Source organism: Ixodes scapularis, unplaced genomic scaffold (genome assembly GCF_016920785.2).
Source record: "Ixodes scapularis isolate PalLabHiFi unplaced genomic scaffold, ASM1692078v2 PGA_scaffold1__304_contigs__length_218370807, whole genome shotgun sequence".
Classification (NCBI taxonomy): domain Eukaryota; kingdom Metazoa; phylum Arthropoda; class Arachnida; order Ixodida; family Ixodidae; genus Ixodes; species Ixodes scapularis.
The window spans coordinates 195,444,878-195,576,108 of NW_024609846.1; the positions used below are offsets into that span (position 1 = coordinate 195,444,878).

General features: G+C 46.4%; 1 protein-coding gene across 1 annotated transcript; it reads right to left on the bottom strand.

The window, feature by feature from the left end:
- Nucleotides 1–21,703: 21,703 nt before the first annotated feature.
- On the bottom strand, nucleotides 21,704–120,157 carry LOC115311167 (solute carrier family 13 member 5-like). The gene is made up of 13 exons (XM_040222195.1): nucleotides 120,047–120,157; nucleotides 117,203–117,352; nucleotides 86,737–86,852; nucleotides 61,961–62,121; nucleotides 61,274–61,343; nucleotides 55,888–56,082; nucleotides 51,922–52,044; nucleotides 42,097–42,174; nucleotides 40,697–40,801; nucleotides 38,015–38,195; nucleotides 24,174–24,335; nucleotides 22,708–22,845; nucleotides 21,704–21,859 (listed from the first exon to the last, which is right to left on the bottom strand). Exons 1-13 carry the CDS (start codon nucleotides 120,155–120,157, stop codon nucleotides 21,704–21,706), a joined length of 1,746 nt encoding a protein of 581 aa, XP_040078129.1.
- Between the last annotated feature and the right edge of the window lie 11,074 nt (nucleotides 120,158–131,231).

Below are 131,231 nucleotides of genomic sequence, written 5' to 3' on the forward strand. Positions count from 1 at the left end.
CATCAAGATGCAGCCACACCAGCGCAGCCTCACCTCCTCGCTTCTTTTGATTTGTGACGTCAAATATCGAAAAATTTCGAAGATTTGCAAGGGAAATTTCTATAACATTTAATAACGGGATTCGTAAAACATGTTTTTTTAACGCAATTGCGACCGCGCGACAGGCCCTTTATGAAATACCGAAAATCTGAGTCCGGTGTGATGTCTCCTCCTGGCTTTTTATCCTCCCTCGGAAAACAAGGGGGCGTTCGACGCATGTAGCACAAAGGATGATCGATGAGTCGGGGAATCGGACGAAGTGGTCTTTTTTAGGTGCCCGACGACCTCTCAGACTTTGAAAATGAAATCGTCAAAAGGTTGTGACTCCGCCGGAGCAGACTTTCACGCAGAATTGGCGCGACGTGGCTCCTTCACGTCGCTCCCAAAAGTCCACTTTGCGTTCTCTTCGACCTCACACCGTTTCAAAGATTCTGAGATCGCTGAAAGAGCCCTAAAAGAACTGCAAACTCGAAAGTCAAGTGTCGTCTGCCCGCAGCAATATGCGGCACACACAGAGGAAACCGGTTGTTCGTGGGACGCCGGCGACTGCGACACTTCGGGTGGCGGCAGGGCGGCTGTTCGGAGGCGTCAGAGAAACTCGACTCGCCGGACGGCTCTATAGACAGTTTTAGTATAGCCTTGCTGGCGCTTACATACGGAATACACAATAGTATAGCGTACACTAAAATCTACCTGCTCGGACCGATTTTAGTTGTGCGTTCCGTAAACGTTCCCGAGTGAACACCTCGCATGATCTTCTTGATTCAATTTGCCAGAGCCGTATTATTCCGCTTGCTCGAAGAAAATATTGATAATGAAAATGTTTCCAATCATTTTATCTCAAATTAAGACGAGCAGCAGCTGCCTGGTCACGCGCGCATTTGTGCGGGGAACGGAGACTTAGGAGCACGAGTGCGTAGCCGAATTCGAGCACGCAGCATCCGTCAATCGTCCCGTAGAAACGGCGCCTTTTATCTATGCAATCGCGGGAAGAGATTCATAACCTACTGATGTCCAGTGCACCGCGACAACTTGGGCGATTATTTGAAGAGTCATTCGTCTGTCGGCGATGAAGTGCGCGAAGGGGCTTAGCCTTGAGCAGATCGCAGCGTTCGCGCATACTGCGAGCTGTGAACATTTTCACTATGCACTCCTTCAGCTGCACGGCGATCTGACCCGATTGCGGTACTTCCCGGAGACAATTGCTGAGCTGAACACTACGTAATTTCACGAAACACTGAACTTCGCGACCCTATGTCGCCCAGGCTGCGGCAGTCGTGGCAACCGCCATCTTGAAACTGGCGCTCTCTCTGAGCCCGAGATCTCTCGAGAGCTTCCCGGAAAGCCAGCTAGCCCGCTGCGCAAATTCTCCAGCATTGCGTGCGTACGCAATACGCTAGCCCTTCTATTGCGTTCTGTGCATGTAAACTCTCGACCCGCAATTTCTTTGCGTACGAAAAGCTTTAGCGTACAATTCACTGAAATTGTCTGATATTTGACGTCACTGCACTGTTGCGGATCGCGCGGGACCTTCAAATTTGACATTTAGAAATAGTTTTTTTTTACTTCACAAATATTGAATTTCCAAGTTTTTAATTTTTAGGGTAATGTCCAGGTCTCGTTTTGAATCAATTCGGATGATAATAAAATATGTGATTTTAACGAGTCAGTGCCAGTTTAAAATGCTTAAATTTCAAAATTTCATCCTAGGAGTTCTAAGGTTTTTCCAATGCCATTTTAGTAGCTGATGTGATCTTTTTTAATTATATTCTGGCGGATCTGGAGTGGACCTCCTTAAGGCTAATTTCTTTGTATTTGCGTTCAAAGTCGTCTAAAATAAAGTCACAATGAAGCAGTACTTTGAAACTTGCGCAATCTCTCGCTTGTATAAATAAGCAATCTAAGTGACGTTTCCGAAGACGATACAGATGGCGCCACTAATCCTCTTTACAATGTCGCCAACTTCGGGCGTTTCAATACAGATGTGTTGCTGCGTTGTCGTTAAAGCCGCCTAACGCGACTTTCCATGGGTGCGGGCGTGCCTCGGCAAATTCTTCACATACTTTATTTTATTCTAGACCTACCAGTCATCTCGAGTTTTGTTTCAAATTATTTATTTATTTATTTATTTACTTATTTATTTACAATTACCCTCAAGGCCCCAAGGGGCATTATAGAGGGGAGTGGTTGGTTAGTACAGTTCTAAATTTCGCGTTATCGGTGATGGTGACGAAGTCATCGGGAAGGCCATTCCAGTCCACAATAGCTTCTGGTATGAGCGAATGTTGATGGGCTGCTGAAGTGGTCTTGGGACAGGCGAGCTTGCATGAATGATCCACTCTTGCAGAAATATAGCTGGGCGGGCTGAGGAGAGACTGTCGTAATGGTTCAGAGTAGTAAATTTTATGAAGAAGGCAAAGACGGGAAATTCTGCGACGAACGGAAAGGTCAGGAAGGGTTAATTGAGATTTCATTGCAGTGACACTAGAAAAGCGAGAGTAATCAGAAAGAATGAATCGAGCAGCACGATTTTGAACAGATTCGATTGCGTTGGTTAGGAAAGCCTGATGGGGGTGCCAGATAGCTGAAGCATACTCTAGTTTAGGGCGAACAAGCGTGACGTAAAGAAGACGTTTGAGGTTAGAAGGAGCAGACTTGAAATTGCGACGGATATAGCCAAGTGAACGGTTTGCAGAGGATATTGTCTTGTCTGCATGAACATTCAAGGACATATTAGTGGTTAGATGGACGCCAAGATATTTGTACTGTGCAGCAGTCTGAAGGGTAATGCCGTTGAGTGTTAAAGAGTTTAAGGGCTGGGAGGAGGAACGTGTGAAGCAGAGGTGCATGCATTTGTTAATATTAAGAGACATTTGCCATGTGCGGCACCATTCAGCAATTTTGTTAATGTCGTTCTGGAGTGCAATATGGTCGTTTGGGTCTTTTATTAGTCTATAAACAACGCAGTCATCAGCGAAAAGACGAACAGAGGACGATAGGTGAAGAGGGAGATCATTAATGTAGATTAAGAAGAGTAAGGGGCCAAGCACAGTTCCCTGTGGAACACCGGAAGAAACGGGAGAGAAAGAGGAGGACGTGCTGTTAGCGAAAACGAATTGAGAGCGATGAGTAAGGAATGATTCAATCCATTGAAGAACAGGAGGGTCCAGTTTGAGAGAACTAAGTTTAAAGAGAAGGCGGTTGTGTGGAACTTTATCAAAAGCTTTGGCGAAATCAAGAAAAACAGCGTTAGTTTGATAGCCAGTGTCAAGATTTTTAAACAGGTCGTTAGTGAGAAAAAGTAGCTGGGTCTCACAAGACAGGTGTTTCCGGAAGCCATGCTGCGCGTTGGTGAAGAAGTTGCAGGAATCCAGGAAGTTAATCAGGTGCTTGTAGATGACGTGCTCGAGGATCTTGCAGGAGATGGAGGTGAGTGATATTGGCCGATAATTTAGTGGAGATGTTTTACTTCCGGACTTGTGGACCGGAATGACCTTACCAATTTTCCAGTCGGAAGGTAACACACCTGTATCAAGGGACTGCTGAAATATTTTTGTGAGGTAAAGGCCGGATGCAAATTTAGTGTTACTTAGAACCTTCGCATTAATACCGTCTATGCCACATGATGAAGACATTTTGAGGGATTCTATAATGCTGATTACACCTTGAAAGTCTATAATAACAGGATCCATTGGTAAATAATTTTTTGTAACAGGAGGAATTCCAGTAATGGGTGTAGAAACGGTAAATGCATCAGAAAATACCCTGTTTAGAATATTTGCACATTCACTATCCAATATGTTATCACCAGAGCTATTGACTAGATTGATTTCCGAGTGTGGTTTTTCATTAACAAAGCTCCAAATTTTTTTAGGGTTGTTTAGTAACATATTAGGTAGAGTGTGTTGTAAGAATGTGCGTTTACACTCTCTCAACATACTTTTATATTCAGAAGAGCAAGTGGCATGCTTAGACCAAGCTTATGGTGTATTTGCTTTTTTAGCGTTCCTGAAAAATCTTTTCTTTTTGTTAGATAGACGACGAAGGGAAGTATTGTACCATGGTTTAGACGCGGTAGTTCGAATTGTTGCGCACGGTATGTATGTTTCAATAAGTTCAAACAATTTGGTCTTAAAAGCTTGCCGATTTTCATCAGCGTTATGGCAGTCGAAGTTTTCATTAAAAGAAACAAAATAGTCGGAGAGCTCGGAGTTCATCATGTCATAGTTCCCCTTGTGGCACAAACGTATCTTTTTAGAAATGCACGTCGACTTTGACGGTTTGATATCAAGAAAACAATGAAGAGCCTTGTGGTCGCTAATGCCATCTAGTGGAGATAAATCCTTAACTAGAAGAGGATCAGTGACAAGTGCCAAATCCAGAATATTTGAACTATTTTCAATGATCCTTGTAGGGAAGGAAACCAACTGGGTGAGGTTAAAAGAAAAACACAAGTCTATAAAATCGCGGTCCACACTAGATCCCCCGAAACAACTCGTAGTCTGAGCATTCCAGTCTATACAAGGAAAATTAAAATCACCAAAAAGAAAAATAGGTTTGTTGGTGTGACTCAGTGACAACATAGACAGTTCATCACGAAGCAAGTTACTAAATTCGGGGGAAGCGTCGGGAGGACGGTAACATGCGCCAATCAAAAAGGACCCAAAACAACAAGTTAAAGAAACCCAAACAAACTCGAGAGCACTGTGAGACAAAACCTTTTGACTTGAGATTCTTCTGTCTACAGCGATAAGGACTCCGCCACCTCGACGGTTTGCTCTGTCATGTCGATAAATATTGAAATGGGGATGATCTGGCATTATTTCACCATCATGGACGTCAGAGTGAAGCCACGTTTTTGACAGCAAAACAACGTTAGCATCACATGAGGTAATAACAGACGACAGATCATCACGTTTGGGTATGACGCTACGTGCGTTAGCATACAAAACACTGATTAAACTTTCGGAACCCGCGATATCAGTAGCTGGAAAAGTATTTGTAAAGGCTGGTTCAGACATCTGCAACGAGCGCGTTATCTACGACTGCGTCCGTTGTGACCGGAGCGACCGGAACGACCCCTCTGCACCGCGCGTACACACTGCTCCAACCACAGCAACAAGTGCAGTGGGTCGTCAGCACGGCGACCGCTTAACCGCCGCCGTCAGCTGTTTCCGCGATGCCTCTAGGAAGAAGGGGACGCGCTCCCACTTACTGGCGAAACTGAAAATAAACAAAGCTTTCTATAGCCTCAATTTTTTTTTTCAGGATTGGCTTGCAATGCAGAGTGGATGAAAAACAAGACGACAATTACGACTTTAACAAATGACTTTATTAATTGTACACACCTCACTACACGCGTTCTTTTCTTTTACGATTTCAAAATACGTTGGAATCTTAGCCGCTACATAGCAACGTAGAAATATAATTTCGTGCTCACATAGACGTTGCGAGCGTTCAGGAATGCTAACACTAATCACTTTTCCCGGGTGATAAAAACGCGTGAACATTCGCATCCTTTATGCACGCCTTTAAATACGGTACGCATCAGTAATATTCTGAAATTGAGCACACGCGTGGGGTACGCGAAATGAGAAATCTGGGCGATGTTCGAGAACAGAAATAGTAAAAAAAAAGACCCCTGTAATCAAGGTAAACAGACACGACGGCACGAGCGTTTCCGCTGTTTTGAGACTGCCGCCACGACATCACCGCACCAGTAGGTGGATCTTCCCTTCTAGTACGTGCTGGGTTATCATAGCGACACACGAATAGAATTCCCATTCAAGGATAGCGCATCACGCGGAACGACGCGCTTCTGTCACGCCGACCACGTCGATGATCACCGCCGATGCCATGTTTTTCAGCAGATAGAAGGAACCCGACCGGCATGCAACGCGCGGCCGAGCTCTTATCTTATCTTATCTGTGACTGGTCTGTCGATGCGGTCGCTGCGTTCGTTCCCAAACGTAGCGAAGAAGTTCAGCCCGGCTCAACACCTTGCATTGCGAATGAACACGAATGGAACGGCCGTTTTGCGCTTCTTTGCAATGACAACTCGTCGTTTCAACCGGCTTCATTCGTTCGTAAGTGTACTGGTCGCTCTGAATGCAAGTGTGTGAACGGGCCTTAACCTGCGTGTTAATGGAAAAAGGCGACCTCTTTCTCTATAAAAAAGAGGAGAAGGCATTCGAAAAAAAATGCAGACAACATCGTTTGTTGTGCCGAATAGCGTCAATGATATGACTTCCAAACAAAAATGACAAAATATGTAGAAAGAGCAGAAAAATAAATCAGAAAAGAGAAAGCAGAAGGAAAGGAAGGAGGAAAGCTGGGGGTGCAATAGAGAATGGACATAAGTACACACAGATAGACACATCGACTTGGAGATAAGCGAGATATGTTGCCGTTGAGTTTGAATAAATCAGAAGACGTCTTTTATAAGCTACTGCCGAACTTTACAGCGTCTATTATAGTACTGCAAGCGCAATACTACTCTATAGAATTTGCTGAACCTGGTCACACCATTACACCTTCGCTGCGTGCTCATGAAAGTCAAAAAAGAAAGCGGCACGGTGCTCTGTAACTTGAGACGAAGGGTGTATGTTTCATTAGATTTATATTTTTTTTACAGATAAAGAGCAGTTGGGCAATTTACGTTGTTCCGGTGTACTTATTTACTGATTATGGCGTCATCAGCAGAACTAGCTATTTCACAAAGTCATGGTAAACTAACTTCTTACGTGCACCATTATTGTGTTTGGGATATTGTAGGGTGAAAAGTGGCGCGGGACGTTAAAATATAATACAAGAAAGTCAATATTTTAAGAGCAGTTCACATGTCACATATGGTTTACATCATCTTTCAAGTGCTCTAACAATTCTTTTTTTATAGTACAACGAAACAATACTCCTACATATCGCAATAAAATGCTCAATAGGCCCATTTTAGTTCACACCTTTTCGCCTTCTAGCGCTGAAATGCAACGTGGTACGACAACCTGCAAACAGATTCTACTGCGCTATGTCGGCTTGTATCGCAGGATATATCTTTCTCGTTCAATCGTCACACCTCCCCTGCATCAGTCAGTTCGATTAACCTCGTCGTCTCTTCAATAAACCACGTTTTCCCTCCTTGATGCCACGCGCAGAGTAAGCGCCTCTGGGCGGAACTTGTCGCCTGTTTATTAGGTATATTTTCCCGATGGAGTTTACTCTTAAACGTAGACGCTCATGTAAACATCAACTTATATATGTTAAAACGGTAAAAAAAATAGATATTACTCAGTGCTAATGTTATATGATATTGATACTCGTTGTAAAATCACTTTGAGCAATATCTTTTTTTTTCTTCTTTTAAATCGTGATATCATAAAACGTGTGCCGTTCAGAATGCCAGCAGTAACTGACCATATCCGTCTAAAAATATATATGCAATTTTGATGAACAGAAGATCGCGCCTCACTAGTGAACGTCTTAAATTAACGTATATTATTATTTACATAATTATTATCTTTATTATTTTTTTCCCTTTTTGTTAGTAATATTATTTGTATTAATAATATAATTATTGTTATGATCATAATCATCATCACTACCACCACCAACGAAGAGTGCCAGAACAGAGGCCAATGGTTAATTACAGGAAAGTAGAATAAACACTCTGGTAATATATATGTTTATAAAAGGGGTCATACAGGGTTGACGTACCTTTACGTACGGCACCGGTACTCAAGGGGAACCCAATGACTGGGGGAAACCCTTCCGCCCGCCGTCCTATCCCTCGGCCGACGGTTATCGGCAAGAGCGCTTGCCGCGCGGGGGTTCGTCAACGCTGTGCCAAACGCGATTTCTTATTATCCAACAGAGTTTATATACCATCATGGATCGCCAATGTCCCGTTGGGGTCGAGCGAGCCGTGGGCGCACAGGGCCCGTGATGCCCGCCGACCGGAGAGTCATTGAAGAAGCCCGCGTCTCATCGTCGTCCGGCGCTCGGGCACGCATGAGTACGGGCCGATCTGGTCCCCAGTTGTTATCACCTTTTCGGTACCATTAAAAAATTCCTGCGTAGATGCCATTTTCTGGACATTCGCGACCTGCACGCTGCTTTCCAGGCGGGGGTGCGGTGCCCTTCCAAATTGTCTTCTTTGAAGGGTATGAAAAAACCGCTCCATGGGTGCCGCAAGTGCATTCGGCTTCAGAGGGAGTATCTATAGAAAAGATGGGCATATGTACCAACCTCAGTAGCCGGAACCAGCCACAAAAAAGAAACTGGAAATCAATTTGGTACAGCCCTTGTATCTTCTACAGCCCTTCCCAGAACTGCGGGTCTGCGTGCTACGAGCAAAGTCTTAGCTGAGACCGGGTGAAAAAAGCATGTCAAGCCTGGGGCGCGAGAGGGCTTGAGACTAGATTTGAGACGCCACTCCGCCCTTGCGCTAGCTTTAGCAGTGCTTTCGTTCACCCTGTTTTATCTGCGAAGCTGCTTCCAGTCAATCTATGCTGGAACGCAAACTGAATGATGTAGATAACTGCATCGGGCACTGATTGGCTCTTCTCTCGGGTCACGTGACATGACGTTGAAATGTAGTTTTTCCCTATGCAGTTTGAGCTATGCTCGTAAAACGATGCAGTTGGCGGTGACGTCAAAATGTCGTCACGATGCACTTTGACGATGCAGTTAACTGAGTGGTCGATGCGAAGCCGAAGATCAATCTGCATTGTAAAAAATGGCGACCCTAACATATGTATCTCTACTGTTGGGTTCGCTAGCGGATCGAGTTTTTAGAGATCACCGGGATGCTGTCGAGACGAGCGATGTGAGGTTTCTGGGCGAATACCGGCTGACCAAAGGGGTGACTCGCTGGCTGTGCAACCAGCTTCGCGGAAAGCTCCAGCGTTTTCGTGAAGGGCCCCCTGTGCTGACGATCGAACAACAAGTCCTCGCAGCTCTACGCTTTTACGCCGCTGGCGGCTTCCAGGAAACCGTCGGGAGCGGCGAAAACATTGGTGTTCTCCAGTGCTCTGTGAGTCGAGTACTCGGTGATGTCACCAACGCTATCATCGATTGCCTCGGATCGAAGTGGCTGTGTTTCCAACAAACTCAAGCAGAGAAGGCGCTCACAAAAAGGAAGTTCTTCGAGCGATGCAAGTTCAGCGGCGTTATCAATAAATATTCTAAATACTCTTACACAATTTAACACGATTGTGTTTTCATTTGAGTGCACCCCATATAAGCGATTTGGCTGAGCGAAAAGCCAAGCAAGCAACGGTAACAGGCTTAAGTTGAGCTAGTTCGTTCATACTTCAGGTAGAGAGAGAGATATATATATGCTTTATTTTAAAACAACTACTTCAGGTCAGGCCAGCTGAACTAGAATAAACATACACATAAAGAAAAGACCAGACACACGTACCGTGGGACTAAGTGATTTTCTTCTTCCCCCTCTTCTACTACGAACCCAACTTGAAGAAAATATTCATGATGTAAAAATTAAATAGCGCAAAGGTTAGACAAAGGACAAAGGACAGAACATGTAGACAGGACAAGCGCTATCCTGTCTACATGTTCTGTCCTTTGTCCTTTGTCTAACCTTTGCGCTATTTAATTTTTACATCATGCATATCCAACTAGCCCACCTCAATATCTTAGAAAATATTCCCTTTTCTTCTTTTTTGGTTCCTACTTCACTGCAAATTAAACCCCCGAAGGAACATTTTTTTCTTTCTCGTGCAGCACGAGAGAAGTTGCACTAAAGCAGTCAAACATAGTCAAAAAGTAAAATTTGTCCTTAGTTGTTTATACAGCAGGAGGTTAGTCTGCCTGAACATGGCGACATTGTTACCCACTGTAGATAAACAATTTAGCCAGTGCAGTACGACTGCTAGCCCGGGGTCTTTAACGTGCATCGCGCAGTACACGACCACACGCCACGATGCTCATCCAGCAGATCGAAACGGGCAGGAGCGGGGATTGAACCTACGATCCCGGGGTTCTGCAGCGCGAGCTTTCGCTCCACGTGCTCCGAGCTGGTGTGCGCTAGCCTACTCGGCGATTCTCCGAAATTCCCTGTAGGGAAAAAAAGAACGATGTAGTTTCAACTCAATCACCACTGTTCGGCGACGTCACCGGACACGTCACGGTGCAGTTCTCTTCCGATGTAGTTTGTTGGCGATGGAGATGAGGCTCCTCCCACCGGCGACGTCACGATGCAGTTTCTCCACCGCTTTTTCTAGCATAGACAGACTGGAAGCCGGTCCTGAGCCCATGGCACGCGTGGTAGGAACGGGCTTTCTCTTTTACGATCATTGATTGAGATAAAAAAGTGAAAGCCGTTTAGAACTTCCTGTAACGCCGAATTAGAGCGCAGCTCTTGAGAAGCAGGAGGGAAGGGCACTGAGGGGAGCCTATACACCTCCTCCTCCTCCTCCTCCTCCTCCTCCTCCCCTCAATCTTCAATCTCCTCCGGGGGGTCACCTGACCTCGGGGGGGGGTCACGTGACCTCGGGCGAGGGGGGTCACGCGACCCCCCTCCCCGAAGTCACGTGACCCCCCCTTCCCCCGAGCTCACATGACCTGGGGTCACGTGACCTCGGGGGAACGGGGAGTAACGTGACCTCGGGAGGGGGGTCACGTGACCCACCCTTCCCGAGGTCACCGAAGGTACCCGAGGTCCTCCCGAAGGAACCCGAGGTCATTCGGGAGAACCTCGGGCTTCTTCGGGAAAATTTACCCATAATGCACCGCGCGGTTACGCCGACGGCGACGCCGCTCAAGCCGGAAACGGGCGCCTAAGAGCTGCGCTCTAGAAAGAATCAGTGAACGACAGGCATATAATGATCAACTTCTTCTTTATCGTTTCAACGTAGTCTTCATCATAGTATGGAATAGAACGCGCTCCGACCATTCGCCACGTGGCCTCTGGACTTGTGGTAAAAGGCTGCACATATGCACCGAGAACAGGCACCAATTTCAAGCACTTGCGTGCTACGCGTGGTTGAAGTTAGATGACGTTGGTTATTGCTATTTGTCCCTCAGCTAAGACTATGGCTACGTTTACATGGATGCGACCGTATTGCATCGAATCGAGGTTTGACTATTTTGATTGGCAGCAGATGGGTAGAAGAGGAAGAAGTAGGAAGACAGACTGCGTGTGATTGGTCCCTGCTTATTTTACACGCCACAATCACGTTCTTGTAAACATAGCCTATACTTGCTGTCAATGTGCTGGCGCAAGTGCGTGACTTAAAGGGATTTTCCCTTTAAGTAACGCGCTCGTGACTTAAAAGTCACGCACGCCCTTCATTTGCATCTTAAGCCAAGCGCACTTAAATGGTGTTTTGCTCTTCCACCTTGTGGGAGACGAGGGTGCAAGACGACGGGGATGAGGGCACGTGACAGGCAGTCGGCGGAGGAGGCACGAGTTGGCGCGGGACATAGCGTGTTACGCGAGGCTTGGGCCGGGTAGGAACGATTGAGCCGTTCTGGTCGGTCTGGCCCACGGCGATCCACGGAGCGGTCCACCAGCCAGGTTCCGATCAAGACCGGCGGGAACTGCGAGCAATGGCCATACCGGGCTGGGCCATGACGATCCGGGAGTGGTTCATCAGCGAGACTCGGGCTGTGATATCCTGGGACAGATAGTTTACGCAGCGCTGGCGTGGGAAGGACGATCCGCAGGCCTGGGGCCGTATCTGGCGCTTTTTGGACTCCCACAGCGACTAGCGAGAAGGAAGTGGCATCAACAACGCAGCAAACGCAGATTGGTCGTTGATTGGTGAGAGTCGCTGATGACGAATTTCCGCAAAAGAAAACAAAGCTCTCTTTTCTCTTGTTTTCTACTGCGGAAATTCGTCATTAGCCACTCTCACCAATCAACATCCAATCTGCGTTTGCTGCGTTGTTGACGTCACTTCATTTTCCCTAGTCGCCGTGGGAGTCCAAAAAGCGCGACATAAGGCCCCTGGACACAGACTCCGACTGCGAGCTCTGAGCGACGGGCGACAACCAGGGTCGGCGCGAGCGCAGTGCCGGCTCACGAGGACGGACAACAAGGAAGTACAGTAAACCCATTCGCTGTCTTCTCGTTGTGGTGTGTCACTCTTCGGGAGACGAGCAAAGCGCAGACCAATCGTGCGGCAGTGATTATTGTAGAGAGCACCTCAAAGTTCAGAGTAGCGGAGGCTCTGACGTAACAAAATGCAAAGAACATGCCGAACTGAAGCGCGCTTCGAGTTCTATCGTCAACAGGAGCGCTACGACGTGGTTCACCCTCGTTCCTGCGCTAGAATTGTTGATATGAATTAAAGGGGACTCTCTTTGTGTGGTTGTCACGCTCTGCATTACTCTGTGAGATTCACAGTGGCCATTAAAATGGAATGCTGCTTTGCGTCGGCAGCCCTGTGTTCCCACGGAGAAACGAGGCATAGGATCTGACAATAGGCCTATTGCTAAATTACCCGAGCGTCAAGGAGAATGCAGAGAATGATGTACCTCGCGCCGCACGCGCACGCCCTCCCCGTATGAAAGATTCAAAGTAAATTACCAAAATAGAGCGTTGACGAACGCGCGTGCAAGATGCCATTCGTTTTAGGCTTTTGTTAGAACAGTTACTGCTGCGGACGCCAGCACGCCGCGGCGCGTGGAAGACCATTCACTGCATTCTCCTCGATGCTTGGGTAATTTAGCAATAGGTATATTGCAAGCCTAGTCTTGTGATACCTGCGAAAATTTGCATAGAGCTTAGAATAATTATTCGTCATTGATTACACTAAATTGGGATGTCGTTTGATAAAATAAAAATTGCCTATGTTAATCATTGTGCTCCCGCTACGTAACCATCACAAGATCTTAAGAACTTCTTGTTTCCACCGGACGATCCCTTTAACTTAATGTATCATTTGCTCGAGAGCACGTGATATTGAACAGCAAGGTGAAGCCTCACGCTCGAGTCAGCAGCTTTGACAGTGTTGTACTGGTTGTGCACTAAATGTAAAATCGAGTATAGACCTGTGTCTGCTCTTTTCCATGGGCTCCGCCATGTTTCTTTGCCTGACGCCACGGCACAGTAGGGGAGCTGCGGTTTTTGCAAGAGTTCGTTTTTTTAGAAGCTTTTGCACATACCGCAGCGCAAGAACATCAGAAATGTATAATCACAAATCTCCAAGAACAAGAACAAATCCGACGCCAAGAGTGCTGTAAAAAGCAAAAAATTATTGTTTTATGCTCAGCCTCACTCTTCAAAAAAGACGGCCTTTTTGTTTATTATTTCCTCTTTCTATTCCTAGGGGCTAGGATTTCGTACGCTGGTCTATACAAGACTTGCCTTCAAGCCTCATCAACGGCCATTCTGATGACCTTGTCGCTGGGTGCGGACCCATGTGCAACATACATTTTTCACCATTGCATTTGTTTTTCTCTTCAAACACAAAAGTGAACGATCACCACTATGCTGCGATGACGTCGCGTACAGGGCTCAGAGCCTGTGTATAGTCAAATTTCTGGGACATCCCGTGAAATAAAGTTTCCAAGGAAATATAAAAATTGTAATTGATATGCGTTTTATTATACCTCGGCAATTGCAGTCATCGAGAATTACGATATCTTGTCAAGAAAAGTCGATTTTTATCATTTCATGAATGTAACCTATAGGTTTGAAAGAAAAAAAAAAGTCGCACCGTGAAATAAGAATTATATACGCATCCAAAAGTTTAATTACATTTCTGCGTATTGATATTTTATGACTGCCATGTAGAATATCTCCGGGGAACATTGCGATGCATGTAGTGTTCAGCTGAAATCACAATATTGCAGCATGCGCCGAGGCGTTCATGTCTAAGAAAATTGGAAATGAACAAGACAGAATGCATGTACACATTGCTGGGCAACAGTAAGATGATCTCTGAAACACAAGGAGAACGACGTGCCAAGAAATATCCTACCGCGTTACATGATGCTTTATGTGCTTCTAGAACAGCGGTTCTCGAACTGTGGTCCACGGACTCCTAATTGTCCTCAAGAGTGTTCAGTGAGTCTGCGCATGTTCGAGGACATTGAAATGGCCAACTGAACCTGTCTTTTCACGGGAAAAGCAGTCACAATCTTCAAGTATTAAGAACCTCGATGTTTGGGGCAGCCGGATGGAAAACAATGTTTTACACTCCTTTCCCCAGCTGAATAGTTTTGACGAGTATTCCGAAGTGCAGCTGCCAAGAAAGTTGAGGGTCGCGATTCAAGAACAATTACAGTCCCTAAGAGCACGAGTGAGAGAATACTTTCGCCATCTCCGTGCCGACACAGGCTGTATAATTAATCGATTTCATATTGATTTCAAGAAAAATCTGTTGATAAACGACGCGCTGCTTAAGCTTTCCTGCAACACATATTTGCATCAAGTGTTCTCGCAACGCCCCTTTTGCAAATTTGTGAAGGCGAGTGCTCTCGTAATACTCTTACATGTGCGAGAAGGCACGAAGACTCTTGCTGTCAGTTTCAATGAACGTCCTGTGTGAAGACACGTTTTTTGCATTAATTTACATCCACTCAAAGTCCCAAAACAAGATGACGTTGAGTCCGATTTACGACTTTGGTCTTCTTCCAGTGAGCTTGGCATCAGCAGCCTTGTTTACAGCTTGCAAAAATTCTCACATTGGTCATGTACGGTAAGTGCCAGTTCTTATCAAGAACATTTAAGGCTGTAACATAACCCGGGGCAGGTGCAAATATTGCTTCTTTTCTGGCTCTTCCTTAGCGTGCCTTTTTCTCTGTGCTTTCTTGTTATCAATGTATACTCAGTGGAGGTCCCTCAATGTCATCTCAGTGGATTAGAGGGTCCGGAACGGCCAAAAAATTAGAAAACGCCGCTCTAGAGCAACTCTCCAAATCAAATAAACTTTTATTTGTTGTCACGTCTTCTTACATAACAACAGGGAACTTAGGACAAAAAGCTGCTGGGTAGCAGCTTGACGAAGGTCCCAGCCCCCGTGCAGTTCGAGACAGAAAAAAACTTAAATAAAAACACTAAAACTAGAAAAACAAAATTATACTATAAGTGGAGACACATCTTATACAAATGTTAGGAGTCATAGACGCCTTAGGCAAACCAAAAAACAATACCCGACAATAAAACCACGAGAGCGGTCAGCAAATACATAGAGAAAACGCACAAGATAAAGAAACAACGCCAGTATTTAAAAAAGTCTCAGAGAAAAAATTAAATTTACCAATCCTTTATGTGAGAGTGCCTCTAAATTTATACTCTTTCTGTACAGAGTGTATTGGACACATTATGTTTTTGGAGCATTTGTAAGACATATTGAAAGTGCCGAATGACAAGATGGTGTGGTCTAGTGTGGAAAAAAATATAAAAATGCCATCTTCCCGGTTATGAGGAAATACGAAAATCGAATCATGGCTGCCACAAAATTGCTCTTTGATCGCTTTGTAATCTTTATTTCCATTTGATCAGTATGGTCCTGTCACACTCTCACACAGAAGAAGCCTTTTGTGCCAGTGGCTTCCTTCTGGTAAGCTGCTGCAAAGGAGCAGTTGCTAAACACCCTCGATTGAACAATATACAAAATGTTAAAACAATAACTTGTAAGCAGCTGGGGATTTTGATAGAAGCACACGTTCAGCGGTGTCCCATTCTGGGCAGACAGAAAAGATTTTCATACTGGGTAACCGTTTTCGCGAATATGGCGGCGGAGTTTCTTGTAGCACATCATGCTATGATGTGCTAAAAGGAATAGCGCCGCCAGATAATAACGATATCAGAACACTGGAGTTACTGGCATTGCTATAATTAGAATATAACCAGAAATATCACGACCTCCACAGTTTTGTACAACGGCATGCGTAGGACGAGCACGATCGCATAGCTTAGAAAATATCTACATTCCGGACGTGAGTTCTCGCGCACAACGCAAGACTCAAGAAAAACAGCAACATAGAAATGTGAATCAATTAAATGTCTAAAAAGTGTTATGTTACAATGCGATTCGGAGGGAAGAAAAACGATTGAAATATCTAGTTAAAATATAAAGGTGCGCATATTATTAGGTTACAAATATAGGGTGATTTAATGAGGAATGATTAGATACAGGATGGATAGTAGGGGTGACATCCGTCCGGGAACAGTCCGAGCTCTCTGAATGTTCGTCGAGCGCGCGCCACTCTGCGGTACCACTTCTTCTTCCTAACAATATTCGCCCCGTCGGTGCAGGCACCGGTCATCTGGTGCGTTTGAGAGGCTTACGTATCACGACGATAGTAAGGTTTCATACGGCTTATGTGGACCACGTCACAAGATCTTCAACGAGGATCAAGGGGCGGGGTAACAGGCGCTACTTCGTAGTTGTTGAAAGAAAGTTGACGGACGACACGGAACGGGCCGACGAATTGCTTGAGGAGTTTTTGAGACTTGCCGGGTGCGCGCAAGGGAGTCCACAAGAGAACTTCGTTGCCGATGTCGTAGGTGGTAGGCAGATGACATGCATCGTAACGTAGCTTCTGGTGCTGCTGCGATTCCTGGGTGTGCATGCGAGCGAGTTGGCGAGCGTCCTCTGCTCTGGATGTGATCTCTGCTGCGGACGGCTGAACCAAGGTGTCAGGTGTGTAGGGCAAAATGGTATCAAGAGGTGTGAAGGGCTCGCGGGCACAGAGGAGGTAGTATGGAGAGTAGCCGGTTGTAGACTGCTGTGCCGTATTATATGCATATGTTACGTAGGGAAGAATGTTGTCCCAGTTGGTATCATGGTCAGCAACATACATTGAAACCATGTCGGCAAGTGTGTGGTTCAAGCGATCGGTCAGTCCATTTGTTTGGGGATGGTAGGCGCTTGTGACTTTGTGGACTGTGGAAGAAAGCCGAAAGACGTCTTCAAGGACTTGAGAGAGAAAGGGAGCGCCACGATCACTAATTATAAACTGGGGAGCTCCGTGACGGGCAAGAGAATGGAGTGCAGAAAAAAATTAGCAACTTCTTTGGCGTTGGCGGCGGGTACAGAAGTCGTCTCAGCATAGCGTGTCAAATGATCAATAGCTACAATGATCCACTTGTTCCCGCTTGTCGACAGAGGAGAAGGACCGAGGAAGTCGATTCCTATACCTAAATTTCTTAACCGTTTAGAGCGAATTATACATTAGATTATGCAATTTTTCCTCATTAAAAATTAAAACAGCGCAAGCACACGGACAAGAACAAGAAGGTAGACGAACAAGGCGCTGCCTTACAACTAAAGTTTATTCGTGCTAACATCAAGTATAAATACAGAACGTCATGACAAACAAACAAAGATAAAAAAGATAAAAACATGTAATGGACGCCACGTGCTCCTTATCCACCGTTATGCGCTGTCACTTTGTGCCGAGAAAGCAACATTCCTTTTCGGATAAACATATAAAAGGAGTGCTGACCGCAGTTTTCCCCCAATTTTCCAATTTCCCGCGCCTCAATGATTTCTCGAGTGAGCTTGTCCTTATTCTTTCTATTCACTTCACACTTGTCGAAGACGGGAGTGCAGCAGCAGTCACGACATTGCAGGCCAAGGTGACCTGACACAACTCTAAAGACGTTATACTTGTGTTTTCGCAAGCGATCACTGAGGCAGCGCCCCGTTTGGCCGACGTATCTCCTGCCGCACGAGAGGGGAATAGAGTACACCACTCCCTCCACACAGTTCACGAATCGGTCGTGGTGTTTTTTGGTACAACCCTGCTTTTCTTTAGAATAGGAGTTCACTTTTCTGCACAGCCCAGACAGATTTTCCGGAGCCGAAGAAACAACATCAACACCAACCCTTCGGCCAATTTTCTTTAGGTGGTGCAAGATCTTGTGTAGGTATAGTAAAACGGTTACTTTTCTGTTAACCCTATGAGTCTGCTGGGTCGTTTCCTCACGTGCTTTCTGAAGTAGGCTCTCAGCACCTGACGTCAACAGGTAAGACGGATATCCCGAATATCTCGCAAGCGATCACTGAGGCAGCGCCCCGTTTGCCCGACGTATCTCCTGCCGCACGAGAGGGGAATAGAGTACACCACTCCCTCCACACAGTTCACGAATCGGTCGTGGTGTTTTTTGGTGCAACCCTGCTTTTCTTTAGAGCACGGATTCACTTTTCTGCACAGCCCAGACAGATTTTCCGGAGCCGAAGAAACAACCTCAACACCAACCCTTCGGCCAATTTTCTTTAGGTGGTGCAAGATCTTGTGTAGGTATGGTAAAACGGTTACTTTTCTGTTAACCCTATGAGTCTGCTGGTCCGTTTCCTCGCGTGCTTTCTGAAGTAGGCTCTCAGCACCTGACGTCAACAGGTAAGACGGATATCCCGAATATCTGAGCCATGATGCTTGTGCGTCGAAGCTCTCTTTCAACCCTGTTCTAAAGAAAAGCAGGGTTGCACCAAAAAACACCACGACCGATTCGTGAACTGTGTGGAGGGAGTGGTGTACTCTATTCCCCTCTCGTGCGGCAGGAGATACGTCAGGCAAACGGGGCGGTGCCTCAATGATCGCTTGCGAGAACACAAGTATAACGTTTTTAGAGTTGTGTCAGGCCACCTTGGCCTGCAATGTCGTGACTGCTGCTGCACTCCAGTCTTCGACAAGTGTGAAGTGAATAGAAAGAATAAGGACAAGCTCATTCGAGAAATCATTGAGGCGCGGGAAATTGGAAAATTGGGGGAAAACTGCGGTCAGCACTCCTTCCATATGTTTATCCGAAAAGGAATGTTGCTTTCTCGACACAAAGTGACAGCGCATAACGGTGGCTAAGGAGCACGTGGCGTCCATTACATGTTTTTTTTTATCTTTTTTATCTTTGTGTGTTTGTCATGACGTTCAGTATTTATACTTCATGTTAGCACGAATAAACTTTAGTTGTAAGTCAGCGCCTTGTTCATCTACCTTCTTGTTCTTGTCCGTGTCCTTGTGCTGTTTTAATTTTTAATCCTGAAATACCAACTAGCCCAAATTTCCACGTTAGTCACTTTTTCTTGCATGTTCACATCGCTATTTTAATAAATATTCTTATTGGAACCAATATTATAAATGCACATGAAAGCACTTTTGCTTTTTGTAGCATTTCTGCACGCGTATCGGCTTTCATATTTGTGTATACAGAAAAAGAAACACAACATTTGATCCACCAAAAATGAAAAATAAGAGTTCTGTTCCCAGTAAGAATTCAAATAAAAAGAAATCAAATCCTTCCTTCATAATAAAGGCTGATTACCTAAGATAGCGCTTAAGACACGACCGCGGTTACCTTAAGCAGAATGACAGCGCGAAACTCGGAGGAGCTGGGCCACGTCAGGCAGCGGCTGAGAAGTATACAGACGTGAAGGGGGAACGCCGGTGTCATCCGCAAACATTTGCCTATGCAAGCGAACGGACGTGCATCGCGGCCCTGGTGCTTGAACTACTGCATTGTTCAAGATGGCGCCCGTGGGACCGCAGCCTTAAAGGGCAACTCCGGCCAAAACTCAAAATGAAATAAAATCCTGGTATCGCTGTAGTGACACAAAATACGACCCCAACCAAAATATTACGTCCGTGGGACGCCGCATTCTCAACTAATGCCGATAATAAACACGCGACCCGCCGTGAGCCGCTGCTCCTTAGCGGGCGGCCAGCGGGTTGCCGATTGCTAAAGCAACATTGGGCCGTGACGTCAGTATCGTTCTCCTTTTTTCCTCCGGAGTGCGAAGGTAAAAAGTTTTTTCCGCGTAGTGCGCTTCTTTGAGCCGCTGCCACCGCTACTTCGGCTTGTGATTGGCGTGTTTAGCTGTCGCTTTTATCTGTATACCGTGTGGCTTCGGTATAGCCTTTTGTTTATTTGCTCGTGAGGACTCCAAGACTCGTTTTAGCGAGCAACTCGGTGCGCCCAAGACTACCCAGCTGTTCCTCGAAAGATGTCGAGTTCAACTTGTAGCGCTGCGGGCTGTCCAAACAACCCGCTGCACAACCCGGAGGTGCTTTTTCACAAATTTCCAACGGACTTGAAATTGGAGAAGGTGTGGGTGAATGCTGTTCGACGAGTGGACTTTGGATTTCGGCTTCTACGCGCCCGATGAAAAAAAAACACGAAAAAACAGACGTTTACAGCCCAGCACACCTGTGTGCGGGCGCCGCGGCCCACGCCGGAGAGCCTCAAAGCTTCGTGTCCGAGACTGACCCGCAGCGCGAAAGCGAGAGGGCCCCCAGTACTGAGCGTCACTGGCAGCGCGGCGTAGAGCAACGCCGCTCCATCCACGGAGCCCCGATGACAATTGAGGCCTAGCGACGAATACGGAAGACCGCACGCACGGCGACAGCCGCCGAGTACGGCACCGATCGAGTTCATTCGTTTTCCAGTCGCTAGCTTTTGGGTATACAAGCGACGAGTACGGCACAGCTCACGCACGGCGACTGCCGCCGAGTACGGCACCGTACGAGTTCACGGGTTTTCCAGTCGCTAGCTTTTGGGTATAGGCACTAACTATTGCTACACATGCTGGATAACTACCACGTATACAGAACTAAAACAAAATTAGCTTACCTCCTATCTTTAGACGGCTGGCGCAACAGAGGTAGGTGCCCCTCGGCCTGCGTCCTCGTTGAACGAGAACAATCCTGACGTCATGTTCGCCTAGCGGCTGATTTCCAGTGCTGCCGGGGTCTCGAGCGGCAAGTTTCGGTTTTGTTGGCCGCGCCCTAAACAAACCTTTGAGGCGTCGATATCTTTACAACTACGCACAATAACGAGAAAAAAAAATTACACGTTGCAATTCAGGGACGCCGACTGCACTAAAAACAATCGTAATCCCAAAATCGAAAGTATGGAACAGAGTTGCCCTTTCAGCATAGCAATCGTCGCTGACATCTGACGAGGTGCCTGGGCATTGCGCCACGTAAAAACGTCAGTGGCTGTTGCCATGGTTATGCCACTTGCGGTGGAGCTAAGCAACGCGGCTTTCGCTCATTGGTGTTTCACGCTTACGTGTTTCATACCTTCGTGACGCCGCCATAATTGTAGTGCACAGGAGGCAGGTGCCAGTGCACAAGACGGCTCGTGCCGCCCTGTACTTTTTTCGCAGAGACCTTCAGCGGGCTTGTCGCACGTATGAAAAGACAACAGTGCCCACTATGCGTGCTGGCATTGGCGGCGCAACAAAACTTAAAACCATTGTAGCAGACGTGCCGGGTACTTGCGCGTCTTGTGGCGTCGATGCATATTATGTATTCGTCTTAAGCTGGCCCCATGTCGATCGATACACGAACACGCTGCTCACAACAAAGTCCGTGTTTGCCCACACAGGGGGCGGGCCCTTCGCGCGCGCAGTGACCTGGGGGGCTATGTTCGACATATGTTTCGTTTCTCTTAAAAAGAAACGGAAGTAACGGAACTGACATTGTCGCGTCTGATTGACTAGAGGCTCAAATGGCCAAAGAGGGAACTTCCGTCATTTGAGACCCCCAGGTTCCCACGCGACAGAGCGTGGGCGCATGAGCAGTGCAGAAAACAACGCCATTTCAGAGGCGTGATGTCAGAGAGTAGATTTGGCGTATAACAACACCGCCATTTTATGTACACAGGACGGCGGTACACGGGAATGGCCTTTGACGATACAACGGCACACTCGGTTTGTACAATCGGCCAGCATGGCTGCACACAAAGTTCTTGCTATCGGCGAACTCCCACATTGGTTACGTTGGCAGTGTTCGTGTCGAACACCCAGCCGGGCAAATTAAACATGTTGAACACAGGGTCTCCAAGGATGTACGTCGCAGCCACCGTTACCATCAAGGTAATTACCTTCACTAAGAACCCAGGAAGGACCTGGAGAAGAAGACACATGTCGTCAATGATCCATATTACACATCTAATAATAGCCATTCTGTTAGAAATACTTTTGGGTCATCTCAAGAAAAAAAAGCTTGCTATAGTTCCTGTCAGCCTGAAAAACGCAGGGTTTGACTTGTAATGTGCATCTTCTTGCTTCGTGATTGGTTCTTGAGACTTCTTATCGCCTGACGCTGCATTCTGACTGGCTGAGGAGCGATAATAACAGGCACGAGATTCGCCGCACTCTGCGTTTCTTAGCTGCCGGTGGCTATGGCTGACTTATCCGCATGTAGAGAAGTACGCAGTTTGATACAAATAAGTCACATTCAGCTCGAGAGATTTCTTTGTGTCTGGCATCCAGTTTACATTTTACGAATGATTTATCTTCTCTTTTCTCACATTTTTAAATATATCAAATGAACCTCGGTCGTTTGCTGAGAAGGGAGCAAAAAGTAGTTATAAGCTATTAACACGAATTCAATTAAATAATCAATGCGTAAGGTACCAGTAGTACCCTTTAAGTTAATTTTGTAAAATAAAATTGTCAGCTTTTTGAGACATTTATTCGTCTGACTGAAATAGTCACACCCAGATAAACCAATGAAGGGCCTGTCTTGCCGCGTGCTGTGTGATGTGTGTCTTGCTGCGTGATGTGTACTTCTTGCAACAATTTCAATGGCTTTTGAGCGATAATAATATGCTCTTGATTGGCCTGCATTTCATTAAGTGGTCTCTGGCGGTAGAAAAATTAACTCAGTAGTTAGAGGTGCTCATCCTTTTCTCCTTGTGACACGTGCAAAATAAATTTACAATCGTAAGAAAACGTAACGTGCACAGCTTACCATGTCTGAGACTTTGAGCCGAGCGTGTTCGTATACGATAGCGTTGGCCGGAGTTCCCACGGGAAGCAGGAATGCAAAGTTACTGGTGATTGTCGCCGGGATCATGAACAGCAGTGGATTCATCTGGAGGTCTTCCGCCTAGACCGAGGAAACAGAAAATGCAGCGCTCTCAGTTTTAGCTCTGAAGCGCTAGCGAGTTTTAGAATAGCGTACGCACAAAGCTTGAAGTAATGACGTTGTCGCCACTGCCAACGCGCCGAGTCCTAACAGCGTTTTGAATGGCCGTTTGGCGAAGACGCCATTGCTTGGCGTACGCAAAGCTTTTGAGTGCGCTATTCTAAAACTACCTAAGAGAGAGCTTTAACAGATCGCGTTTACAGGCCATGCTATTTGTAGCGGGAGCTCGCGCTGCCAGATCGATGCATGCTCTGAAGCGCGCGCACGTAGCGGTAGCGCGGGCCTTTGAACACGATATACTAAAACTCCCTAGTATGTCTTGAAAGACATTGAAGGGGCACAAAGAGAAAGATAGGTGCACAAAGGGAAAACAGAGCGTAACGCTGAATCGTTGAAAAGGTTTTTTTTATCTATGATTATGGCCCTTGACTAAAAACATTTTGATATTAAAGAACTATGCATTCTCCCTTCAAACCAAGGGAACATTTTTTTTTGTATGATCGTTAATTAGCTTACCCGCAGAATCACCCTCCTTTCTATGCCTTTTCTATGGCTACTGCCAAAATAGATGCAGTGCGATATAATTTGGCATTCTAAGCGCCTCTTCGGACCTCCGGTGAGCTCGGTACACTCGGCCTGTCTACGCGCGGCAGTCTTTCGCCGATATCTTTCCGCTAAATTTGGCTAATGGTCAACGACGCCCGCACGCTCTCGATTTTAGGGTTTGGTGGCCCCAGAATTTAAAAAAAATATATTTAAAGATTGTTGTCGAAGTTGTTTGTATTGATATTATGCAGCGGGATGTGACTCTTGCATAGATTTGCTTCGTTTCTAGGAGGCGTACATACAATTTATTTGTTTCGGAAAGTCGCGAAGCCGACTATTTATAAAGTCAATAAGTCTTCAAAGGTATCACATCTTTAGGGCAATAAAGGGCTGGAGTGTAGATTCACCAAGGTACGCCCATGAGCGATATGAAGGTGAACAGCCCTCTTCTTGTTTTTGACGCTCCTGCAAGTTTTGGAACCAGCTCTGTTCCAGAAGATGGCTAGAACGCAAAGTTTAGACCCCAAGTCACGTACCATTTGAGACGATGAGAGTTAATATAGCTTTAGGGAGCCGTAAAACAGGAAAGAATCCAGGTAAGCTGGTCACCTTCATATTGCCGGTGGGTGTACTTTAAGACAAATTCCACAAGCTCCGTGGCAGCTGCCTGTACGTTCTTCATCGATCTCACCAGAACATAGCAAAGTCGACAAAAACATACGCCACGAAGTCATCTCACTTACCAATGCAGCAAACACTGGAAGTAGCACGGTCACTGTGCCCGCATTGCTGATAAGCTCCGACATAAAAGAGCAGAATATAGACAGGGTCATCATCAGAACTCCCGGAGAAAGGTGACCAATGCTCGCTAGCTTCTGTCCTATCACAAGAGACAAGCCAGAAACCTGTAAAAAAAGACGAGACAAAAATCGAGACTTCCGCGTGTAAAGTTTCCTTAAAATGACTGGTTCTGAGGTCACAACAGCCGCGACGCAACACAGCAACTCCTAACAATAAATCCCCTAACTTTAACCTCTAACCCCTTAAATTATAGTCAGTTCCGGATCTTAAATAAATGTGAACTTTCATTTTTATAGCAGGTCATGTTTACTGCAGGTGACAAATATCTATGTTATGAGCATTAAAAATTAGCGCCGCAGATATTGTAGTCCTTGAAAGTTGAAAAAACGCAGGGCGGGGCGCATCCCGAACATCTTATTATCGCTCCGAATTAAGTGTGATAGTGGCGTGAGCTTAAAGGCGCGCCGATCCACGCGAAGATAATAAGCCCTGTCGATCTTTCTTTGTCCGTGGTAGGGCATATTATACGGATGCGCTGCCTGATACCTTCTTCGGCCTTCATAATGAGTAACGCTGCAATCTGACTAACTGCGCAGTGATAGTGGGAAGCGTGCGACAACACAGTGGCGCCGCGGTGCGGCTCCTAAAAGAGTCACCTAAAAGAGTCATTTGGCGTGCACATCAGTTAGATCCGCGCGCCCCCCTTCAGGTGTCGCAAGCTCCTTATAGAAAATCACAAAGCAAGGGTCAACATAATTGTCCACGCCGGGCGTCGCGTACGTTGTCAGTGATTAGAGCCTAGCCTAGCGCCTAAAATATTTACCGCTGTTATTCCCACTGTAATACTGAATTCCCTCGCTGTTTTTCGTAAAACACTGTTGACTCAAGTATATTTTGATGTTTAATGTCCGATGCCTATTTTTCACGTTCGTACCAACAGCCCCAAAGCCTTTGCGGTAAAAATTACAGGAGCATGCTGAAGCTTTACCTTTAAGAGTGTAACGTGAAAGCTAAACACCGCTCGTTCCCAAGCCGTGCAAGCGTGTTTGCGTGGCCTAGTACGTAGATTTTCCGACTCACAACCGAAGGGTCGTGGGTACGAATTCCGCCTCCAATAAATTCTTCGAAATTTTAGAGCGAAGCTGTTTATGGCTAGGATTCCGTGGATTTTTCGGGTGCGTGATTAAAAACCCTACGCGCGCACCGCCCCCTCTTTGTCGTCATTCCAAGGGCTCGCGTGCTTCGTTTCCTTTCCTTTCGGTCTCCCGCGGTGGCGGTCCCGTCGCACTTGTCTACTTTCTGCCCGGTGGCGGCCCAGTCGCGCGTGTCTAATTCCTTCCGGCTTTACGGGGCGGCGATAGTCGTCCACACGAATGTATATAAAAAACGAGAAAGTCACGTTGCCGCTTTGCATTTTCAATTTCACTTCTCTCGTCGTAATTGGGAGGTCTCGTATAGACCATTTCATTTATCGCTCTCAGGACGGCGCCATTTTGTTAGACCGCAGCACCCTCTCCACACATCTGGGAAGTTCAGCAGGTTCGGCGGGGTAAAACGAAAGAGAGAGGGCACGCGCCCGACCCTTCTAGCAGACGACAAACCGGGAGGTTGCCGTTCTCCGTATTTGGGCTTCGCCGGAGGGCTGTACTGAACATCGAACTCTCGCTCGTGGCTGCCATTATAAAGTGGCTCGCGTTCTTAGAATATTTATGGTTACTCCAAAATCAGCCTTTAGCGCTCTGTTGTTTTATTTCAGTAAATAATCAACTAGCGTATCTTTGTTCCGTTACTTCAATAGCAGTGGAGCCAGCCGGCAAATCAAACACGGCGTCTATTGCGCCAGGAGAGCAGGTTTTTATTTATTATTCCAGACTTCCACTCATTGTCGCTAAAAGGCCTACGCCAGTACAAACTTTGTATAGTAAAATAGCTACAGCAACCGGATTTTCTTTTCGCTGGAGTGACCGGCCACTCTGACACAGTTTTTCAAATTTTTTTTCAATTTTTGTTATGTGCTCTAAGGTAACATCGCAATCAGACTCGGTTAGTCTTTTTATCGAGCATAGCATTACACAATATTTTGCATATCAAAATCCACGCATCTGCGTTGAAATGTCCAAAATGACGCGATTTTAAACCGAGTTAGAACGCCAGCCGGATGTTACGTACAGCCCACTCGGCGGAGCAGACGACGCCCGGAGTGAGAGGGGGATGGCATTTTTTCTGTCTCTGCTCTTACTCGCAAAGAGCGACGCCCCTGCAAAAAACAACGGTGGGAACGGCAACGATAATAGAGAGTTTTAGTAATACGTATAGGGGCAAACGCAAACCCCCTACGTTAGCGTTAACGTTGCGTCGACGGAACGTTACGGAGCGCGTCGAATACGCACTTTTAGTACAGCGAAAGAAGAACGCATACGTAAAGACTTGTAGCGCCATCTAGATGTGCTCCTGTAAACTGCTTCAAACAATCCAAGGCGGGTATTCGGTCAAGCCAATTCAAAGCCCCGATTCTCCTCGCTTTGTTGCGGAAGTGCGCGTTTCCGTGTGCCCGTTGTGTACGTGTTTTGTCTTTTTTTTTTGTACCGACCGCACGGTAAACACCTTTTTGGGCTTGACGGCGTCGCCAACGTTCTTGGCTATCGACAGCCATCTTTGTGGGTGCTGGAAAGGGTTCGTCGCGTTGACTTCTTTGAGGAGGTTGATGTCATCTTCAATGGTAAAGCGAACCCGTACAATGCGCGTAGCACTTCCGCTGGTTTGCCTCACCGCCGCCATTTTTCAAACTGGACTAGTCTCGCGCTCTCCCGTGCGCGACGAGAGCAACGAGATGGCACGCAGGGGACCGCTACGTACGTTCGCAAAAATCGATAGCGAGCGTACGTACGCAAGGCTCGCCGCACTACGTACGTATGGCGCATGCGCAGTCTGGAGGACGCAACGTTAACGTTAACGTATGGGGTCTGCGTTTGCTCCTATACTTATTACTAAAACTCTCTAATGTCAGCGGCGGCGACGGGCGGCACGTGTGTGTGCGTACCTTTCGTCACGATGACCACCGATCAAGATAATAATTGTGTTCGTACCTTTGTTCAAAATTCTGCGTCACGTCTGAGTTGTGTGCTAAACAGCTTCGCTGGACATCCACCTTCACCAAGTGGAACGGCTCCCAATTTGTATTTAAAGCAAATGAATTACTTTGCACAGTGAAATCATTTAAAACATGCCACGCTTATATTCACTTTCATTCCACGCGTGACGTCACGTTTTACGTGACGTCACGCGGTGTTTACGCTTCACGCTTTGCGTTGTGGGTTGTCTGAAATTCCCGCGCGAGATAATGGGGTTGTGACGTCATCACCATATCGACCACTCAGGTTTTCCCGTCACGACACAGACGCCGACTCCGGCTTTTTTGCGACACGAGAAACTTAAAGCTCTCGCTTTAAAACACAAAACATAAGATACCTATTCACCCCTAACATTAGAGCTTGAACGTCGTGCGCCAGCTGAAGATTATGCATGTACTTAAAATTCATACACACGCTAAAAAAAGGGTCATATTTGTACCAAAGATATCCATGTTGCCTTACTTAGTGTTTGAAACTTGTCGGATTCGTGATACCGATTAAAAATTGAGACGAAGTTCTACAAATTGGGATGAAGATGCGATGAAGTATCCGATGGTGCACATAATCTAACTTAAAAAAAAAAAGATTGCGAGACTAGGCCCTAGACTAAAGTTACTGTTTAAAAAACGCGGAACGTGACGAGTTCTTCGAATATTATTATTCATCCGCAGTCAATGATATTCCGGATAGTGCCAATGCGGAGCGCAAGTTCGTCTGCTTCTTTTGCAGGGGTTGTGGTGACATCACCACGCCAAGCTCTGAGTTGTTCTGAATGAAGGATAGTGGGTAGACTTCAAGGCGTCTAGCATTCAGATCTACCGACTAAGCGTTCATCAAAGCCAATCCGAGCTCGGTGTCTTTCTGACGTCCCCGACACCCCTGCGCAAGGAGCAGAGGACTACCTTTCCGTACAAGAATGCAAAGAAGGAATAGGAAAGCCTGAGCGTAAACATAATCAGCGCCGTCCAGCGTTTTCTAGATATTTGAATGACTATAGAGTTAGTATGTACAGATAGCATGTAAGTAGACCAAATATTTTTCATTAATCGAAGGGAAACAAAAAATACAGCAGATGTTGGTTCCTGCATCAAGTATTAGCGATGCTTCCATCAGATTGAAACGAACTATCTGAATAGGCCCATTTTCACCTCAGGGTCAAATAAACGTGGCAGGAAACATACGCCATCAAAACTTATTTTAGTCCCCATAGACGAAATCACTATAATACTGGGTTGAGTCTAAGTATGTATTACATTTCAAATAAAACGAAACAATATAGCTTGCATGGCTACATATCGAACAAATTACGCAAAGCTCTAAAAACACTTGTCATGAACGTTCGACTCCATTTCTTAAAAATCTTGCGCGTCGTTTCCTTCGGGGAACCATGTAGGGAAGTAATTTCTGGTACTGGCATATTGCAATGTTCATTTCGTATTCCTCGTCTTAGATCTCCGCTAGTGACTACCGAATTACTTGCTTTGGTGACAAATGTCGCGACAGTTTCTGGGGCCCAAGAGCTCGGAAGTCAAAACTTGCTGATTGTTCCATATATGAATAATTGACAAAATGTAAACAACTCAATAGTTTTGATTTCTACAAAACTACGTTTCTTTACTGGTAAAGATAACACACACATATATATATATATGTATATCTCGCCACAATTTATTCAACTAACTTTCGAGTCTCTGAGTATGTTTCCCAATGGACTGCCCTTAAAGTAGTCCCCGCCGTTGAACACTTTCGTGAAAAAGACAGATGGATATACCGTAAAATACCGGGCAAGCGCCCGCTTAAAATTTAGGGATAATCGCTAGAAAAAGGGGATGGGCGCTTGTTCGGTACTCTACGGTAGTCGTATGGCAGTTTACTTGGGAGAGACTGCGTCGCGTTGGCACGCGAATACGGGCCACCTTGGGCTCCATTTTTCCACGGTGATGATGATGCGGGAAGATGTAGTGGACGCGCTGTCAGGCTGCTTCGTCACATTACCATACTCTTCCCAAGCGGGAGGAGGAGGGTGGCACGCGAATACGGGCCACCGTGGGCTCCAATTGTCCTCGGTGATGATGATGCAGGAAGATGTAGTGGACGCGCTGTCAGGCTGCTTTGTCACATTACCATACACTCTTCCCAAGCGGGAGGAGCAGGGTGGCACGTGAATACGGGCCACCGTGGGCTCCAATTGTCCTTGGTGATGATGATGCAGGAAGATGTAGTGGACCCGCTGTCAGGCTGCTTCGTCACATTACCATACTCTTCCCAAGCGGGAGGAGGAGGGTGGCACGCGAATACGGGCCACCGTGGGCTCCAATTGTCCTCGGTGATGATGATGCAGGAAGATGTAGTGGACGCGCTGTCAGGCTGCTTTGTCACATTACCATATACACTTCCCAAGCGGGAGGAGGGGGGTGGCACGCGAATACGGGCCACCGTGGGCTCCAATTGTCCTTGGTGATGATGCAGGAAGATGTAGTGGACGCGCTGTCAAGCTGCTTCGTCACATTACCATACTCTTCCCAAGCGGGAGGAGGAGGGTGGCACGCGAATACGGGCCACCGTGGGCTCCAATTGTCCTCGGTGATGATGATGCAGGAAAATGTAGTGGACGCGCTGTCAGGCTGCTTCGTCACATTACCATACTCTTCCCAAGCGGGAGGAGGAGGGTGGCACGCGAATACGGGCCACCGTGGGCTCCAATTGTCCTCGGTGATGATGATGCAGGAAGATGTAGTGGACGCGCTGTCAGGCTGCTTTGTCACATTACCATATACTCTTCCCAAGCGGGAGGAGGGGGGTGGCACGCGAATACGGGCCACCGTGGGCTCCAATTGTCCTTGGTGATGATGCAGGAAGATGTAGTGGACGCGCTGTCAAGCTGCTTCGTCACATTACCATACTCTTCCCAAGCGGGAGGAGGAGGGTGGCACGCGAATACGGGCCACCGTGGGCTCCAATTGTCCTCGGTGATGATGATGCAGGAAAATGTAGTGGACGCGCTGTCAGGCTGCTTCGTCACAATACCATACTCTTCCCAAGCGGGACGAGGAGAGTGGCACGCGAATACGGGCCACCGTGGGCTCCAATTGTCCTCGGTGATGATGATGCGGGAAGATGTAGTGGACGCGCTGTCAGGCTGCTTCGTCACATTACCATACTCTTCCCAAGCGGGAGGAGGAGGGTGGCACGCGAATACGGGCCACCGTGGGCTCCAATTGTCCTCGGTGATGATGATGCAGGAAGATGTAGTGGACGCGCTGTCAGGCTGCTTTGTCACATTACCATATACTGTTCCCAAGCGGGAGGAGGAGGGTGGCACGCGAATACGGGCCACCGTGGGCTCCAATTGTTCTTGGTGATGATGATGCAGGAAGATGTAGTGGACGCGCTGTCAGGCTGCTTCGTCACAATACCATACTCTTCCCAAGCGGGACGAGGAGAGTGGCACGCGAATACGGGCCACCGTGGGCTCCAATTGTCCTCGGTGATGATGATGCGGGAAGATGTAGTGGACGCGCTGTCAGGCTGCTTTGTCACATTACCATACACTCTTCCCAAGCGGGAGGAGCAGGGTGGCACGTGAATACGGGCCACCGTGGGCTCCAATTGTCCTTGGTGATGATGATGCAGGAAGATGTAGTGGACCCGTTGCCAGGCTGCTTCGTCACATTACCATACTCTTCCCAAGCGGGAGGAGGAGGGTGGCACGCGAATACGGGCCACCGTGGGCTCCAATTGTCCTCGGTGATGATGATGCAGGAAGATGTAGTGGACGCGCTGTCAGGCTGCTTTGTCACATTACCATATACTGTTCCCAAGCGGGAGGAGGAGGGTGGCACGCGAATACGGGCCACCGTGGGCTCCAATCGTCCTCGGTGATGATGATGCAGGAAGATGTAGTGGACGCGCTGTCAGGCTGCTTTGTCACATTACCATACACTCTTCCCAAGCGGGAGGAGCAGGGTGGCACGTGAATACGGGCCACCGTGGGCTCCAATTGTCCTTGGTGATGATGATGCAGGAAGATGTAGTGGACCCGCTGTCAGGCTGCTTCGTCACATTACCATACTCTTCCCAAGCGGGAGGAGGAGGGTGGCACGCGAATACGGGCCACCGTGGGCTCCAATTGTCCTCGGTGATGATGATGCAGGAAGATGTAGTGGACGCGCTGTCAGGCTGCTTTGTCACATTACCATATACTGTTCCCAAGCGGGAGGAGGAGGGTGGCACGCGAATACGGGCCACCGTGGGCTCCAATTGTTCTTGGTGATGATGATGCAGGAAGATGTAGTGGACGCGCTGTCAGGCTGCTTCGTCACAATACCATACTCTTCCCAAGCGGGACGAGGAGAGTGGCACGCGAATACGGGCCACCGTGGGCTCCAATTGTCCTCGGTGATGATGATGCAGGAAGATGTAGTGGACGCGCTGTCAGGCTGCTTTGTCACATTACCATACACTCTTCCCAAGCGGGAGGAGCAGGGTGGCACGTGAATACGGGCCACCGTGGGCTCCAATTGTCCTTGGTGATGATGATGCAGGAAGATGTAGTGGACCCGCTGTCAGGCTGCTTCGTCACATTACCATACTCTTCCCAAGCGGGAGGAGGAGGGTGGCACGCGAATACGGGCCACCGTGGGCTCCAATTGTCCTCGGTGATGATGATGCAGGAAGATGTAGTGGACGCGCTCTCAGGCTGCTTTGTCACATTACCATACACTCTTCCCAAGCGGGAGGAGCAGGGTGGCACGTGAATACGGGCCACCGTGGGCTCCAATTGTCCTTGGTGATGATGATGCAGGAAGATGTAGTGGACCCGCTGTCAGGCTGCTTCGTCACATTACCATACTCTTCCCAAGCGGGAGGAGGAGGGTGGCACGCGAATACGGGCCACCGTGGGCTCCAATTGTCCTCGGTGATGATGATGCAGGAAGATGTAGTGGACGCGCTGTCAGGCTGCTTTGTCACATTACCATACACTCTTCCCAAGCGGGAGGAGCAGGGTGGCACGTGAATACGGGCCACCGTGGGCTCCAATTGTCCTTGGTGATGATGATGCAGGAAGATGTAGTGGACCCGCTGTCAGGCTGCTTCGTCACATTACCATACTCTTCCCAAGCGGGAGGAGGAGGGTGGCACGCGAATACGGGCCACCGTGGGCTCCAATTGTCCTCGGTGATGATGATGCAGGAAGATGTAGTGGACGCGCTGTCAGGCTGCTTTGTCACATTACCATATACTCTTCCCAAGCGGGAGGAGGGGGGTGGCACGCGAATACGGGCCACCGTGGGCTCCAATTGTCCCTGGTGATGATGCAGGAAGATGTAGTGGACGCGCTGTCAAGCTGCTTCGTCACATTACCATACTCTTCCCTAGAGCACTGCACGGGCCCGGGCCAGCCCGAAAGCCCGAGCCCGGCCCGGCCCGCGGGCCGGGCTCGGGCCGGGTAGCACGTATTTTTTCGGGCCTGGGCCGGGCTCGGGCTTGAACAAAAAAGTTCTCGGGCCGCGCCGGCCCGGGCCGGCCCGGGCCGTGCCTGGGCAATCTTGTGCCGTAAATCATAAATTGTTGTTGGGAGCAAGAAGTTTGCTCATTAATCTTTTAGGTTCATTGAATACAAAAAAAGCCAAGTGCAAATTCACTACAGCGTCGTTAAAAAGAATAACTAAAAGACGTCTTGAAGCTAGAAAGCCTTCAAGCTTTTTCCGTGTGAGCGAGGGTTCAGTGTTATAAATTGTAAACAAAATAAAGTCCCAGTCATATGCTTGTCAACCTGTCTGATTCAACGCTCTTAAAGATATCTAGTTCACTATTAGGAAGTTTTAGAAAAACGTACGCAAGCGCTTTGGGTACCGTAAAAATAGCGTTGCGATGTAAAACCTATGGCGATGCTAATTTTAGCTTGCCCAAAGTGCTTCAGTACGTTATTCTAAGACTCCCTTATTGCACAGAGCGCGACACTATATTAGCGCGAACAAGCGATCGTCGTGTTTTTATGTTTATCTCATAGAATCAAAACGCTGTTTTCAAAACTATTAGTGTCTTTAGAAGTGATCATCTGGGCCACAGACCTAAGCGGTATACTTTGGTGCCTACTGACACTATTTCGAAGTAAAATTCGAAAAAAGAGCCAACGTCGTATTCGCGGTATCAGTTTCGCGCAGTGTACATAGCCCGTTCCGCGCTTGCACGTTTTGGGAGCCATCTTGAAAAAAACGTTTTAAGGGGTTAAGTAGGAATATATTAAACTTAAGCTTGCCTGAAAGGGTTGTATATTTTAAGAACGCGTTGACATGTAAAGCTACTTCAGAACATATTCTTAAACAGAAAAGGTGCGCAGACAAGGCTTAGAACGATGGACACTTTTTGCGAAGAGGTTGCGATGTGCAGGGCCTTATAATAGTAGGTTGAAACGGGACGCGTTCAAACGCAAAGGGTGTTTCGGAAACTGGTTCAGATAAGAAGGGCGTTTAGGGAATGGGTCGAAGCGGGACAAATTCAAACGAGAAGGGCGTTTAGGGAACTGGTCGAAATGGGACGGGTTCATATGGGAAGGGCGTTTAAAGAATGGGTCGAAACAGGACGGATTCAAATGGGAAGCTCGTTTCGGGAACGGTTCGAAACGGGACGGGTTCAAACGGGAATGGGTTGTTTCGGGCTACAGCCATCGGGCCGGGTCGGGCGGGGCCTAGAAATTAAAAATTTTGTCGGGCTCGGGCCGGGCCCGGGCCGTGTCTCTTTCGGGCCGGGTCGGGCTGGGCCTAGAAATTGAAAATTCTGTCGGGCTCGGGCCGGGCCCGGGCCGTGTCTCTACCGGGCCGGGTCGGGCCGGGCCTAGAAATTCCGGCCCGTGCAGTGCTCTACTCTTCCCAAGCGGGAGGAGGAGGGTGGCACGCGAATACGGGCCACCGTGGGCTCCAATTGTCCTCGGTGATGATGATGCAGGAAAATGTAGTGGACGCGCTGTCAGGCTGCTTCGTCACATTACCATACTCTTCCCAAGCGGGAGGACGAGGGTGGCACGCGAATACGGGCCACCGTGGGCTCCAATTGTCCTCGGTGATGATGATGCAGGAAGATGTAGTGGACGCACTGTCAGGCTTCTTCGTCACATTACCATACTCTTCCCCCAGTGGGAGGAGGAGGGTGGCACGCGAATACGGGCCACCGTGGGCTCCAATTGTCCTCGGTGATGATGATGCAGGAAGATGTAGTGGACGCGCTGTCAGGCTGCTTTGTCACATTACCATATACTGTTCCCAAGCGGGAGGAGGAGGGTGGCACGCGAATACGGGCCACCGTGGGCTCCAATTGTTCTTGGTGATGATGATGCAGGAAGATGTAGTGGACGCGCTGTCAGGCTGCTTCGTCACAATACCATACTCTTCCCAAGCGGGACGAGGAGAGTGGCACGCGAATACGGGCCACCGTGGGCTCCAATTGTCCTCGATGATGATGATGCAGGAAAATGTAGTGGATGCGCTGTCAGGCTGCTTCGTCACATTACCATACTCTTCCCAAGCGGGAGGAGGAGGGTGGCACGCGAATACGGGCCACCGTGGGCTCCCATTGTCCTCGGTGATGATGATGCAGGAAGATGTAGTGGACGCGCTGTCAGGCTGCTTCGTCACCTTACCATACTCTTCCGAAGCGGGAAGAGGAGGGTGGCACGCGAATACGGGCCACCGTGGGCTCCAATTGTCCTCGGTGATGATGATGCAGGAAGATGTATTGGACGCGCTGTCAGGCTGCTTCGTCACATTACCATACTCTTCCCCCAGTGGGAGGAGGAGGGTGGCACGCGAATACGGGCCACCGTGGGCTCCAATTGTCCTCGGTGATGATGATGCAGGAAGATGTAGTGGACGCGCTGTCAGGCTGCTTCGTCACAATACCATACTCTTCCCAAGCGGGACGAGGAGGGTGGCACGCGAATACGGGCCACCGGGGGCTCTAATTGTCCTCGGTGATGATGATGCAGGAAGATGTAGTGGACGCGCTGTCAGGCTGCTTCGTCACAATACCATACTCTTCCCAAGCGGGACGAGGAGGGTGGCACGCGAATACGGGCCACCGTGGGCTCCAATTGTCCTCGGTGATGATGACGCAGGAAGATGTAGTGGACGCGCTGTCAGGCTGCTTCGTCACATTACCATATACTCTTCCCAAGCGGGAGGAGGAGGGTGGCACGCGATTACGGGCCACTGTGGGTTCCAATTGTACTCGGTGATGATGATGCAGGAAGATGTAGTGGACGCGCTGTCAGGCTGCTTCGTCACATTACCATATACTCTTCCCAAGCGGGAGGAGGAGGGTGGCACGCGAATCCGGGCCACAATGGGCTCCAATTGTCCTCGGTGATGATGATGCAGGAAGATGTAGTGGACGCGCTCTTAGGCTGCTTCATCACATTACCATACTCCTCCCCCAGCAAAAGGAGGAGGGTGAAAATGTCATGTGATGTGAGTGCGCTGTAGGCCAGCAGTGTGAAGCACTACTGAAAGTAGAAACTCTGTCTTGGCTCTTGGCAGGTCTGTGTGGGGAAGCAGCTGAAAATTCATTGTCCGAAAAAGAGCTACTCAGTCGGAACATATTTTACAGCAAAGCTGTTTATGGCTAGGGTTCCGTAGATTTTTCGTGTGCGTGACCAAAAACTCTACGCCCGCACCGCACCCACGCGCAAGCCGTGCCGGCGTCTGCAGCAGTAACTGTTCTAAAGCAAAAGCCTAAAGCAAATGGCATCTTGCACGCACGTTCGTCAACGCTTTGTTCTGGTTATTTGCTTCGAATCTTTTATACGGGGAAGACGTGCGCGTGCGGTGGTGGAACACCATTCCCTGCATTATCCTTGAAGCTTGCGTAATTTAGCAAGTTTTGTGTGCGTGACCAAAAACTCGTACCGTCCTTTCTTTGTCGTCGTTCTAAGCGCTTGCGTGCCTAGTTTCCTTTCCTTCCGCTCTCCCGGAATGGTGGTCCCGTCGCGCGTGTCTACTTTCCACCGGGTGGTGGGTGGTCCGGTCGGGCGGCGCTTGGTGCTTGGGGAGTTTAGCAAAAGGTCTGTAGCAGACGGACGGAGGCGAAAACGGACGCCGCCGCGCAGCTTTCGTGTCCGCGTCTCACGGACACTGCAAACGAGGATAAACGGTTGTGAAATAGCAGACGATGCCAGTGGCTGTCGCGCATCTGCTCGCACGACTATCAAGCGGTGCCCGGAGTAGACGCACCGGATGTCGCAAAAACTGAGACACTAGTCTTGTCAACGTGTTCAGTCGAGCAGCCAAGCCAATTCAGTGGTAATGGGCGGGGCCACTGATATGTGGATAGGGCTTAGAGCGTGCCGTGCCCTATCCACACATAAATATTACTAACTTCGGCTGCAGCCTTTGCTAAATCTGCAGGCGGGGTGTAGATAATGGCCACACCATCTCACCATTCTGTTTACAATTTGAAGTTTCTCCCAATAGTGAAACCTTTTCGATAGTGCGACGGAAAAGTTTAGAAGCCAGACAAATTAACATGCATTCATATTTGAGAATTTTTGAAGAGGGGTGCCCAATAAAACGAATATAAAATTAACCACATCCAGAACATTTGTTATACAGCGATCCTGACATCAACGCCTTACTAGGCTCGTCAACGACTGCACCTTCTCGTAAAACAAATATTATGCACAAAACCACGTGGCACATAACTATATAATCTTTCTGAGATCTAAGTTTTACCCCCCGCCCCGCCCCTCCCCGTCCCTCACGTCTCCCGTAAGAATGAAAGCGAATGTCGTAGAAGAAGTCCACAATACCTATAGTTCGTAACTGTCAGAGAACGCGAGGTGTGGAGTTTATTTTCTCATTATAGCCACGCAGCCAATGAGACCCCGGCATTAGATGATAACCGAAGAACGAATCACAAAGCAATTCGCGTGGAGATAACACGCTGGGTGGCGCAAGTTACCGACCGTCATAAAGAGTATAGCGATTAGCATCCATCTCTCTATCCAACGCCCCACGTTTCTAAAGCTGTGGATGACAATAGATAGAAAGCCATAGCGGTGAATTTATACATCACCTACTGAAGCCCAACACGGGGCAGGCATTGGACAGGTGTACTACGTCTGCGGTTGGCTCACACTCGTGCAGTGACTGACTGAACGGGAGCAGCAGCCAGGCGCTGACGTAGCCCTCGTGTCCAACATGTAACAAGCACAGACCCCGTGCACGTGACCGAGAAAATTCACTTCTACGGCTTTCTATCTAGACGGTGTTGACAACGTTAAAGAGGCATTAGCAACGTGCGACCTCGCACGACACCCAGAGTTATGCAGATGGCAAGAACCAATCAGTCTGAGGGATGACATGGTGTCATGAGATTAGCGGATATCAACATGGGGCAGCAAGATTTCACAGTTCTTAAGAAACCTATGGTCCATTGTGCCGCTGATAGCCGGACGTTGACGGCTGCTAACCTCGCAATCGGTCAACGCTCGATGGGAGTGATTTTTTGCGCCGCCGCCATGACACTCGCGCGTAATCTCAGGCCGCACTCTCCTGTTGCTTCGCTAGCTTTGTCCACTACTGCACGTTCTGTTCTCGTGACTGTTGGTGGACCAGGGGCCTTGGCGGAGCCTCATTAGATTTTAGTGACCTGCTCACCCGCATGGCCTCGGCAATGGCGAAACCGCTCCCGATCAGAAGGATGACGCTCCACTGAAGCTTGGCTTGCACCACCTTCCATGTGACGAGGCCTGGACTAGAGGTCAGCTTCTTCGGCTCAGCCGGAATGACAAAAAGAAGCACCACGGCGATCATGACTGCCGTGGCGTCCTTAGGTTCCCTGTAATAGCGTCGGGCAGAAAGGGTCTCATCTCATCGTGTACACACATAACAACGAAGAGACACAGAATCCTGAAGCTATTATTAGTTTCGCAATTGAACATTCTCTCCACGTATTGGAGAGCGTTGGTAAATTACAGTGATAAAACTAAAGCGAGATGAAGAACGAGGACAGGATAAAACATGTTTTGCCCATGTTTTACTTCTTATGTTGCTATTCTTTTATCCCTGCAACCTTTCTTAATCGCCAAATTCCTCGGAATCGAAATGGAGGATTGACAAACAGACTGCCTGGTTTGGTTAAATTTCCGTCCCTGCCATTTCTTGGAAAGGCGGTCATTTTTCCTTTCATATTGCAGCTCCCAATAAAAACTATAAGCGAGTAGTCGTACTGCATTGACTTAACTTTTCTACTGCAGTAATGAACCAGTTTTGCTGTCCTAAAGGAAGTTCGCTTTAGCACGCATAAGCGTTCACTTTGTTTTGTTTCTTTCCCCCCGGTTTCGAATTTGGGTAAAACCAACAGCGCACTTGTAGAGAAGAAGATAGAGTGCAAGTTCGTCCTGAACAAGTTCACGATAAATAAGAAGCATAGCCAATTTTGACTACCTTGTATTTCGAAATATATCCAGCATCTTACGTAGGCCCTATCGGCAGAAAAAAGGAAGGCTAAACATTGCCACTCGAACCGAAAAGATGACAAAACATAAGTGACTGTTCCTCGCAACACGTCATCTGAGCCAAAAAAAAGCACCGCAATAGTTAGAAAATTTAAAAGACAAGGGCATAACTTACTACATTCAATGGTTTTAACAATGTAGCGAATAATTAATTCACTATCGTTATCTCTCAGTGCGTCTGTTAAGAAGAACGATATTGAACAGAACAGTGAGCTACCTTTCGGTGGCGAATTATATCCCAAAATTATACTGCAATTCAATACCTTATAGTGTTTCCTTTATTTATACCATAAACAAAAAAAAAACATTTAAAAGTTGCTACCGAGTGAGGGAGATTATTCAGGTCTAGAAGTTTTGTTCCTAAAAGTAACTGGACATTTTTTTCTTACAAATTCATTTTACGCAATCCGACACCGGGTTAAATATACTTTCCCAACTATTACTTCTAATTCACAAAAAAATAATTATCATGGCGTGCACTAGAAAGGTATAACGCATTCGCTCGAGCAAGCGGTAAAAAAAAATCTTTATTGTTCTTTTGAATTAAAAATCGCCTAAGACCCTTGGGATAGATTATAAGAGAAGCACGGAAAAGGTCAAATGTATGATCCATATAAAGTATTGCATTTTCCTTGCAGCACATCATGACTAGACCATGATGTGCTGCTTGGCTGCACCTTAACCTCGCATTTGGTTCTGTACATAAGCTCGAAAGCAAAACAAGGTTGCGATGCATGAGACAGGTACTGCGAATTGTTCATAAAACCCGCAACGTTCGATGTAGCGTCGTTTACGAAAGCGACGCTACGTAACGCGCATGGGGAAAGGGCATCATTACGGACTTCAAGCAGTCTTGTTTTAACACACAGGGTGTTTCTCTTTAAGCTTCAGAGATTTGTATTAAAAAAGCCGTGAAATCTACTTATGCGCGTTGTGCAGGTGAGTTATACGGCTAGGGGGACATAGTAAATGGGGCCAATCGGACGATCAGTCGGATAATTATGCAAAATTTGTTGATTAACGTTTGAAATATTAAAATTAGACATATGGTTTCAAATACAAACTTCCTGAACGGCATCAAAAACCATTTAATCAACTCTTTTTAGAAGGATATATTGCAAGGGCATCATTTTACGGCGTTCCGTTAAAACCCTTCATTTGGACGCGTTTCTAGGTTTAGGTTTCTTATCGGAGCGCATCTCTGCACCCGCGGTCCTGCTCCCCAACGGCTGAGACCCACAACACATGTGCGGCCTGCTTCCCTCCTACCTACGAGGGAGGCAAGGGGGTGGCTTCGCGGCGCGACCACCGGGGAGCGGGACCGTAGGCGCAAAGAAGCGCTCGTATAAAAAAAAACGAAACCTAACAACGCGTCCACTTTGAGATTTTTTTTTTCAGAATACCGTAAAATATTGCTTCTTTCTTATATCATCTTAAAAAGAATTAATTTTGTGGTTTTCGGTGATGCTTAGCAAGTTTCTACTTAGAACCGTGCGTCTCTTTTCACTAAAATTAAAGTTATCAAATTATACTCAAGTAGCCGACTGATCGTTGCAAATAAGCCCCTATATTATGTTCACTTGGCCGTACAACTCACCTGTACAAACCGCGTAAGTGTAGTTTTCATAGCTTTTTTAGAACAAATCTGTAAAGCTTAAAAAGCACCTGAATTTCATATTAGTACGACGCAAATTCAGTAGCTCCAACTTCATGTCGTTACCTTTTTTTTTTTTTTACAGTAAGTGTCTTTTTTAGCTTTACAGCGTGATTTACACTGTTTTGTTTGTCCGGTATTATCTTAAAGCAAAATGAGCACACTTACGTGACCGTGAAGTAAGCTGCCCAGCCTCGAGCGAACATTGGATCCCGAAAAAGCCATAGAAATATGAGCAGTGTGAAAAGCACCAGCACTGCCACTTCATGAAACCTGCAAAAAGCACGTTGTTAAACTTACCGGGGCAACAGCTTCAAATCACTTGTAAGCAGATATCTAAATCTACAAAACTTTAAAAAAAATATGGTCGCAGAGATTTTTAAATTAAAAAAAAAAACATAAGCACTGTGCGACTAAGTTAAAATCGTGAATAACAGTAGAAAGAATAATTTTGGTCAAATTAATTGTGAATTAAACATTTGTGGATATGCGATGCTTGTTCACCTGCCTAACGCTAAAGACACTATTCGGGAATACATAGCCACCACCACTGAGCGCGCGTTTCGTGAAAAGTAAAGGGAGCACTGCTTCTTTCCATTTATTTTTATTTTTTTGCCATATCATGTTTGTTTTTCGGCAGGCAAAGCTGAGCGCATAACAGAGGTACTTAGTTCCCAAACTGCAAACCGACAAAGCCTAGCAGAGGTAAGAGGAAAGCATTGTTGCTGCGCATGCAAAAATGAATATATTGTATACATGCTTCTTTCTGCAGCTGGCTATATAAAATACGAAAACGGAATTCGTGATAACTCATAAAACCTATTTATTTATTTAAGTTACCCTCCCAAGCCCGGAGGCATTACAGGAAAGGGGATACGTAATCAAAAGATAAATATACACAAATAAAAGAAAGTTTCCGCATTAAAAAGAGCAAGTGCTAGGGGGGACAAGTAGGATTACACAAGGCTAGGAAAAATTATAGGCTCAATTATTTTAATAAACAAGATGCAACAAGGCCTCAATATTTGTAAATAAAAGAAAGAAAAGTTCGATTGAACTTTGCTTTACATGTGACTGTAGTAAGCAGTTCCACCGATGAGTAGTAAGAGGGAAAACATTTTTGTCTTTTTGTGATCTATTTTGTTTGAAATTAAGTGCGGAGAAGGAAGAAACCTTTCACTGTTTATGCCTATTTTGTTATTGTACATATTTTGCTCCTAACTTTTATTGTATATATACATCTGTACGAAAGTGCTGTGAGGTTGTTCCCAATACACTAGAAAAAGGCAAACCGAAAACTAAACGAAACACAAGCCTTCCAAGTTACTGCCATTCAATTTTTCGGTTGAAAATACATGTCAATGTGTTCTGACGACCAACCAAACCCGAAGTTGATATATATATATAGAAATCTAAGGAGTGCCATAAGTGGCTCAAAGGCGGCCTTTTCGTACTCATTATTGAAAGCTATCAGAAAAACTTGCCATCGACGGAGCGGTGCAAACGAAACATGGAAAAATGTTTGAAATGTCTATTTTTTAAGCGAAGCCTACTCACTGAGCACTTACCTAATAGGGCCGAGTGCGGCGTAATTACTGCGAATAGCGTCCAGCGCCGCGGAGCCACCATCACTGTCGAGGTTTGGCCTGAAATAGAGATTAGAAATATATTAAAAATTGTTCATTAAATAAACCTCGAAATAACATATCCTGAAGTATCTCTGTCAATCTGCAAACATAATTGACTTCTAAACAGTGTTTCTTGATGACCAAAGTGTGTGCCATAACAAGAACCAAACAAAGGAAACAAGAAGTCGTATGACTTGTACGCCCATAATATTTAGGGATGTGATTAAGATGTAGTCCACCTCATTTATGTTTTTTTAATGAGCTTGCATTATACTAGTAAAAACAGGCCTTCATTCATTTCATTGAATAATGCCTTTAAGTATACAATGTCATGGTTGATCTACAAGCTCGAGAATGTGGTTTCCTCCGATAAAATGTGTCTTGTTCCATAAGTGAAGGTTTCAAAACATGCAAATTCAAATTAGGTTGTGGTTGTTGTTTTTAATGCCAAATCGAGTCTTTTTTACTTGCTAGGTTTTTCAAGGTCTACAGAATTATGCCCATTTTTCTTGCCTCGATTAATTTCGCGTGGAGGTAATTTTATTTACAGTCGAGTGTTTTAACCACCAGTAAGCATCAACGTGCGGGAATTAATCAGAACAACCTATCTAGTATTATGCGTTAATTATGCCGCGTAGTAGCCGCACATGCCACTTCGACCTCGTCCCTCACGAGTCACGTGATTCGCGTTTATCTTCTTAAGTCCTGCGTTGACAGAGTTCACGAATGTTTTCGTACGGATCGACGGAGGGAAACAACCAATTCAACCTTTAGAAAGCGGACCTGACAAAGTCTTACGCACAAGCTTTAAATATATGAATCATCACTAGTCGCGCAGACAACATTGGAATCGACCGATTGAAGACTGCATTCTAAGAAGGTGATCAGCCCCCTCATCTTCAGACTTCACAAGTTCACCACTATGGTAGCAAGCGGAAAGTTGGCTTTCAAGAGACATCACATATTCCATAGCCCGTCACCTGACTTCCTCACTAGGAAGCAATACAGTATGTAGTAACAAAAGCAACGAAGAAAACAAAGAAGCCCTAATGGCGCATAACACAATTAGCATCTGACCCGACAACAAGCGCGAGGAGTGCGACCACCAGACCACAGCACATTCCAGCCACACCAGCTGAGCACATCCCTACAACACCAGCTGTGCATCTTCGACCTTTCGTAATTATGTAAATATAATGCATTGTTGGTCAGCACATCTTTTAATTCAAAAGCTGGCAATATATGCCTCCTTTAAGATTATTTTGTTTTCTTAATACTAAGGTCTCCACCGGATGCGATCGAGATGCATTGCGATCGCAATGAATAAAGCTGAAGCTGGCCGTGAGCATGTCATCCTAGTAGTAGGGTCAGGAGGCGAACGTTTGAGGACATGACGTCATCTGATTTAAAAGATATAAAACAATTTTTTTGGCCGACGTGCAACTAAGCCTTATATTCGTCAAATCAAAAATGAAGTTCTGGAAGGTTGTGGTTTTTATTTTAGTGAAAACAAAACGTGTAAGCTAAAAACACAAAATGTCGTGTTGCTTGCTAACAGTTTTAGTGTTTTTTATTTGTATTTTTTTTCTCTGCAATAATTGTTGCAGTTGCTTACAACCTTTACGTTTGGCTATATGACCGGCGTGGCATAGGTAAACGTCGTCTGATCAAGAAAAATAGAAATTACAGAGAAATCTTTTTTTTTTAATATTATTTTGATTTATGTAACATGTTCTCCAACTTTGGCCTTTTGTCCACACCACCAGCGTAACATGCTCACGGAGTTTCAGCATTCTGGGAAGCGTAACCTTTTTATGCGGGCGAAAAAAAAAAACAGTTTCTTCTTCTCTATCGGACCTGGTAGATTGATTTGACAAAAATGGCCGTTACGGTTAGCAGAAAGAACAACCGCTTTGGGGCATTATTTTCAGGGGATCACCCTTTGTTGTCAATGTAACGCATCAGCGTGAAAAAGAAACCTAGAAGCAATTTAGACTCTTCCATACATCGGCTGTTAGCGTGAGGACTCCCAGGATATGTTTTTCATCGAGCTGAGCAGCTACTGCTGCCCTCGTCTTTTAGCTGAATTTGACATTAAGAAAGTCACACCTCTACCATCCAGTTCGTTTCTGCGCCGGCGTTTATGCAGTTATCGTGTCGTCGCTCTATTTTGTTTAAAATTACCGAAATTTTATTCTCGTGTTTACTTTTATTATCAAATCTAAACCGCAATGTTTCACAAAGCAGTAGCCATGGCTAAAATACACTTTTAGCAAATATTAAGCCACTCAAAATGTAGGCTTCAATGTTCACATAAAACCGCCTTACGGAGGCTAGATTTCTCAAATCAGCAAACACAACGAGCATTTAAAGTGAGTGTTTGTATATAGTGTTTTGACTTATGAGAGAGAAAAAAAAAGGAAACTGTTATGCACTTGGGTACATTAGAAGTCTCCAAGTACGTTCTACACTCTACACAATAATAAAAGCAACGTGTACAAGCTCCATGCACTCTAAGAAAAAAATGGAGGAAAAAAGTAGCAACGGCGCGTCTTTATCCCTTCTACTGACGCGGCCCCAAAGCGGACACGAGAAAAAAGGAGGAACGAAACGTTTTTCTCCTTCTCTAGGCGGACGGGAAAAAACTTTCGTCCTCCCGGCTCATCTTCTTTCGGTTTTATTTTTCCAGGAGGTCGCGCACGTTGTTTAATAAATGATGTTGAGTTGATAGAGCTTCAGCGGCAGCGAAGGCCGCCTGTTATTCCGTCTTCTAGTCCAAACGTGCAGAACATTTCGGTTGCATTGACGTTATTACCACTAATTTTATCAAACGAGCAAACCAAGCCGCTAGAAACAGCGAAGTTCCGGAGCAGTGCCAGCAGCGCCACGTACACTGGGTAAGATGGCCGTCTCCGGATTTCGGGAGTCACGCGGGACTACAGTAGCGAAACCACGCGGACTGTGTCGACGTTTTCGACGTTATGTAAATCGCAGGAACTGCGTCCAAGACAAGCAGGTTTTGCTGCCAGCTGCCTGGGTACCTTCCGTACTGCGTTCGGTTCTGTTTTCCGATGCCAAGTGCAACAGGCGTTCAACGTGGTTCAGTATTTGTGCGTATCAGCAACATAGCAGCAACATCGTGATGGCAGTGTTGTGGGTCGTGAACAGAAGACTGGAATTATCGCCGATGTGACCGTGTCTTCGCGTATCAGTGGTGTAACAACAAGATGAGATGACGTAAACTGTCGGGCATTGATGCCGCTGGTCGGGCCGTGATCGGACGGAGCGGGGTGTCGCAGGTTGGCATTCCGCTTTAACATAAAAAGTTTAATATCATTTGAGGGATTAGGTGCAATCGATCGACGTGCGGATAGTCATGTTAAAACGCTGGTCAGAACAGTAAGTTCCTACCGTACAGTGGCCAGTATGACTCTCGGTTGTCTCGTCCCTGAGAGCGATTGCGCTCTGGGGAAAGGACTGAACAGTACGAAATTGTGACGGAAAGTACGTATATTTACAGTGTGGAATTTTAGGATTAAAAAAGAATAGTAGGTAAAATCGAGAGAAAAAAAGCTACCCTTTATTTTGGTGTTTAAATTTACTACGGTTCCTGGAGAAACTGCCCACCAAGTGGCGCGCTGGGATGAGCGCTAAAAGTTTTCGAGCTCGACACGGCGTAGCTCCGTACACATAACACCTGCCGCAAGCTTTTACTACATTCAAGTTGATCGAAAAGCGATTTTTTAGCCCGTGAAGCATCACTTCCAGCTGAGTGAATATCCCCTCTGCAGAGATTAATTCAAGACGGCAATTGCAGCCTTGCATGAACAGCACAAATAGAAAAACAAACACTACAATAGAAATACAGGCTACGACGTGCCGTGCGGGGAAACAAACTCGTGGCTTCGAACCGCATTGGAGCGGCTTGATTTATTGGCTTTCAAATAATTACGGCATAATCGAGCGTTTGCTTTTTAATAAGAGATTCATCCCCTGAGCCATTCAAAATACTCTCAGAGGTATGACATTGCTGGAAAAAAATCAGCATGCTGGGAATATTTTTTATTGCTCATTCAGTCACCGAGAAATTCCGTTCGTTCGAAAGGACCAGTATAAAAGACGGAAACGCAGAGCTCGGGTGTAGTCTGCCGGCTCAGCAACACTTCCTTTGATTTCCTTGCTCTCAAGACTCTGACTGACTGACTCGGGTGTAGTGTTCGGGTTAGGATGCCGTTGTATTGATGTTTTTATGTGCCGTGTATGTGCTCAATGTACGTTCACCTGATGCATATAGTGTGTGTAATGTGTCTACATGTGTGTATAATGCAGGTTCCCGAAGATCCCGATGCGGAATGGTGCCCTGATGAAATAAAAATATTTTTGTAGAACATGAACTGGGCGGTACTTAGCGCCACCTAGCCTAGCTACTTGCAATTACTTTGCTTGACTTTGCCAGATAAGCGATTTAACCTTCTTTCACGCTACGCAGTGGCTTCGAGTTTGTTCTTTTGGGAGTGGCTTTTGGTTTCGCGGATTGAGTTTGCCATTCCTCCGTGATGTGCGCTTGACGAAGGAATTGTGGCTCGAGGCACACCAAAGGTAAGACGCAAAGTGCGCGAAGTAACTGGGTATCGGTTGTCTCCGTTTAACATCGCAGTGCTGTCGACGAGAAGACTGAGTAACTGCTTTCGTACCTGTGGGGTAATCTGGCTTCGGAAATAAACACAGTTCGCGGAAGGCTCATGTTACGCGTCTATTTGCTGCTCCTCTCGTCCCGTACAAGAGACGTAGCGTCCTCGTTAGGACTTATTGAGCTCGATTTGCTCGATTCAGGGCCGCCATAATGAGATGCAGGCGACGAAGGAATTCGTTGCTACCCTGCTTCAGGGACGAAAGTTTCTCCCTTCCTAAAGGAACCATAGGTTACAAGACCGTTCCTTTCCTAAGGGAGGCCGATCGATACCCTTTTTTCTAAGAGTGTGGGGAACAGTTTTTAGAGCACAGCTCTTAGGCGCCCGTTTCCGGCTTGAGCGGCGTCGCCTTCACCGTCACTGCGCGGTGCATTATAAGGCGCGTAACGTCACTGGTTACGTCACTTATGACGTCATCAGTGACGTCATGTGTGATGTCACTAGCAGAAAAAATTCCTCGCTAAATCTAGCGGAAAATATTTCCCCGCTCAATTTAGCGGAACAAATTTCCCCGCTAGATCTAGCGGAAAGCATATCCCCGCTAAATTTAGCAGAAAAAACTTCCCAGTTAATTGTAGTGGAAAAAATTTCCCGCTAAATTTAGGGAAAAAAATTGCTCGGCTACAGTCCCGCGAAATTTGCACGCGATGCTCTTACCAAAGATGTGTGTCTTCTGCGACTTGCGTTAAGCACACGTCGATCCACATCCATGTTAGTAGTGGGGGACTTTCCACCTTTTCCCCTCAGTACATTTCCCACTCCTCCTCAAGAGCTGCGCTCTAATTCGGCATTACAAAAGATTGTAAACGTCTTTCGTTTTTTGTTCAGCTAATGCTTGAATCACTAAGGTAAGTGGTATACTTATGCGTAGTTTTTGCGGGGAATCAAACATTAATTTACAAAACACAATTTCATATTTATTACGCTGTACTGAAGTGCAACAAAGATAACGAGAGTATCACAATTATTCAGTTCCTTCAAGGGTATCTAACCGAACCGAAACAAAAAACCGACAACAGGAAAACCATCTGCTTGAATGCGAACCGGAATCAAACTATAACATCACAATTTTTGCGTTCTGGAGCAAGACTGAAAAGTAGTCTTAGCGCTTTTCAGTTTATAAAGAAAAGTATGGTCGAAAGCGCGCATCGCAAGAAAATGCGTACATTTTTTTTTTTTTTGTGTGCGAGTGTTATTTTTTATGGAACGTTCTCAAGCCTTATGTACTCTGCCTAATATTAAAGAATCCTAAGCGTCTTCGTGAGCTTTCGCACGCGACAGAAACTTTCGTCTTTTTGTGAAGAGCATTTATGCACCAACTCACACATGAGACATTGTAATGAAAATTGTTGTCTGCTTTTGAATAGGGGAGGATGCTTCGTCAAGAATTAAAGCCTAGCATTTTGTTTATAAGCTGTGCTTATAAAAAACGAGAAAGAAAAAAGTCTTCCACAATTCTCAAGATTGGCACAAATAGCCATTGGGATTCCTGTAAAGCTGGTCTGCGTGGAATGTTTTCTCTCAAATGAAATTTATTTCATAAGCTAAGAGACAAGCTTAAAACAGGTTATATTAGCACAATTTATGGACAGTTTTCAGCTTCGCCTTTTTATATACAAAATTTAGAAGGAAATATAGGTTTTGTTTTTGTCACGGTTTGTTTTCCAATTCTTGTATAAAGATGGAAAAGGGAACCGGTTCGATCTGGTATAAAACCCTTTTTTTTTTTCTTTTTACTCCAAAGTTAGGCCATTATTGAGAAATTTTCTCTGAACCGGAACGAAAACCGGACGAAAGACATCAGGGCCGGCTTGTTAGAAACAGCGTCTCAGCTGAGACTGGGGAAAAGAAAGCACTGCCAAAGCCAGCGCACGAACTGAGCGGGACTCAAACTGCATCTCAAGACGCTCGCGCGCCCCAGAAAGCACTTTGCAGTGCTTTCTTTCACCCAGTCTCAGCCGGGACGCTGTTCTTTCATTGACTCGAATTAAGCACACTGCATTGAGGAGAACAAAATAGAGGGGCTTTGAGCAATAAACTGGTATTCCGTTCACCAGAAAAAAGTAACCCCCCATTGGCTGCCGTCATGCTGTACAATTTTTACCACAGGTGACCGTACCAAATCCTGTGGCTTTTACGCAAAACCGAGTCGAGATTGGTATTGCGATCGCCATAAAAAAAAAAAACATGATAAACTATTTTTCAATACTGCTAGCATCAGAGATCAGTGCCTATAGTCGGTGACAGGTCAACAACGAAGTGGAAGATCCTCCCACCCCTTTCCACTTGAGCGGAGCGAACGGTGAAGAGGAGGTCGCCTTCTCTCTAGTGTTCGCTCTACGAAAGTGGAAAGAGGCGGAAGGAGCTTCCACTTCGTTGTTGACCTGTCACCGACTATAGCTCCGATCAAAAACCCGAAATAGAGGACCGCGGCTGACGGCATCTAGCGGAGCCATTGCGAAGCTGTCCGAGCTTTTCAGTAAAAGCACATTTTGCTCTTAAAACAAGCGAAACATAACTTATCTTGCCTGTACTGTTCATAAAGATCAATAAAGAATTATCTGTGGGCGGTACTTTATTAAAATCTAGACGTAAACCGATAAGGTCACGTGTCTAGTGGTCAAGAATGCGCAACATGGTGGCAACCGGGTGGGGGTCACTTTCAGCTCCCAGTTTATCGCTCTAATGGCGAATTCCACGGGTCGTTTTAGAGCGCACCGGGATCGACTTTTCTGGAGCGAGCCTACTTCAATGGGTGATCGGGATCGAGACGGACGTGTTCCACTGGTCGTTTTGGATTAGCTCCCGCTCCAGATCTCCATCTGGATCCGAGAAAAGTCGCTCCGATGATTTTGGCGGATTCAACCGGAAGCCAACCGGGCCAGCCCTCGGCGCACACACGTGACTTCCTTTCTCGCGGGGCATCTCGCCTGATCTCGCCCATCTCGCCTCAGAATTCGTAATGGCCGCTTGCTTGCCCCTTGGTCCGACAGTCCGTTCGTTTTCCAGGAAGGAGAAGAGAAGGTTTTGACCGCGCTACGGGCATTCCGGCATTCTTTGCTAAAAGCTCCTGAGCCGCTCCTGCCGCTCGTGAGTCGAACATATGTTAGCGCCGCAATTGCAAAAAACGTCTTCGAAACGACCGCGGCGGCCGCGGAAATGGGATTCCCGGGCAGTTGAATGACGGGAAGGCATCCGCCGATCCCGGAGCGGTGGTCATGTTCCATGGGGATCCGTAGGCGGCGTGACCCCGTTCGGATCGTGTGCTCCATTCCGGATCTGGTCAACTGATCCCGGAGCGCTCCAAAATGCCCTGTGGAATTCGCCAAAAGCCCGTCTACCTCGTTAATCAAGTAATACCTTAGCCCGCTCGATGGTTCTACTCTTCAGAGGCAAAAACAAATGCAAATCGTTTTTCATATACTCTCAGTGTTCAACAACTGCAGCTATGTACGGGCGCGCCATTATCAAGATGTACACCGCTCGACACTACGTCTGAGCACCCCCGACGTTACGATATGATAGAGCCAACTGCACGAAGCAAAAAGTGCCTAGTGATGGCGCTCGTTGCCATTTTGCGTAAGCGTGTCACCGGCTAGACCAATGACTGCGCCATGCTCCCAGCGATTGCGTTATGATACAGCACTTTTTTTTTTCCTGCGCGTGATTGATTTATCTGGTAATGGCAAAGGCATAAAGGCGACGAGCGCTCTGAGCATGCACTTTTCGCGCTGCCTCATTGACAGCATGTGATCGTGACGTTGGATGCGCTCTGAGACAGCATTAAACACACTATAACTGCATTACATCTTGTGAATGGGCCGTTGTCCAGTCACTGACTGGAAAGAGGCCCATATCAAAATCCAAGAACCACTGACAACCTTGTCCTTTTTCGCAGGGTTTCCAGAGCAGGGGCTTTAAACTCGTCAAACACAAAGTTGGAGCCGAAAGTTGGCGGAGCGCGCCGATTGGACGTCGGCGAAAAAAGCGCGAAGTCATCGTCGTGATAAACCAATTGGTGCGCTCTGTCGACTCCGGCCCCAACTTTGTGTTGGACGAGTTTAGAGGCCCTGGGGTCCTAAACTCGCCAACCACAAAGTTGGGGCATGAACTTCGCGCAGCGCTCCGATTGGACCTCGGCTTAAAGAGCGCGAAGTCATCGTCATGATCAGGGATGGGCAGTATTTCAAATACAAGTATTTGAAATACGTATTTCAAATACTTTGTGTATTTTGCATTTGTATTTAATCACAAATTGGGTAATGTATCTGACGTGTGCATTTAAATACTAAAACGTGGGTATTTAAAATACAATTGTAATTAAATACAATTTTGTGGGCGAAAATACATCCCTCAAATAGTGACGAAATCGACGTTCACTGGCAACCTGGCTAAATAGGTGCCTGTGACAACTTGTGATGCTTTCCCAGCCTGATTTTCATTCATATTTTTGCCTGGAACATTCTAAATGCGCGGGTCGTCCAGTTTTTCGTAACTGGTGCGAGTTGCAACAAACAAAATTCTCTAGCTAATGCTGCGCGTCTTGGTCGTCTCGGTTCTTTGTTGGTCTATACCAAAATGTAATCGACAAAAAAAAAGGTGCTTGAAACTGTGTATTTTTTTCACCTATTACATCCAAGCTGATTACATTTTGTTTTGTGATTATATTCCTATTACGTTACTAGAGCCTCGCACACTAACTCCCGAGTGTGCGATGCAAAATTAAAATGAGATACCCAGAAACTCGTGGCAGGTGCCCTGAAGTCGCTGACGCAAATTTTCAGGAATGCATTTGGAAAAGTATTTGGAAGAGACCAAATACATTTGGTTGTATTTGTATCTTGTATTTAAATGCTTTTTTGGAAATGTAGTTATATTTTAATTAAATACATTTTTGACGAAGTATTTTATATTTGTATTGAGATACATATTTGCATGTATTTTGCACATCCCTGGTCATGATAGGCCAATCGGTGCGCTCCGTCAGCTTCGGCCCCAACTTCGTGTTTGACGAGTTTAAAGGTCCCAGCCGTGATGCTTAACTCGCTAAAAACTCGTAAAGCGTGATACCCACCTCCGACAACGAAAGAACAGTGGCACGACCAGGATGTAGATGAGCGCAATGCTGACGAGAGTGATTGGAAGCGCGAAGAAGAGCCACGTGGCGTAGTCCACAGGTGCCCGGCCTTCGTACTCGCTGAAGAATTAAATAAGCGAAATTGTCTCAGAAAGTGCCACTTAAGTTCTCTTTACAAATGCCCCACGTCGTTACCTAAGTCGTATTAGTCGGTGCTGGAAATAGCGCCGACCTTGCTGTTGCAACGCTGACGTAACGCTATATCAGGGATAAAGCGCTGATACAGTGCTGCCTCGGGGGTCACTTGCGTTCGAATCAGCAGTGTGTCAACGCTATTTCGTTTGTTTGTTATTTATCACTGAAATCTATGTGCTCACTGGCCTTCAGGTTTCAGATTTAGAGCTCACAAACCATGACATTCGAGAAAAAAATGACGCCTTGAAAATATTTCAACCTACGGATCTGGGCTATATCCCAAAGGCGGTTGACACCTTCAGGCATCGCCACCGAATGCTCTATTTACATTTTTTTTGTTGACTCTCATGGCAAGCACGGTGAGATTCGGGAGCAAAAAGAAAACTCCCATAAATCAAGAAGCTTGTTTTATTTCCTTTGTTTCCGAGCTTAGCATTCTACTACTCAAGATACCTGAAAAATATGGTGTGACATAACGACGTAGGTCGAATACTTCAGACTTTACCAAACCGCCGAATATCACGTCAATTACGCCTTCACGCCCAATTCTCTTTTTGTTTCAATTGCAGATCAGCAGGTATCTAAAAGCACAGCAAAAAACGCCAGAGATAGCATTTTGTTGTGTTGCAACCGATCACAATGCAGCCATCGACTTCCAAAAGCTCTTCGTCGGAACTGTGTAAAGAAATACCGATGTCTGGCATTATTATCACCCCACGACCAGTGGCGTACCAACTTGTTTTTGAGTGCGGGGGGGGGGGGGCAAACCAGACCCCCCCCCCCCTCCCCCCCAGGGCCGGGGGGGGGGGTGCCCTTGGTATCCCTTGGGCGCCGCCGGCCAGTGTTTGTCCTGCGCAATAGCGGCTGTTTCAGTGGGGCGAAACACATGCCTGCCCCCCCTCTCCCCCCACCCTGAAAACTAGGGGGCAAGCGCCCCCCTTGCTCCCCTTGTCCCCCTGGTTGGTACGCCCGTGACCCCGACGCCTATAAACGCCCACCGACTTAACACCAATCAGTCCGCATTTGCATTACACCGCCTTTAGTACATACGTCAGACTGCCGGACAAGCCGATAATGTATACGTTGCCACTGAATGCCATCGTGAAGCTAAAGCCACTTTTAGGTCGCCTTACGGCCGGGCGGTTTTGGCCGCACCATGGCCAGCAGCAATGGAGCGCTGTCGGTCACGTGTCTGCCTCAAGAGTCCTCCATTTTCAGAAGCAATGTCAGCCAGTACTTCGCAAGTAAAATCATTCTACAAAGAAGACCCGACAGGGCGATGGCTCTTTGAAGAAACCCAATAAATCGTTTTTTCTACGTGTCATTACACGCGGTACTGCAGGGTGCCTGCAAGTGGAGCATTTTTAATTTGGAAATAAAACACTATCACCAGAGTTAAGTCAAAAGAAAAAAAATTCTTTGCGTGAACGAAGGTATTTTCTTTCGAGATCATAACATTTCATTGCTGGCTATTGCGGCGTTTATTACGAGAAAAGACAAGCTAAATAATATTGAAATAAAAGTTACTAACATTATATATCTCCACACCTTACGAACATAAACGTGACAGGGGTCCACCAAGTCATTTTATGACCACAAAATCTGGGCTTAGCCCAGGGGTGGCCAAGCTGCGGCTCGCGAGCCGCATGCGGCTCTTCGCGCGTTAAAGTGCGGCTCGCGGCTACCTCCCCTACCCATCCCCCCCCCCCCCACACACACACACACACTCACAGTAACACATTTCTCTCCTGGTCACACCAGCACTTCCCCAAAAAGAGAAATGGAACGCGTTTTAAATCGAAAGACAGGTTGCTGTTTCTTAGTCTTGTGCTACTGCTACCTTACGTACAGTTGTACAGCTTCTGACTCGGATAGATTGAAAGTAGTTCGAGTTTTGGTTATTGCTCTGGACAAAAGTTTGCCCCCCCCCCCCCCCCCCCCCCCCCCCCGCGGCTCGTTGAAGTTTAGTGGTTTTGTTTGCGGCTCTTATGCCTGGTCAGCCTGTCCACCCCTGGCCTTAGCCCATTCAAAGATATTTTGTTTTATTTAACATTTATCTAATAGGTGTAACCCATCCTTTCCTTTTTTTCTTCAATTACCATCGAATTACATTTTCATGATAAATTATATCCCAGTCAGTTAAGACGATTATTTTCTTGGTCCCTTCAAAGCGCCAACGCGCCGTCACCACCACAACGCGCCGTCACCACCACAGCCGCATTTTGAAATAGCCCAAAGCAAAGTGGCGACCTTCGGATCCTCAGCCGGCGCGCACCAATCTCAACAATCCAACGAGGGCTCCTTTTAGAAAACGCTCTATGTGGCCGAGGTTTCGGTTACACGTCAAAAGATCGTCAAGTCGTCGAAATTGATTGGTTGTCTACCACAAGGGCGCGCAAGATGCCCTCTGTTGGTTTGACACGCACCAAGCCCCGGAACGTTCTTTTAAATTGTAATATATTATGAAAGGCGTCCAGAGGGTAGTTAAGAAACTTGAGTTTCAGTGTGACAGAGCAACTTTCTTGTGATCGCCTACGACGGGACAACAGACTGGCGCGATCTATCGGGATACTACCGCGATACTTCCCTTTTGCATGTCCTAATTTTTTTGCGCATGATTCCTGCACCATAGTATCACAAATGTATGTGAATGTTATAAATGTCCATTCCTGATGTATGGTACGCCTATTGGATATTTCACTGTTAATTGAAGCCTCTAGTAATAAAGGGTTAATTACCGATAAAAAGTTAACTCAGCATCTAACATCAATCAAGGGGAGAGCGTTGTAAATGCGTAAAAACTGGGAAATGCAAGTCAGCGTTAACACGCGAAATCGTAGAAGCCGAGCACATCGATTGTTAGGAGACACGTGTGTTGCTATGCTGTCGATTGCGTTATCGGAGAAGGAATTATTTTTCCTGAGAACGAGATAGTGTTATTTTCCAATTATAATCAGTGATGGTCGTTTTTCTTTGCTTTTTCCGTTTTGTTTGTTGTCATCGTGACGATGGTTGAGACTATAAAAACCGGAACACGTACCCAATAAAATTCAGTTGAAAGTTGCGCTTTGTTGTGTCCTGTTCTCTTCTTTTGTCCTCGTCCTTGCTGCGCCCAAGATTGTGTAAGATGCCAAACCAACTCGCCCAAACAACCACTCTTCTGAGGCCGTTTGAAGAGGCGGGATAAGTCGGGTTCTTAACTTATCGCGCTAGGATTTACTACAGAGGTACCTGAGGTTGGTAGAAACTCACTAAAATTGTAGGAAGATTGGCTCACCTAAGTAATTCAAGAAAATAAAAAGGACTATGATTTTTTTATACTTTGTATGTACACTGAAAAAAATAGTATGTGTTACTGTGGGGATTATTTGGGCCAAATGAAGTGAATAATAGGTACGACAATTCTATTTTTTTTATTTCACAAATTATACAATGGCAGTAAACGCCAGACTAGACTGCAACGCATTTCTGATGATTTTGAGATAAAAGGCTTAGCGATTATTGTTCCATACAGAAAACCAGTTTTCATTTTCTTTCTTTTAACTCTGGAGGTTTCTTGCATTCATGGTCTCAAAGAATGAATTCCTCAGCTTTGAGCACCTCTGTAGTAAATTCCAGCGCGAGAAGTTAAGAAACCGCCATGCATCAATCCATTTGACCCACGCGGTAAGTTGTTACTTTGGTACCAAATGTAAGTAGATAAAAGGATCGCGCTGTTTGTGGTGCATTACGTACACGTGTGCAAGAATACTAGACAGGCAGTCTTACTCTTCAACGACGAATTTGAAGACGATGTTCGAAGCCGCACTGGTGATGGTAGTGATTGCTCCCGTGTTGGCGCCGTAGATGACGCTCAGGTAGAGCAGAACACGAATGCGGCTCTTGAGCGCTTTGGTGGCCGATGTCGCGCCAGTTCTAGGTGCTAACTCCACGGCGACCTCGACCGATACCTGCGCGAGCTTTCTGCAAAGCAGGGAAGAAATAATAACGACAACCGATAACAGCTATAACTTATTTCTTCCTCGCTCACTCCCTTTCTCTTTCTATCTCTCGTCTCTGGTTGGGTGATTTCTTTCAGTGACTAGAGCCGACAACAAAAAATAAATTGCAACAGGCCGTTGCTAACTGTGTCAGCCTGGTGAACTATCTGTCTCAGTAGAGAAACAAAGTCTAATAATATATTGACGAAAATAATTTTTGTAGAAGGGGAACATTTAATTGCATTATAATATTATATTGTCCTTTCATTTGTAGTTATTAAGCTATATACATCTCGTTCGTTCGGAAAACAGGGTTTTGTACAATTGTCGAGAAGTAGTATTATGCCAAACAGCGTTTTTAATTCAACACGCCGTCGCAATGATGACATTAATAAAGATATTTAGTCGTAACAATCATAGACGACCCTTTTAAGTCGACGAATATTAAAATGATGTAATCCATCAAAAACATTTTGGTTGTGGCGTGGAGGCAACAGGCAACTAACAGGCAATAACGCTGCAATTGTGACATGGTTGAAGAAGTAGTGTTTTCTGCTTCCAGCAAACATCTTTTTTTGTGCAACACACGCTAAGGAAAGAAAAAAATTCTTCTAAAGTACGCCCATCTATGGATCATCAAAATAAATCATATTAAAATCAAGCTACCCTTAGCTTATGTTTAGGTTACCCTGTTCTCGAAAAATGTACCAAATGGCACCCTGGAAAGTAAACACCAACACAGTTGTATCAACATTTTCGAAATCCGATCTACTCCGTATTAGTTCTGTCATTCAATAAGAAAAACCAAAGCTTTAGGGACGGAAATCCTTATCTACAGCTTTAGTTTGTGTTCCCCCGAAAAACAACCCCTTCCCCCCCCCCCCCCCCCCCCCCGCCTTCTCCAAAACTGCTCTTGAAGCTACTTTTTTTGTCTATCCAAAAGTCTTTTACTCGTTTCTTACTTTTATTCATGTCGGGACAATTTCCAACAACTCAGGTCGCGCACACCTTCCCTGGAGTAAGAAGAATCCCATGACCAGGTCCTGTAGTTATTTTTGTTTTGTTGTTGTGTTCTCGATGTAGGTTTTTTGGGGGCAAGAATATTTTATTGAGCACCGACAATTCATTCCAAAAAACAAAATCTCTGAGCAACGAGAAAACTTCAGAAGAAAACCGTCAAATTTGGTGAAAAATAAACCAAGAAAGAACTGAACTTTCCATAGACATTTTTCTGTAGACATTTTTCACAGGGGCGCCGCCATCTTGAATTGTCGTCACTTGCAGTATGGGCGACGACAAAACAGTGAAACGTTTCAACCTGTAACCAGTAAAAAAATAGAGGGGACCCAAAACGAGAATGTGTGACGGTTAGGCTTATATACTCAATGTGTTCTATTGGCGTGGTGACGGCAAAGTAATGTTTTCGCACATACTGGAAGTGACGACAATTCAAAATAGCGGCGCCCGTGTGGAAAGGTCTATACTTCGTTTCAGCTTAACTCCGAACGCAGCCGATGCTACGATCTAAGGGGAAAAATCACGCAGCGTCAAAAGCACAAGTTGCTGGTTCTTTTTGTTTTATTATGATTGGTTCAGCGATGACGGAACACATCCAGAAACAGGACGAACGCCACGATTGAGCGATTTTTGACGCTGTCGTTTTTATACCATCAGCTCATAGCGTCGGCTGTGTCTTGAATTTAAGTGAAACAAAGTATACACGAACTCATCTCTGTTACGTCACGGCGCGGCGGTGGCGCGTCGGTCGCACTTCCGGTCTGGAGCTGTGGGCAGAAGTCCCCATGCCGGACGTGTATTCCTGCGTTGTTTTGAAAGGAACGAGACGAAAACTTGCCTTCTCGTCAAACCTCTGCGACTGGGGCCGTACCAAAAGTGTCGAGAAAGGTTTGAAGGTCAGTTTTCACGTGCTCGGTTCGTCCGAGAATATGGATATGTGCCGTGAAAAGGGAAAAGCAGACGCCGTCGGACAATGATTGCTTGGGCGGGAAGCACTGTGGTTTGAATTCACGGATACTTGTGGTCATCAAATTTATTTGTTTTGTTCCAACATGAACGCCACAAAACCGTCAAGTTGTGCGGACCACCTGCCGACTACGTTCAGCGCGTCTTCAAGTTCAAACGGCCACCTGATCGTTCGAATTGTCGTCTGCTCTTTCAAACGTTTCTGCTTGTCGTCTGCTCTCTTAGAGGACGCCGGCCCGTAGACCAAATCTTGGCCCGGTACTTGCGATAAGAAGTAAGTACACGCCTCAAAGTACTTAAATTTTAAGGTTGGTAAGCAGGCTCGATGTAAACCGCAGATACAAGGTGATGTTTGACTACTTTTCAACTATCACTACAAACATACAGTATCTTTCATGCACAAATCTATCCACTGGAACACCAAATATAGCTCGTAATGACACGACGTTTTTTCTTTACCCTGTCGATCCAGAAGAAGTTCATAATACCATTAACACGCTAAAAAATACTTCGTCGTCGGGGTGCGACGGAATACAGACGATAATACTAAAAAAATGTGGTTCCATCATTGCGTACCCTATGGCTGATATTATCAACAAAATTTTCACGACTAGCTCTTACCCTGACTTACTCAAAATAGCAAAAGTGATTCCAATATTTAAAAAAGGAGACAAACTAAAACCAGAGAACTATCGACCAATCGCCTTACTTCCTGTCATTACAAAAGTGATTGAAAAACTTCTACTAAAGCGACTGAACCTGTTCTTCTCTGAAAATAATTTTATCACTCCGTCACAATATGGATTTCTTAAGGGGAAATCAACAGAACTCGCGTTATTAAATATGGTAGAGACAACAAAGCAAAATATTGAAATGAAGTTATTAACAATGGGAATCTTTGTAGACCTAACAAAAGCGTTTGACCTAATTAACCATGAACTTTTACTACAGAAATTAAGTGCTTACGGGGTTCGAGGTGTTGCTCTCAATCTAATCGAAAGTTATCTATCAAACAGATGCCCATTTGTCACTTTAGATGGCATTATTTCAACAACTAAACCTATTACCATCGGTGTTCCGCAAGGCTCAATATTAGGTCCCTTTCTTTTTTTAATATATATTAATGACCTGGCAGCCTATTTACAAAAAGATTATGTTCTTTATGCCGACGATACAAATATTTTTATATCTAATGCAAGCGTGACAGAACTATACATGGAAGCTAATAACACTTTAGAAAAGCTTGCTAAATGGCTAACCCATAACAAATTAGTTCCAAATATAGCGAAAACAAACTACATAATTTTTGCCCCGAAAAACAAACTAATTTTAAACACACCTCAGCTTTCGTTTGCAAGTATTAACCTAACTCGAGTGTACCATACTAAATTTTTAGGACTAACACTTGACCATCAGTTAACATGGCACCAACACGTAAAAGACACAACTAATAAGATATATCGAAATATTCCAATTCTATATAAACTACGGCACATATTTTCCTTACGAACCCTCCAAATGCTTTATCATAGCTTCATTCATACTCACATTTCGTACGGGTTATCCATTTATGGATTGACATATAAAACAACACTAAAACCCATAGAAATCGCCCAGAACACGGCACTACGAGCAATGCTGTTTGTTAATAGGCGCGAAAGTGCTCAATTTGCGTACCACTTCCTCAACATTTTAACAGTTAATCAATGCCTCGATTATCGTGTAGCATTATTAACATTTAAGTTCATCACCAATCAAATAACATGCTCTTCAATTAGTTTTACTCATCAAGATGTCATGTATCCTCTGCGTTCACATTCACAAGCGTCACTGTCTGTACCATGGACACGAACTAATTATGGTGCGTTCACCTTCATTTATATTGCTACTAAAACGTGGAACTCTCTACCACCCTGCCTAACTGCCATGTCATCATTCTATATCTTTAAACAAGCCATACGTGCCCACATACTATCTGCATGATTTATCAACCATTTCTATGCCCCTCCCCTCCCCCCCCCCCCCCCCCTCCGATTCATTCTTCCCTCCTAGGCACACCTTTCACACAATCACAAACACACAAACACACACTGATGTTGTCCTTTTTTCTCGACTTTCTAGCTTTTCTCCTCTCTATTTTCACTTGGTTTAATATTTTGATTATGTAGATACCACAATTGTGTTTCGTTATTTTTTTTATCTTTTTATTTTTTATATAATGGTGTTAACTTGATCGCTGACTAACCCTTTATTACCAAGGGGTCCCTTCAACAGTTTTCTTTTGAAAACTTTGGGACCCCTGTCTGAATAAGTGTAATTATCTAACATTTTGTGTACAAATAAAAACACATTTTGACTTGACTTGACTTGTTGATCATTGTTACCAGTGACCATCACCGACTTGCTAGGCCTGATTGGCATGGTCCGATTCTGCCTGCGATGCTCAGTATCGACGTCGACCATCTCAGCTACGGTTCCCGCTTTTGCAGCCCGAGCGACGTTGCGACTGAAAATTGGGAGCGAAATCTCATCATGCGAATCAGGCTTTAGCGTACATTCTGCGGCGTCCACGCGGAAGGAATCGCCGCATGTTACATTATTGACGCGGAATTTTGCGGGTTTAACGAGCTTTCTTAATTTCGCTGAGGCCGCTGAAGTAGTCAGGCATTGCCAGGAAGACGTAGAATAAGCAATTCGAAAGCGAAAAAGGGCAGGGGGACTCACACAAGCGCCGATAACATAGCATTTCAATGGTTTGTTTATGGGCGACGGCGAGCTTCTTGCCCACACCCCCATGGCGCATGCGCGGCGCCGGTGGCGCCCGCTAGGGGCGCTCCGGTTTGTTTGTAAACATGAGTTGGTGTATAGATGAGAGAGCCAAAAAAAAGCGAGATTGTATTTTTTGAATAGCGGAAGATAAATAGGTTTACTACAAATGCGTTTATGTAAATGGTTTTGGTAGAAATCTTTACTAATAAGAAACAAAAGCAATAAGGACAATAAAAACAAATTACTCGCGCAGAACTGGTAATATTTAATTAAAACAGAAATGTTAAAAGCTTGCACTTTATTTTTTATTTTATTTTTGTTCAGAATGATCATTTTTCTCTACTATTTTGTTTTGCGCATTTTCATTTTAGTTAGTAATCATTCAAATTCCCGAAATGATTATTTAAAAGCTCACAACTTACCCGTCGGGATTAGACACGAGATCTTCGCGGCCACTGTCAGAAATTCCTTTTAGAGGAATCAAGGTCAAACCTTCCAAGAAAGAAAAACCGTACACGATATAAGTCAGTATACCACATTCCAAACAGGTTGCTGGTATCGGCAAAAACTTGGCCACCGTAATTTTTCTGCCGCATTTTATAAGATTTTATTACGAATACCTTAAGGTACATTTGCAATAAAACCTAAAAACAAAGAGTTGTGCATTGTTTAGCCACGTAACTATTATTACAGCAAACCAGGCAAGAAATGCATTGCATGCCTTACCACCAAGCCAAGGAGGCACAGTCATAAACTCATAACTGGAATGAATAATGTTATTTCTACATTAAGAATTTGCAAAGGAGGGGAATTTAACATCGAAATTCTACAATTTCTGATGCCAAACGAGTAGCGTGTTGTGCGGCGAAGGAAATTCAACACGAAAGAACCAAACCACGAGCGCTTGTCGAAATAATATTTGTTCTTGAGGTCATTACAAGGACACATGTTTGGTTTCTAGAAACATTAAACCTAGTTGAGAAAAGCACCATACAAGCATCTCTCCCACTGCTCTGTTGATTCGCATGCAATTTTCTTTGCCTTGTATCGTTTTAATTAAAACCGCGATTCTGTAATAAGTATTTCCTGTCTCATGAGCAACAGCTTACCGACGAGCTCGTTTTCCACTTGGTCAATGTCGTCATCAGTATTGCTGCAAAGAAGCTCTTTCGAAAGTGAGTCTACGACAGGCATCATCATGGCTGTGATGGCTACGTTGTTGATCCACATGGACAGGAACATGGAAATGGCCATCAGCCCAAAAACGAGCCTGCAGATACGTGATATATACCTGAATGACACCTGCTAAGCAATGTTACAGAATCATTTCACTATGATTGCGAACACCTCCGCTGTAAATGTTGACTAAATGATTAATAGTGGCAAACGATCGCACAGCAAACACGTCAAATCAGCAATAAAAGGATGTGCGAAAAATTTTCGATACATTAAATATAAATAATCATAAGATAGAAACAAAGGAAGCGAGCTCGCAACACCTGAAAATGCCATGCACTGAGAGGAAGAGAAAGAATATGCGCTGTATTTGGAGAGACCTACAGTCGAGAACAACACGGCACATATGGAACCAGCTTATTTGGAGGCTACCTTAATATACGTGCTCGAAATGTGCTAAAACGTCGGTTGTTTCGATGCGCCCTTTCCTTTTTTCTACGTTACCAAAGTCAGTTTCTCGGAGCTTCCATTTCATGTGATTCTGGTACCATTTTTTTACAATGTCTTTTTTTCTATGTTGGCGTAGCGCATATAACAGTTCAGAATGTACAGTTAACCGACCCCACTATGATAGAATGCAAATAAAGGTTTGCATGCCGTCGAAAGAAACAGATTGGCGTTGTTTGGATTCAAGCTCAGTTTCATTTCACTACCGGTGTGCTAAGCGCACCACTCTAAAACCTGCTTTGTGCTTCGACGTTTTCTAGGTGTCTGATGGATGTACCGAAACAAAATATAGGATGTAACGTATATCCACATCTATAAATACAAATCTATATATTCGGCCTCACAAAAACAGCATTCTGCAAAGCAAATTGTATGTCTGAACTACCACCTTTATTGTCACCCAATAATAGTGTTTTCTAAACTTTTGTGCGGATTCTGTTTTATTTTACTTCTTCACTTGCAACAGTTGCTTATCATTTAAAAAAAATCTGGCTTCATAATTAAAAAACGAAATTGGGGTTGCATTCGAGTTCTCTGTTTTTGTATTTTTAGGGCTTGTTTTTGTCCTTCACTTGAAAGGAAATGACCTTCATTTCTACGAAATGCGCATCAGAAGCCCTGCTTTTTTTTACAGTGACAGCCGTTGCTGTCGAGGTTTCGCAATGAATCTGTAGTATGTCGAGTGCACGATCTGGCTTTCTGAATGCTGCGAAAAACGCTTCTCGCTAAATGTATCGTCGAGTTACAGTGTTACGTGACACAGTGACTTTACGCGAACTATTACCCCGTTAAACTTGGAGGAGAAATTGCCCCGATATATTTAGCGTGACGCCACATCACGTGACATTATGGAGACCGTTTTTCCGCTAGATTTAGCGAAAAATTTGTGGCGTCACTTGATAATGTGACGTCACTTCAAGCGTTTTGCTGCTTTATTTAGCGAGTCAATTCATCCGCTATATTTAGCGAGGAAGTTGAAGCGTCGCAGTCATATGATGTCCGTGTCACATGACAATCTGTCATGTGGCGCAACAATTTTCCCTTTAAATTTAGGATGGAGCGTTTACGCTATACATAGGAAGGGAAGTTGTGGCGTCAGGTGATAAAGTATTTTTACCTCTCCCAACTTTTAAATAGTAGCGGAAAATGACTGTGCGTAATATTTGTGCAGCAAAGCGTGCTACGCCTCGGATGTCACCTCGGCGGTTCATTTGCGGAACAGGCCAAAGTACAGGCCATTTTCTTGTTCTCAATAGTGAGCAAATGCATTTTTTTTCAAGAAGATTTTATTAGGACGTGCTATGGCAGGTTTAATTCAGGACTGTCTGCCAGCGCGGTTTTTTCAAGAGAGGTATTCTCGAAGCTGCAACGTCCCGCCAGGGCGTGTACGCATCTGTCTAATGTTGATGATATTAAGGCCATCTTATCCAACTGTACTTAAAATTATTGGTTGCTCTGGAGAGCGTGAAACGCCATTTCCCGGTTTGCGTTTCTCTGTGTCTCGCCCCGGCGTCGTTGGACACATATTCTTTGAAGATTTGCTAAGACCCATGAGGCAGAGATTTCTAAGACCATAAAGATTACTTAATTTGAATGATCTTTCTAGTTATTAAACAGTCCCTGTAACAGTTTCTGTAATACTGAGACGTGTTTAACCCACCAATGTGCCCTGGGTGATTACTTTAGTCAACAAGGGTGTGCGCAACACTTCAAGTCATAATATTAGTCAGCAATCTTGCAGCGCACCTTGGACAAAACAGGTCAACTCGTTGTGGCACAGCTAAACTTGATCTAATGTTTCTGGTGCAAGGGTTTCGGAAGTATCCCTTGACCTATTTTATTACACAGAGTATTCATTCCTATATAGTCAAACCTCGATGTAACGAAGTCGCTAAAATTCGGAATTTACTTCCTTATATTGAAATTTCGCTACATATAAATTTGAGGCTGACGTTAAAGAAAGTTTCCACAAATGTTTCTCGGGGGAATAAAACTCACCGAGGACGCCTCTATCTCGGTTGAAAGTTGTCGCATCACCTTTTTCTGAGCCACCCTTGGCATTATTATTGGCATCACACGACGTTCGCATAGCCAGACTGTCTGCATTGCGTCTTCGTCTTGCCGTGAGATCGCGTCCACCACTCCAGGGTTACTGGGGACATCGCAGGCGTCCATCGCCTTCGAATTTCCATCGCCCAGGACAACCAGAAACGCACGCTTTTAGTTAGGCCTCGAAACGAACTACTCGGCGCGAACGAAGCTTACGGACGAAACGGCGGCGGCTCTAGCGTCCTCTAGTAGCCGTTCTGTACACCACACTCGCCAGATTCGGCCCGTTTCACCTTTTCCGCTTTATTGGGGGCCCATTTCAGCGCATGTGCTTTCCAAAATCGCCTTTAGGACCAAAACGTTTGCGACAAATTGCCCATGAAATTTTGTTATATCGAACTTTCGGCAAACGGGGCTTCGTTACACAGAGGTAAAAAATACATGGCGTGCATACACTTGCGGTTAGAAAAAGTTGTGTACGTCGTTACGTCGGGGGCTTCGTTACATAGAACTTCGTCACATCCAGGTTTGACTAGTACGCACGTAAAAATTGTAATCCTACCGGAATTCTGAAGAAACATCTACAAAATTGGCGGTGATGTTTCTTCGGCGGACACCAAATATAATTTGATATGCCATGGACACAGACATTATTTTATGGACCAAGCTAAAAGTACCTTGAGCACACAAAACATTGTTTCAAAATATATCGTTCTGGCTCAGGCTAAGCGAACTTTGATTTTTTTAAGTATTATTTTCGACAACGGTGTAAATTCATTCATCGTGAAATCCAAATTCGATTTCAAAATGAAAATTATTTAAGATATAATATTACATATGTGTCCATAGATGTTTAGTTTCATGAAGATATAAATTGGTCGTTCCATGTAGATTATCTACTAGAAGAGATACCTCCCGATCTTTTAGAGTTATCTTTAGAGACTAAAGAATTTATTTCCCCTTTGGGCAAACATTAAGGAATAACATTAATGTATAAAGCAGGGATGGGCAGTATTTGAAATACGTATTTCAAATACTTTGTGTATTTTGCATTTGTATTTAATTACAAATTGGGTAATGTATTTGACGTGTGCATTTAAATACTAAAACGTGGGTATTTCAAATAAAATTGTAATTAAATACAATTTTGTGGGCAAAAATACGGCCCTCAAATTTATTGTCACTGTCCAGAACACGAAGAAAACTACGTTCTGCACCAAATGCAGTGTCTTTCAATCAAGCACAATTGTTTCGTGACTTTGTGACTACGGTGCTAGTCCAGGGCAGGAATAGTGACGAAATCGACGTTCACTGGCAACCTGGCTAAATAGGTGCCTGTGACAACTTGTGATGCTTTCCCAGCCTGACTTTCATTCATATTTTTGCCTGGAACATTCTAAATGCGCGGGTCGTCCAGCTTTTCGTAACTGGTGCGAGTTGCAACAATAACAAATTCTCTAGCTAGTGCTGCGCGTCTTGGTCGTCTCGGTTCTTTGTTGGTCTATACCAAAATGTAATTGACAAAAAAAAGTGCTTGAAACTGTGTATTTTTTTCACCTATTACATCCAAGCTGATTACATTTTGTTTTGTGATTATATTCCTATTACGTTACTAGAGCCTCGCACACTAACTCCCGAGTGTGCGATGCAAAATTAAAATGAGATACCCAGAAACTCGTGGCCGGTGTCCTGAAGTCGCTGACGCAAATGTTCAGGAATGTATTTGGAAAAGTATTTGGAAGAGACCAAATACATTTGGTTGTATTTGTATCTTGTATTTAAATGCTTTTTTGGAAATGTAATTATATTTTAATTAAATACATTTCTGACGAAGTATTTTATATTTGTATTTAGATACATATTTGCATGTATTTTGCCCATCCCTGGTATAATGTATTAAGCCATGATATTTGCTCATTGGTCAAATATTATACCTTGAGGTTACACCTTGATTTATTACTTTAAGTTTATGCCTTAAGGTTATAAGGTATATTACTTGCCCCTTGGGCAAATATTAGATACATTTCTTAATCCACGTCTTCACTATAAAAACCGTTTAAAAACCCTGCACACACTCCAAAAAGGGTATTGTCCTTATTCGATAATGCACCGCACGCCAATCACTGCGCTCCCCTCTTTGAGAGATACCGGATATTAAGTATTGCAAATGTTTATATAAAGTTAGTGCTGGTTATATATATTCATATCTAACTCGAGCCAGCTTCTTTTTTAAGTGGTATATTGGAAAAGAGAAAGCATAATATTTTCAGTAAAAGGACTACATCAAGAAAAAATACGCACTAACTATGGACTAGAGAAATTAGATATTCAAAAAGCCAACCTTCTTAATCACCACCCTGATCCCATGACCCTTGTCGAGAGATGTGTCCGTGCAAGCTTTGAAGAGGAACATAAATGCATACATTTTGTATTCTCACAAGTGACAAATTGGGCTGTTTCATTGTTGTTGTCGTTTTTGATGTTTTTGTTGTTGTTTCATTTTGTGCGCGTAGCTACCTTTTTTTGTTTGTTGCATATTTGAAAAAAAAAACAATTTTATACATTTGTTGTATGGGTCAATAGTGGTCTTGCACTGGGCACTTGTCAATTTTTCTGTGGAAATATCTTGCCTAGTGCCACTTTTTATGCCGTTTTTATGAGGCTAAAAGAAATAATGTATCAACATCGTGTATACCCTGAGATGAGGAACGATAAGAAAATGGACGAACACAACAAAATCTCAATTTTTTTAATTTTTTTGTGTTCTTCCGGTTTTTATTTTGTTTTTTTTGTTGTTGTTTTCGACCTCAGGGTCTACAAGATGTCGATTAATTACCAGCTCGCCTGCACTCTATCACTGCTGGCAATGTATGTTGTTTTGTCGCTTAATTGGTGACTGTCTATTTTTAATTTCCTTAGGATTATAATTTTTATGCCGCCTTTTTTTGTGTGTGGGATGTGAATTTTTTATGTTAGGTTTCTCACGGTCACGTGTTTTTCTGTTCTTTGTTCGAACATACTCTTTATGTGGGATTGCTGAACGATGTGACCGGGAAAGGGTGCGGGCGATGAAGACTATCGCCTCGTCGGATATGCATATGCCTTTTGCGAAGGCCTCCCAGACAAATGCACCACCCGTCGGTTGTATGAATAAACTGACTTTGATTTCACTGCATCGTTACTGACTCAATGTAAAGTAAACGAAAATATTTCAAATATTCAGTCACAGAAACCGGCTGTTCCAGAAACCGACAGGGGCCGTGCTGACGTCTGCGGAACAATAATGGCCAGGGAAGTAAACGACCGCCTTCGGCGGATGAGCTCGCGGCCAGGCGCGTGTCAGGTTTCGCAGGAAGCGCTCCGTTCAAGCGACCGCATGTTCGGTGTTTAGTTGGTATACACAACCTAGAGTGGTTTTGGGGGGTACACATGTCTGCAGCCCCAGATTTACGAGGCGAGCTGGCGGCTCGCTGTTGGAATGTGTTTTCCGGCAGCGCTCGAATTGCCTGGCGGGTCTTAGTGTTTAGAAGAACCCTGCTTTAGGGTCAGGGGTCAGACCGAGGGGGCAACAACCTACCGTGGAAACAAAGAGAGTGCGGGAACCGCGGGGTCGCCAGGACTGGCAGTGCGAGAGAGAACTCTTAAAGGGATTGTCCGGTCGAAACCGGAAGTACTTAAGTTCTTGCGCTCGTTACGTCGAGGGAGCCTTCATGTAGACTAACATCATTTTTATTTTGATGTATGATCTCCCGTTATTAATTAAACCTTTCATGAGCCTATGTACGAAACTGCACCCCGAATTTCGCCAGTGTCAATGACTGACATCCGTAGGTGCTGCGTGACGTCACAAAACGCAAAGGTTTGTCGGATGATCGGGATAACAAGCGTTGGTCGATGGATGTCTTGTATATTGTTTCGAATTATATAGTCTCCAAGGCTACCCTACTTAAATACGGTTCTTTTAACGCAGTTCCCAAGCATGTGCAAAAAAAGTCACGCCTTTTAGCAGGAAATTACTCGCAGACAGCCACAAGCTTCGAGCAAACGTATATGCCGTTTCGAGCAAACACAACTGCGACGGCCACCGATCGAACTAGGGGCGCTTGCAAAGCAAAGGATGCAGATTTCGCCTCTGAAGCGGCACCTAAGTACACGAAGCGGCCTCTGGGTACACATGTCAGCGGATCCACTGGATCGGTGATGAGGCTGCGGATCGTTCCCTCAGAGGTGATGTCCGCGGGTCGGACACAAACGGCGAATCGTTCAAATGCATGTCGTCACTTGACTTGGACAAGCTTGGTGAATCGTAGTCACGCTCCACTTTCACAAGCGGGTCAAACAGAATCGGGCTGCACACGTGCTAAATACAGCTTATGGTATCGTTTCCAGATGTTTGGTTTCGGTATCGCTGCATAATCAAATTGATTGATCCGATTTGGGTGAGGAGTGGATGGACGTAGTTTAATATCGTTGGCACAGCATCACACGTATACCTCAGCGAGCCTCCTGTCCGCTTAGAGCTCAGCTCGTTGCTCTCTTCTGTGAGATGATTGCTGCATAAGCGGGATCTCGATCTTGACAGGAAGCCAGTCCCTACGCACGGCGACGATCCACTTCGCTCGACACTGCACATCTCGCGGAAAAGTGTGACACGTCATGTCTTGGCTTGCATGTGCTGCCCGGTGGTTGTGGCGCCCAACCGCGCAACAAAAATCTCACCCAACTACGAAAAAAGTCGAGCACAACAACAAAAACGAAGCACGCTGAGGCAGACGAAAATGCTCGCTTTATGTTTTGTGACGTCAGAGCTTCAATGTTGCCAACAAAAACAGCGTTTACGCTAGAATGCGATTAAAGCAGCATAAATTCAATTACTCACGCAGAGGGACATATAAAATGCAGATATTGCACGTACGATCCGTCTCGAGGCAATAACAATGATATTCAATTGTTTTCTCGGATACAAAATTTGACCGGACAATCCCTTTAAGGCCCGACCACACTGGCGTGAACGGCGCCGCCGGGCGGCGCCGCCGGGCGGCACCGCCGTCCGGCGTCCCAACGCGAGGAGTCAACATTGGCCTCCGTTTTGCAGGCGCCACGTGACAGCACTGGATCCCGCGATCGCGCCTCCCGTTGGATTTCCCGCTCTTTCGTCGTCTGCTCTTCGTTACATTCTTCCGTTTCGCACTCGCTGTCTATAGACGGTAGGAGTTCATAATGACCTGGTGATCAGCGTGAATGTGATTATCCTAGCCTGCTCGTTGATCTTGCGACGTCGCCGCGCTCTGAAGGGAAGGAGGCGCAGGTTTTGGGTCCGGCCGAGTTGGTTCTACCGAAACACCGAAGGACAACACAGGTCTGGCGCGCCGCCGAGGCTTTGCTGCCCCGGCGGCGCGCCAGAGATAAAGGCTACTCTCGAACGTGTCACCAAATCAACACGACATCCGTCACAACAGAGACGACATGCAACAAGTGCCACGGAGAAACTCACTTGTAATTCCGAATTCCTCTCCTAATTTCCCAGCGGTTAGTTTCAAGCAGACTTGGACGTAGTTCAACTACTCTACTCAAACTACTGTAGTTTAACTACTTTTTCGAGTAGCTTGGTAACTTTCAATTACAACTTGATTTAGGTAATTAGTAGTTTAATTTAACTACTTTTTTCAGGTAACTTCTACTCAAATTACTAACTACTTTCGAAATTATATAGTGCTAATTTTGCCCATCACGAAAGTTTGAGCGCAGAAATGAATAAGACGCCGGCAGACGAGGTGGCATTCCCTAACAAGGGGCTCCCTTGTTCGGGAAGGCGTCCTTGGGTCAAGGTGGCGACGAGCAGCCAAAACATAACACCGGCACGCACGAACGCAGGAAGAGATGCTTAACAAGCCTTGGTCGGGTATTGACCTAATCCGGTAATGCACGCAGGCGCCGCGTTTCCAGCTGCAACGTTGAAAGACGGGGACACTCCGAGAGTTGTTGTCTGTCTTTAAAGAGTTCTGACTCAAGCGGTAGGTTCCACGGGAGGCGCCACTGGAATGACCTCGCAGCTGGGCGCCTGTTCCCATGGTCGCCTTGTCGTCAGCGCATACGCCTTTGCAAAGCCGGACTCCCCCGCGCACAAACCCTGGCACGGATAATCCGTTCATGGGAGCACGTTCCCGCTTCCAGCTGTAACTGTATACGAGCGACGATGCTTGTTCACGTAGTCCTTCGTGTCCTTCTGACCATCCATGCCTGGGAGACCTCCTCTTTGTTAAAAACGATTTACTTGTCAGGCATGTCAGGCGCGTCAGAATATTGCAGTCGCCGGCGAGGATTGCGAGATACCCTTGGGAGATCCTTTTGTTGGACCCTGCGTCAGTGGCGAAGTATACTTCGGTTCATCTTCTGTTAGACCAAAACATTTCTTTTTTCAGTAGCGTAGCACTAGCACTACAACGGGACGCGCAGTCGTCTTGAAGATCTCATCGTCGTGGCGCGAAACTTGAACCCTTGACGGTCTGGTGCACTCGCTCAGCGTACTCTCAGAACGACGTCGGAATAAAGAGGGGCCAGTCATAACAATCTCAACTTGACGAAGAAAAAAGAAAAAGTAGCAAAGTTTGTTATAAAAGACCCTCTACCCGAGGCAAACCTCACATGTTTCGTCATGGACACCTAAGATGCCGACACTCGCTTACGACCCTGCACAGCCTGTTTCTAAAATTCAACGCTGCCGTTCTATTCAGTGCCACGGTGGAACGTCTATTTACCTCGGCTGGGGACGTCGTTAAAAGGAAAAGGGGAAAACTCTCCTATCAAGAACTTTGAAAGTCAATTGCTTCTGTGAGCGAATAAATTATTTTGGCGCAAATGCAAGCTATAAATAGACTGCATTTATTTGAGGCTCGCAGGGTTTTTCATTGATCAAAATTTTCGTTCGTTTCGCTACCACAAAAATATAAAAAAGTAACTTCGAAAGTAACTTCAAAGTAACTCGCTACTTTTTAGAGTAGTTAGTAGTTTACTCAATTACTATTACAAATGCGTAATTTCTACTCTACTTTAATTACTTTTGGCGTCGATACTCAGTAACTTAACTTAACTACCTTTTTTGAGTAATTTGTACATGTCTGGTTTCAAGGAACCGCTCCGTTGGGGAAGGCATCGGGGGGAAATAGGGGGAGCAGACGAGTCGAAACACGTCCTTCGCTTCGAGACGCGCCGAGGACCGGCTTGAATGTTGCCATGTCATAGCGTCGTCACTATCTACGCCACCTCCCATTGGCTCCTCTCTTCTGTGGCATGCGGCGCTGAGCTCTGAACCGCGCAAGGAGCGGTTGGGTCTGCGGCGCCGCACGTCGTGACGTTGAAGCCATAACTGGTTTCCGCCGGCAGCCGGCAGCGACGACCGTCGCGCCGCAGGCCTCCGAGACGCCAATTTGGTCGTGCCTTAAGGCGGACGGACGCATCGCGACGCCGAGGGATGCGGCGAGACCCTGTCGACGGCCCCACGCCAGGCACCGGACGAAGCTTCCAGTGAGTGTGCGACCGCAAAAAGTGGGCGTGCGGGGCCAGTGAGCCGCGCCCACGGTGTGCCAAGCCACCCGCCGCAATTTTCCCACCTCGGACGGACCGCGCAGGGAGACGCCAGCACCTCTACGCCAGATGAGACTTTTTCTTTACACTCACCTATCCCCCTATTTTAGTTTACCATTTGGACTCTCTTAAACTTAGTATTTTTCTAATAATGTCTAGGCAACCCCGAGCATGAAAGTGTAAACCGTTATACTTTGCGTACCTGTGCTATCCGCCATTTGGTGTCTACGTGATTTTTGCATATTATATAGCGCCTAATCATCAACTATACCCCTGTCAAATTAAACGTCATTTATATATACGACACACGCCTCCGTCTCTCTTCATTGGTAAGACTCTCCACCAGAGCGTGGCCCTATCGCTCGGTCAGCGGTCCCCTTCTTTCACATCGTCACTCGGGAGGCCTACCGCCTTCCTGTGACATAAATTGGCGTCCACTACAGGACGTGCTGACCATGGTGGAGAGGCTTCCATTACGAGAGAGAGAGCCGAGCATAGAGGTAGCTTCGTTAGAACGGATAGTAATTTTTGGGTTGCTGAAGGGAGCCTTGTCGTGTAACGGATTGTGCGGTGCGACCTAAGCATGGAGGGAGGCGACCTTATTTCGTACGGAAAGCAGCTCGGGCTCGAAGGTCCAGCCCTCAAGGAGTGGGTAGACTCCGAGCACGCGAGGGGCGAAAGAGAAAAGGCCCTAGAGAGAGAAGCAAGGGCTGAAGAAAGAAATTCAGCCAAGGAAGAGGCTCGAGCCCGAGAAGATGCCGAGTTTCGATTGCTGGAGCTGAGAGTAAAGCTCGAGGAGGCCCAGGTCAAAGCCCAGAACGTGGCGACGCCTCCACCAGCACCAGGCGGAGGAACCGAGGGGGTCGGGAAAACACTGGGAAAGAGCCCCCAGCGCTGGTTGCCAGACTCAACTAGGAGAGGGACGATTTGGACGCGTATCTTCTGAGATTTGAGAGGCTGGCCACGGGACAGCGATGGCCACGGGAGCAGTGGGCCACCGCACTTAACGTCTGCCTCACTGAAGAGGCGCTCGGGGTGTTTTCGCGACTGACTCCGGAAAACTCGGCTGACTACGACAAAGTTAAAAAGGCGCTCCTTCAGAGGTTCCGCCTGACAGCCGAGGGCTTCCGGGAGAAGTTCAGGGACGCGAAGCCGGAAAAAGGGGAGACGGGCACCCAGTTTGCTGCCAGGTTGGCCAGCCTTCTCGATCGGTGGGTCGATCTGTCAGAGACTGCGAAGGATTTTGCCGCCTTAAGAAACCTGTTGCTCACCGAGCAGTTTACTCCCGGAGTCCCCCCAAAAATTGTCTCTGTTCCTCCGGGAAAGGAAGAGTAATTAACTGAACGACATGGCGGAGCTGGCGGACCGGTACTTAGAGTCACAACAGGAGACTCACGGCAAGAGTGGTGGGGCTGACGAAGCGACACGGGCCAAGCAAGGTGCAAGGCATTCGGGGAGCTCGCGCCCGCCGAGGAGATGCTTCCTATGTGATAAAACTGGACACCTGGCCTCTGACTGCAGGGCCGGCCTGTCGACCGATAAGTCCATTGGGTGCCGACAATATGGAAAGACCGGACACGCAGCAAGCCAGTATTGGAGTAGACCCCATGAGAACAAGGTTTTCGATCTCAGGGAGACCCTAGAGTCGCGAAATACAAGCGCAAGTTGTGTTCAAGGGGGCTAGGTGGAGCTCAAGGATGGGACGAAAGTGCCCGTCCTGAACGCAGTGTCGGAGCCGGGGCCGCTGATGACGAATATGCCGGTCACGGCACAGAAAATCCAAGGCAGGACAGTTAGCGTCCTAAGGGGCACCGGCTGTAATACTGTGGTGGTGCGCAGAAGTTTGATCACTCAGGCCGATCTGACGGGAGAGTCGAGTCCCGTCTATATAGTAGACGGCACTGTGCGAATCCTGCCTGAGGCAAGGGTGCACGTGGACACGCCCTTATTCACGGGGGACCTAATCGCCAAGTGCATGGAGAACCCGCTTTATGATGTCGTCCTCAAAAACATCCCGAACGTTCGCGCCCCGGGAGACCCTGATCAGAGTTGGAACCTGCCCAAGGCAGAGAATGCAGGAGAGCCACCCAAGGGGAGAGGAGAGAAAGAGGAAGCATCCCCCGTCACCGCAGCTGTGGAGACAAGGAGCAACAAGCAGAAAAAAAAACAGAAAAAAAAAAAACGAGTACTCCCCTCCGGGTCCCGCTGATCGGCGGCGAACCTGAGAAGCCCGAGAAACTGGCGGAGTGGCGGAGGAAAGACAATACCCTGAGGAGCTGTTTTGAACGCGTGGGGAAGGTCTGGAGATGGCGGAAAAGTGGCAACAGATTAAAGGCAGAGAAAATGTGGGAGCAGATCACCTGAGTCGGCTTTAGGCGCCCGAGGCGCCCACGCTGATATGCACCTCGAGGAGAAACCTCCCAAACTATCGAGTGTGTGTATCACAATGTTTTGTCGCGTTTCGCAATACTTCTTTTTTTGTATGTTAAACAAGTATTAGTTCTATATGCATAGTGTGTATCACCGGCGAACTTTGTGCCACAAAATATGTGCCACAATTTTTTTTTTTTTTTTTTGGGGGGGGGGAGCCTTGCAGAGTTGGCTGCAAGTATTTCTTTTACAGCAGAGTACAGATATGCCGTTCCATTTAGTAGAGCTACTAGTTCCGTAGCATGTGTGGTGTGGGCAGTTTTCTTGTGCTGTTTCCTATATTCACGAGTGAATATTTTTTAGGGGGGGGGGGGGGGGGTTGTGTCACAGAAACCGGCTGTTCCAGAAACCGACAGGGGCCGTGCTGGCGTCTGCGAAAGAACAATGGCCAGGGAAGTAAACACCACCTTCGGCGGAGCTCGCGGCCAGGCGCGTGTCAGGTTACGCAGGAAGCGCTTCGTTGAAGCGACCGCATGTTCGGTGTTTAGTTGGTATACACAACCTATAGAGTGGTTTTGGGGGGTACACATGTCTCTGCAGCCCCAGATTTACGAGGCGAGCTGGCGGCTCGCTGTTGGAATGTGCTTTTCAGCAGCGCTCGAATTCCCTGGCGGGTCTTAGTGTTTAGAAGAACCCTGCTTTACGGTCAGGGGTCAGACCGAGGGGGCAACAACCTGCCATGGTAACAAAGAGAGTGCGGGAACCGCGGGGTCGCCAGGACTGGCAGTGCGAGAGATAACTCTAAGGCGGACGGACGCATCGCGACGTCGAGGGATGTGGCGAGACCCTGTCGACGGCCCCACGCCAGGCACCGGACGAAGCTTCCAGTGAGTGTGCGACCGCAAAAAATGGGAGTGCGGTGCCAGTGAGCCGCGCCCACGGTGTGCCAAGCCACTCGCCGGAACTATTCCACCTCGGACGGACCGCGCAGGGAGACGCCAGATGAGACTTTTTCTTTGCACTCACCTATCCTCCTATTTTAGTTTACCACTTGGATTCTCTTAAACTTAGTATTTTTCTAGTACTGTCTAGGCAACGTGATTTTTGCATATTATATAGCGCCTAATTATCTACCCTATCCCTGTCAAATTAAACGTCATTTGTATATCCGACACAGGCCTCCGTCTCTCTTCATTGGTAAGACTCTCCACCAGAGCGTGGCCCTATCGCTCGGTCAGCGGTCCCCTTCTTTCACATCGTCACTCGGGAGGCCTACCGCCTTCCTCTGACAAATTCATTTCTCATTAAAGAGACATTATTTATATTCGTGATTTCCTGCTTCATCCATCAAGGTTGCGGGACTTTACTCCAGTTATTGACTTCTAAAATGTAATAACCACGACGAGGCACGACGATCCAAACCAGAAGAACCTTTATTGCGCACAACTCGTTCTGAGAGCTTACAAAAAAGGTAATGTCTCATGCGCGAGAGGAACGCGGCCCGTGTCACGAGCTTGATGTCAAAGCCCCTCTCGCTATTAGCTCAGCGCTTGGTTCTCGCGCTACAACAATCTTCCTCCCTTAATGCGCGACCTGCTGATCACTTTCTAAAATATAAATGTTTGAACCAGTCGGGTGGATGACGCACACGCGCACTTCGTCGTAACTCAACGTCCGGCTGGTCTTGACTTTCAGTTGACGGTGACGATCCTGCAGGCGGCGTCGCCTCAGGCGGAGACGTCACCGAATCAGTCCTCGAAGGCGTTGCACATGTCCCGATATCGGACATCGGTTCGTTGTCTAGGTCATGTCTTCTCGTCATCACAGGTGGCTGCTCATGCTGTTGAGTCGGGTCCGATTGATCGTGTCGCGGAAGCAAGCATGAAGCTTCATCGGGTCGTGTCGAAGAATGGCGCAAGTGGTTAGCGTGCACAAATCGCGTTTGACCGGCCACACGCACGATATATGTCACCGGACTCACAATTTGTGTCACTTCACCGTCCTCCCAGGGAACGTTCTCACCTCGCACACATTTTACCCACACTCTTTCCCCCAAATCAAATGCGCGGTCTGTGCCCCTGTGCTTGTCGCATTGCTGTTTCATGCTCAGCTGTTTTTCAGTCATGGCTTTTACAAAGTCGGGCTTGAGGAAAGACAACTTCACTCTTGGTTGGCGTTTCAAAAAGAGTTCAGCTGGAGTATTTTCAGTCACCGAATTAGGGGTGTTTCTATAGCTCGTCAAGAAGCTGTCTAGCCCTTCTTTCATTGATTCTTTTTTCTCCGACTCACCGTGAGACGGCACTTGCTTTAGCAGTGCCCGCTCTGTTGTCTGCACAAGACGTTCGGCAGCCCCATTTGAAATTGGGTGGTAGGGCGGCGTCTTTGAATGTGTAATGTTATTTTTTGTCAAGAAACGTTCCAGATCCTGAGATACAAACTGTGGCCCGTTATCACTCACAATTTCTTCGGGGAAACCGAAGGCAGCGAAGGCACTGCGAAGTTTGGTGATTGTTTGAGTTGCAGTGGTAGCGATCATCAACCAAACTTCAACCCATTTGGAATACGCATCGACTAAGACAAGAAAGTTATGTGGACCCCTTGCCGCGAAATCAATATGGACCCTCTGCCAACACCTCGAAGGGTATGGCCAAGGGTGCAGTGGTGTAGGCTGCGCCGCCGGCTGTACGACCTGACACACCTTGCATTGCTTCACGTACTCTTCAAGAGCTTTGTCTAATCCAGGCCCCCAAATAAAGCTTCTAGATAACATCTTCATTCGGCTGGTGCCGGGGTGGTCCTCAAGAAGCAACGTCAGAACTGGTGGTCTCAAGCTCTCGGGTACGACAACCCGCGATCCCCAAGTGAGACAGCTCTGCTCAATGGAAAGTTCGAGACGTCGGGCATGGTACGGTTGTAGCTCGTCTGCGACGTCTCCTGGCCAGCCAGATCTGGTGTACTCTATAACTTTGCAAAGTGTGGCATCTCGTGCCGTGGCTTTTGCCACATCTCGGGCTGTCAGGGGAGTGCACTCAAAAACCGAGAGACATTCAGCTGCCTCTTCTCTGAACGTCGAACAGACAGGTAGCCTAGACAAGGCATCAGCCACTTCTGTTTCAGTGCCGTTACGGTATTTAAGAGTGTAGTGGTACGCTGACAATCAAGGACCACCTTTGCATCCTATGGAAGGAGTTGCTTTGTTTTGCCCCAAAATCCCGAGAAGTGGCTGATGGTCCGTGTACAAAACGAACTGTCGACCAAACAAAAACTTGTGGAATTTCTTTAGGCCGAATATAAGAGTGAAAGCCTCCCTTTCTCTCTGCGCGTAATTTTCTGCAGGTGTAAGAGTTCGCAAAGCGAATGCAATCGGACGCTCCTCGCCATTCGGCAGCACGTGGAAAATGACAGCTCCAACGCCGTACGATGACGCATCACAATGAAAACCCAGTGGCTTGCGAACGTCGTAATATGTGAGCACGCGGCTGTTGATCAGCAGGTGCTTTGTGGCGTCGAACGCATCGCTGCACTGCTTGGTCCAAACCCATCTTTCGCCCTTCCTCAGTAACCGGTACAATGGCTCTGCCATTGACGCCACATTTTTTAAGAATTTTCCGTAATAGTTTAACAGTCCTAGGTAGGCTTTTAGCTCTGTGGTATTTGTGGGCTCTGGTGCCTGGATGATTCCCTTCACCTTTCCTTCTGTTGGGTAGATACCCTCTGAGCTCAGTTTGTGTCCGAGATACGACACCGAGTTTTGGAAGTACACTCTCCGGCAATATGAAAGACCCACTGGGAGCGCGTGGCCGAGGCGGTGGCTGGCGGGGGCGCTGCGAGCGCTCCGGGCAATTTCATTCTGCTTCGAGGGGAGGACGCTCACTCGGGCTCAGATAAAGCGAAACGCGCTTATCAGTTTGTGCCAAGTCCCGAGTCAGCGTCCTCCCCTCGAAGCAGAATGGAACTGCCCGGAGCGCTCGCAGCGCCCCCGCCAGCCACCGCCTCGGCCACGCGCTCCCAGTGGGTCTTTCATATCGCCGGAGACTGTACTTGCACTTTTCTTGCTTGAGAGTAATGTTGTGGTCGTTCAATCGTTCCAAGACGCTCTCAAGTGTACTTTGGCAATCGTCTATGTCTCGACCTGTGGCAATTACGTCATCAACGTAGCAACCTACATTGCTTAGTCCCATTAACACTTTATCTATTAATAACTGGAACAAAGCTGGGGCGCTGGCGATATCAAAGGGAAGTCTATTGTACTGATAGAGTCCCTTATGGGTGTTCACCGTCAGGGTGGGTTTGGATTCTGGGCTTAGCAACACTCGCTGGTATGCCTAGGATAAATCCAGCACGCAAAACACTTTGCCATCATAAACCGCAGTAAACAACTCCTCTGGCAGTGGAAGCGGATAGTGGTCAACTTTCAGGACTGGATTAACTGTGACCTTGAAGTCACTACGCAGCCTCAGTTTGTTACCTTCTTTTTTTGGCACCACTACCAGCGGAGTTGCCCAGTCACTTTGACACACTGGCTGGATTATGCCTTGCATTTCGAGCTCAGACAACTGCTTTTCAACCGCGTCACGTAATGCGAAAGGCACTGGCCTGGCTTTACAAAACACAAGTGAGCAGCCAGCTTGCAAGACTATTTTTGCTTCGAAGTCTTTGATAGCTCCAAGCGTAGAAGAAAAAACGCGCGGGAACTTCCTACGTAGTTTAGCTACCCTGTCTTCTGCGCTTAAGCTGAAAATAGAATTCCAGTTCAGCTGCAACTTGTCTAACCAGCTCCGTCCTAGAAGCACAGGAAGCTTCCGTTCACACTCCCGAACAACGATAAGGGGCAACTTAGCAGATTGCCCTTCATAGCATGCAGTAACGTCACACTGTCCTAAGACCTGCATCCCCTGTCCCGTGTAAGTTTTTAACACGAGTGGCGTTGACTCACATTTGACGTGTGAAAACTTGGACTTGTACACGCTTTCCGGCATTACGGTGACAGCGGCCCCCGTGTCGACCTGCATCGGCAAGTTCTGTCCTTCGACGTTCACCGTCACCATGTAGCCCTTCTTTATCGTCGAATCCGCTGTGCAGTTGTGCAAAATGTACTCGTCCTCCTCTGATGACTCAGATACTAGATCTGTCGTCAGTGGTTCTTGGTTTACTCGACACATCTTCTGCAGATGGCCCACTTTTGAGCATCGCTTACAGGTGTAGGTCCTGTACCAGCAACTATCTGACGCATGTGCCTTGCCACAGCGCTCACATTTTTGTTTTGTGTCCTTTCGGCACGTCGAACTCCTTGTCTTGCGTTTAGACCCCACTTCCGTTTTAACGGTGTTGACAGAGGTGTTCACAGCATCGCTTCGGCTCCCTACTTGTAAGGCAGCGCTTTGCTTGGCGGCCAACTCCCTGTCACGAGCGATCTTGCAGGCGCCTTCAAACGTTAAGTCATCCGCCGCAAACAGAGCTCTTTGAGTTTCCTCACACTTGATACCTGCCACTAATCTGTCACGCAGCGCATCCTGAAGGAATACTCCAAAATTGCACTTTCGAGCGAGGTGTTTCAACTCGACAATGAAGTCCTCCACACTCTCGTGGTCTAATTGGATCCGGCGGTTGAATTTGCACCTGTCGGCTATGACTGAAGTCTTCAGGCTGTAGCAGTTCTTTAAAAGAGCCTTGACTTCTTCGTACGTCTTCTGCCCTGGAAGTGCGGGAACTACCAAGTTCTTCAGGACTTCGTATGCTTCTGCCCAAATTAGTGTTAAAAACACCGCTAGTTTTTTTGCTGCAGCTATTTCGTTTGCGCTGACGAAACATTTAAAGCGTTCCAGGTAAGATTCAAAGTCCTGGATCTTTGGATCGTACTCGTCGAGTCTGCCTAGTCGCGACATGACTTCAATAGGCACAAGAAACGTCCAAGCAGGTACTTATCTTGTCGCTGCTTTTCCCGATGTGCGTTCGAATTCCACTGCTGACGCCTGCTCCCCGGCCGCCTTCTCTGAATGTTGACGGCTTCCCTATACTTGCTGTCGTTTTCGTTACGCGACGCTTAGCAGACCAGTGCAGGCGAAACCGACCCTCGTCGCCAATGTAATAACCACGACGAGGCACGACGATCCAAACCAGAAGAAGCTTTATAGCGCACAACTCGTTCTGAGAGCTTACAAAAAAGGTAATGTGATATATATCGCGGTCAAGAAAGACGAAGACGAGGCTCAAGAAAAGCACGCGCGCACCCGCGATAGCAGAGACAGTCTGATTCCAAAACGCCATGAGCAATGGCTAGCTTCTTTTCGACTTAACTGTACATAGTGTAAATAAACGCAGCCATAACAGGAAAAGATGTATTAATTGGCGACGAGGGAGTTTCGCGAACCCTGAAGCTGGAAGACTACGGCTCTCACGGACGAATTCCGGCATTTAACCCCGGAGGAAACTGGAGTTCATGGTTGGAACGCCTTGAGTTCTACTTCGAAGCCAAGGACGTAACCAGCCCCGTGAAGAAGCGAGCAGTTCTGCTCACATCATGCGGTGAGTCGACCTTTGACACCGTACGGGCTCTACTAGCTCCGAGAAAGCCTTCGGAAGTCGAGTTTGGAGAAATTGTGAAACTCCTCAACGAACACTACGACCCGAAGCCGGCAGAACTGCTCAGCCGTTTCAAGTTCCATCAGCAAAACCAAGCACCGGCAGAGACCATCTCTGAGTACGTCGCCGCCCTCCGCAAGATCGCAGCGGACTGCAACTTCGGAACGGTGACTAACGTGCCGGCCAGGACTACTACGGCTACAACCGCTAGTTCGTCCAGCGAGGTGACACAAGCGGCCCAGGCCGCACAAACACCAGGAGCTGAATTTTCTACCGTTCTGCCTTTAGATGCCATGCTCCGTGACCGTTTCATCTGTGGCATTAAGGACTCACGCCTACAGCAACGCTTGCTGGTCGAACGTCACATCACCTTCGACCGAGCTTACGCGATTGCCTTGGCTACCGAGTCTGCTGCCAGCCAGCAACGTCACATTCAAGGTGAAAAAGAAGGGAAGGTCCAGAGCACCTCCACAGTCAAGACCTCCAAGGGCGGAAAAACGGCGAAGAAACCTTGTTTCCGCTGCACAGGCTCGCACACGCCGGATGTCTGCAAGCATATCAAAGCAACTTGCACATTTTTCCGCAAGAAAGGTCATCTGGAAGAGGCCTGCTTCAAACGCAGAGCCCAGCGCAAGTCCCAAGAGGAATCGAAGTGTCGCACGCATCACGCGGACGCAACAGAGTATGGGACGCATGGTGATCTTTTTGCTGTCAACAGCGTTACCCAGGGAGACACCTCGCGGGTCGTCGCGGAGCTACTCGTGAACGGACGACACCTCGACATGGAAGTGGATTCCGGAGCTTCCCACTCCATAATCAGCTCCGAAACATACAAATGTCTTTGGCAGGGACGACCTCCTAAGCTAGAACCTTGCGACATCTCCTTGTGCGTCTGGGCTGGAGACAAGATGCAACTAGCAGGCAAGGTGCCGGTCAACGTACGATTCAAGGACAAAGACACTCGTCTGGACCTCTACGTGGTTAACGGAAAGGGAGCAAGTCTGCTTGGTCGGGACTGGTTTCCTGCGTTGAACATCAAGGTTTCCGGCGTATACTCAATGTCTTCAACAACCCTGGAAGATCTACTAAGAACCCATGAGCAAGTGTTCCAAGGACAGCTCGATGGTCATGTCGGCGAACCGCTACACATAGACCTCAAGCAGGACGTAGCTCCGAAATTCTTGAAGAGTCGACCTGTGCCTTTCGCTCTGCGAACAGCAGTACATGAAGAGCTGAACAAGCTTCAGGCCCAGAACATTTTGGAGCCGGTAAATTCGTCGTCCTGGGCAACACCCTTAGTCATCGTCCGAAAAAAGAACGGTACACTACGGCTATGTGGGGACTATCGGTGCACGGTCAACCCAGCACTCAAGGCAAACGCATATCCGCTTCCCACAGCACCAGACCTGTTGTCCATCGTACGGGGAGGAAAGATCTTCTCGAAGATAGATCTGCAACAAGCGTACCAGCAATTGCGAGTGGATGACGCCACAGCAGAGTTACTGACTGTAACGACACCGATGGGGCTCTTTCGCGTTAAACGAGTTCCTTTCGGAATTTCGGTTGCGCCTTTGCTGTTTCAACAGTTCATGGACACGCTGTTGTCAGGCATCGAAGGCACGGGAGCATACCTTGACGACATAATGGTCACAGGGGCAACTGAAGAGCAACACTTAGAACGCTTGAAAGCCGTTCTGCAACGCCTCGCGGAAGCCGGACTTCGGGTCTCCCAAGCCAAATGCAAATTCGGGGTTCCAGCGATAGAATTCCTAGGCTACCACGTTGACGCTAATGGAGTGAGACCAACCGCCGAGAAGGTAAAGGCCATCACGGAAGCCCCGGAACCGAGCAACAAAAAGGAGCTCCAAGCCTTTCTTGGAATGCTGAGCTTCTACAGTCGTTTTCTGCGGAACAGGGCATCCACCGCCGAAAGGCTGCATCGACTGCTTGACAAAGACGCCAAGTGGCGCTGGGGGAACGAAGAGCACAAGGCTTTCAAAGAGCTGAAGGTGCTGCTCAGTTCAGCACCCCTGCTCGCTCACTATGACGACAAGCGGAAACTTGTTTTGTCTTGCGACGCATCACCATACGGTGTTGGGGCAGTTCTTTCGCAGCTGGACGACGCCGGAGAAGAAGCTCCAATTGCCTACGCATCCAGAACACTGGGCAAAAGCGAACGTAATTACGCTCAGCTGGATAAGGAAGGACTAGCCATCATCTTCGGCATGAAGCATTTCCACCAGTACGTTGCCGGGCGACAAGTGACCGTGTACACCGATCACAAGCCACTTCTGGGGATAATGAGCCAAGGTCGACAGATTCCGGTAATGCTGTCACCACGCATGACCCGATGGTGCCTTCTACTTGGCTGTTACGACTACGAGTTGCGTAACCGACAAGGCAAGGCGCACCAGAACGCGGACGCACTCAGCCGTCTACCACTGCCAATTATGAAGGACGAAGCCGCACCACCAGGAGATGTACTTATGCTCGAAGCAATGGAGTGCCCACCCTTGACGGGTCAACGCATTGCGCGTCTGACCAAGGAAGACTCCGTTTTGTCAAAAGTCTACCAAGGACTACAAGACGGAACCACCACAAACTGGACAGGAGACGAGTTCGCACCGTACAAGCGCAGAGAACTCGAGTTGGCGACACACAACGGCAGTGTGACGTGGGGGGCACGTGTTGTTCTACCACAAGCAGCACGCGAGCAAGCTTTGAAAATGCTGCATGCCAACCACCCGGGTATTGTTGCCATGAAAAGTACTGCTCGGAGCCATTTCTGGTGGCCAAGGCTTGACGCAGACATCGAAGCAACCGCAGCTGCGTGTGAGACGTGCCAATAACATCATCGGGCCAAGTCTACGGTACCAACGCCTGACTGGTCACCTGCCACTCGACCCTGGGAGACCGTTCACATCGACTTCGCCGGACCAATCGACGGGATATCGTACCTCGTCGTCGTTGACGCTTACTCGAAGTGGTTGGAGGTGAAGCCGATGCACTCCACGACGTCTACACGCATCATCGACGCCCTTCCCTCCACCTTTGCAACTTTTGGAGTACCCAGAATCCTTTTCTCCGACAATGCGCCAAATTTCGTGTCGAACGAAATGGACGAGTTCGTAACGAGAAACGGCATCAAACACTACACCAGCGCCCCATATCATCCCGCCACAAACGGGCAAGCGGAGCGTATGGTGGGCGAAACAAAAAAGGCCCTCCTGAAACTCAAGGAAGGAACAATCCAGTGTAGAATCGCCAGGTTTTTGTTCAGGCAGCATACGACAGTTTCAACCTCCACGGGGAAAACACCCGCCGAAGCAATGTTCGGCCGACGGATCTCCACACCTCTCGATCTCATGAATCAAAGCTCGTCGACAAGCGAAGACCGAGAAGCTCCGACGGACGGAGTAACGGCAGATTACTCGGCAGGCCAAACCGTCTACGTGAGAAATTTCGGTGGAAGACCAGCATGGGTTACCGCGGTAATCATGAGACCGCTAGGTATTCGATCCTATCAAACAAGAACGGAGGACGGAAAACTTCAGCGGCGACACGTTGATCATATTCGCCCCAGAAGATCACACTTGGAAACTCTAGAGGGCAAAGAAGAAGCTTCGCCATTCTTAATCTACCCAGCCACGGAGGACATAGACGAGTCACAAATGACCCAGCCCGAGAACAGATGCACCGGGGACAATAATGCTGACGTCCAGGACAGAGGCACCATGGACAATAATGCTGAAGTCCAGGACAGAGACACCGTGGACGACAACGCGGACGTCCAAGCAGACCCCGGTTCAAGGACTACCCGAGGGGGTCGCCAGCACACTTTAAGGACTACGTACTGGGTGTTAATCAAGAAGGGGGATATGATATATATCGCGGTCAAGAAAGACGAAGACGAGGCTCAAGAAAAGCACGCGCGCACCCGCGATAGCAGAGACAGTCTGATTCCAAAACGCCATGAGCAATGGCTAGCTTCTTTTCGACTTAACTGTACATAGTGTAAATAAACGCAGCCATAACAGGAAAAGATGTATTATAATGTCTCGTACGCGAGAGGAACGCGGCCCATGTCACGAGCTTGATGTCAAAGCCCCTCGCGCTACTAGCTCAGCGCTTGGTTCTCGCGCTACAACATAAAACAAATTTCAGTAACTCTTACTGTGCTAAGGGCATCCGTACTTTCTAAATTAACTAATCTAATTTGTCTGGGCGGATTACTATGAAAGTATTAGCCATTTTTTTCCAAAAGTCTTTCATCGCATAACAGCAGGACGAAAAAAAAAATACTTGTTTAAAACTCTAAGTTTTCTCTCATCAATACCGACCTATCATTAATACCGACCTATATTGCCATATTAAAGGGATACTTCAACGAAATTTGAAATATTCCCGTCGTGTTCAGAAATAGGTTGAATATGATCCACAATATCCGTAAAAGACAATCGCATGTTTCTATTTTGAGCCTGGTGGCTGTATTTTTCGTTTTAAATGGCCAACTCTGGCAAGCGCTCGGGAAAGGCCCAGTGGAGACCACGTGACATCCAACGCAATCATGACGTAGGTCGTCTTGGGACAAGCAAAGCTATGGCGAGGCTGACGTCGAGAGGATGGCCTAGTCGTTCCAGCCACCGAAGCGGCTGCTTTTGTACGAATTTTGAGTGACGGGTTAATCTTCTATAATCTTGTAGGGGGACAATAGCGACTTCTGCGACACACAAAAGGCATTCTCGGGAAGAGGGGATTTCCTCCTGCCCCCCTTCTCTTGTCGTGGCCGGAGACGAGACAACCTCCGTCACTAGCTGTCAAGGTTCCTAGACGAGCATTACAAACGAGGCGTTAGCGACATCCACCAGGTGCTCTTTGCTAATCGTATAATTCGTTTTAAAATTCCTTTTCGAGACTTTTTTTAACAAGATATTGGTATGTTCGATGTGATACTGCTCCTTTGAACAGATATAGACCAAAAAATGAGCACTGAAATTTCGTTGTAGTATCCCTTTTGCGGAGCAAATGTTTCAAAACGTAGGCACGCGAAATTCTACAGTTATGTAGGGTTGACGCTTGATACTCACAGTGCAATAGTAGTGTGACAAAACTTGAGAGCTTAATATGTATATATGTATTATTTATTTTATTTTATTTTTTGTAGAAAAATAGGGCTCTCAGGTTCGCCCAGGTTTTATAATTATCTTATTATTATAAAATATATTTCCTTCGTAAATTACTACAGGCTTCCAGAAGCTGTACCGGACAACTAGAGGAGCTGGCTTGCTGCTATACCGGACCCGGCTTTATGATGAGAGCTAAACAACCCAACTTAATCCATAAAAACTACGATATACAAGATAAGGTCATTGCATTCTACCAGCCTGGAGCCTCTACTTTTCCGCAATATTTCAGTCAGGCGCTGTCACGCTTCGCTAGACATTTTACCATGAGTGTGACAGCGCGAACAAATTTTTATATACGAACGTATATACAGTGTTGTCCGTTTCCTTACTCTGCCGCCATTGACTCTCTCCCATGTGTTTTGAGGGAAAGTATACCCTGCGGATATCTTAGAGTATGCGGTTGAATAAATAAAAAAATTCAAAGAACTCACATTTTCACTCCGGTTCCGAGAAAGCACAAAGCGCTCAGGGCAATCCGCTGGTGTAGACATGAGTGCTCGATTGCGATGGCCATGATCAAGGTCCCCACAAACATTATATTCGTCTCCTGCAAGCGTAATCCTGGATGCAACTACAGGCTTACCATTCACCCTATAGAGGAATATTAAATCAGCTCGCTGAAGTTTACACAAATAACCATCAGTTTCTTGTTTGTCAATATCTGCATTGAAAATTGTCTTAACGCCGTGAGAACCTCTGCAGAATTTCTCGGGCCCAAGAAAATAACGTAATTAAGCCCTTGAACCTTGTCGGGTAAGTTGCATTTAGTTCACTGACAAAGCGCACGTTATCAACATGGTGGGGAAAGGGGGGGGGGGGGGGGGGGGTCAGAACAAAAGACATGACACGAGTGGTATTTTTAACAAGTCGCGTTGTGTTTTCTCGCCTTTTTTTGGCTTTCTGGAGTTAATATTTTTGTTGTAAGTCAAATCGCTTGTGGCCTTGCTTTAGCTTCTACGTTCTCCTTTGAGCTGCAGAGATAAATTCTTAGAAAGGTTGTTTTCAGTTTGGAAAACTAATCTCTCGTCGGTATCTAAGTCTGCGTTCAGACCCATCGCCGATCCAAGGTGCAGTATTTCGTTTTAACTTACGATGCCAACCCACCCTGCCAGCCATGTTCGCCAGCCCAGCGCTTCACGAAGGACATTCGATTTCACGCTCTTCTTGGTGCTCGCCTAACCGGAGGGCCACGTGACACGCCCGAGGCTATGGATTCGCTCCGGTGCCGAGTAGCGTACAGTCTACGACAACATAAAACACCTACTTGACGATCCAGTGTCAGGCGACTGTGCGGAATTCTCGAAACCCAGTCCATATTATTTGGAGGGGAAAGCGAATGAGCATTTCTTCATTTGATCGGCTAAACACAGCGCGCCTCTGGGCAACGTACGCTTAGCACTACGCCAGACTTGAACGGCTCTCATCACAAGTAATCAATTTTTGTCTAATCGAATACTTCTTGGAGCACTTTTGTAATCATTTCATTACCTGTACGACGTAGTAATTACAAAAAATGGATTACTTTTACAACTAATCAAATTACTTGTATTCGTTATTATTTTTCCTCCTCTTCCTAAAGGCGCCCTCTGCTTCCGCAACCTTCTAGCAAGTAATCCGCGAACGAAGTGTCCAACAAGGGGACGGTCTAAAAAAAAAGCGTAGATTTGTAAGATGAGTAGTTTGGAATCCGGTGTTTCTGACGCAATAATAGTAAGGAAGGCCCGCTTTCCAACCGGCAAAAAGATACGCGGTATTGAAAATCTGAGGTAATCGCGAAAGTAAGAGTTCTTTTTCACTGAATGGTCAATCACTTTTCTTCTCAATTAATCAAATAATCTATTTCAACACCTTAGTAGCCAGGAGAAAATTGCACTGCCAATTGATTATTTTTAGTCTAATTTTTTTATATTTTTGAACTCTTTACAAGACCGGCCTTACTGCATACACGGCGCCGGCGACTGGGTTTTTCCTATCGCACAGGGACTAGGTTGCGGTACATTGCAAGATGAGAGGGAACATTGAAAATTGTGATAAATAATTGTGTTTGCAAATCGAGAGTATGTTCGCGAAAACTGTGTCCTCGTAGCAAAGTTTTAATAGAAACCGTAAATTTGTTCTGTTACCAGGTCGTGCTTCCTTTGAAGTCACAAAATTTTGAGCTGAACTTTTCGAGGATTGTTTACAACAAATTCCGAATAATAGCTTCTAATTTTGAAACTTCTTTTTTTTTTTTTAAACAACCTTTTCAATATAACATCTTTATGACGCTACTTAAAAATGCAAAGTTAGTATTTTTTAATTATTTATTTTTCGTTTTTTACACCATACCACCAAATAACCACGGACCCAAAGGGGGGTCTAGAGAGGTATTGAATACATAATAGCAAGCACGTTTCCAATAAGTCAAAAAGCAGGAAAAGGGAAGGGAGAAGGCCCCTCGGAAAGAAACTATGTGTTTTAAATATAGGACCTATGCATTGCACAGCGCAGCTTGCAATATATATATATATATATATATATATATATATATATATATATATATATATATATATATATATATATATATATATATATATACATATATATATATATATATATATATATATATATAACTGAGAAGAAAAAAAGCCTTAGTGAAAAACAGCAACAACGGACGATTTAATCTTCGACGTTTCGGCCGGAGTCCGGCCGGAGTCAGGAAGAACTTAATATATATATATATATATATATATTTACTTTAAAATTCGTATCCCGCTAAAATAAAATATTTAGCAGGATGCCTGTGTTCACAAATTAGTCATCTATACTCTGTATAATTTGATAATTATCGCTTTACAGCCGCATCCTGACGACCTCTGACGTCGATAAACGCAGTACATAAGAGAAATGTCTTTATTTTAAGCGCACCCTATTAGAAAGGTGTTCTCATTCGGCATTCATACACCCTGTACATGCGCTTCACTATAGATGTATATATATATATATATATATATATATATATATATATATATATATATTTATTTATTTATTTATTTATATATATATACAACGGCCCGAAGGAAAAATCCATCAATGTAAACCTGCTCGGCAGTCAATGTTTTCTAGTGGACCGCTGACTGTGCCTGACTGTACGTCATGCATGTCTGATTGGCCAACAAGTTACTCTGACCGACAGTCAAACTCCAGTCAGACCCCGCTTGTCGGCTTTCTGATGGTTTCCTGGTGGCAGTCGGCCGCCGCGAAATGCCATCAGGATGTCTTGGTGGTGATTCTGACTGTACATCGATTGTCTCTGACTGTACGTCAGAAAGCTTTGACGTGCAGACAGACGTACGGTCAAAGGACGTAAAGTTCGTTCGGATACCACTATTTCGTCAAATCTATGAATACGAAAAGTAATCTATGCACTAGAAAACGATTTTGGGACGTGAGCCCATAAAACCGCTGACGTTAGAGATATGACACGCAACCGACCGACAACCTTGATCAGAAGCCCGCCGAAGCGCCGAACACGATACTTCGTACTTCGCTTCGCTTCGCCGAGCTTTCATGAACGATCGCTCTCGACTCGTTTTGTTTGCCCGCTTGCTCCAACCTGTCGATCCTGCCCGGGCTCTACAATGTCTTATGTTTCAGTAGAATTTCTACTCGACAAGACCCAGCCTGTTGTGAGTTCCGACGATGTAAGGGACTTAAGCGGTGTAGTTGAAGACGACAGGGTGTACCAGGTCTACTGGGCCGGTGATGCGCGAACAAAAGGATCGTTCTACGACGCGAAAGTACTCTACATGGCAGGTGAGTAGAACTGAAGTACGGCGAGTGATGTACGAGTGCTTTGCATAACATGCTGACGGCTTAACTGCATTTGCAGCCAAAGTATTTTGTATAAAACGTATAGTCAAATCGAGTTTCCCTAACGGTGCTCCTAGCAACCCATCAGAGCGAAAGGATTTTTTCATTGGACTCCGTACACAGCTCGAGACCCCCGCGACGCTCGTCGTCGGGGGAGACTTCAACTGTGTGCTGAATGGCCGCGACCGAGTGCGCGGATCAACGGTCCCCAGGATCGATGTGGGCGCCAATACGCTTCGCGACGCTGTGCGCGACTTCGATCTTGTGGACGTGACTCAGGTGCTCGACAGTTTCTCTCCGCGCTTTACCAGATGGCAGGGTGCATCCCAGGCCAGGCTGGACAGAGTATATGTATCAAGTGAGCTATCCGACGGGGTTCAATCCTATGACGCGAAAATCGTGCCCTTCTCGGACCACGGCTTCGTCGCCACAGTTCTACGAGCAGGCGCGCCGGTGGCCGAGCGAGCGCGACGCAACACAACATGGAAGATGAACGCCAGCGTCCTGGAGAGCGAGGAGTTCGTCGGGAAAACGAGGTGTGCTCTGGAGAGGCTGGGCGAGAGCGGCGTAGATGCGGTCACCTGGGAGAGTTTTAAGGCAAATCTCCGGGAGTCGGCCTGCGCGTTTGGCCGTCGCAGGGCTGCTGAGGCACGTGAGACTCGAATCCACCTGGCCAAGACCCTGCGGATGCTTCTAGAGGAGGAGGAGCAAAACCCTGGAACGTTTGCGGACGACATAAAGAACTGCAAAGGACAGCTGCTCGGTATACTCAAAGAGCGCTACAGGGGAGCTCAAGTCAGGAGCAGAGTGCAGGCTCTTGAGGGGGAAATACAGCCTTGCAAGATCTTCCGCACACATGAGAGACAGAGGGTGAGAGAAAACACCTTAAGGGTGGCGAGAGGGGCGTAGCAACATCGCAGCAAGAAATAGCGGGCGCGTTTGAGGAGGCTTTCGGGAGGTTGTTTCAGGAGGAAAACCTGGACGAGACCGCCTTCGAGTCAATTTTACATGAGTCGCCGACCGTGCCCGAAGAAGCAAGTGACCTTATGAACTGTCCAATTCGACTGTCAGAAGTCAAGCAAGCTATTGAGGAGTTTCAGCGACGGTGTCACCGCCCTGGCGGCCGGTCGCCGAAAGAGAACGAGGGGGATAGGTTCGCTGGGCGGTGCCGCGAACGTAGGCTTATAAACTTCGGCAGCAAGAATATTACGCGGCTCTAGTGTTTCGGTACGAGCAACAGAGGTGACACGATCTGCTACGACCAGCTACGACCACCCGCCGCAGCGATGCAGGCTTCGAAGGAGCGCAACCTGTGTACTACGCAGTCAGCCGCCGTCGCCCGACGCAGATCGTTTGGCATTCAGGGCTTTTCGCCCCGGGTTCTTCGCTTGTACTTGGAACCTAGTATTATTTCCTGTGCTTGTGTATGTGCTCAGTGGCTGGATATGGACCTCATAGAGCAGTTCTTCAGACTCAACAGCGATTCAAAGTTGACGGCGGAAGGGCTTGCGGCAACGCTTTCGGTTGGTGCACGGCTGCGACGACTACACGGATAAATTTTAAGATTGCTGCTAGCAAGGTGGGCCATAGTCGCTTTATGTTGACACGATTTTGAGTGTAAGTACTCCGTGCAAAGGTGAATCTATCGCGTTTCTAATCCACCTTTGTTTTTGTTGTTTTTAGCACGCACGACAGACTGCTAAGCAAATGCTTCTGTACCAATCACGTGAATGTCTTCGGCCTTACATTGCGGAACGCCCATTAAAAAGTCATATTCGTTCAGCAAGAAAACTTCCCTTTCGAGTGACCTTCTGATTGATAATTTCTCCCGTACTTGAGTGCTTTAATCAACACGATCGATTAAGTTTACTTCCCTAGTTAGGACATTTGTGTGCTACATGCGGCACTAATGCTTGGCACGATGTTTGCCACTGGTGGTATTGTGAATTGGCTTACTTCCAAAGCTAACAGTGTGACAGGTGGGACCATTCAATTTGCTAAAAATGGGATGATATGGGAATTACGTTGCATAACTAGCGTTTTACGTTTAAGATTGATAAGAAACATGCTCATGTGATGATGCATGTCTACAGCATAAGCTTTGCAGATCCAGAATGGGTGTGCTCATGGCTACACCTTTAAGGTTTTTAATGGACCAAATTGGTGTTTACACGGCAATAAATGTTGTGGTGAAAAACTGCCCATTGACTCGGTGAGTTTTGATTGTGACCATTGGTGTGCTGTTGGCAAATTAGATAATGGCACACCTTTTCCCTGACCATCTGGCTTTAAGGGGCATTGCATCTAGATGTGCTCAAATATCTTTATTTCAAGGTTCAGTGGACCCCTCTGCATCATTACAGGAAGGCAGTCTCAAGCCACAACAAACAGCAGTGAATATACAATGCATAATAGCAGGCACCAGTGTCCAGGCGTATAGTCCGCAGTAATCAGTTTGAGCCTAAAAATGTTTCTGTTTTGTTTAGATAGTTTGCATTTGGTGTATAATCCGCAGGGCCCGATTTCCGCACCCAGTACATAGTCCGCCAAGCTGGTGCGTTGTGTCCTCGTGCTTTTTTTCCTGGGTGGCATTTTCTTCAGAAGTTCTTCGGTGAACGCTATTGAGCCTGAAGAACTGCTTTTGAGGCCCATATCTAGCCACGGAGCACACACAAGCACAGAAAATAACACTCGGTGCCAAGTACAAACGAAGCACCTGGGCGGAAAGCTGTGAATGCCAAACGAGCAGCGTCGGGTGACGGCGACTGACAGCGTTGCGCCCCTTCGACGCCTGCATCGCTGCGGTGGGTGGTCGTAGGTAGTCGTAGCGAGATGATCTTCACTTCAAGCAAGAAATCTTGTTATACCATAGTCAAGATGTGTGTGCAAGTGTTCGACGACGTGGGCTCTCTCACGTTGGTGCAGTTGTCATCAAGAAAGGTGCATATCAACAATGTTGCGTGTTTGAGGCTGAAACTATGACGCATACCTATCTAAACCTAAATTTATCGGTCTGCGGCTACAAACATTTTCGTTGACGTTGCTTAGAAGATGTAACCATTCAGGCCTCGCATTAAATGGTGTTGCGACTCTTCGGTTGTGTATGATTGAAAACCTATTTCTGCCCTAATAAAAGACATTTTCAAAAGGACATGTGTCTTCTGCTGATACATATCTTCCAATTTACAATGCAGAGGCTAACAGAAAATCAACTGCATACATCTACAACTTAGCATAAGCACCTTTGGCATTCATTCTTGAGCACACTCAAATATCAGCTTAGTTTGGTCTTGTTTTAGAAGCTTTGCCCTGTTCTGTAAAAATAAAACAGTTAAAAAAGCTTTACCTTCGTTCTCCTTCTCGCATTTAATACAGACTTGTTTGTCAGCAGATATCACCGTGGCACATACAACTCGAATGACCGATGAGACTATTGCTATTACAATAAAGCTTTCCACGAGAGCCAAGACGAGGCTTGTAGGGGTGCAAAAGCACATAGAAATGAGATTGGCGCTTCCGGGGATTGTTTACATTACGCGTAAAAACAGGACGACCGGCGACCATGCTGATCGCAAGATAACACCAAGGATACCGATGTTTCGATACACAGAACGCAGGATAAAGACCTCAATCGTCCCTTGAATGCTGCAGTTGTCATACTTTCTATCCAACCGCTTTTTAGCACAATTAACTAGAACAACCGAAGAGTTCGCGACACCTTTTAATGCGAGGCCTGAATGGTTACATCATCTAAGCAACGTCAACGAAAATGTTTGTAGCCGCAGACCGATAAGTTTAGTTTTAGATAAAGTACGCGTCATAGTTTCAACGCGCGAACATTGTTGATATGTACCTTTCTTTGGACCCGCGTACATTCGGTTCAACTTGATGACAGCTGCACCAGAAGTGAGAGCTCACGTCGAACACTTGCACACATATCTTGATTCTGGCAAGATTTCTTGCCTTCATGGCTTGAAGACTTCATCTGTAGCATCACGGTAGGTCTTGGTTGAAACGAGGATCGTCTCGCACACGGCAACAAACAGAGAACTACACGCTTTGTTTTATTTATACGCTACCGGTCTACGGGCGTCGCAAATCTATCCCCCTCTTGTCCGCCATGTTGGATCGATCGGAGCGCCCCCTATATTCGCTGAAACTCCTCAATAAAAAGACTGTCACGCAACAAGGCGCCCGGCCCGGACGGCATTGGAGCAGAGTTTTATGAGATCTTCTCGGATGCGCTCTGCCCAATCCTGGTTCAGGTATTCGAGGACATAAAGAAACGCAAGCTGCTCCCCCCGTCCATGAGGGAAAGTTTTACTGTACTGATACCGAAGAAGTCAAAGACAAGTCCTGTAGCTGAGGTCACTGACTTCCGCCCGATCAGCCTACTTTGCTGTGACTACAAGATTCTAGCCAAGATACTGGCAAGACGACTCGACACTGGGCTTAGATCCGTCATAGGGCCCCATCAGAGCTACGGGATCCGTTGCCGATCGATAGCGCGGAACCTGCACGCCATGCGCTCCGTCTGCGAGGCGACCGCTGTGGGTCACGAGCCTCTCGCTGTGATTCAGCTGGACCTGCGTCAAGCGTTTGACAGGGTGTCTCATAAATTTCTCCATGCAGCACTCAAACATTTCGGTGTGGGGGAGGAGCTGCGGGGGTGGATAGCCCTCTGCTACCGCGACATCAGCACATGCCTACTCATCAACGGAGACAGGGGAGCGCCCATCCGCATAGGGAGGTCGGTCCGTCAGGGATGCCAACTTTCGGCAATTCTCTCCGCGCTGCAGCTTGAGCCACTATGTCGCGCGATCAATGAAGACCAAACTATCACGGGACTACAACTAGGAAACGAGAATGTCCGCGTTTTAGCCTTTGCGGATGACGTATCCTTCGTTTGCTCTTCCAAGAGACAGGTGGAGACCATCTTGCGGCATGTGGAGAATTTCACCGTCGCAGCAGGCGCGGAGATAAACAGGGAAAAGTCGGTGGGAGCGTGGCTTGGGGGATGGGCAACAACGCCAAAGCTCTTCGCAGGGATTGGCTGGACCACGTCAGTCGGAAACTATCTCGGTGTTCCTATTGACCCACAGGGACCTTCCTCCACAGTATGGAAAAAGGCTGCCAACTCGGTAGCATCCAAGCTCTCACCCTGGCAGTGCAGACATCTCTCCTTTTTCAACCGTGCCTACGTATGCAACGCTGTCATATACCCAGCCGTTCTCTACAAGGCGCAGGCCGTATGCTGCCCTGGAGTGACGGCCAAGAGGATACACAGAAGCTGGGCCGTCTTTGTCTGGAAGTCATCCATGGAACGGACACGGCGGGAGAACCTCTTCCTACACCAGGAGGGCGGAGGTCTTGGCCTGGTAAACATCGTGCTCAAGCTTCATGTACAGCGTTTTCTCCTCTTCCGGGACGCAAAGGACCCCGTTCTCCTGAGTGCGCTACACCACCTCGGGTTCCCTCACCTGGGAAGATGGATGGTGACCACCAGTGGCCGCACAGCGAAGGCAGCCGCATTGCGCTTTTACAGCGAAATAGCGGCCTCCATCGAGTTCTTCCTGGCTCGGTTCTCGTGGGACTATTTGGCGACCGTCGGCAAAAGAAAACTCTACTGGGACACAATTTCTGTGACCTTTCCATCGCCTTTGTATAGGCCGCCGCCAGTACCCGACGGCACAGCAGGACTTTTCAAGCTCGTGCGCCGTTTCCCTGTCTCTGCGGCCAGCAAGGACTTTTTTGTGCGCATGCATCTGGAGGTGCTTCCAGTCAAAACATGGCTGCACCGGAGGGGGATTTTTGTGCCCTGGTCGCTCAACTGCGACCTCTGCGGTGCCACCGAGACCATCCAACACGTCCTCGTCGAGTGCTCGAACGCCTACCTGTTCTGGGACGAGATGAGGACGATTTTCAACCTAAGAACGGCTTTCGACGTAGAGTGGGTTAACCTCAAGTATCTGGCTCTAGGCGGCAGGGAGACGGCAGAGGTCACCTATGTGTTGGTGCTACTAGGACTGCACGCCATCTGGCAATCGCGCACTGCGATGGTGCAATGCCACATAGACGCACGCCCAGCCTGGGACTACTTCGTGGCCAAGCTGGACTGGGTGATATCACTGATTGACAGGGGGACAAGCACAGCGACCGACGAGTGGCGGTGCGTGGAAAGACGGCTGGAGGCCGGGGGTGTCCGCCGTAGGCACCGGCCTCAGCGTGGTGGGGTTTGGCGGCTACCTCGCGAGAGCCAGTGCGGGGAAGCTGAATGAGGGGCGCGCTGCGCAGGGGCGCCCTGTTGTGTTGTAAATACGTCATGCCCATGCCCATATAACGTATCTTTCCTCTGTTTTGCTCGGGCCAGTGACGGTCAAGTTCGTTCTGCTTTGTAAGTCTATCTGTTCAACTGTTGTGCAAACCACCTGCGAGTGGAAATCATCTGTAAATAATATGTAAATAAATGTGTTTGTAAGGGAGAAAAAAAAGGTGGTGTGTAGCATAGCGGGCTAGGTGTCCGATTTGTACGCATGTGGTCGCGGGTTCAATGCGCGGTGGCGCTGCGTTTTTTTTTTTTTTCTCGAACTTTTTGTTTTGTCGAGGCATTTGGCGATATATATGAGTGCGTATAGCTTTACTCTTATATAAATGCTGCCCTGGTTGATGAAATTCCCTTGGCAGTGGCAGTCAGACGTCATCTGATGGACCATCAGATGACGTCTGATGGTCCATCACGTTCCACCAAGGCTGCTGACTGGCAGTCAGTGTCCCAAATTACGTAGCTTGATGGAATTTTCAATAGGGGGGCATGGTGGTGGGAGGCCGAAAGCGTGGGTATATAACTGAGAAGAGAAAACCCTTGGTGAAAACAGCAACATCGGACGATTTATTCTTCAACGTTTCGGCCTGAGGCCGGCCTTCGTCAGGAAGGCCGGACGGCTTTCCTGACGAAGGGGAGGGAGAGGGCCGATAATATAAACGAACGATATACGGACGATAATATATATATATATACATATATATATTGTGAACGAAGAGGGGAGTAGAAATCAGTCGGATAATTAACTAAAATGTTTTAATTAACGCTATAATTATTGACAATAAAGTCATGGTTATATTTAGAACATGCTTAACGTCACCAAAGTCACTAAATCAGTATTAGGGAGACTTGGAGTGGGTGGAAATCACAGTGGAGTGCTAAAGTTACCACTCGTGTCACAAGATCACGGCTACCGTTGTGATAACACGCCCCCGCGGCTTTGCCGTCTCTTACCATAGCCCTTTTCTTGTGCCCCTTGCACGAGTGGTAACTTTACCACATTACTGCGCTTTCCACGCGCTTAAAGTATTTCTAAAGATTAATGACGTAGTGATTTTCGATGGCACTCAATAAGTTTCTTATTCGAACCATATGCCTATTCTCACTAACGAAAAAGTTTATTCACACATTGTAGTTAATTATGTGGTTTATCTTGACGATTTGCCACTTATATTATGTTTTATGTCCCCCTAGCTGGAGAACTCACCTAAATAAAACAAATCAGTGTAGCTTTCACGGTTGTTGTTGCTGTTGTTTACAAATCTGTTAACCTTATGTAAAAAAAAAAAAACTGCATAATGCATTGCGAAAAAGCTTGACTAGAACAAAGCAACATACGTGTAAAGTTTGTAATCGCGGAAACAGTGCCCCTGTGAATGAGTATCTTTAAATTGTGATTAATTACGTCTGGCTCTGCTGTTTCTGATGCGTAAGAACAGTATATGGCGTTTGTTGTTTGTAAACTTACTTACTGCTCACAAAATTTATTCGTAGGGTGCTACTAAGGTCTCCAGCATCCTATTTTTCGGCCGTTGATCAGCGTCCTAAGTGTGCTGGTGAAACACTCTCATTGTGTCCGCCCTGAGACAAGCTGACTTACAACCTGAGGGAGTAACAAACATATTCAGTGCGTAATAACAACAAATACGTGTGTAAAATATGCCAAGTTGTTTCAGCATATATTATGCAGCAATGTCCTGAAATTGAATGGTCAGCGTGTTGGCGAAAATACTTGAACTTTTACCAATTATTAAGCGAATATAAGACCGAATGACAGGCCCTATCGCTAGTAAGGTCTTTTTGTGGGTGTATGTTTTAAGTTCCCAAGTTTTACTTAATATCCGTTTTTTTTTTCTTTATTTGTAGCAGATTTTCTAAAGTATATATTCAAACCCAAATAAATTGAAAACTACAAAGTATAACTGACATCATTATTTAAAATACAATGATTACAAGTTACCGTAAAGTAAATCCAAGTCCCGCCGATCGTCCGCGTGACGCAACGCAAGAATAATCGCGACATACGAAAAAAAGAGGTGCGTTTCTCGGCCTCCCGAATTATTTAGAACGGGCTTGGAAGAAACGTTCACTGGAGAAAAGCTCATCGCTTTTCTCACGTAAACTTTTTTATGTGCTTTCTAATTTTTGTTTTTGCATGAGGGAGCGGGTCTTTGGTGTAATCCTAAAGCGCAGATGACAACGCAAAATATGAACGTTTGCGTTTCCAGTGGCCCTTGAATGTGCCCTTTAACGTGTGTGCAACCTGTGGTGGTTCGCAATCAAAATGCCGACTGCCTCTTTACTTCCTTTATGTTCGGAGAAATTTTACAGTACGTTGCTTTATGGTTCAGAGCATTTGTTATTGATAGTAGCGCTGAAATGAGATATATGTTTTTCAAAATGGCAGTCAAAACACGCAGCTCCAGCCAATTTTTTTTTCTTTTTTTTTAAGAATAGAATGACGCATTTCCGTCAGACGATAAATTGGAAAGTATGAAGGCTACAGTTCCGCACAAGCACGAGGCTGGGTTCACTGAGGCCGAAACTCATTGTTGCTATGAACCGATGCTTGTCTAACTGTACATTGCAGGAGCGTCGAAAACAATACGTGTAGAGTACATCTACGTGCCACGATATAAGCAGAGAATTGTTTATCATTACATGTTGAATTGTAAGCAAGCGTGCGGTCTGACTTAAGTAATGGACAATTGAAACCTGGGATGGCTTACCAAAACCTTTCAGGAGGTAGTACTGATCGTCGTTGTCGTAATGCATAGATAGAGACAATCGCACTACCTTGTAATGTTATTATCTAGAATCGACTTTAGCCTGAAATGAAAAGAATTATCATCGATAATTGATTTAGTAATAATATAATTAATTTACTTGTTACATTACGAACTACTTTGTGTTACTTTAATCCAAGCATTATAAAGAAATTATTAGAGAATCATTCAAGGTTGCTCACTCCCACATTGTCAAATTGGTTGCGGAAGTTGTATAAAAATGTTTTTAACTTAAAGAGAAAGCTTTAATTTGACGTCACTAGTTGTCCGCAGTATTAAAAATATATGGGCCCGTTTCCAAAGGCTTTGGTAACGGAGCGGTTACGTGGGTGCTCGCAAATATCAAAGCTGTTCGGAATGCCGCGCCTTTCCAAGATGAATACGAACAAAAAGTCATGAAAACATAACGATGAGCGACGTAATAAACTGTAAGGAAGTAAGGTTACTGCGTAAGCACCCACACAGGTCTGTGATCTCCAAAGAGGCTGAAGGGCGTTAAGTGTAGTATCTACGTGTATTATTTCCTGACCGTGGTGCTTTATATGCAAGTAGACTCAATCCCCTCCCCACCTCCCCGCCCAAAGGAAAAAAAAAAAGATATATATATATATATACATACACGGGCACTTCACACCATCGTAGGTGGTCTCCGAGAAGGATAAACGAACACACGCAGATGAATAAACCGTACTTAATCCAATGAATCAAAGAAACAAAGTTTTCAGGAACTCGCCGAAAGCCAAAAAAAGGCGGAGCAAGGATTTGAACTTTGGGTCTCCCAATGTCCGGTCGCGTGTGCTAACCACTACACCACTCCACCTTGGCTTTCTGGCGTTTCCTACCTGTCTTATTAATGCACAAGAAACGAAATGTATCAAATCGGAGGTGTTCTGGAAGCACACGCCGCCGCGTGGAACGCGGTACGACGCTTAGTGTCACGTGGTACGTGCTCGTTTGTGCTCCAGAAACCCTCCCACTGTTTGTCTCGTCCCGTGTACATGTAGTATTCTTTGTTTATGAGCTTTAGAGAGACGGTATCATCATCATCCGCGAGAATCAAGAGCCACCTTATTGAATATACAACACAGGCACTTCACACCATCGTACGTGGTCTCCGAGGGGGATATAAACGAACATATGCAGATGAATGAACCGTACTTAATTCAATGAATCAAAGAATCAAAGTTTTCAGGAACCTGCCGAAAGCCAAAAAACGGCGGGGCCAGGATTTGAACTCTGGGCCTCTCAATGTCCGGTCGGGTGTGCTAGCCTATATATATATATATAGAGCCTATATATATATATATATATATATATATATATATATATATATATATATATATATAATATATATATATATATATATATATATATATATATATATATATATATATATATATATATATATATATATATATATATATATATATATATAGCCTATATATATATATATATATATATATATTGTTACGAAGAAGACGACGATGACCGTCTTTATCGGGCCGCTGGCAATGGGGCTCGCTCCAGCGCGAGCTGGAGCGGGCAGTTTGATTAAAAGATCGAGGCTGAAACGGACCGCTCTTGTCCTTGCTTTTGATTTCCATCGTAACATCGTGGTGGAGGTGCGGGTCTTTCCTCTTCACCTCTCCGCATATATATATATATATATATATATATATATATATATATATATATACACAACACGGGCACTTCACACCATCGTACGTGGTCTCCGAGGAGGATATGAACGAATATGTGCAGATGAATGAACCGTACTTAATCCAATGAATCAAAGAATTAAAGTTTCCAGGAACCCGCCGAAAGCCAAAAATTGGCGGAGCCAGGATACTTTCCAATTTATCATCCCCTTTATGACTGACGGAAATGCGTCATTCTATTCTTAAAAAAAAGAAAAAAAAATTGGCTGGAGCTGCGTGTTTTGACTGCCATTTTGAAAAACATATATCTCATTTCAGCGCTACTATCAATAACAAATGCTCTGAACCATAAAGCAACGTACTGTAAAATTTCTCCGAACATAAAGAAAGGAAAGAGGCAGTCGGCATTTTGATTGCGAACCACCACAGGTTGCACACACGTCAAAGGGCACATTCAAGGCCACTGGAAACGCAAACGTTAATATTTTCCGTTGTCATCTGTGCTTCAGGATTACGCCAAAGACCCTCATGCAAAAACAAAAATTAGAAAGCACACAAAAAAGCTTACGTGAGAAAAGCGATGAGCTTTTCTCCAGTGAACGTTTCTTCGAAGCCCGTTCTAAATAATTCGGGAGGCCAAGAAACGCACCTGGGTGATTTCAGATAAGATCGACCAAAGGATGGCTAGTCGACATTTTCAAATCAACTGATGTTTTTATATGTTATTGTCTAGTGTCTGGTATGAACGAATCCATGCTTAGTTTTGACTAGAAAAATACTTGGGGACAGGAAAAATCGTAAGGCATGAGGTGGTGGACAGTTGCATTAACGCGCACTGATGGAGGGGGCCCGTTTGAGAGTGAATAACTAAAGCGATAACATTAGGAGAACTCTAATACGTTTTAGGCGCAAACTATGGGTATAGACCGACACACGGGGCTTGACGTCACGGCGCTGCGGCGGCGCTGCGATCGCGCCGGAGCCGAGGGGTGTGGGCAAAAGGGCGCACGTTTCGCATGGGCGTCATAGTATTTCAGCATGCCGCGAAGCTGTGATGCCGTTAATCTCACCTAAATGTACAAGAAAAGTAGCGGAGTGAGGTTCTACAAGTTCCCGGCAGACTCTGAAAGGCATAGAAGGTGGGTAATATCCGTGGATCGAGAATTATGATCGCCTCGCGCGTTTGTGCGACAAGCACTTTCTTGGAGGCAAGTGCGGCTTCCATTTCAATCTCCGTCCCGAGGCTTGCTTTTGTGCAGGGAAACGGTCCTCTGATCGAGACCACCCGGATTTTGTTCCCACGGTGTTCGCGCACAAAGCACCGGCCAAGCGCTCGTCGGAAGCTCGCTACGCCCGTACTACCCAGCAGAAGGGGATCGGCGACAGAACGGAAATGTTGTAGGCGTTACCAAAAAAAAAAAGTAACGAAATACGTCATTCGTTACTTGCGAATCAAAGGTACGCGTTACTGAGCCACGTTTTCTAAAAATAAAAGGAACGCGCTACCTATAAAAGTTAACGCACGTTACTTCTGCGTTACTTTTTAAATTATGATTAGACACGTTTTACGGTTTTGACGATACAGGTATGCGTGAGCTCATATATCAAGAAACATTATGTTCATGCAGAAACAGAACATAATTACTTTTCTCTTTATACGGTTTCAGCTAAATATGGACGAGAAAAAACGCAAAGAAAAACATGGCTTGACGCCTAAAAACACGGAAAAACTTGAAGTGTAATCGTAGTAACGCGTTACTGCCTGTCACCCTTGTGGTCATGAGAGTAGTAAAAATAGCATACCTTGACTTGAAAACGCTGTGTGTATTTATTTAATTAATTAATATACTTCCGCAGACCCAGAGTCTGCTGATCCCGCCGGCAGTGCGGAAACCGACTCGAAGTAATCGTAGGCCTCGAGAGACTTGTACGCCTGCTCCGTGTCGGCCGTGAACTGGCTTGGCGCAAAAACTAAATAAACGACGACGTGTGCCGTCGACTTCGGTGGCAGCAACTTCACGTCGGAAGTCCAGCAGGCCTTGTTTACGGCGTACGGATCCTCGTAAGCAACGCCGTTCACGCACAGTTTGGTTCGATACCGCCGCCGTTCAGGCTCGGGTAGCGAGCTCAAATAGTCGGGCATAGCATACGACATGCGTTGTCAGGAAATACGACTCACAAATAAAGCCAGAAGCGTCCCTACAACGTCAACAACGAGCGCACGCCACACAACGCAATGGCGAAAACACGGAGAGCCGGGCTCCTTTTGCCCACATAGCTACCGCGCATGCGCGGCCTTCCGGCCGTGTTGGTAAACAGAGCCGCTCCGCGTGTCGGTCTATAGCTTGCTTGTAATATAAAGTAATCATATTTATTTAAAATTTATTTATTTTTCTAAAAATTGACAAACATGCCTGCTCGAACAACAAATGGCAAACTTTGGAGGTCTGTATCTCATGAAATAATTTAATCATTATGATATAATTTGCAGATATTATTCTACTAATATAAAGCTCATATTTAAAAAATAACTAAGGTATCTGTGTGATACAATAGTTAGGATATATTTAGTCAAACATGGAAAAAAAATCAAACAAAGAAAAATTCCGATGCGAATAAAAAAAAAACACCACCCTCGATTTTTTTTAAATTTAGGTAACCTGTTATACTCTATTTCGGCATTCATTTCCATTAAAAACATGTTGCATCATTTCATTGAGAAAGAAGATACAACTCCCCAAAGTAGTGTCCTTTTTCAAAGCCTACACTTAGCAGTGTTTTATACAAGAACTGACTCTGAGTTCCAGTTTCATGAAACCAACACACATCTTTTATATATTTTTATTGAGATGAGGCCAATGATAACTAAAGAAATCGTTCACACACTTAAATTAAGGAGAAACTACTGTGTACAAAGAGGTATCATATTACGGACTAGTGATCCGAGAAAAGATCATGCAGCCATCGGCCACTAGGAACTTTGTTTACTTTATTCTCCTGCGACACTATATGCTATTCCCTCTTCCGCTCTACCTTCATCTCTCTCTCTCTCTCTCTCTCATATATATTCCTGATGTATATCCAGAACAAAAACATGTTCAAGCATTCCCTTTCTGCGTGGTAGTGTTCTGTGGCTAGCAAAAATCATTTCCTCGCTAAGCTCACGATTATGGCAAAATAGTTGCCGGAAACCGCAGACGACACTCGTCGCTAGTTCTGGCAAAACGGCCGATACAATCTTTTTTTCGCATTTCCCCGCTCGCTGTGAAGGACAAGGGGGTTCGCTTCAACCAGCAAAACATGGCCGCCGACGCCTCTTTACTGAGCAATCATGCCTGTCGCCATCTCACTCGCTGGCGTCACGGGCGATAATATCAGGCACAAAGGGGCACACCAACCGGCAGCATTATCCCCAAATACTCGAGCCTCTCGTAAATACATAGAGTGTAAACGCTGTCGCCATGTTATCGTAGTAAGACCGCCCCCCCCCCCCTCCCCCAACGGGGGACTGCAGTACGCGACGGCGTACTAACACAACGGCGACGATATCGACATCGCGGGCTCCGAATTTTCCCATAGTTCTACTCCACGGGCATTTCTCGAAACGCTTGATATTGTGTACGCCCGCCTGAAAGGATTTCAGGCGCGTAGTTAACATAAGGCGGTTCTCCGCGGCAAAAGAAAGCAATTTCACAAAAGCTTAAAAGCGGCGGCGACGCGTGTGCGGTGAACGCTTGTAGTTTTGGTGTAGACAGGGTGTGTGTGTTCTCGTTGTTGACACCAGCCGGCGATAAGGCACTGCAGGCGGTAGCTCAGTACAGCAAGGGCTAATCCGAGTGACCATCAACGTAACCCCACCGCCAACCCCTCGCGAACCGGTCGCCGACATGGCTCAGGCTGTGTCATGAACCACGTGGTAGAAGCTCGGGTGCTTTCATATCAGCGCGTGGAGGGACGACAGTGCGATTCCGGAAAGTCTTTTTCGAAGGCCGCTGACCACAATTTTTTGTCTGGAGACTTTCCCACTTTCTTCCTTTGACGTGGATCAAGCTTTGCCGACAGCCTCAGTTGTGACCTCTCTTTTCAAATGTACGTTTGCAGTGAGTGAGCTCCTCAGCCTCGGACTTGTCACTTGTGCACCCAGTAGTTCTTTCAGTTGGCAATTATATGCCATCAGTTGGGGTTTAATTTCTATTATTTATGTATACATTATGAAGACGTCCTGGAGCTCCGAACGAGTGTTTTGTGCAGATTACTTTTGCAAACACAAAAAGACTATACCAAAGCAGCGGAATTTTCGAAGTGTTGGCGAGTTGGACCTAAACTCGTTGAAGCAAATTCTTCCGCCTGACTGTTCCACCAAAGTGAGTGCGACGGACTACCTGTGCTACCATTGCTTCATGCACATCACTAAGGAGATCTCGATGCGAAGCTCAGAGCAGTGCCCTGACATATTTGTGCCAGCTGAAGAAGCAATTGAAGATCTAAATCGCAGCATACTACCTACAGATGTGTCGCCGCTGAGACAACCAAGCGTCGTAAGAAGTCGGGACAGGCCTGCCTATGTCAAGAGAAAGCAGACAGAACTGGAGCAGGTTGCTGTCAAGAATATACGCTCAAGGCTACGTATTGCGTACGACAGGGACGCACCATCGGGGTCGTCCAAACCAACATGCTCCACATGCACTGAGTGGGTGGACAACTTTCGGCAGGCCTTTGAAACCGCCACCTCTCTCCGGAAACGTTGTCAACTGCTTACACTCCTGCCGTCAACACTGACAAAGAATGAGGTTCAAAAGATGATTCCACAGGCCTCAATGTACCTCATCAGTAAATCCCGAAAACTCAAGGAAAAGCATGGCGTGTGGTATGAGCCGGATCCTTACACGAGGTGCAAGGTGAGCCCTGAGAACCTGTCTGCTGCCCTAGAGTACTTCACGAAAGACGAGCTACAATGTTCGCGCCAAAGTCCCAACCAGAAGGACGTCATCTCTGTCATGCTCAACGGAGAGAAAACGTTCGTGCCAAAGCGCTTCATGACACGCTCAATACGAGAGGCCTTCCGTATATACAAAGACAAGCATCCCGATTCCGGCGTTGGGCTAACGAAATTTTATTCGTTGCGCCCTAGATGGGTCCAATGTATTCCACACCAGGAAGTGTGCGTTTTGTGTGCGCTACGCCAATTATTATCTTTGTATTGCCGCTCTAGAGAACGTTACAGGCTCAACATTCAACACTGGTGAAATGAACTCGGCATTTCTGTGCGACCCAGCAACAGAACTGTGCCTTCAAGGAGACTGTGATCACTGCCCAAAAGGCCAGTTTCTTACACTCCTGGAACTTGATATCCCGGAGGATGAAGAGATTGTGCTTGCAACATGGGAGTCCGGCGACCGTGTGAAAAAAACTTTGGAACCTGAGACTTTCCTAAAAGTCATCCAAGTGACGGTTGGAAGTTGGTTACTTCACAACCATATCCGGCAAACGCAATGTAAAGCGATCTACGATGAAAAATAGTGCATGCAACGCGGGAGCATTGTCTTTCATTTTGACTTTGCTGAAAACTGGACCATCGTGCTTCCTGACGAAGTGCAAGCATATCACTGGAAAAAAAAACAAGTTTCGATATCTACATGTGTAGTGACGACAAGAAAATATACAAACAGCTTTGCCATCATCAGTGAGGACCTGTGTCACGACGCCGCTCACGCTTGCTTGGCTCTAGAAAAAGTGAAGGAGTGGGTTGAGGACAACGTTGCGGTATACTCGTACGTGACGTACGTAAGTGACGGCGCCGCCAGTCATTTCAAGAATCGCTACCAGCTTCACCAATTTGCAAAGGACGATTGCCCACAAGCCCAGTGGTTATTTTCTGCATCTGGACATGGGAAAAATGCATGTGACGGAGTTGGCGGACTCGTGAAGCACCAGGCCACGCTGAACAACCTGAGAGAACGTTCAGTAAGGGCAATTCAGACGGCCAGGACAATGGTGAGCGTTCTATCAAAGAAACTGAAAGGCGTGCATCTTGTATATCTGGACGAAAATGAGGTTGTTCGGTATCGTGAACAAAAAAAAAGAAGAGTGGCTGACGGTGCGCGCCTTCCCTGGCATTCAGTCTTGGCACGCGTGGCGGCTCAGCAAGTCATCAACAGAAGGGACCTGTGACGTATATGTAGCACGGACAGTCGGATCTGCTTGGAAGCAACTTTATTAAATGGGTACAGCGAGGAAAACCTTAGCGTAAAGTGCCGAATTTGATTTCCCAAGGACTGTTCATTTTGAATGCAGGGACATCTTATTTATCACATTTTTCTTCACGGGGTATTTAACCTACTGTTTTTGTTGGTGGTTACTAATAATTTTTATCTGATCACTATAAAAAAAATCCCAAAATGTTATCCTCGAGCAGGATAAAATATATCGGCTTGCCACGATTCATTCATACACCGAGAGCATCGAAGCTGCTCCAGTTAGGCACTATGGCATCCGTCACCTGAAATTGCTTGTAATCGTAAATACACAGCCAACCTAAATATCTTACTATTATATCGTTGTTTTTGTGTGTGGAAGTAAAGTTATTTATTTTACTCTAGATGTAAAATATACCGGAAGGTACAACTTCACACTGCATCATCTTTTCTCAAATCATTAGTCTCTAATATGATACCACTTTGTACGCTTATGTAAAATGCTGTATATAGTTTCTCCTCCCTATTACTGTGTGACCGATTGCTCTTTTTATCAATGACCTCATCTGAATAAATGTATATAAAATATTTGTGCAAGTTTCATGAAACTGGAACTCAGAGTCACTTCTTGTATAGGACACTGCAAAGTGTAGGCTTTGAAAAAGGACCCTACTTTGGGGAGTTGTTTCTTCTTTCACAGTGCAATGATGCAACATGTTTTTAATAGAAATGAATGCCGAAATAGAGTATAACAGGGTACCCAAATTTAAAAAAAATCGAAGGTGGTGTTTTTTTTTTATTCGCATTGGAATTTTTCTTTGTTTGATTTTTTTCCCATGTTTGCCTAAATATATTGTAACTATTGTGTCACTCAGATACCTTATTTATTTTTTCAATAATAGCCATATATTAGTAAAATAATGTCTGCAAGTTATGTAATAATGATTAAATTATTTCATGAGATACAGATTTCCAAAGTTTGCCATTTGTCGTTCGAGCAGGCATGTTTAACAATTTTTAGAAAACTAAATAAATTTTTAATAAATATTATTACTTTATATTACAAGCAAGTTGTACCCATAGTTTGTTTGTAAAAAGTTTTAAAATTCTCCTAATTTTATTGTTTTAATTATTCACTTTCAAACTTGCCCCCTCCATCAGTGCGCGTTATTGCAACTGTCCACCTCTCCCTGCCTTACGATTTTTCTTGTCTCCAAATTTTTTTTCTGGTCAAAACTAAGTGTGGATTCGTTTATACCAGACACTAGACAATGTCATATAAAAACATCAGTTGATTTAAAAATGTCGACCAGCCACCCTTTGGTCGATCTTATCTGAAATCACCCACCTCTTTCTTTTCGTATGTCGCGATTATTAGACAGTTTTAGTATAGCGTTGTTGGATCTTACGTACGCAATACGCAATAGTATAGCGTACACTAAAAATGACCTGCTCGGACCGAATTTAGTTGTGCGTTACTCCGCCAATTTTTGGCTTTCGGCGGGTTCCTGGAAACTTGGAAAAGCTCCGCCGTTTTTTGGCTTTCGGCGGGTTCCTGGAAACTTGGATTCTTTAATTCATTGGATTAAGTACGGTTCATTCATCTGCACAATTTCGTTTATATCCTCCTCGGAGACCATGTACGATGATGTGAAGTGCCCGTGTTGTATATATATATATATATATATATATATATATATATATATATATATATATATATATATATGCAGTGGCCCTTGTGGCCCACCACCGCGCAAAAGAACTTAAGCTCCGCGCCCGGCCAGCAACGTGCGCGCGAGCCACGGTCGAGTCTCGGGGCTCGGGAGTCAGTTGGCTGCCAGCACTAGCTGCCAGGAACAAGTAAAGGTGTGTGTTCTGAGATCTGCCTCGTTGGTCCTTCTTGCGGGTGAGCAGTAGCACCGAACCCTACATTATTTGGCGCTCCACGCGAGGCCTACTGCTCCCCCGCGGGTTGGACCGCAGGCTTTTAGCCCGTTTTAGGCGTGTTAGCCTGGTTTTTCTCGCGTTGTCATACCCGACAGGCCTACGTGGTCGTTCGACTAGGCTTCGGCCACCGGACGCCACCTTTGCCATTGGGGCTTGGCCGTTGTGAACAGCGTGCATATTGTAGCATATTGCGTGTTTTTCCGTTCTTTTGTGTTTCGTTTTGTTCTGTTTTTTTTTCTGTTTGCCTGTTTTTCTGCGGTTGCTACTGCGATGCAGACCCGCCATAGAGCCGCCGCAGACCAAGGCGAGACCGGAGAGGGGCCTGACCCGACGTCCATGGACCTGATGGCTCGGGTGGCCAACCTGTGCGACACGGTCGCGCAACGCCTGGTCCTGGCTGACCACGGACCCCAAGGGCAAGGGCCACGACCCCAAGTGCCGGTTCCGTTGTACACGGGCTGCGACGACCGGAAGTCCGTGGCCGACTTCCTGGCCGAGCTGGCGGCCTATAAGCTCGCCACGGGAGCCTCGGACGAGTACGTCCTTGCGCGGGTGCTGCCCGTGACGTTCCAGGCTAGCGCCGCGCGCTGGTGGCGCATCGTGGCCCCCTTCCTCACCTGGGAAGACTTTCGGCGGAAGTTTCAAGATGAATTTCTTCCACCTGGGTACCAGTCTCGATTCCAGCGAGAACTGGAGCGCCGGACCCAGCACCCGGACGAGACCCTCGTCGCATATGTACGGGTGATGCAGGAGCTCTATGACAGAGCCTGCCCAACGACGTCGGAGTCGGACAGGGTTGCTCGGGTGATGCAGCAGAGCCACCCAAGATTCCGGCCCTACCTGCATGGCCGCACGTATTCCACCCTGGAGCAACTGGCCCGGGAGGCTCACGGCATACAAGAGACGCTCCTGGCCGAGCTGCAGTATCGGCCCCCGCCACCGCCTGAAGAAGCTCTTGAGCCGTCCTGTGCCTGGCGAGCTCCCGGGCCCGGAAGAGGTCCGACTCAGCGCCAAACCCTGGATGGCGCGGTCTGTCCCCCCCCGTGCGCTGGACTCCTACGCCTTCGGGCAATGGGAGCGCGGGAGACCACTCGATGGTTCGGACCCCCGGCTACGTGCCCGGCCGGCTGGATCGAGACTACGGCAGGGTGAAAGCCGTTTAAGGTCCTTCCCCCGCAATGCCAACCGGGGCGCCGATCGCTGGTCCAACAAGGGACACCAAGAAGGGCCGCAACGACAAGCGCAGGCAAGCCCGACGCACGGCCCTGACCGGCGCAACTTGGTGCGGTGCTTCGGCTGCGGTCGCCGTGGCCACTTCCGGCGTGACTGCCACGACCTGCGGCGCAACCGTCCTGCAGCCTCGAGAAATGAGTTGACCCCGGAACGCCTGTCGGCCGCGGTGACCATGGACAACTCGGCAAAACTTCCATCGGTATGTCGAATTCAGCCTGACCTTGAGCTAATTGAGCCTCGTATGACAGTTACAGTGCTCGGAGTAGCTGTGGCAGCGCTGATTGATACCGGTGCGAGTCTGTCGCTTATTGGGGACTACCTGATTGAACGGTGCAAAGAGCAGAAAGCTAACATGCGCGAGACTAACGTGCGCTTACAGCTAGCGTCAGGACCAGAAATGCTCGCGAGTCAAGCCGTGAGGTTACAGATCGGGTTCAACGAGAAAAAACGCGGTCAACGTTTTCATTTTCGGGGAGAACCTGGTTCTGGACTTTCCGAACAAAGGCTACCGGTTGGGTAGTGACGCGCGACTGATCCCATTTACTAGACGAGAGGATTGTGTCGTCAGTGTCGATAACGTTGGCGTTAGAACGCCTGCTTTGCGACTCCCATGTGCGGTAAGCGATTCTTTGCTGAAGGGTCCTGCTACGGACCAGCAAAAGCGGCGTCTCCAAAGACTCCTGGAGGAGTTTTCACCGATGTTCACGGAGAATCCTGGCAGAACCGGTGTCCTAAAGCACTCAATTGACACCGGGAATACACGGCCTCTACGCTGCAACCCTCGACCAATCAGCGTACACAAGCGAGCCCTGCTGGACAAGGCGCTTCAAGAGATGATCGACACGGGAGCAGTACGTGAGTCACAGAGCCCTTGGGCCTTCCCGATCGTCCTTGCCCCCAAGAAGGACGGAACGGCTCGGCTTTGCGTCGACTATCGACGCCTGGATGCGGTAACCGTTCGTGACGCGTACCCATACCCCTCGATTGAGTCGATCATGTACAACTTGGGAAACGCGAGCTTTTTCACGACTCTTGACTGCAGTCGCGGTTTCCTCCAGACAGAGGTCGAACCCGCTGACATCGAGAAAACAGCATTCACATGCAACAGAGGATTGTACGAGTTTGTGCGCATGCCTTTTGGCTTGAGCAACTCTCCTGCCACATTCCAGCGTCTTATGGACATTGTGCTTGGAGACGCACGGCACAACTACGCCATGGCATATATGGATGACGTAGTAGTCTTCTCACGCTCGTTCGAAGAACATCTTGTGCACCTTCGGACTATACTCGAGCGCATGCAGAATGCTGGTTTGACACTTCACCCGGAAAAAATGCAACTGGCAACATCTAAGATTAACCTGCTCGGTTTTGTAATCGACGATGGATCGCTTCGCCCTAATGAGGACAAGCTGAGGGCCATAACTCAGTTTCCTCCCCCACATGATGCAAAGAGCTTGCGGCGATTTCTTGGCATGGGTGGATTTTACCGTCAGTTTATCTCCCACTGGTGCAGAGATAACGCGGCCTCTGAACGAACTGTTGCGCAAAGGCGTCAAATGGTGTTGGACGGAAGCACAGCAAAATGCTTTCCTTCAACTGTCCAGAGCTATTGCTGACACAGCATCTTTGAAGCTCCCAGACCTCAACCATCCGTTTGTGCTGCAAACCGATGCGAGCGGCTGCGGTTTAGGTGCTGTACTGCTTCAAGAATTTTATGGTGTCTTACGACCCGTTGCGTTTGCTAGCCATACGTTGACAGCAGCTCAACAAAATTACAATGTTTGCGAGCTCGAGTGCCTAGCCATCATATTCGCCCTGCAGAAATTCAACATGTATCTTGATGGCGCGCGCTTTGTGATCCAGTCAGATAATGCCGCCTTGTCTTGGCTTCAGCGGCTGGAAAATCCGGCAGGACGATTAGCACACTGGGCACTAACGCTTAAGAAATATCACTACACCATTGTGCACAAACCAGGCTCACAAAACAAAGTTGCAGACGCTTTGTAGCGCGCTCCGCTCGGCGAAGAGCACGTGCCTGAGGATGCCAATGTTGTGGCTGCGATAGATGCTGGCTCGCGCTGGGGTACATTGATTAGCCGAGACGAGCTTCGTGCTGCACAGCAGAACGATGGACTTTGTCGCAGGCTCTCTGAGTGGTTATCTTCACGTGACCGACGTGGCAACAAAGACGCTGACATGGGTTTTGACTCGTACTTGCTGGCCGAAGACGGTCTGCTCCTCCGGTACATACCTCAGATCGACGACGAGGAGGGTGGCTCCACAGACACTCCATTTCGAGCCGTGGTACCTTGCCGACTTCGCACGTCCTTCATTAGAAACTACCATGACTCTGCTTTGGCTGGTCACAGTAGTGGCTGCAAGTCTTTTGAAAAGTTAAGCCGTACTGACTTGGCCAGGAATTCGTCAGGACGTGCTGAGGTACGCTCATTCATGCCCGGTTTGTCAGAAAGCCAAACCGCGCGGTGGTCAGCGCCCTGGTCACATGCAGCCAGTCGTGAGTCGATCCCCATGGGAATGCGTTGCTGTCGACGTCATGGGCCCTTTCCCACGCAGTCCGCGTGGCAACCAGTACGTGTTTGTTGTCACGGATCACTTTAGCAAGTGGGTGGAGCTATTTGCATTGCGATCGCTGACGTCCAAGAAAATCTGGTCGTGTCTAATGGAGACGTTCACACGCTTCGGATTTCCGTCGAGATTTATTAGCGACAACGCTACTTACTTTGCCAGCAAAGTGTTCCGAGACTCATGTGCCGCATTGGGCATAGAACACAAGCGGACGTCTCCTTATCACCCACAGGCAAACATCACAGAGCGGTTGAACCGAAACCTGAAATCGATGTTAATAGCTCACACCGAACGTCACCCTGACTGGTACGCAAAGCTCCCAGAGCTCGCGTTCGCAACCCGCACAACCGTTAACCGGTCTACAGGTTTTACGCCAGCTTGCCTTAATTTCGGAAAAGAGCTGACTTTCCCGCTGGAAAACACTTGCACGACCAACAACCGTGGCGCTGCTCGCTCATACGGTCAGCTTGGAGGAAGCCTACGACGCAGACTCAGGGACATCGCTCGTGATGCCCGGGAGAGCTTGGACGCCGCACGGCTTCAGCAAACTGAGTAGTACAATCGTGGCCACCGGGACGTGCAATTCGAAGTGGGAGATCTTCTACTGCGGCGGACACGCCCACTTAGTGACGCCGCCAGAGGTTTCACAGCTTCCCTGGCGAACAGGTGGGATGGTCCGTATCGAGTGCGAGACAAGGTCTCACGCCTCACGTACACGCTCGTTCATTGTGAGTCTGGACGACTCGCTGGACCCGTTCATGTCACCAACCTCAAAGGGTATTATGAATCGGATGACGAACTTCTCTCGCAGATGGAGGGTGATGCCGATCCGGGTTATAATTAAAAATAAACTTAATTCTGCGAGGACTCTTTTTGATGTTGGTGACGAAGACGAAGACGAAGACTTAGAAAATGCGCGTTGCATTAGGCTTTGACGAGAACTAGTTTCCGCACCATACAGATTGTGCGCGTAGTTCTGTGCGATATACACCGACAGTGTGCTCGCAAATTTAGCCAGTCTATTGCCGCGCCCAACGTACCGATGCTTTCTTGTAAAAGCCTCTCCAGAAGACAACTGTTGATTCTTTTTTTTTCTTTCGTTCTTTTCGAACCTTCGACATGTCTCGCTACCGCCTCAACCGTTGCCGGAGGTTCTCTCAACCCCTTCGATGAGCCACGTGGTTTCGGGGACTACGGCAACGCAGTGGGCGGCCGAGGACCCTCTACCGGCCCTAGCTACGCCGCCACATCAGCAGCCCCGGCAGCGGCTACAACGACAGCTACGGGAAACAAAAATGGAGACCAGGACCGCTACGAAGGTCCACCAGATCCCGACGTTACCAGCGACGGCTCCGGACGTGCCCACTCGTCCTTATGCGGCGGACCAGCATCAGAGGTCCCTGGTGATGGTGTTTAACTTTGAGAAGATGAACACCGAGAAGCTCTTCAACCTGCTCTGCCCGTACGGCAACGTCGTCAATATCACTAAAGAACAAGAACGGCTGTGTCATGGTGCAGATGGAGGAACACCTGGCCAAGCAGAGAGCAGTGAGTCACCAAAACAACGCACAGTTCTCCGACATCAAGATGCAGATCCGGACTTCATTGGCAACTACAACAACCGCATCACCAATCCGGAGGCGGCCTCCACGAATCGCATCCGGCCGCCTGCATCGTCACAACCCCCTCCTCTTCTACCACCAACACCCAGGGAGGACAGCCACGGAGCCAGGGAACAGAGAAGGGGAGTGGGGAGGGGGGTGGGGGAAGTTTGTGGTCCTTGTGGCCCACCACCGCGCAAAAGAACTCGCGCTCCGCGCCCGGCCAGCAACGTGCGCGCGAGCCACGGTCGAGTCTCGGGGCTCGGGAGTCAGTTGGCTGCCAGGAACAAGTAAAGGTGTGTGTTCTGAGATCTGCCTCGTTGGTCCTTCTTGCGGGTGAGCAGTAGCACCGAACCCTACAATATATATATATATATATATATATATATATATATATATATATATATATATATATATATATATATATATATATTCTGACGAAGGCCGGACTCCGGCCGAAACGTCGAAGATTAAATCGTCCGTTGTTGCTGTTTTTCACTAAGGTTTTTTTTCTTCTCAGTGTTATATATATATATATAACGCCGGCCAATAGGCAACACACTCTAAAAAAGTCCGGAGGGTTTCTTTACTCGCAAAATACTTTGAAGAGTCTGAGACTCCGATCTTACGATGCAGCTCCCGGCGATTGACAATACCAAATATATGTGTAGAGCTAAAAAAACTACGAGGTGACATTTAACATAGTCACACGTCATAATATATCCCTTTGTGAAGTCTTTTTTTTTTAAGCTTTAAGCATAGTGTAACTAGCCTTGTCATTCGCAGGACTGCATTCGTAGTCTGCATCAATTGGCTCTCCTGAGTGCCTTGGGAAAAAAAAAATAGGCGCTCCTGATTCTTTAGAGTGCGGGGAGCGATAATACGTACTGGATAGCGTAATACGATAACTGCAAACAATTCAATGTGCGGCGTGTACATGTGCACTTGTAGCGACGCCTGTTTTCTTTTTTTAGTTTTTTTCCCTTTTTGAGTACTTAATAAAGATCACATCACGTCGCACGCCCAGAACAAACAAGCACAGAAATAGCATGGTTTCTTCCCCGGGCGTTTCTGGCGCGCACATCTATTTTCCTTGAAATAATAACTCATTTCGTATTCTTCAGCTCTTACGCTTTTCAAGTCCCTTGTCATAGAGCTTGAATCGTCACATTATCTTCATTATTTTTTTATAAAAGTAACAATTAATAATGTCAGTTGTTGCAAACATCTTGTAACTGAACTACATTGCAAGTTACTGCCGCGAAACTGCAACGTAGAAATTGCAAATTGTTTTTGTACGATTAATTACAAACAGATTACTTCCAAGGTTGTGTTCCTTTCACTGCGTTCACTACATTCTTTTCACTGCGTTCAGGGAGACCCTTCAAGCCTTCAGGTGCATATTCAGTGACCAAAGAAAGACGCAACTATATAGGACGGCGTTGCGTGGCGAACCTTTCCAAAACGTCTAGTTAAATAATTCAAAATAGAGCGTGTCTTGATGCCGCACTTCGATACTGTACCGTCAAGGCAAGCAGCGAAAAGAACTCCGGAACGCGATCAAGTTGCCGCTCATGGAGGTGGCTCCTCATTTGACATGTATCAGTAAGCTACACTGGCCTACTTAATAAAACAAACTTTTCTTACGGCTACAGGAGGTCGGCTATATTTGTTGTTTATCTTCATGTTGTGACATATTCCTTCTTGTGGAGTTGTGTTAGGGTTTCCATACTGCTACCACCAAGGTACAGGCAAAAGGAATTAAAAAATCGCACAGCTCGCAGCATTTTCTTTTTCATATTTTATATTTCATATTTAACCTAAACAAATAAAACTTTTTCACGTTTCGTAATATTGCTGGACAACATATCCAACAACGTGGTGAAGTTTTAACTCCCCTATCACAACAAAGTTTGGTGAAGACAGTCCAGCTGCTGCTGTGACCAAGTAGCCGGCAATAGATTATACTTAAATGACCGAGTGGCGCGCGGTTAACTTTGAGGAGCACTGTATACTCGAGAAGCCGTCTTAAATTACCAGCTGATCGCTATATGAAGAAAGGCTCTCTCTTATTCAAAGTACCGAACATATACCTTCAACCCTCATTTCTTCGTTTAATTGAACCACCCCAAACAGCAGATAATGTCACAGGACGGGTGCCCATTGCACAGGTGAGAGGTTCGCAGATGAACGCTATCGCTGTGTGCCATTTGAGGGGAAGGGACACTGAGTACCTTGGTATTACAGAGAAGAGCAAACGCAAACACTATGCTTGTGGGTTAGCGTTGCATGTTGCACACCGCGCATTACCCATGCGTACGCAACGCTGCGAGCTTTACGTAAGTAGGCTCGCTATGGATACTTCAGTGCTTACGCAGCGGTTCTCTGCGTTCCCGTCTTCTTGCTCTCGTGGCGCGCAGACAGCGCGAGACTCAGATTAGCTTGACTACTGTAGCTTGATCGAGTTCCGGTCTTAGATTACTCGAAGCAGTTTGCATGCGCACATATAGATAACGCTGCAACTGATTGCGTACGCGTTTGCGTTCTGCTGCAATAAAAGCGCTCATTTGAGGCGCCCCGCAGCTTTCCCCTGAGAGCTTGCTTCCGTTGAACGCAGTTGGCGACGCAAGTATCTTTACGCTTTTCTAGACATTCTATTGTTCCCTGTGAACAGACCACGCGTGACGGCCATTTTGACTACGGCTCTGCTGGACTCACGTTCATGTAAAGCTGGCATGTCTTCTCGGTGGTGAGTACGCCCAGCATGGGAAACAGCACGATTGGGATGAGGGACGTGGCCCCGAGAGGGATCGGCTCCGTGATCCAGTAGACGGCAATCACGGCCACCACGTAGGCGCACCTGAATTTCTGCCGGCATTCCAAGGTACTGTCCATTAAAGTCGAATGGTACCGCAGTCCGGTGCGCACGTTACACTTTGAAAACTCTAGACATAGCCTCTTATATACTGACAAAGCCTGGCAGATCGCCACGAGAAGCGGCCGCCGAAATGGAAAAGGTGGAGCGGCAGACAACGGATGACAGGAGAGCCACGTGACTGGCGCCCCGCTACGGCGAGACGCCGAAACACACTTATCCCTAGCGAACAAGTGTTTTACGGGTCCTCGCCGCTGCAAAAGCTGTGCGCTGACGTCTAGGTTCCCCAAGAATTGGCTCTTTGATGCTCTGTGCAACCAGATCCTCACGCTCCAAATCTGAGACCGGGCACTCTATGGCTTCGTCATGGGAACTGCCAGGCTTTATGAGTATAGAGGTGGCTTTGCGCGAGCATGTTGAGCATGTTATCGTCGTTCCTCAGCCGATCAGATTGGTTTACGCCAAAGGAGAAATCAAGTAGCGAGAAATGCGAACCTAATAAACCTGGCCCCGAATTTCTAAAGCCTTCGGTGACCGCAGCGAATAAATATTCTCACGCGTACCGTATCTTCCGGTCTACATTCCGCACCCGGTGCATAGTCCGCAGGGGCAAATTTTGGGTCAAAAATAAAAGTACTTGCTTAGGTAGTCCGCACCCGGTACATAATCCGCACTCCGTGCATTGTCCGCACTGAATGCCTAGTTCAAACGTAAAAAAACAAATGGCAGACACAGCCCAGCTTGAGAAATGCCTACAGTATTAGCTGGCAAAGAAGCTTTATCGTGCATAAATCAACATTAATACAGTCCGTTACTCATAAAAAAAGATTTCAGGACTTGTCGCAGAGAACAATCTAGAAAAAAAATTATCGCATAGTCCGCACCTGTGGGTAGCCCGCATCGGGTGAATTTTCAACTTTCAAACATGTATAGTCCGCGGACTACAGTCCGGAAAATACGGTACCTTATGTATTAGGGAGTTTTCATAGATCGTTTTCGCCGTCCCGAAAGGCCCTCCGCAACCCGCTACGATAGCGGGAACTCCACAGTCAAGGCTATCGGCGCGCAGGCGCAGTAGCAACTTCTTCGTTGCGGAACGCTTAGCGGAGGGGCCAACGCGGTCTACGAAAACTCCCTATTAAAACACTGAAACCCGCACACACATGTTCCTGTTGTCAGATAGTGTCACACTGCTACTACGTTGTACAAAAGAGTGTCTGCATGCGATACCGTCTGACGCCCCGGTCCCATAGCCAACCGGCAACGGCCAGGCTGCGCCAGCAGCGTGAGAGCGCACGGTTATACCCTGTCTCGTTGTAACTTGGCAAAGGGTGAACGATAAGCCCCACATTCCGTGCCGAAGGCTTCGAAATGCGCGACGTATTCCAGCGCAACGCACACATATTGGAGCATGACGCAGCGAAAAGCCTGATACTTCTCCGGAGTTGAGGCGCGCTCCGGTGATACGCGGTCAAGTTCCGATTGGCCCGCCAGTTCCGTAGCTTCCGCTCTACTGGCACGTTACGCGATCACGGCTTTTTGGGATACCCAGTATTTCTTGCTTCAGACACTAGGCTAAGCGGCGCCACCAGAGTAAATAGTCATGTTTGAACAATGCAGCCGCCACTCCCAGGGGTACCCAATATTTCTTGTTTCAGTCGCTAGATGGCGCCAAACCAAACAGCACTGCAGGTTGCCTATTGGTCCCGTGGAAACTGTCCGCAGGCGTGATCGAAACATCCGAGTGCATGAAGCGGATATGTCTCGAACATGGCTAACGCGTGCCCGCGGGTAATTTGTATCATGTTTGGCCGCGAAACACCGTGAGTTCTCTACAATGTACACGAGCCGTGCGATTCCGGAACAAGGAGGCTCGGGCCTAGGTGTTATCTAGACAGGAAAATTGAAGATTTGCTACCTTGGTCCAGTTGATTAAAGTATGTTTTTAACGTAGATGTATATAGAGTTCACGGAATTTCAAACTCGCACGTTGGATTTGTGGACGAGAATGCTGAACGTTAGGAGAGGACGTGTAGTTTCATCCGTAGGGACATTTTTTTTGGGCGACACGATGAGAATTAGCACCACGAAAGGCGCGCGCCATTATTGATAGGGGAGTTCTTCGTAATCGACTTTCTGTTACAATGTTTCAAAATAAAGCGGACGGTGAAGTTCAAGTGCAAAATGTAAAACAACATCGATCCTTAGACCTTCATTATGTCTCGTAAATAACCGTCTGTTCGCACGCTGCCCATACTCGGGTGGTTACGATTGTTGTGTTTCTCATTCGCCCCAATAGAAGGTATTACACGCGTCAGTTTCATGGTATTATCTACTGGGGACAACAAAAAGCGCAGACATGCTGCAAAAAGACGCATTTATGACTTGGATAGTTTTCTTTGTCCACCGGACATTGGACTATATATCCCGTTCAGTCCTAACCTGACAGTAAAGTGGAAGACTAGCGATAAATTTCTCTTTCGCCACGCGATTACGCTCCCGCCCGAACTTAAGCGCAGAGAGAGGTTAGGAGATGGAAGAGGCGGTCGTTTACAGGAACACAGAGCTCTTAGCTGCTCCCGTCGCACTGTCAGCTTAAGGATGAACAGTGCATAGGTATGTACTGCCGCGAAAACGTTTCGGGGCCTCACAACCGGGTAGAATAGGGCAATATTGGTACCGCTCACCACCGAATCTGAGATTAGCAGCAGGGGCAGCAAGAGGAACGGTACGGACACCATGACTATCTTCCTCCATAGTCGTAGCACCTCGATGAAAGCCCGCTTCCAAGGTAACATGCTGCTGAACAAGTAAAATGCACATGCAATGTTATGTTACGATACGGATATGCAAATTGCAAATGTCTGAGTGCTATTCAAAATTGTTCTGCTAGACCCTCTCTTCAGCTTGGTAATCAGGCGAGTTTATGCGTGTATAAATCAGACTATCATCTGTGATGGTGAATGTGGTTGTGACATGGCGGAAAAAGTTGCTTGCAACTTTTTTGATAATATTTAAAAACAAAACGGACCCAAACACTGAACCTTGGGAATCTCCGCAACCTGCACTTAGTATGTTTAAAATAAATTCTACAAACCGTATTCCGTCTTAAGGTTAAACTAAATTCCTGATAGGTTTTCGTGCACACCAAAGTTGACAAGTTTGTCAAGGATTTGAACATGCATGACCCAATCGAATGGTTTTCACAGATGTGGGCATATCGCGTCGGTATCATTCGACTCCTATCGCTAATGCATTCGTCAATCCTGCGTTAATTCAGTTATCTGAGTGATAAAAATAAAGATGTCCGAGAGCCATGTAGTTTACAAAGGTATACCAGTTGAATGATTTCTCGCTCATGTGCAATATCGAGGCAACGTGTGCCACGTCATTGCACCATAGCGTGCAAATTAAAATTGAAACGTTACACGCATGCCTTACTATTATCCATCTAACTTCTCCAGTACCATGTTCCAGTGGCATTCATTATTAGGTGTATACTTTGCTCAACTTAAATAACATGAAATTATTTTTGTTCTGTGCAAACTATACTTGCAGATATAATCAACTTCGCGCAATGTACGAAGCATAAAAACAAACATATGTATGTCTGATTGTAGGTGTATATATATATATATATGTACGTCTATGTGTATGTATGTATATCTGTACGTGCAGGGATGGGCAAAATACATGCAAATATGTATCGAAACACAAATACAAAATACTTCGTCAAAAATGTATTTAATTACAAATCTAATTACATTTCCAAAAAAGCATTTAAAAACAAGATACAAATACAACCAAATGTATTTGGTCTCCCTCCAAATACTTTTCCAAATACATTCCTCAAAATTTGCGTCAGCGACTTCAGGGCACCTACAACGGGTTTCTGGGTATCTCATTTTAATTTGGCATCGCGCACTCGGGAGTTGGTTTGCGAGGCTCTAGTAACGTAATAGAAATATATTCACAAAAAAATGTAATCAGCTTGGACGTAATAGGTGAAAAAGTGCACAGCTTCAAGCATCTTTTTTTGTCGATTACATTTTGATTTAGACCAACAAAGAACCGAGACGACCAAGACGCGCAGTATTAGCTAGAGAATTTTTTATTGTTGCAACTCGCACCAGTTACAAAAATCTGGAGGACCCGCGCATTTAGAATGTTCCAGGCAAAAATATGGATGGAAATCAGGCTGGAAAGCATCACAAGTTGTCGCAGGCACTTATTTAGCCAGTCTACCTGTGAACGTCGATTTCGTCTCTATTCTTTCTCTGGACTAGCACTGTAATCACAAAGTCACCAAATGCTTGTGCTTGATTGAGAGAGACTGCATTCGGTGCAGAACGTAGTCTCCTTCCTCCTCTGGACAGTGACAATAAATTTGAGGGATGTATTTTCGCCCACAAAATTGTATTTGAAATACCCACATTTTAGTACTTAAATACACACGTCAAATACATTACCCAATTTGTACTTAAATACGAATGCAAAATACACAAAGTATTTGAAATATGTATTTCAAATACTTGTATTGGAAATACTGCCTATCCCTGTGTACGTGTATGACCTGTGCATGGCATAGATGTGTGTGTTTGTATGTATGTGTGTGTGCATATATATGTATTCATATATATATATATATATATATATATATATATATATATTGTGTAGAAGCATCTTAGAATATTTTGGATAGTTTTCCCTTGTGTACAATTTCCCGATTTCTTTTATAGGCAAGTGTTACTCTTGTTTGATGTATTGCTGATAGTTGTCTGTTGTTCATTGTTATGATGAAAGCACCTTGTATTATTATATAATTTCTTGTGTTCTTTTAAATGTCTTTCTCGCCACTTTATGTACCTGAGGGGAGCTGAGGACCAGTCAAGCTGCTTGGACAGCTTTTTTCCTCAGCCCCCACCATGCTTATAGATGGCAAATAAAGCTATTATTATTATTATTATTATTATTCCTAAAGGAACTAACACAAGTTATATAATGAGCAGATTTCTTTTTTTAACGAGTCAAATAAACATTTGCAGGGATAATAATTGATAGCCAAATTAATGTATTTAAAGCTTTACATCTTGTACCTATGATGGGTTCAACAACTAGGTATGATACCTGATTTAAATGTTCTTTGGCTGACTCAAATAAATTTCTGTTCCGTGTCAATTTTCTTTTGTGATCTTGTTAATAATCTCGTTTATGATTTTTGTTATTGCACTCATCTCTTCTATAGTATCCGGAAAATTATGTGCTTCCAAAAGACAGTGCTACCAACCTTAGCACCGAAAACAAGTGTATACTAATACTGGGCAATTTTCGGCATATTGGCAGTTTATCTTATCTGACGGACAGGCCTGAACTAGTGATATTTCGAGTTAGGTAGTAAGTAACAAGTTGTAAACTGCCCTGTTTGTTGGAGTTGTGGAGTTTGAATGGTTTAAAAGCCTCTGAATTTCTTGTGGACGTCCACTTGGTTCTACAGTTGGACGCTTCAAGTTACAGTTACGAAATTGACTACAAAAGTTAGGCCTTTTCCTTTGTTACACTCTAATAAGTAAAGCGCGTCTACTTTCTTGCAAAGCACTTAAGAAAGTCAATCGCTGCAATCTGCGGCAAGATAATGACGAGGCTGAAAATTTTTCCAGACCTGCAAAAAAAGAAAGAAATGTGCATCGTGACACTCAGCACGGCGTCATGCTCAACTTAGTGGTACGGCGCTAAACTTGTTTTAGGTCTGAACTAACATTCAGCCTCTTACTCGCCGAGATCTTTTCACATATTTCAGATGCAGAAGATTTCTTAAAGCGTGGAACTCGTTCAAATAGTGCAATTTTTGTGTTCGTACACTATTGGCAACGCTGCGGTTAATTATTCACTAAACGCAGCTCTTGGTCGTAACTCGCGCTTTAATCCAACTTAGCTGGTGCAACACAAAATCGCACGCTCTGCAGGATCTAAGGAAGGTGTGGAGGTGAACAAGTTGGGTCATAATTGTGGATGGAACCATAACGCGGGGGATAAAGTTATCATCCGCATTTTCCCACCGCCAGCTTTGTGCCGGTTGCACGAGCGGCAACTTTAGCACACCCCGCGCTTCCCACTTGCCTCCAGTCCATCTAATATTTACTGATTTAGTCGAATTTTGATTACGCTCAGAAAGTTTTCACTGAAAACCATCAGTTTATTTTCACTAATTACGAAGCTAATTAACATGTTTTAGGTAATTATCCGGCTTATCATGACGATTAGCCCCTATAAGATGTCCCCCTCGCCGAATAACGTACCTGCGCCGACCACATACGTGCACCTTTCATGCATTTCTTTAATAACTCTGTTAGAACTAAAATCAAACACAATGTATAACATGCCACTGTATCCAATTATTTTCATTATGATTTCTTCGTTTCTACACAAAGACAAACTGATCAATGAATTCCAATCATCGCTATGCTTATGGCGTAAAACATCAAACCTAATCTACAACACATACTATATATAGGAAGCTTAGCACTCCTTAACCTTACCTTCCGTATGTCTGCTCTGAGCACTAGCGGCGACGAAATGTACCAAGGCGAGCGCACCCGAGGAAGCTGTATGACTTATATGTTAGCACAAGCTTTCTTCCGAAGATAACAAAATGTCTTGTGGCGTAGGGGCATCAGCTGACCAAAAACACCCAACAACTACCGCCTCGTGGATCTACTTTGTCTATGGTCCCGAATCACTCGCTTATCTCCCAGGAAAGAAGCCGCGGAAAACATTAAACCCGGTCCTCGTGAGAGAGGGCAGACAGTAACTGGAAGCGGCTGAACCAGCGCACAGGTTGCGAGGTCATTTACAACGTGGCCTGTAAAATGACAGTGTCATTGCACCAGTCTGCTAGCGATGCGCTAAATCGGGCTTCACAAACCAAAGGGCTTGGAGCGGATGCAGCTGGCACAAAAAACAAAAACAATATCACCGCGAAATGGCAAACCGTTGGGCCTGGTTTGTACTGCGCGCTTTAATATACATAAAAACGCACAAAATACAGGGATAAGTATAGAAACGTACAAGGCGAATGAGCGATTCCTTGCGTACTGTTCTAGGCAGCCAAGGCGCTTGTTTCTCTCGTGTGTGTTTGTGTGTGCGTGCGCGTGTGCGTGCGTGTGAGCACGCATGTGTGTGTGTGTGCGTGCGCGTGTGTGTGTGAAGCGTAGCGTCGGCTGCGTCAGGACAAACAAAATGAAACGAAGTGTTTCGGCAGGAAAGTGTTGTCACCGATCTTTACATAAAGTGTAAACAAGGACAAGCAAGTGCAAATGTTGGCAATGATCACGGTGTTTTATTAAAACTGAAGTAAACAAAAAAAAAAGAAAAACACACACAGTAGTTTCTTCTTTCTGTGTTATTTCGAAGCATATGTGTGTTTGTGTACGTGCGTGCGAGTGCGGCTAAGTACGTGCCTGCATCCGTCCGTGTGTGTGTGTCTGTGTGTCTGTGTGTGTTTTGTGTTTTTCAAATATATTTTATACGATCTCCTATGTGCCGCGTTAGTTTCCGGTATTAATTCACTTTATCAAATACGATATAGCTTCGCCAATACTGGAAACTCCTACGAAAACACATAGGAGCGGCGGCGAACGTGACAGTGGCGCCTCTAGCGGACTCGGAGTCTACGGAAACAGTCGACGCAATGGAAAAGTATAGGCTCCGCGATGTCCTCGAGCTTTACGAGCCCCGTTTCGTCACCCTAACAGCAGAAACAATTTATTACGGTCAGTCCGCTTGCAAAGCGGAATCCACTGATCGCAACTGCAACGAAAATCAAATAACAACGCGCGCATAAGCAAAGATAGAGCAGTTTATTTAGCGGTCTCAAACGCCTCTCAGGGGATCACACGCGTTTGAAACGCGTCTGGGAAGCGGAAAAAAGTCGTTTAGCTACTCGAACTATGTCGCAATCGTTAAAACATGCAAAAACGACACGTTAATATTACCAGAGCAAGCGCACAAGCTGCTGGAGCATAAAAACAAAGCAAAAAGTAAGGATAAAAATGACCGTGCAAACACTAACCGAACTTTGCAGAAAAAATGGTGTCGCCATTCCCGACGAAAATAAAAAGAAACGGGAAAGAGAAGCGAACAACGGCGAATAAAACAAAGAAGCTAGCAAAAACCTATTTCAACGACGACGATCGTTGCGGCGCTTATAGAAAAAAAGAAAGAAAAATGGAAAGCAGCAAATGAATAGCGGGTGGTCGCCACCGGTGTTGAGTTCACGACAAACAAAGCGGAAGCAACAGACGAAACTAATGAAAAAAGAAGAAAGCGTCCCTTTTTTTTCAGCTGCTTGTTGTAAATTTTTTTATTTGCTTTCGCGGCGTAGGTACGAACTAAGAACAAAACAGGGGAAATAAATAACGTAGTGCAGCTCACACTGCCCGGTAAAAAAGAGTCGCAGAAATGTTTTGGCCGCAGGCAGCAATCTCCTATATGTGCTAGCAGTGAGTAACCTTTTTTTGCTTTCGAATTTCTTTTTTCCACTGACTTTGGCGGGTTGTTCGCTCGCTCGCTGTTTAAAAGTGCATTCAAGTACTTGTTGACGTAGGTGTCCGTAGGTTGACGTAGGAAGCAGAAGAAAGATTTTCCACCACATCGCACAAACTTGTTATTGCAATAGTAGGCAGCACATAGCATGCCTGCTATCTCTAAGTACGTTCTGGTGTATGCTCGAATGCAGCCGGTTGATCAACAAACGATGACCCGTAACAGACGTGCCAGCCGAAGTACACAAATAAAATTCGAATAAAAATGTATAACGAGCTTACACTTCTTAATATATTTAATATATATCAAAAAGCACGTATGAGGATTTTGGATTAGAAACTCAATCGAAGGCGAAAATAGGAGGTTATCGCAGACGACAGTGGAAGAAAACAACAACAGCAAAGTTGCAGACGGCCCTCAAAATGCCCGGGCCTAGCGCAGACGAACCGGGGGTAGTAAGCGCCGAAGCGAAGGAAAACTAAGCCATACAAAGCAAGGATACGCAATAATTTACACGTCGGGCAAAAAAAAAAAAGAAAAAAGAAAAAAAAAATATACGCAGCAACATATAAGCAGGAGAAAGAAAGAACGCGGCAGAGTGGCGTCGCCTCAAAAATATAAAAGAAAGAAGACTCAAAAATGGAAAAAGTGGAGACGGTTCAACGGGTGTCGACCTTTATCGTAGAAGTAAAGAAGCAGCGAAGCAGAAGATGTTGGTCGTCCCCGCGCTAACAATCGGAATTTGTGCACTGTAAATAACGTGACTGAAATCACCTTTTTTCGCGGGGCTACGACGCTCTCCCCTTCTTTCTTTGCAAGCGCGAGAAGTCTGCTTTTTTCGTAACTCCGCTTTTGTTAATCGCGTCAGATTTGCATATGCACAACGACTTCTTTCGGAGCATACTGACATCGCCGTAACGTACGTGGTTCGAAATTGACTTCTGCTTCTTCATCCGGAGACGATCTTAACGGGATTAGCCAGCTCGCCTGTTCGACGAAACAGTTATAACTTATAAGCAGGACATTCATGAGAAATGGGAATTGCAACGACAAAACGAATTGACTGATAAGAACAATAAAGTTGAAACGAAGCTGTGTTCTGAAATGTTTGTACATTTCCCTTTTTCGCGGAACAGCGCGAAGGCATACATTTGTGTTTTGCTTGGCTTACATAAGTTGTGACTGAATGTTTTCTTCGGGAGAACTGCGAAATTGCACCCAGAAAGCTGTAACATCTTTCCCACGCGAAGAGAATGTCCTTCACTCATGAGCTGGCACCCATTTTTTAACTTTTAAAGCAGCGAATGTCCGTGACAATTTTTTTTCGTTGGTCACCTCGCACGGAGATAGGCAAAACCAATGCATTTTGGAGACTTTGTCTGCTAGCGGAGACTCCGAGCTCGCCAGGGGCGCTGCAATCACTTTTCGCCCGTTTTCTGCGGGAGTTGCCAGTATTGGCTTCCACGGTATTTGACTTTATAGTTTATAATGTTTTACCGTTGTTAATTACGTAAATGTGCACCAAGATAAAGGCACTGCCGTTCTTGTGCGAGTTGAAATAATCAATCAACCGAAACAAGACATTCGGACTCTGAAAATTCGGTACTAAGTTTTTGGCGACACAAACTCCTCAAAACGATACGACGTAGCACAATTTTTTACAGATTGAACAACTATGGAAAGGAACAAAGGAGGCCGGTGCATGTTTCAGACTCAAATTTTTCTCTTCGCAAGGTTGATAATTCGCAATACCTTTATTTCGTCGCTCGATTTTACGAACCGGCAAACGTTATTCGCGGACTACACCAACATACCTTGTTTGCAGCCTCGTTATACGCTTGAGAGTCACCAACTGGCCATACTGGATCATAGACAGCGAGAGTTTAATAATTTCAAGAAGGAAGAATTCTGAACATAATCGGCCCCGCCCTGTGACTTTTAGATTGTCGGTGACCAAAGCACATAGGTGACACTGCCACAAATTTTTCAGGTGGCAAAAGAAATTAATACTGTTCATGCTTGCAGAGAACACAATTTCGACAAAGTTACTTTCCTTCAGTATTGAATGTTTCAAACTTCAACGAATCTGATTACTGATTATTTTCGCTAAAAACTACGCCATCTACTCTAAGAAATGTGGAGTGCCTGCCTTTCCGCAAAGCACTTCAGGGGGCTTATCGCTGAAGCCTGCGGAGGGAGCTCGGCCAATGACGGGGATTTCGAATAGTAGTTTCGAGTTATACCCTATTTTGTATTCGCTTCGAGAAGAACTGCACTATTCGCGTTTTTTGAAGTGTTGATTCTGGCGGGTTACCCCGTTGAGTGCGCTTCTTATCGAGCATCGATATACTGCGGAGAAACAATACCCCGTAAAAGCGAGCTCCACGGTGTTGCTTCTCCGCATTACATCGGTGCTCGGTAAGAAGTGCACTCAACGGGGTAACCGGCCGCGGAAAACACTTGGAAATGTATGAATATCGCAATTGCATGCATGGAAAAAAACAAAAAAGAAACAAAAAAAAAAAACATTCAAAGCGGGATTGTGCACGCGTGCCGGCTCTATTTGAAAATAAATATAAAACTTTATGAATCTGTACATTGTAAAACCCTTTATTTTCGCGGCCCCTACTTTTCGCGAATCGGTCACAGAGGACATAGTCGCGGTCACTAAACGTCGTGAATTCCAGAGACCTGCATTGAAATTCTTTAGGACCGAAATTTTCGCGTGCCTGTAAATTCTGCGAATTTTTCAATTCACCAAAAATTAAGGGCTCGCGAATATTGAGGGGTCTAAACAATCTACACTGTAGTAAAAGTTTCAAAATTAAACTGACTGTTTTGCAAAAGTATATGTTAGACAGAAATGCCCTTACAACGTGCGTTCGCCATGCGCACTACATTTTTTTAAACTCGAAATTAAAGAAAGAAAATTTAAGATTTGTAAATTCGCTCAATTGGATATAGTTGGCCATTTCTATAGAATTCATTTTATGTCAAACCCGTCTTTTACTTACCATCCCAAGACATCAAACATTCTGAGGTCAACATATAGAAAATTAAACTTGGCTTATAAATGAACAAGTGGAACAACCTTCACAAGTTCAGCTGGGTTTTCGTCTAAGCATTATGCTAAGGTAGTGAAAGCGTGGAAGAACTATTCGATATTCGAATCAAGAATATCCGACCAAGATCTCTATTTGCTTCGAATTTGTTTCGAACCAAAAATCCACTATTTGCACAAGACTATTATATTCATTTGCTTTATTTTTAGTCATCATAGGAAGTATTTACATCTCGAGATTGAATACTGACATGTCAGAATCAAAGGAACATATCAATGCAGTTTCTGAATGTTAGTTCGCATCCAAAAATATCAATATCAAATTTCACTATACTGCGCTTCATAAATCAAGACGCAGCCGACGCCACGAGCCGATTGGACCAATCAAATAGCATAAAAAGTGCAAAGTCATGGTGATTGTCATGTGTCTTCCTGTCCTATCTTTGCACAAATTATGTACAGGGAAGACCCAGAGACATGTCCTTTTCACGCTCTTTGAGTGGTCCCATCAACCATCAACAGGAACAGCTGTAGGAAGCCCCGCGGTATCGTTTTAGGAACGGTATTGGTTCTGTCACATGTCTCGTTATTATGAAAGCCTCCGTCCCCCCAAAAAAGCGTCCATAATGTGAGTATGTTGTTCATAACAACAACATAAAAATGCATGTATGTACCCAGTTCTTCTCCGAGAATGACGTCTATACAGTGAGGTATCCATTTTATTGGGGATGGATTAACGACATACGAGTGTAACATGAAACGCGCATAAAGAATACAAAAAGTACATAAAAATAAAACAAAAGGGTGTGGAGCTTTTCACTTCGGTCCCTTTTCCGTGGCAGCCACGTGAATTCTTGCACGGAAAACAACCCCTGATATAGCACACCTGCTCTCACGTCGTAAAATTAGATAAGAAGGCATTAACACGGACGAGCAAGACAGCCCGGGTAAGCAAGTTTGTTTTTTTTTCCTTTTTTTTTTTATTTTGGAACACATGATCGCTTTCATTCCGGCAAATCCGGGCTTGGCGAACAACTAAACCATAAAGAGTGTTACGAGTTTTCTCCCGAAGCCGCAATAGGAGGCTCCATCTTTGCATCTGTACCGATCATTCACGAAGTGTTTTGCCAGTGGTGGTCGTGCAAATTAGAAGTTGTCGGCCGCCAGGAGTATTACCTTTAGTGGCCACATCTACAGGAGCCTCTCTCCCTTTGGTTCCCTACACATCAACGAGCCAAACGCGTTCGTTGAAATCTTTGGAATCTCCTTTCTTGAGCAGCTCCCGGCACAAGTCGCTTCAGCTGCTTATTTCCACAAATGAGATGTGTCTCCAGTGACCGGAAGTTGAAAGGCAGGGCAACGCGAGTCCCTGAAATCTGGCTATAAGTTTATAACTCCTCCGCCTACAAGATTGCGGCTTTCGCGGTTAGGAAGACCGAAAAACAAATCACGCGAAGCATAAAACGTGAACATAACGATGACCACCCTGCGTTTGGTAAGCTGGCCGCGAGAGACCAACCAGATGCATACGCGACTTGCCATGTATTTTGACCGCGTGGGAGACCTCATGCTCGGCGCCGCGGAACCGATAGCGTCATCGTACACGAACTATGTGTTATCTTCTTGCCCGGTCGTTTCGCCGAGTTCTCTCCGTTTAATGTTCTGCCTCGCTCCACGTGTCTAACTTGCGGGAATGTGCACGCACAACACGTCCACCGCCAGCCTCGTCAGACAAATATTTTTTTTCAGACGTCTAACGTTGACAGTGTGGTCTCTCTAAGGAAAATAAATGTTTAAAAATAAACGTGTCCAACACGGCGGCTGCTTGCGCACAAAACGCCATTTGGGGACGGCACGGGACTTGACACCAGAATAAAATCCTCGCCGTCGGCAATGAAAGAATCACAAGTGTTACGGTTTCAGTTTCCCTCCTTGTCGAAAGTATGCACAGGTTCTTTTGCTACTGAAAGCCCTCGGTGAGACTAGCGCACTCATATATTCTGGTTTCCGACAGCGTACTGGTCTTTGACTAGACCAAAAGGCATCACGAAAGTTAGGACAGGAGTAGACAGTAACCAACCGAGAAATGCGAGCAGAGGTTAGAACCTCTTAGCACCGGGTCACACATGGCCCTCTGGCGGCACTGATAAATTGCACAAAAGCTGCCGCCTCCGCACTGCTACGACTCTATCGCACTAACTGTTTGACGCTCCTTACAGCTCACGTAGCTTTCCCTACAAGCTATGACCACTGTTGGACATTTAAACACA

Excerpts from the sequence above, each read along its gene's own strand:
- LOC115311167 (XM_040222195.1), bottom strand. The coding sequence starts at position 120,157 with ATGTTACCTTGGAAGCGGGCTTTCATCGAGGTGCTACGACTATGGAGG. Across the intron at positions 117,353-120,046 it reads TGCTAATCTCAGATTCGGTG|AAATTCAGGTGCGCCTACGT; the intron begins GTGAGCGGTACC and ends GAATGCCGGCAG. Across the intron at positions 21,860-22,707 it reads GGCTCAAAGTCTCAGACATG|GTCCTTCCTGGGTTCTTAGT; the intron begins GTAAGCTGTGCA and ends CTTCTTCTCCAG.